Source organism: Rattus rattus, chromosome 14 (assembly GCF_011064425.1).
Source record: "Rattus rattus isolate New Zealand chromosome 14, Rrattus_CSIRO_v1, whole genome shotgun sequence".
Taxonomy (NCBI): domain Eukaryota; kingdom Metazoa; phylum Chordata; class Mammalia; order Rodentia; family Muridae; genus Rattus; species Rattus rattus.
The window spans coordinates 12,681,279-12,825,457 of NC_046167.1; the positions used below are offsets into that span (position 1 = coordinate 12,681,279).

Genomic DNA, 144,179 nt, shown 5'->3' on the forward strand with positions numbered 1-144,179 from the left:
CATAGTTCTTACCCATGCATGCATAGTTCTTACCCATGCATGCATAGTTCCTACCCATGCATGCATAGTTCTTACTCATGCATGCATAGTTCCTACCCATGCATGCATAGTTCCTACCCATGCATGCATAGTTCTTACCCATGCATGCATAGTTCTTACCCATGCATGCATAGTTCTTACCCATGCATGCATAGTTCTTACCCATGCATGCATAGTTCTTAATAAGATGATGAACTTTTTAAATACAAGGGTATTTCCCTGCTTTAAAAGAAATAACAGTAGATTACATTTACCGAACAGTATAGCACAAAGAAGAATGTAAGCATTTCTCTGTGATGCTGCTATTTACAGCAGTGGGTCCCAACCTTTGTAGAGCTGTGACCCTCTACAGTTCCTCATTGTCTTAGTGTGGGTTTTAGTGCTGTGAAGAGACACTGTGACCATGGCAAAGCTTATAAAGGAAAGAATTTAGATGGGGCTGACTTACTATCCATTATCATCACGGTGGGAAGCATGGTGGCGTGCAGTCAGACCTGGTGCTTGAGAGGTAGCTGTGAAGTCTACATCTGAATCTGCAGGCAGCCGGAAGTGACAGCCACTAGGTCTGTCTTCAGCTTCTCCCACTTCCTCCAACAAAATCGTACTTACTCCAAGGCCACATCTCTGAGTCGTGCTTCTACCTGTGAGCCTATGGGGGCCATTTCCCTTCAACCATTACATTCATGGGTGGTGACTCCCAGCCATAAAATTATTTTTGTTGTTACTTCAGAACTCATTTTGCTATGTTATGAATCATAGTGTAAAAATCTGGGTTTTCTGGTGGTCTTGGGTGACTCCCGTGAAAGAGTTCTTTGACCCTCAAAGGGTTAAGACCAACAGATTGACAAACACTCATTTAGAGGAAAAATTACTGGTATCATTTTTGATATTTTTCTTTTTGTGCCCACTCCGTGTGTGTGTGTGTGTATATGAGTGTGTGTGTGTATGTGTGAGTGTGTGGGTGTGTGTGAGTGTGTATGTATGTATGTGTGTGTATGTGTGTGTGTGTATGTATGTATGTGTGTCTATGTGTGTGAGTGAGTGTGTGTGTGTGAGTATATGTGTGTGTCTGTGTGAGTGTGTGTGTATATGTGTATGTGTGAGTGTGTGTGTGAGCGTGTGTATGTGTGTATGTGTATATGTGTGTCTATGTGTATGTGTGTGTATGTGTGAGTATATGTGTGTGTCTGTGTGAGTGTGTGTATGTGTGTGTGAGTATATGTATGTGTCTGTGTGAGTGTGTGTGTATATGTGTGTGTATGTGTGAGTGTGCGTGTGTGAGTGTGTGTATGTGTGTGTGTTGGAATCCTTTATATCGTACCTTTTATGCTTATTTATCCTTGTATAGTTAGCGTTTCCTGTGACATTTTTCTAGACCAGAGATCATTTGAAGGAGAGTGTTTGAGTGGTAGTGTGTTGTGGTGACAATTTTCATTTCAAATCAAAACTAAGCCAGCGGGGTGGGATAATGCAGCTGATATTTATGGAAGAATGATTTCTGTATTCTTTTCATCATGTTTTCTAAACATCATTTTTATTGAGAGGAATATATATATATATATATATATAAAATATATATCTTCATTGCTGTGGAAGGAAGAATATTGGGAGTGAGCAAACTTTTCAGATTGGGCATGCTAATTGGGTAAATTATCTGCTTAATAATTTCTTGGCCTTGGGTTTGATCTCTGAGAGGGAGAAAGGGAAAGTTGGTTACTGTTCACCTTCTTTCCAGAAGAAGTGTGAGGTATTCAGTGCCTAGTACCTGTTCAGTATTGCCCCAGGAAAGAAGGCGTTGGGTAGAGTGGAGTTCGGTTTGTTTGTTTCTATCCAGGCTTTGAAGGGTTTTACTTAAAAGGCCACATTTGCTTTAAGGTGCTTTGACCTTTCTGAATGTGTCAGCCTTCAATTCATGCCCACTTCCTACTGACCTTCTAGCTGGGGACCCGACCTAGGGCCTTGTGCTCAGAAGTCTACCGAGACCTGTCTGCAACCCCAGGACTTTAGTGCACCAATGCAATGCGTGCACTAAAGCTAGCAAGCAAGCAGTCTGGGTGCTTGCCTTGTGCTTTCCTTTCCTTACAACCTTTCCTGCTGTCATAGGTTTGCAGTGCTGTTTTCTCAGAGCTGAGACCAGATGGTGGCGGTGTCATGAGTGGATGTATACGCACATGCTGAGGTTCTCACAGAAGAGCTGAGAGCTTTGCTCTGGATCCTAAAGCTGTAGTTTTACAGAGGAGCCATGGGGGCAGAGGAAGCCAGATTTTATTTACTTATTTAACCTTGTGGATTCATTGTGCACCTCAGTTGAAGAATGGGAAAACAAGTAAGTCGTCAACTGTCTATCTGAAGGCAAAGGAATGGCCTCTGATTCTGCCGCCATGATCCATTATTTATGTTAAAATATCAACGTAGGGCATAGGGAGGAGAGATAAACATGAAAGCTGGTGATGTAGCACGAGGGAATGGATAGCTGGCGTGGCACCACTTTGATGAGTTTAACATTTAGCAGAGTTAACCCGGTGCTCCCCTCCCTTCTCCTCAGTTACTGTAGGCTTCACTGGAGAAGGGCTGTGTGGTAAAGGGAGTGTGAAGCACGGGTATTAAATATTCATTGAGCATTGCTGCAGTTTTGCTGTGGAAGCCATTCCATGGCAAAAGCAAAGGTTTTTTGTTTTGGATTCTCCGGTCCACGTCTCTGTGGTTGAGACCAATGACCTTGTAGACTCCTCAGGGGAATTTTCGTGTGTACGTGAACTTAGACTTGTATTCATGTACTGAGAATCCAGAGGCGTTAGGAGGAGGGGAGGGGAAGGGAAGAGGAAGGAAAGGAGGCTCGGAGAGGAATTATAGGGTATTTTTGAGGCTCTGTATCTTTTATGTAAATCTGGGAAGTTGGAGTTAGCAAGATAGATTTTTATTTTTATCTACATTTTCTGATTCAAATATAAGGTTTTTGAGAAATTGGAAGAAAGTATTAAAGCATTGACGGTACAAGGTATTTTAGTTTTACTTAAAAATTTGCACATAGCATCTGTGATACGGTTTGAGAATTCCTAACAGACTTGGTTTATCTTGTGTGGCTTTTGCAAGAGAGTGTTTTTGCTGTGCTTAGTGGTTTGCACATTACTCAGTTTGTGTGTGAGTGGTGTGTGCTTTGCACAGTAATACAGTTTGGACCTTGAGGATGGCGTTCCCACGTATGCTGAAATGCTCAGGGAGATAGAGCGGGTGGCTCTTGCGTTGTTTTCTGATACGGAGCGTCACCGTAGCTCGGCAGAGCAGTCTTTGCTCTGAAGTTGAACTGTGCTCACGCTCCAGCGTTCAGACAGCAGAAATGCGTTAAGCTCCTGGTGATGAAACCTGTTGGATCTCTAGTGGAAGCAGCTGGAGCCTTCGGCTTGTTACCTAGCAATGATCCAAGTCTTGCAGCTTGTAAAGGAGCTGGTGACACCGTCCAGGCAGAAGGCAGCCACGGCGAAGGAAGGTAGGAGCAGAGTGAACAGCCAGGGCATCTAAGGCACTTAGAGGCTTTGACAAGGATCGATCTGAAGAACAGCTGTAAACATTCTGATTGCACGTGTGCTTATGCCTTCCTGCGTTATTACAGTGTCTGAAAAGGACCGGGTAGTATTGCATGATTGTTAGCACGCTCGGTATCCTGTTCTAAGCACAGAAGGAGAGCATGTTATACCATGAGAAGTTATCTCACTCCGCTGTGACAGTGTTCTCACTGCAGGGATCCTCTTCTTGCATTGGGGATTTTGGTGGTAGACAAATCATTGCTGTAATCCTTAATCTTAAATACAATCACAGCAGAATTAGGAGCGGAAGCTGGAAGTCTGCTTGTAGCAGGGCAGGAGTAGGTGCTTCTTACCTCTGTGATAGCTGATAAAGTAATAGAAATGAATTAAGGGCTTGACCAGTCACAGTGAGTCTGTCTTTCTCAGCGAGCAGTCGTCTTTTCTGTTTAAGATTGTATGCTTCTCTGTAAATGAGTCATGGGCTTAGGACATATGCCCGAGACGTATTGGAATGTAGTAAACTACTTTAGATTGCAAGCCTGACTCCCCTGTGTTAAAATGAACGAATCACCTATGCTTAGAAGAAGGAAGCGCCTGTTTTTGCTTTATGAATGTTTGAAGTCATAAACCCCTAAAGTGATAACAAGGCGGTGGGTTTTGAGTGTCTGCAGGCCATCAGGTGATCTGTGGGTAACATAAGTATGTGCTAGTCGACTCACATGAGTCTGTGTTCTGTCTTAGAGCATTCTATTTTTATAGACTTGGCTAATGAAAGTATACCCAGATGATGCTGAATGCAGACTTTAAAAATATTTTAACATGGCATATTTAGCATTTGAAAATAAAGATTATGAGATTCCAAATACCCCAAGTAAACGGATTTGAAACAGTGCTGTAAAGTGATACTGTAATATGCAGTTCTATCATCTACAAGACAGTAGAACTTAAAAAGCGTAACCCATAGAAATTGCCTTATTATGTTACCACAGAACATGGTATTTACATGACCCAACAGAGTTGTATCTCAGAAAGCAGAGGAGCAGTCCTTGTTTCCTTTGGAATTATTTACTTCCTGTTTCCTGCTTTCCTTCTCTTTTCTTTCTGAAGTAGACCACATTCCTCTCTAAATGGTAGGATTTTAATAATGCAGCACTGAAAGTTTCTTACTACGTTTACTATTTCAGGAGAATACAACTAATGTACTTTCAATCTGTTTGAAAATGTCAGATTCATAATTTGACCTTTACAGTCAGAACTTTTGGGTGGAATGTTTCTCCCAGTTTTTATGTTTTTAATTACGGTTACTTGGGATATACCTAGGGCAAAGGATAATACTGGTTGTCCTAGTCAGTCCTTTCCTTCCTCCTCTTCTTCCTCTTCCTCTTCCTCCTCCTCGTCTCCTTTTTACACTTTAAGAGATTTATTATTATTATTATTATTTTGTGCATATAGGTGTTTTGCTTGCGTGCGTTTTTGTGTACCACAAGTGTACCTGGTGCTGGAGGAGATGGTGAGCCTGCAGGTGGGCGCTGGGAATCAAACCCCACTTTGCAAGAACATGTTTTTGCACGGAGCCAATTCTCTACCCTAACACTATTTTTCTTGACTTTGAAAGTATGTCTGTGTATCTCCTAAGTACCAGGAAATACCATATGAATATAGGAAGAACATTGCCAAAAGATACGCCATATCACGGTGACACTCTGCCTTTTGTTTTCAGATAGGATTGGGTTCAAGTAGAGTTTTCTCTACCTGGGAAAGAAAGTTTATAAAGAAATTTTCTTCTGAGAAGCTTTTTTAGACCTTTTCTAATTATGTTAATTGCATCATTAATATTTATTACTTTTATTCCTTGGCAAAACACTGTATTTTCTCTTTTTAAAGGAATTGGTTGTTTTAAAAGACTTATTTTGATTATTTTTAAAGTCTGTGTAGGCGTGTATCTGTGTGGGTGTGCACATGAGTAAGTAAGTGCAGATGCTCGTGGAGGTAAGAGGAGCATCAGATCACCTACAACTGGAATTCCAGGCAGCTGTGAGTTACCAGACATGGGTGCCGGGATCTGAACTTGGGTCCTCTGTGAGCGTAGAAGGCACCTTAGCAAGAGGCAGCTTTCCTCTTAATGCATTCCTCTTAAGAAAGCCATGTCATGTATGTAGATCAGCGCTTCTCACCCTTCCTAATTCTGTGACCCTTTAATACAGTTAGTTCCTCATGCTGTGGTGACCCCAACGATTGATGTTGCTGCTCAATAACTGTAATTTTGCTACTGTTATGAGTTGTAATGTAATGTAATGTCTGATATGCAGACTCTCTGATACGTAGCCCCTGAGAAAGGGTCATTTCGCCCCCAAAGGAATCTTGACCCAAGGTTGAGGTCCACTGACGTAGATAACTAAAAGACTCTGGTAATAAAGAATTTAAAATACACTATACACACACACGCACACGCACACACACACATACACACACACACACACGCACACCACATACACATACATATACCTACACACATACACATGCACACACACCACACATGCATGCCATATACACATACACACACATACACAAGCATACACACACTCACACACACACTATAAAAATAAATATTTCAAAAAGTTTAAAATGATACTTCTTTTACTGTAATGTGAATGTGGGAGGTATAGAGCAAACGTAGTATTTTTAAATACTGTGCTCACATTAACACTAGTAAATGGGATAGAAAAGGGAGTTTGTTGTCATCCCACTGTTTCTGACTCGCCAGCTCCTGAATTATGACACAGACATACTTATTTATTATAGGTAAGGCCTTAGGTTGTGCTACTTTCCAACTAGCTCCTCATATAACTTAATGTACCTATCTATTTAACCTAAGTGTGCCACACGGCTTGTTAGTTACCTCTCCTTCACAGCGGCTCCCAGCGTTTCCACCTCTGCCCCTAAGTCCCACCTGTCCCCTCCCACCTTGCTATAGGCCATTTAGCTCTTTGTTAAACCAACCAGAAAGCGATGGAGAAGATGTTTACAGAACACTGGGACTGGTGATGCTTCGTAAAAATAGCAGCGCCAGTGTCTGACCTGTTCTCAAATCTCTGCTGGACAGAAATCAGCATTTGAGTAATACAAAGGCGATCTTTACGATCTTTACGCAGTGCACAGGAAATTATCCCAACAGTTTTCGGAGACGTTGTACTAGAATATCAAAGTCGAGGATAAAATACTTATAATAAATGGTTCGTGAAGTTTCCACAGCCAGTTTTCTTTGGTACAGGATTGTAAACAGACCTGTAGGATGCTAGGGAGTGGCTTAGAGTATCTTGGGCAATTCAGTGACTAGGGAGCTGCAGTTCTTAGGACAGTCTTGACTGAGAGGTCTTTCTAGGCCGAGTGATTTAGTGGGCTGTGTGTTCTGATGCACAGCCTTCAGGGACAGGGAGAACAATCTAGCCTTGTGAAACAGGGAGGGGAAGGGGTAAGTAATACTTGAGTATGTTCAACAGCAAATAAACCATTTCTCTGAATGCTTGCCTTAGCCTGCGTCTGCCTAGGCCTGCCCCAGCAAAGCTGAGCGTACCTGCTGTTGAGTTCACAGTCAAACCCGCATGCTGTTCAGTTGTACATTGAGGATGAGTTCTGGGGCCATGGGTGTCCAGCAGTTGCTTCCTCATTAAATCCTCATGTTTATATGGCTTAACATCTTTGAGAATAGTACATCTTTCTCTAGCTTGTCAAACAGAGATAATTCTGACTCTTCATTTCTTTCCAAAGAACATGTTTGCAAAATCTTAACATAAAAAATTTATAAACATTTTTTAAGGAAGCAGGGCAGTGGGTAACGTTCTTTCTTGACCTCTGCTTCTGTTCCTGCCTTGAGTTCCTGCCTTGAGTCCCTGCCTTGTTTCCTGCCTTGAGTTCGGGCCTTGGCTTCTCCTAATGAGCCAATAAACCCTTTCCTTCTCCACTTGCATTTGGCTAGTGTTTGTCATAGCAGCAGAAAGCCAATTTAGGTCACAGGCTAAATATATTTATCTTTGCAAACATCAGTTCTTTTGATGAAAACTTTTGTTGATGCAGAAAACCCACAGCTTTCACCTTAAAGGGAATAAGAGTTTATTCTGAAGCCATTTTGAATAATCATGGGGGAATACAGATTTAACCCACATTCCATGTCCCATGAAGTTTTACAGCTTTACAGAACACAGAAATTGATCAATCAATTGATCAGGCAAGTTTAAGATATTTGGTAGGCATATCAAAGAGGTAGGAGTTTTTCTGTAAGTCTCGGATGCTATCCGATGACATTCTTGGCTCTTTTAAGCCAGTTTCTGCTGGTGTCTGGGAGGGTTTGCCTTGGAGAGTGTGGGTCTGCTTCATCGTAGCCTTCGACCTGCAGTGCAAGCCGCTGTCCCGTTGCAGCAGCCACGATGTGGAGCTGGGGATGGAAGCAGTGCAGGGGGGGACAGAGAGGCCTGGGCCTCTGCGCCCCGAGGCACAAAGGCCCCTGGGTCCGCCCTGCGGTCATCATCAGAGCTCTAAGTGGTGCCCAATGTGGTAAAGATGTAAATACAGAAAGCCTCTTAGTTATACAGCTCTGTTTTAACAAGGAGAAACACAAGTAGGATCGTCGCGCGTGGCGGTGGGAATATTGGTGTTCTGTGATCTCGTTTTGCCATCATGTGACTTCACGCAAGTCTTGACTGTCTGTTTTCCAAGATCTCACACAGCTCTGAGCTCCCATACAGACCTTACCCCCCTACTCCACTTTGTTTCTGAAAACAGGTTTTGTCTCCGCAGTACCCTGTAGGCAGCGCTAGCAGCTCCTGCTGCTCATTTGACTCTGTCATACGCACACTTGTGTATACAGTGAGTACATAGTTCTTTGTAGTCTCAGAAAGTTAGGTACATGGTGTAAATATGAATCAGTTTGGGGAATGTTAACGGTTTACTGCTGAGTAATGCACAGTTAGGTATGCGAGTGATTACAAAGCAGGACGTTTTGTGTTTACGAGCACAAACTCTGAACGGACAGATGGGGTATTGGTCCTGGATTTGTGTGCATCGGGTTCTGAACAGTGGGGGTGACGCTGGGGACTCCAAGAGTGTAGTGAGCACCGAGTGGGAGCAGGGCGATGCCCTGTGAGGATGGCATCTGACCTGAGTGGGGTCAGGGTGACCCCTGTGAGGATGGCATCTGACCTGAGTGGGGTCAGGGTGACCCCTGTGAGGATGGCGTCTGACCTGAGTGGGGTCAGGGCGACCCCTGTGAGGACGGCGTCTGACCTGAGTGGGGTCAGGGTGATGCCCTGTGAGGACGGCGTCTGACCTGCTGTCTGTCAGTGCTCTGTTGAGCTTGGTACTCTTGCTCACTGTTGCATGTGTTGTGCCAATCTCTAGCTGGCTGGTTGACCTCCGGGTCATCGGTTGGATACATTTCTGTGCCAGCCTCCGTGGTGATTTGGATAAGAATGGCCCCCGTGGACTCATATTTGAATGGTTATGGAGTGCCATTAGGAAGTGCAGCCTTGTTGGAGTAGGTCTGAGGAGGAAATGTGTCACTGGGGGTGTACTTTGGGTTTTCAAATGCCCAAGCTGGGCTCAGTGTCTCTCTCTTTCCCACTGCCTGCTGATCAGGGTGTAGAACTCCAGCTACCTCTCCAGGGCTGCCTCCCTGCGTGCCTCCATGCTTCCCGCCACGATGCTAACGGACTGAACTCTGAACCCGCAGGGCAGCCCCAATGAAGTGTTTTCCTTTGTAAGAGTTGCTGTGCTCATGGTGTCTCTTCACAGCAGTGGAGACCCTAACTAAGATAGCGCCCATTTACTTGCAGCTTGAAAACTCAAGGCAAAGCGATTTGTTTTTAAACTTAGAAATAGAACATTTGAAGTCAGAATTGTTGATTGATAAAAAGTTTTATCAAGGCTGTATTCAGGAAATATATTTAGTTCAGATCTTATGATCTTTTCTTTTCCTCAGAAAACTGTTACCTCAGAGTAAATGAGCCGTTTATTAGCTCATTGGTTCCAGTACCATTGCGTAGACCATGGTAGAGAACTTTTAAAGGAGGACAGCATTTGAAATGAGGCAGGAAATATTCAGTCAGTCATAGCTTTTGATAGTTGCCTCTGGATCGATCACGTGCTTGAACTGAGTGAGAGAGAATCTGGGAGAAGTCAGTGTAACTACAATGGAGTCAGCTGACAGGGCACTGATGCTGTTTTCAACTGCTTGTCTGGGTTTGCCTTTCAGGTTTAGTACTTACAGGGTCCTGCGCCCTTGGGTGGGTTACTCAGTTTCCGGGATTCCCTAATGTCTTCATGGTGAAGGGGACGGGTGTTTATGAGGTTGCTAACTGTAGGAAAGCGAGTCAGTGTTTGTGAAGTGCGTAGAGTAGACCTGGCATGCAGCAAAGCAAATATATCGACATTCAGATGAAGGAAAAAGCTGTGTGTTTTTTATTTTCACACTTTGTCATAGTTCAGAATACTATTTCTGTCCATACTTTAAGCATTTCCTGTGTGCATCCCACCTTCTGGGCAGAAAGCATGCCTTTGTTAGCCTGCACCTTGCTGTTGCTGGCTTTCTACCGTCCACATCGAGTTTGCTACCTGGGTTTCAGCTCATCACTGCCTCTGCTTGAAAATATTTAATGTCATTGTTCCCCTCTTTAGACAGTGTGTAAACTCCCTTAGGATGTGCATTTTACTCAGGCACATAGTAAGTGTTGAGGGTGTGCTTTGTGCCTGTTGAATAGAGGAACCATTGGGTTTCGAAAGGTAATCAGTATTTGTATTGATATCAAAAGTACATATGTTCAAGTACCCTCTGAAGTGACAGGAACCCAAACCCATTCCACCATCTGTGGTGACATCTCCAAATGTGCTCCAAGAGTCTCTGCTTCTGCCTGTGTGTCTCAGTGGAGAGGGGCCAGATCATTTCTGGTTACCACCATTCACCTCCCTACAACACCATGACACGCAAAGCACCGCTGTCAGCACCTTCTGGACGACACTTGTTTAGCATAGGATTTCGGTCTTGGTGTCTCCCTTCTTTAAGTTATCTCCTGTGTTTTTACTGATTGCATTCAAACATTTACCTGTGAATGGAACACAGGACAGCCAATATCAGAAATGAATGCCACTTAATGTAGCAAGCAAGTCTGGTTGTGGGTTATGGAACCCATGTGGGAAGAAGCCATGACACAAACTTGTAGGCTGATGCTTGCCTGTGGTGTGTGACACAGCATGTCAGCTTATTAGCACAGCGGTGTGTAGCAGTGTTGATAGTTGCCATGAGATAGCTTACGTGAACAGGCACAGTGCGTGTGCTACCTTACATTCTGTGGGGAAGAGGGGAGAGGACTACAAAACTGCAAACACATGGACCGTGTGGATTTGCACATGAGGACCCTGGAGCCTCAGAGACACCGAGGCTCTGATGGTGTCTCTACTCTCGGGTTTGTAAGGGCTGATGGAGTAGGAGTAGCTCGGTGTGGAGGAGCAGAGATACCCAGCTCCGTTTGGAATGCTTTAGAGTAGCCTTTTGAACATATGTCCACACACTACCTTCTAATATGTATATTTACAGTGTCTTTTAAAAGTACTGCTTTTTATTATGCCATGACCTTGACTTTTGGGGAAAGTCATTCGAAGAGGATGCAGAGATCCATGCCTGGTGCCTGGTGTTTGCTTCTCTGTAGTTCACCGTCAGTGTGAACACACACACATAACAGACATTGCTGATGTAGCCAGTCGCCTGAGTGCCGGGAGTGTTCAGGTCTTAGCGTTATGTTATTACTACTGAAGCAGGCTGCCCGTAGAGCATCGTGAGCATTCTCTAGAGAGTAATCTGGGTTGGAGTGAGTTAGTTTATTTAGCTTGGTGCTATGAATAAATGTTTGTTTGTACCACTATCAAAATATAATTTAAATGCCATTTGAATGTGCTGAAGAATCTTCATTCAAGTAACTTGTTAGCCTCTGAAAACGGGCTGCTGGAGTATTGTTTCTCTCCCACTTGGCAGACACCAGATGCAGTGATTAATAAAGGTCATTATGCTACTTAGTCACGGAGAGCTTTTCATGACGATTACCTGAACATCTGCTGGTTTCATCACGGCAGTTCCCAGAAACATTAACAGATTATAGATGCTGGGTTTTAAAAGTATGGCATGGATTAGTGTAAAGTATTTCTTAAGAATGTTTGGATGTTCCTTGAAATTTTAAATAATTTTGTGAAGGCTGTTACCTTTCTGAAACGTGCATAATCCAAAATGTCAGTGAAGCAGTCTTTTGGAGTAGTGGTTCTGACAGTCCCTGCTTCCTGCTGCTGACTGCTCTCTGTCTGTGGACACATCTCGTGGGCAGCAGTGTTCTCACGTGCATCGATTACCACAAGAAACTGAGATTTGGAAAGGGGAAGTCTGGAGTGTGACTGAAGAAGTAAAAAGGCTGTACACCTGGGGTGGCCAATCCCTGTGCACTGAAGAGCTCTCTGTGGACCGAGAGAACCTAGGGCAGCTTGGGTGGAGACAGCAGAAGGCCTAGAGAAGTGCGCATGGCTTTCACTGCCTGAGAAGATGCTTGGTGCCATGAATGTGAAGACGGTGTGGAGTGTTAGAACTGCATATAGATAGTCAGAGAATAGAGGCTCAGAGAATAGCTCAAACTGTACAGGCTGTTGGACTCAGTAGGACACTTTCAGTGGCCTTAAGTAACCAACTCTTTTCACATTCAGTCTTTGCCAGTGGGTGTGGGCTAGCTGCTGTGTTTGCATCCTTAGGTCTTAAAGTCCTCAGAAGAAAAAGGAGAAACAAACAAAAGCGTCTAGAGTGGGTGATGCTGGTCTAAGGAAAGCAAGTGCTTTCGCTAAACCACCGCTGCCACATGCAGGGGTGCTGTAGGGAAACTGCCTGATGTTATTATCTTAGTTTCTAAATCTTGCAGGATTTTTATTAAAGCGATATGGGTTCTCATTAGCAGAGAAGAAATGTGATAGGGATCTGTAGTGTCTGACAGTTCAGGTACACAGAAATGACATGTCTTTTGCCTGAGACAGCCACAGTTAAAAGTGTGACTGATTGGTGTCGTTGTGTGCCTTAGTCTCTTTATTGTGCGTGTCTGTGTCTGTGTGTGCGTGCGACACACGGTGAGTGTGTGGAGGTGAGAGGATACTTGATTAGGAGTTGACTCCTCCCTTCCACCTTGCTTAGGCAGGACCCTTCCTGTGTTTGCAGTCCCTTGGGGACTCCGGCTGGCTGGTCCTTGAGTTTCTGGCCAATTCTCCATCTCTCTCGTCTCTCGACAGGACTGCCAGGGTAACTGATGCCCGCCGCTGCATCTGGCTCTTTACCTGGGTTTGGTCCCAGGGGTCAACCTCCTGTCATCAGGCTTGTGTGGCACCTTTACCTGTGAGCCGTCTTCCCGGCTCTGGTAAACTCTCTCTAGTATCTGTCTCATGTGCTTTACTACTTCTAGTCTGTGGCTTGGCATTGTAAAGGGGTAGTGTTCTTCTTGTGTGCACACAGCACGCACTGAGCCCTCCCCGTAGTCCTGTGTCAGTCCCTGCACTCTACCAGAGACTGCCACTAGGAGGATGTTTATGCTATGGTCTGTAACGCACCCCACCGTGAGGGGAATGCAGTGCAGACGGACAGACCTGAAGAATAATTGTGGGCCGCTTTGAGAAATAGAGAGGTCGTAAAGCAATATTGACAGTGTGATTCTTCCCATGCCTTCATAGGAGAATGTTTATATGTTATGCAGATGTGAATATGATATAGTGTATATCTGCTTGGAATGTACAGAGAAGTTTTAAAAATACCTTTAATATTGGGGAGTAGGGTTGAGAGAGGAGGACAGGAGAGGAATGAGATGGTATTTTATTTTTAATTTAAAAAACTGAGATTATAACTTGATTAAAACGTTTCTCTTCCCTTCCTTCCTTCCAAGCCTCCCTATAGGGCCTTCCCCTACAGCCCTCCCTACAGCCCTCCCTATAGCCCTCCCTACAGCCCTCCCTTTAGCCCTCCCCTACAGCCCTCCCTATAGCCCTCCCTACAGCCCTCCCTATAGCCCTCCCCTACAGCCCTCCCTATAGCCCTCCCTATAGCCCTCCTCTTTGCTTCCCTTTGAATACATGGCCTCTTTCCTCCTTAGACCTAATTGTTAGTGCTTGTTTATAGCTATAAATATGCATATATTTTCCCAACTACAGACTGTCAGTCCATATAATGCTCCCTGTGTGTATGCCTTTAGGGTGGGACCACCAACTGGCGTGCTCTTCCCTGGGAGGGCCACTCTCTCTTCCCAGCTTCCCTCAGTTGCCTGGGGTTCTCTGTGTACACTTGAGGCCTCATGGCTTTTCTCTGTTCAGTTTGGCATATTCATGGATGTCATTTTTGTTCAGTTCACAGTCGTGTTGGGCAGACCTTATGGGTGTGGCTTTCAGTAGCACTAGGAGACACAGTCGCACAGCCAACGCCCTGACCCTTCAGCTCTGACAGTCTCTTCTCCCCCGGCTGCACCCCAGCCCTGAGCCTTAGATAAGGGAGCGTTTTGTAGCTGTGTGGCTGAACTTCACTCTGCAGCTCTGCATATCAATTGGCTGTGGCTTTCGGAAGTGGATTTCATCTGTTGCAAAGGGAAGTTTCTTTGACGAGAGTGTGGGCATGGGTGTGTGCGTGGACGTGCGTGTGTGTGTGTGTGTGTGTGTGTGTGTGTGTGGCTGTGTACTACACTTACCTGTGGGTATAAGGACAAATGTGTATATTTTGTTGTTAGGATTATGACTTCACTAACAGGGCATAGTCAGCTAGTACCAGTCATGGCCTCTGTCTTGTCTGTTGAGCAGGTCTTTAGTCCAGTCAAAGAGCTGTTGGCTCCCCCAGGCCTGCTGCCATAGCTGTGTCCTCGGGGCTGTCAGAGATGGTACTTTTCTAGACAGATGTCCACATGACTGGACCCTCTTATAAGCACGCATTGCTGTTGGGTTAGAGAGCTGAGCGGTCTGCAGTGTGAGCTTTAGAAACGTTTACTTACTTATTTGGATACACAGTTTGCATAGAGCGGTCAGACAGCGTCGCGCTTGCTCTTTCTACCACGTGGACTCTAGGGATTGAGCTCAGGTCTTCAGGCCGTTTTCCCTGGCTCCAGTGTGATTATTGTCTTTAACACATGGAGTGCTTCATGGATTTACGTGCCATCCTTGGGCAGGGGCCTGCTAATCTTCTCTGTGTCGGTCCAGTTTTAGTCTGTGTGCTGCCAAAGTCCTTGCCAGCGTGACTTTAAAAATGCCGTTTGCACCGTTTGTAGTTGTGTGTAGGCGTCTCCACGTGGTGTGTGCATGCGCATTGTGTGCAGGTGCCTGCCCAAGTCAGAGGCATCGGACACCACAGCTGTGCGATGGCTGGTGGGAGCCGCCTGATGTGCTGGGAGCCAAACGTGGTCCTTTGGATGAGCAGCAAGTGTTCTTTAGTTGCTGAGCGATCTCTCCAGCCTTGTGATTGTTTTTATTATTCATGAAGCACATTCTTCTTAAAAAAGTATTTTTATCTGACGTGTATGAGTGTTTTGTCTGTATGTCTGTCTGTGTACCACATGCATGCTTAGTGCCTGAAGAGGTCAGAAGAGGGCTCTGGCTCTCAAATTGGAGTTAAGATGGTTGTGAGCTCCTGCGTAGGCGCTGGGACTTGAACCTGTGTCCTCTGAAAGAGCAGCTAGTGTTCTTACTCATGGGGCCATCTCTCCAGCCCCTACTTTAAGAATTCTTAATGAAATTACTTGAAATTTTATTTTAGCATCCTGCTACATAGAGTGTAATATTTTCCCTATAACTTAGTGTCTAGAAAATATCCAGGCCCCTGCACTGTGATCAACATAGATTTAGGTTAAGTGGCTTTTGTTTCATTTTATAGTTAAATTTTTCTGACTTAAAAAGATTTCCTTTTTTTTTTTTTTTAAAATTATGTGTACATGTGAATGTCTGTGTGTTTGTATGTATACTTAAGTGCATGTGCCCAAGGGGTAAGAAGTAGAAATTATTTGGGTCAGTAAATATTGCCTTTAACTTAAACACTCTGAAGAATTAATATTTTAGTCTGCAATTTAAAGAAATTCTTCTAACTTAGTTTGTGTGTTATAGTGTGTGTATTGTAAACATAGTATACCTATATAGATATAGGTTTGTGTACACACACACACACACACACACACACACACACACAGTCTGAGGTTTTAGATGGAGTGCCTTCGTTACTTGAACATTTTTGCTTGTTTTTTGAGACAGCGTTTCTCTCTGTGTAGCCCTGGCCGTCCTGGAATTCACACTGTAGACCAGGCTGGCTTCAAGCCCACAGAGCTCTGACTGCCTCTGCCTCTGCCTCCTGAGTGTCAGGATTAAAGGTGTTCGCCACCACTGCCCAGCATCATGAACTTCTGACTGCTTTTCTATCACCCCACTGCAAAGTACATGTTCTTTTTTTCTTTTAAATTAAATTTTGTTAACAGTCAAACTAAATATGTCATCTAAGTAATTCTAAAACATCTCCTAATATTAGGCAAAATAATATAGTTACTGTATTTTGAACATTGATCAAAAAAACAAAAAAACAAAAAAACACAAACACAAACCCTCCAAGAGAGCAGTCCTCACCTCATGCTTGCCCTGCTGTGTAGCAGAGGACAGAGAGTGAGATTTTGAACTCTATTTCCATTTAGGCTAAGATTAAGTGACAGGGTTATTTATAGCATGAATCGGGGCAGTGATCCCTGGAGCATGGGTTGTTGGAGGAAGAGGTGCACTTTAGATCCAGGATGGAGAGAGGTGGCATTCAGTGGTCACAGGGCCAGACTGTCAAGGATGCTTTGACATGTTGAGATTTATATTACGCATGTCCAGATACAGGCATCCAAAAAAACCACAAGGAGTGAGTTCAGTGTTCAGGGCATGCCCCTGGATTTCTTTTATCTGCAAGTTGTTTTTTCTTTTTTTCAATTTTGAAGGATTTTCTCAAAATAAGTAAAATGTTAAATCGCTAGGAATTTTCTTTTAGTTTTTAAGGCTTTGTTTCACTGTCTTTTTTCATAGTTTTGTTTTAGTAATTTTCCCTACCTATCGGAAACATATATGGCCTTTTCTCTGGCTGCTTTTTAAGATTTCTTCCTGTCCCTTTAATTTGTGCTAGTTTTTCTCCCTAAGTGTTTGGAGTTCTTGATATTGGTGTAGTTGGCCCTTTGAGGTTTCTGTTAGTTCTTCAAAAACTGCATCTTTGCTTGACTTCCCTTCCTGGGGTCTGACAATAAGTGTGCTGCATGTATGTATAAGTATGCTGCATGTATGAATAAGTGCACTGCATGTATGAATAAGTGCACTGTATGTATGTATAAGTGTGCTGTATGTATGAATAAGTGCACTGTATGTATGTATAAGTGCGCTGTATGTATGAATAAGTGTGCTATGTATGTATAAGTGCTGCATGTATGAATAAGTGCACTGTATGTATGTATAAGTGCGCTGCATGTATGAATAAGTGCACTGTATGTATGTATAAGTGTGCTGTATGTATGTATATAAGTGTGTTGCATGTATGTATAAGTGTGCTGTATGTATGTATAAGTGTGCTGCATGTATGTATAAGTGCGCTGCATGTATGAATAAGTGCGCTGCATGTATGTATAAGTGCACTGTATGTATGTATAAGTGTGCTATATGTATGAATAAGTGCGCTGTATGTATAAGTGTGCTGTATGTATGTATAAGTATGCTGTATGTATAAGTGTGCTGTGTGTATGAATAAGTGCACTGTATGTATGTATAAGTGTGCTGCATGTATGTATAAGTGCACTGCATGTATGTATAAGTGTGCTGTATGTATAAGTATGCTGTATGTATGTATAAGTGTGCTGTGTGTGTATGAATAAGTGCACTGTATGTATAAGTGTGCTGCATGTATGAATAAGTGCGCTGCATGTATGTATAAGTGCGCTGTATGTATGTATAAATATGCTGTATGTATGTATAAGTGTGCTGTGTGTATGAATAAGTGCACTGTATGTATGTATAAGTGTGCTATATGTATGAATAAGTGCACTGTATGTATAAGTGCGCTGCATGTATGAATAAGTGCACTGTATGTATGTATAAGTGTGCTGTGTGTATGTATAAGTGCACTGTATGTATGTATAAGTGTGCTGCATGTATGAATAAGTACACTGCATGTATGAATAAGTGCACTGTATGTATGTATAAGTGTGCTGTATGTATGTATAAGTGTATAAGTGTGCTATTTCCGTAAGTCCCAAATGCCTCCTGTGCTCTTCTGTCCCACTCCTTTTTCTTCTTATATATACACGTTTTCACATTTGTTGAAAGAGTTAATTGTCTCTCCAGTTACCTCTAATTTGATGTCAAATTGAGTTTTTGATTTCAGTGATTGTACTGAATCTGGTTCTTAAACAAATATCTTATCTGGTGTTAATCTTCCTTCTCCCAACTTCCCCTCCCTCCCCTCTCTTCCTCTCTCCTCCTCTCTTTTTCCTCCTTCTCCTCCTTCTCCTTCTCCCACCCTTCCTCTCCCCTTCTCCTCCTTTTCCTTCTCCCCCCCTTCCCTTCCCTTCCCTTCCTCCTTCCTTGATTGACAGACATCATGGGTTTGTGCTCTTCTGTGAGTAATGAGTGGATGTAGGTGTAGTGTCATAACATAGACTTTTTTTTTTTTTCTTTTTTTCGGAGCTGAGGACCGAACCCAGGGCCTTGCGCTTGCTAGGCAAGTGCTCTACCACTGAGCTAAATCCCCAACCCAACATAGACTTTTTTTGAGTGAATTGTCTATTCTGGTATTCTTGTTCAAATCATATCTCCTTTAGTTTCATAAAGGAAAACATGGAAATTCATGTTAGGGAGAGAAATGATAATGTATTGGTTATTATTGACAAGTTATATGGGACATACTTACCATGTGATCTCCAAAGATTATACTTGTTAATTATTGTATCTTTGTCTTGAAAACAAATTTTTTATTTGAATTCTACAAATGTTTGGATTCTATGGCCAGAAGATGGTCGTAGGTTTATATAATATTGAGACAAGTAAAAATGCCAGGGATGACTGAAAGGCATACAGAGGGATTACATGTACAGCTGTGAGGGAAGTCGTTAAATGGCACTAGCTTTGAGTTTAAAGCTTGCATACTCACACTGTTGGTGGGATAGGTGTCGAGGGTGAGCGCTGGCATTTATGAACTGTATGCAGTGATGTGAATTGTGTTGCCCCAATAGAAACATTCTCAGTCTTCTTCTCATCCAAGAAAACATTAGTTTACTTCAGGGATCCCGTGGTTGCGGCTAATTATATGGGCTATAAAATTCCATGGCCCCTATCCGTAGGCAGGACTGTAAGGATTGGTCTTTAAACCACATCAGTTGTTATTCACATGGCAAAACTATGGCCGCGCTGAGGACAGTAGTTGCGCTCACAACAGCAGCATTTGCTTATTTTGGAGAGGGTGAGGATCACATCACAGGTTATGGTAGTATCTGCTTACAGTTCTATGCCGTACACTTAAGGGTGACTCATTCTGAGTCACTTGTTCACTGTCGTTCAAAATTCTTTTATTCTATTTTCCCTTTTCCAGGTTCTATTTCTCCCCAGTGAATAAATTCATTGTATAAAGTCTGATACTGGTGAACATAGATAGTCTTTGTTTCTTTTAATTGAGACACACACACACACACACACACACACACACACAATGCTTCTAAGTACATTAAAAACCTTTACACACAGTGTCTCGCATTGTGCTTTTTAGCCATGGCAGGGAATGTAGTCTAGTAAGAGCAGTAGTGTAGACTAGAGAGACTACAGACTCCTGTTAATCTCAATGGCAACAACAGACTCCTGTTAATCTCAATGGCAACAACAGACTCCTGTTAATCTCAATGGAGACAAGAGACTCCTGTTAATCGAGTGAGCATTAAGTACGGCATTATTCCTTTAGTGGAGATGTACACTCCTTACGTAAGGACTGAACTAAATTTAATTGTAGCCAGTTAGTGTCTATTCTAGGAAGTACAGCCGGGCTGATTCTCTCTCAGTTTGGTAAAACAATTGCGCTGGCACAGCTATTTCAAAACCATTTGATTGAATAAAGTTCTAGAAAGGAATGTGAGCACTTCTCAGACTGATGAGCTCTGATAAGATCTGGGTGTGTAGACCTAACACTGTGGTGTGGATACTCAGTGACTTGGTTAGGCTGCTTAGGACCTCTAACACCTAGGACTTGGCATCAGAGGGGCCAGAACTTGACCCATAGGAGCCATGTAATGTTGGGCCACCAGCCTCTCAAGTCTGCTTGCTTTGTCCTGCTTGCATTGGTGCCTATGTCACCAGGGTGCGACAAGTCATTCTGTAACTTAGCTCAGCAGCAGTTAGGTGTCAGGGTCCTATCCCAGGCACTGGTCAGCCTAGAAATAAAGTGCCGCCCAGTGAGCCATGAGTCTGGGCGAGGAGTTGAAAACAGTCAGGGACACAAGCAGAGTGATGGCGAGTGCAGAATTACCTGTGAAGAGACATGGGTGTCATACAAGAACCACTGAGGAAGTTGCTGCTAGGTTGAAATTGGAAAAAGGATTGGAGTTAGCCATAAGTGAATTTCCTGAGGAGCCAAAGGAGACTGGATCCCAGGCACGGAGGTGAAATCAGGGTAGACATCACTTTAGTAAAACGTCAAGGACGAAGATGGCCTCCAAAGTAAGTGGCTGAGCAGGGTGGTGAAAACAGGGACAGTTTGGAAGGTGTGAGCTGCATGCAGAGCTGACCCATGATTGCCTTCGTACTGATCATCTTTATTAAACTCTCTGGCCTGTGTAGCAGCCTAGAAGAGGCAGATTGGAAGATAGATTCTTGAAGATGTAAAGTTTGGGTGTATTGCACTGCTCAGTGATTGTCAGGAGCTCTTTCGTAGGTTTATTGCTATAGAATTTATGAAAGGTAAGTTTCACCCACTTGAAGTACAACTTGATGAATTTTGGTAACTTTATATAGTCACGTAATCACTATCACTCCCTGATACAGGAACATTTCATAAGAATCCTAAACTTCTTGTTTTCTTGTGAATGCTCTCTGACAGCCTCAGGCACCCACTGCTGCACTTTCTGACACTGTAATTGTCTTCTCTAGGATGTCATATAGATGGGCTCACACAGTAGGAGGTCCTTGGTTGGAAATTGGTGTCAGTCTACACTGTCAATACTTCTCTTCTTTCATTGAGTGGCATTCCAAAGTTTGAGTTGACCACAGTCTGCCTGTCTGTTCCCAGCGGACACTGAGACAAGTTCTGGGATGTATGAGCAGTCACACAATCTCTGTGTGGCGTATGTGGTTTCATTTCTTTGGGATAAATACTTGGCAGCGAGATGCTGGGGAGTGCGGCAGAGTTCACCGTTGCCGTCTCTGTCTCCTGTCTGTTGCAGCTGCATCATCTGTATTTCAGCTCCACTGTCAGAGCTGCAGGTGCTCCTCACTCCGGGTGTCACCTGGTTCTGTCCCCCCTTTTGACTCCATTTACCCACTGTCTCAGAGACATTTGACTGTTTCCCTCTGATGAGTGAGTGATGCTATCTTTGTATATTTCTTAGCTGTTCGTATAGCTTTTTTTTGGTATGCTGTTCGAATACAGTTTTGCCCATTAAAAATACTAGCCTGCTGTCTTTTTAATATATGGGGAGTAGAAATAAACCTTTTATAAGATGTCATAGGCCTCACATGTATCTTCTGGTCTTTGGTTTGCTTTTTATTTTCTTTATAGTATCTCTAACAGAATAGGAATTTTAATATCTTAGAAAGATTTATTTATATTTTATGTCTATATGCATGCGTTGCTTGCAATGCACACACACACACACACACACACACACACACACACACAGAGGCACCGTGTGCCTGGCCCTGGAAGACCAGAAGAGGACATTGAATCCTCTGGAACTGGGGTTACCGACAGTTGTCAGCCACTGTGTAGTTTCTGGGAACCAAACCCAGGTCCTCTGCCAGAGCAGCAAGCACTCTTAACCACAGGGCTATCTCTCTAGCCTATTTTTAATTTCAAAGTTATCTATTTTTGTCAGATTTTTATTACAGTTTGTGCTTATTTTAGTTAAAAGACAAATTTGCCTAACTCAATCCCTTAAAGATAGAAGTTTGGTAATCTTTTTTTTTTTTTTAAGGGTCACTTCCCTTTCTTTCTTTTTTTTTTTTTTTTTTTAAAGATTTATTCATTTATTATATGTAAGTACACTGTAGCTGTCTTCAGACACACCAGAAGAGGGCATTAGATCTCTTTACAGATGGTTGTGAGCCACCATGTGGTTGCTGGGAATTGAACTCAGGACCTCTGGAAGAGCAGTCGGTGCTCTTAACCGCTGAGCCACCTCTCCAGCCCAAGTTTGGTAATCTTTATCTTATATATAGACCTGTGATTTACTGCAAGCTAATTTTTGCATGCTCTGAAAAGTAATGGCCAAGTTATTTTTCCCTACTAGTGATAGCCTGTTTCTTCCAGAACCATTGTTTAGAGGATCACTGTTTCCCCGTTGAGTCATTCCTGACACCCTTGAGTCGATGATTATCATTTTTAGCGTCTTTTGTTTCTCACTGAGAATTTGAGCCTGAGTGAGGAGCTTAGTTATACATGTGTATGTCATTTTGGGTTGTCACTGAATGCAGGTTAGGAGGCCATGGGGACACTGGGGGAACTGCTTTTCAAGGACAGTTGCAGCTGCCAAGCTATTGATCAGTGGGTAAAAGGTTGGCAGTGTCAATGCCTGACATTTACAAGGGAAGAAAGGCGCCAGTAGTGGTATAAGGTTGTCCTTAGGAAAGTGCGTTAGCGCTATGGTAAGAGTCAATGTGGGCAGAGGCACTCATAGGTAGAAGAATCAGAAGAGAAGCTGCAGCCAGTACGTAGTTTTGTGAGAAGGAACGATAAAGGAATATACACAAAATAAAGTGGCTTCAGGAGCTGAGTTTGCATGTTACCGGATGTTATTGAAGGTGGAAGAGAAAGCCCATGACCATTAAGAAGAAATAAGAAGGGGTTAGGGATTTAGCTCAGTGGTAGAGCACTTGCCTAGCAAGTGCAAGGCCCTGGGTTCGGTCCCCAGCTCCGGGGGGAAAAAAAAAAAGAAAGAAGAAATAAGAAGGTAGGGAGGTAGCTCAGGGCTGGAGCTTAATTTCCAGAACCCACACAAAAGCCTGTGTGATGTTACTTCTGACCCCAGCCCTGGGGAGGTGGACAGAAACTGACTTCTGGGGCTTGGAGGGTTTGAGAGTCCAAGGCCTAGTGAGAGACCTTGAATCAAAACTCAAGCTGGCAGACTGCAGAAGAAACTCAGTGTGGGTGAGGTGTTGCCAAGCCTGACAATCCAGGCTTGAGCCCCAGAACTTGCATGGTAGGAGAGAACCAATTATCTTCTGGTGTCTATATGCAGACTGTGACACAAGTGTACCTGCCCCAGACTCATATACCCACATAATAAATAATAAGTACCTTTTAACAAATTTAAAAACATTTTCAGAAGGCTTTGTTATTCCTTTGTTAAAAGAAAATGTTTATTAGGAGATTTTTCAGGCATTAAATAACCATTTTTTCTACTTTTCATAGGGGTGTGTGTGTGTGTGTGTATGGAGATACATTATGGATATGAAACTTAGATTTACACAGATCTTTGTAGGCAAGAATAGACTCATGGACCATAATGAAAAAGCTTTAATTAAAAATGATACCCTCTCGGTTTCTGCAGTGAGATGAGAAAATGGGTAAGAGAACTGAGGGATTTTAGTTCAGTCAGTGCTAATACATACATAACTACCTTGCCCACCAAGAGCTGGCGAGCAAGGTGATGCTTGGAGATGCAGGGGATCTTAGTACTGATCTCACTTTCGCTTCTTCTTGGGTGTCACACGGATTTGGAGAGTCAAAGAGGACTGTGTTAAATAGATCCTCGTGTGAGACAGTGTGGGGACCTGTCGGTGCTTTGTGTGTAGTATAGGGCTGCGAGAAAGCCTGGTTTTGTTTTGGACAAAAAGGGAGACATTTCTAATAATAGCTGGGACAGTTCAAGCAGGAATGGGCTGACCTGTGAGCTTGAGAGATCTTCCACATCCTTCACGTGAGGTTGAGCTTTACAGACCCGTCCTTTAAACTTAAAAATAACAACAGTGACAGCAAACAACAAACCAAACCAGAACAACAAGAACAACCTTTCCCGTACTTGGACTTTGATAATAGGTACCTTATTTACGGAACACTTAGAGCTTTCAGATGCTCCCACGGCTCTGACTGTGTGTGAGCGCCACAGGACTCTAGGGGCTGGTGGGATTATTACTTTATAGTTAATGGGTAGCTGTAGCTTAATGAGCGTGGATTCTGGATTCCAACCGTGTTCAGATGTGCCGTGTGACACGTGGGCACGTGAGAGTGTGTTCGTTCCCTCATGTGTAACTTACTGACAGTTGTGGCTATACGCTATAGGGCTATTCAGTTACTACATAATAGAACGCTTGAAGATACACTCAGAGTGTTATAGCGTGCTTCAAACAGTACACACGCGACAGCAAAGTTCATTCATCTGACTTCTGTTTTTAAGCTGTGACTTGCTCAGGCTGGCAGTGTGCAGCTGGGAAGTTACAGAGAGTTTTGTTGAACTGGACAAAAGCTAAATAAAACATCAAGTAAAAATCTGGTAGCTAGATTAATTATCTGGACCAGGAATGATTGGTAAATGAAGCAGTCAGACTGTTGTGAAACTCTTGACTTTAGACTTGGAGGAGCTGAAGTTTGCAAATGTTTACTGATATTCATGCATTCCATACATAATTCCACAGGAAAGTCCTTTCTACAGCATGTTGTAATAGAAGATAACCACATTTTCCACAAGATTTACAGTGCTTGATAACGTTTAAAGGAAATAACTTCAGTTTCTGTTGGCATTCCTGTGTACTGGCCATGTGCAAACATTGCGAGCTTCTGATTTCTGGAGAAAATGGACCAGACTTCAGGCGTGGCCTGTGAGGAAAGCCAGTGACTCCTGTTTACAATATTGAAATAGCAAAGAGTGTTCACACTGGGATCTTTTACTAATTTTAAATAAGTTCCTCTTCAGTTAAGTTTTGCCCCCATGATTGCACTGCATGACAGTAGCCTTAAGTCTCAGTAATACGTTCCTTAGGGGAAGGACACGTTTGTCGGTTTCGCAGCATCTTGAGGCCAGGCATCTTGCCTTTCACACAAGGGAGTTTGTGAGATTGTCTGTGGATCATTGCTTTATAAACCGAAGGCCCCACTAGGGTGACTTGTAAAACAGTCACTTAGAGGCTAGGGAGGCGGCTCAATTGGTACGGTACCTGCTGTGCAAGCGCGGGTTGTGCTCTGATCTCCAGCACCCACAGGTCCCAGTGAATCAGGAAGACAGACAGCAAGTCCCTAATTTGACAGCCACTCTAGTCAGTTGGTGAGCTCTGGCTTCAGTGAGAGACCTTGTGGCAAAAAAACACCTGAGGAGGACACCAGATGTTGACTTCTGGCCTCCACAGACACATGCATACATGCTTACACACATGCACACAATCAAACCCTCTTGCACACACACACACATACACACACACGCACACACACACAGTTAAAAATAGTTAAAATAATCTACTTTTAACAAGGATAGTAATATTTGTTTGTTATCAAGTTTATTATTTCCTTGCCAACCTCGAAAAGCAGTGTTTTGTTTTTGTTTTTATTTTTTGTTTTAATTTTTTTTATTTTTGGCAAAACTATGGTTGATTGGCAAGCAGGATCAGTACCATGTACAAAGCGATTAAAGGGAAAATCTTCCCAACGCTCTAAAAACACTCAACAGAAACACAGTACGTGAAATTCCCAAAGACATGTACTTCAGGACAACCCGGATTGGTTTCGGGCAGGTAAATTGACCAGGAGCTTTACAATGTCATCAGTTACTTGGCTTATTTGTACTTAGGTTTGAAATATTGGAACCAGCCCTTGATAGCATAGTTCATGGTCCTGTCGGCATTTCTGTGACCTTTAAGTCTTCCATTTTGTTCACTGAGGTTGTTTCTCTGGGCCTTCTCTTCTCTTCACACACTGAGAAGAGGTGATGCAGACACTGTCCGTTCACTTCCCTGTTCCTTCCTGTGTGGCCTGCTGGGAGAGGAACTATTGCTTGATTTCTTTTGATCTCAGAAGGAAAGTCGGAGCCACAGCCTTGGTCATCTTATCTCTCTCTGTTTACACCATTGCTCTTTTTAGAGCAGCAAAGCCAGCCCTCACTGAGGTGGCTCAGTGAAGCAGCTGCTCCATCTGCAAAGGAGCCTGCATTTGCATGGCCACTTCGTGACTCTGTTCAGTGATGGATCGCGGCTTTACAGCATTTACAGTCTCAGTGCCCTCAGGAGACTGTGATCTTTTGGAGGGCGTGTGTTAGTCCGTATTTGCATTCGTGGTGGTTAACGTCTGATTACTAACCGGTGCTTGGAGAGTTTACCCGCTCACTTCCCGAGGGCAGGCTCATCTCTTCATGAGCTTTTCCTGTGCCTATGTGACGGCCGCTACTGACTGCCGTGGGATTCTTTCAAGTTGTTTTATAGCTTCCTGGAAAAGTCTCATAAGAAAATTGAAAAAGTTTATCTTTTTATTTAGCATAGTTGTTAAAAAGCTTAACATGTGTTTGTAAACATTTTTAAAAATATAAATTACAATGTCAATGTTATATTTTTGTTTTATTTTTAGGTGTTTCATGTACATGTGTGTATATGCTTGTGTGCTTATGTATGTAAATGCGCACGCGCGCGCGCGCGCGCGTGTGTGTGCATGTGCACGTGTGTGTGTGTGTGTCTGTGTGTGTGCATGTGTACGTGTGTGTGTGTGCATGTGCACGTGTGTGTGCGTGTGTGTCTGTGCATGTGCACGTGTGTGTGTGTGTGTGTGTGTGTGTGTGTGTGTGTGTGTGTGTGCCAGACGCTAATGCTCATGTCCGGTATCCTCTGTTACATGCTACTATTTTGTTTGTTTTTCCTTTTGCTTTGAGACAGTGAGCCGTGTCTCTCAGTGCACTTGGGGTCAGCCGATGTGACCAGAATGGCTGACCGCAAGCTCCAGGGGCTCTCCTGCGTCCTCCCTGCCTAGCAAACATCAGTTGTTCCTACCTTTCACATGCACAGGAGCCGGGCTCTTTCCCTCCTGAGCCACGTCTCCAGCTGCGTTTCTAAACTCTCTGTATTTCTGAAGCCACGCGTTGTAACCCACGCCTGTTAGGACTTCAGGAACGCAGCGTGTGGAGCGAGGGTCGCAGAAGTGTTGTTGGCGTGCGTCAGCAGCTCTGTGTACCGTGTCAGAGTGGACTGTTGGTGCTGCCATTTGTTTTCACAGTATGAGTTATTGTAGGTGCTGGAGAAGTTCGATTTCATATAAAAGGTTTGACACACAGTTCTGGGGAGACACATGACTTATGACTTGTAGATGGAATCCATATTGTACTGCCTCAGTAAAGCCCTCAGTCAGACGGCTTCAGTGGGCTGGGGAGACAGCTCAGCGTTTGTTCTCTCTGTGGACTCGGCTTGGTTCACAGCACCACACGGCGGTGTGTAACTCTCTCTTACTTGAGTTCCCCGGGGGATCTCATGATGGTCTCTGACATCTGTGGGCACCAGGCATGTGGAACATGGACATACATGTAGGCAAGACATTCATACAGATGAAATAAATATATCTGATTTTAAAAAAAAATACTGATGCTAATGCATTTTTTGTTTTGTTTATTTTTTGTTGGTATTCCTCTCTGCAGCTTTCTGTGCTGTGATAGTCAGCAAAACAAAGCTACATTGACAGGAGCCAGGCAGCAAGGCTGACCCACTAGGTCAGTGGCTTGGTTGTATATTCACACTGTCTCAGGAAGCCACCATCCATACACACTGCCTTCGGGAGCTGCTGCACAGCTGGCATTGATAAGGGAAAACCTTCAGATACCAAGGATGTGATGAGTGCCAAAGGCCCTCATCTCTGAAGAGTTAGCTGGACCGAAGGAATTGACAGAATTGCAGGGAAACAAAACAGCCAGGGGAGTAAATGAGGGAAAACTGTTCAACAAAGGAGTGAGCTTAAGGCCAGAGAAAATGTCACAAGTAACAGGTTGTCCCCTCAGACCTCCCTACCCCCCACCCCCAGCCGAGCCGGTTCTCTTGCTGCCACGGGAGCAGCGGGAGCAGCACAGCTCCTTCCCCCAAGCACCTTCCTGAGGTGCTAGAGCTTTGCCTTCCCTGCTGCAGTGGGCAGGCTTCCTCTCACTGCAAGGCCCAAGCTCAAAGGTGGCATAAATGCATTGAATAATCGTACACCTAGATAAACTGTAGCTATTTTAAAAGTTATTTTCCAAAATTTGTCTCAGGATTAAAGCACTGGTGACTTTATTTCCTACCCTGCTGGTACCCAACAAAACTTCCAAGAAGAGGGCCTGTGAGACGGCTCAGCTGGGAAGAGTGCTTGCCACCAAGCCTGCTTGTGTGAGTCTGATCCCCAGGACCTGCATGGGAAAAGGGAACTGACCCCCAGGTTACCCTCTGATGTCCGTAGTCGCACTGTGATGAGCGGGCACACGCATATACATAAATGTGAGTTTAAGAAGTTTTACAGTGCTACAGTGAGGACTTGTCCACTGAGGATACGGGAGTGTTGTGTGCACTGTACAGCAGTGCAGGTTCTTACAGGAAGAGGGAAGTAATTCTGTGCAAGAGTTGTCCACGCCAACTCTGGTTTTATTTATGTGTTTGCGCAGGGGGATGCACATGGATGAGAGAGTGCATAGTCACACCTGTGCCTGAGGAGGCTCTAGGTCAGCCTGGAGAGTATTCCAGGGGCTTCACACCTGTGTCTGAGGAGGCTCCAGGTCAGCCTGGAGAGTATTTCAGGGGCTTCACACCTGTGCCTGAGGAGGCTCCAGGTCAGCCTGGAGAGTATTCCAGGGGCTTCACACCTGTGCCTGAGGAGGCTCCAGGTCAGCCTGGAGAGTATTTCAGGGGCTTCACACCTGTGCCTGAGGAGGCTCCAGGTCAGCCTGGAGAGTATTCCAGGGGCTTCACACCTGTGCCTGAGGAGGCTCTAGGTCAGCCTGGAGAGTATTTCAGGGGCTTCACACCTGTGCTGAGGAGGCTCCAGGTCAGCCTGGAGAGTATTCCAGGGGCTTCACACCTGTGCCTGAGGAGGCTCCAGGTCAGCCTGGAGAGTTATTCCAGGGGCCATCTACCTTGGTTTTTGAGACAGCCTCTCTCTGGGACTTGAGACCAGGACCTCCCACCGCTCCTGTGCTGGGAGGACTACCAGCACACACCCAATGCAGCCGGCATTTTTATGTGGGTTTCATGCTTGGGGAGGGCAAGTACTTTACCAACCGCCACCGCCCCACTCCTGCTCTACTTTTAAGTTATCCATGCTGATACTCCAAGCTGAGTTTGTGTAACAGTTTTAGTAAGCGGATGCTGTCTGACGCAGCCCTGCCTTCCCTGAGGCAGGGATACAATGAACTCGTGCCCTGTCCCTCAGGCTTGGTGGATGATACTGAGTTCCCTTCTGGAAACTGTCTTTGTTGGGAAATATTAAAGTCTTTGTACAATATTCACAAACTGTAAGTTGCCAGTGATAGATATGTTAAAAAATGCTGCCTTTAAAGTTTGATCTTTAGAATTAATAAATTTCTGCTCCTAAGAACGTATGTGCTATATACATATATGAAAGAGATCGAGAAGAGTTTGAAGAAGATAACTGTAGAACTGAATTCTATTGCTGGGGCATAAATTAGAGACAGAATATAGGGCACAAAAGCCCTTTGTGGGATCTTCCCTTTTTCTGCCCAGCAACTTGCAGGTGTAAACTGGTAAGAGGTTTTTTAAATAAAGCTTTATTGTACTTAGTAGTATGTGAACTAATACCAGGCTGCTTCAGGTAAACTTTTGGAGAAACTTGCATACTTGTTTATAATAGTAGATTCCACACAAGTCCATTTTGTATCCTTTAGCACTTTAGCACGTTATAGTAGTACCAGAGAAGCAAAACCGCTTCAGAAATGTCGCCTCAGTGCACAGGGCTCAGTACGGCTTTTCCTCTTACTTGAGGAGGGTAGCTGCAAAACAAGCAGAGGCTGTTGTTTTGAGGCCATGGAATCAACCAGCCCACTTCCTGGTTACTGGTGCTATTTCCTTGGTAGCGTATCATTTATTAACTGGGACGTAGACAGACAACGTTCTCGTTTCTTGTTAACTTGTGTGTCGCTGTGCCTTGATGCTTTCTAGATGCAGGTTGAGCCTGAGGCTCCCACGCTAACACAGGGTAAGACAAGTACCTTACCTCCAGGTTTCACTTTCTCATTTGAAATGTACGCATTGAGAGTTTCTGGAGCGTGTAACCGGCCATGGGCTGTTTGAGCACTGAGCAAGGTGGAGCAGCGTCATCTGACGGGCACTGAGGCCCAGCCGATGTGCTGGTCCCAGCAGCTACTCTTCCACCAGCCTCGTCCTCAGTGCAGCTTCATTTTGTTCCCCTCCCCCGTCTCGTGAACTCTCTTGCCTGATGTAATGTTGAGCTAATGCTGACGAGTTTTCTTGACGAACCTTGGTTTGTTTGCTTGTCATTTTGTTTATTCATAGACCGCGTGACAGGTTTAGAAAACCTTGCGGCCTTATTGCTTTGGTCTGACCGTCACTCTGGAACATAAGAGCTGTATGATCTCTGCAGGTTAATTCATCTAATAATGTTCCTGATGTTTAATGACCACTAACGATGCCTACTTCGTGGTTCTGATGTGACGAGATTAGACCACACAGAGTAAATGTTGGCTTTTGGCTGTGAGGCCAGCCTTTCCTTGCCAACTTAATTTATCTGGGCTGCTGGTGAGTGACCAGCATATTTGTGTGTCACCTTTGGTAGTTGTTATGTAAAGTACATCTTACTTAGTGTACAGGCCACCAAACGGAACAACTTTATTAGCGTAATAGTCGTGATGGAATGTGAATAGTTGCATTTCATAATAAACACACGTACGTATTGACATGCTTGTGTTTAAGGTTGCTTAGAATTATTGAGTGAATTGTCTTTAAAACAGCTGTGTTGTGTGAATTTTGAGATACCATGCTTGAATTGAGGACACTTTAAATTTTATTTTATGTGTGTGGATGTTTTGATTGCATATATGCAAGTGCAAACATGTTTACCATGTCCTGAAGGCCAGAAGAAGGCATTGGAGTCCCTGGAAACTGGAGTTACAGTTGTGACCCAGCAGGTGCTGGGAGCAGAACCCTGGTCCTCTGACTGAACACAGTGCCCTTGACTGCTAAGCCATCTCTCCATCCCCTAGGGCACGTAAAAAAAGTAATTGGGTAACTTTCTTGTTTGTTTGTTTGTGGTAAGAATACTTTGATTCATTTTCTGCCATTCATTGTTAGCAGACTGTTGAGTTTTGATGGCATTTTGCTCAAGTATTGGGGATTAGGGGATTGGTTCTAATGCTTTTGATTAAACCGGGAATCTGCATGCCCAAATGCTGAAGGTCCTTGTCCCCGATTGGTTTTTGATTGATCAACAAAGATGCCAGTAGCCAATGTGCAGACTAGGAACTGGGAAGAAGGACGACAGAGAGTCGCTATGACCCAGGGGAGAAGGATGGGATGATGGAGCTACAGGAGAGAAGGCCAACCAGCCGTGTGAGAACTCAGGTGGTGGCTACTTCCCTGATTGGGCGTGGGGTAGCAGGGGAAGGTTTAGGAATGCCCAGCCTTTGAGGTAGCCAAGGCATTTTAAAATTAACTGCTGTGTGTGTGTGTGTGTGTGTGTGTGTGTATGTGTGTGTGTGTGTGTGTGTTCCTTTCGAGAATCCAGATAGCTCCTGGGTGGGGCGTGCGATCCGTTGGGAGCCAGAATGGTGTAGTCCAAACTCACGTCCACACTCCAGTTTGAACCGGGAGACAATCCCTGAACACCTCAAAGCATGACAATGTGGCTCTTCCTTCACAGTTAGCTGCTACTACGCAGTTGGTGTCAGTTCTGGTGTCACTTGGCTTTTACATAAGATTTTTAGAAGAGTAGGAAGTAGAGTATTTGGATGAACATAGGTTTTCTGAACTGTCTGACATCACTTCCTGTTGGAGTAAGCAGGCTGTGGGTCACCTTGCATTCCTTTTATCTGGTGTCTACAGCTTGAGTGGTGTGCGTGCCTTTGATCCCAGCCCTGAGAGGCTAAGGCAGGAGGACCGTGAGTACAAGAGCAGCCCGGGCTACAGTAATGGCTTAGGTCAGCAAGGCTGTGTTGTGAGACTTGGCCCAAACCACAGCAGCAGCACCTGCTCCAGCGGCGTTAGTCTTTGTTGATCCTTACAGGATCAAATTCAATACCAGCTTTTAGGGCACTGACTGTAGCACCCATGTTTATCCTGAATGTCCTAGGAAGAGCGGTGGGGAGGAAGGGAGTAAATTGTGAAAACTGATTGTAAAGGTGGTTGGTCCTCTGTCAGTAAGAGCGAAGCAGTTTTAGGAATGGTTACTTTGTGCATTAGGTGATTGTCAGTTTTGCAACTTCCTGTTGTTGTTTTTTGTGTGTGTTTGTCCTAAAACCCATAACTTAAAAAAATAATAGAAAGGCATAGTTGCTATCCCAAATAATGATATTAAGTCTCCTGTTTGCATAAGTGACTGACACTGGTGAGATTGGAAGGCTATGGAGTCCAGAATGCAAGTGTGGTAGACTAATCGGTGAAAAGGCTGGGCATGATAGACCATTCCTACAACCTAGCATTCGGGGGCTGAGGCAGGAGGATTGAGTTTTCAGACCTGTTTCTAAGGGAAGCATTGTAAGGACCAGTGCGGCTGGAGTGTCTGTAATAAGATGGCCATGGTATACATGAGCAAGCAGGGCGTTGAAGCAGACAGCCTGGATTTCAGTCCTGTGCTGTAGCTTAATTCCAGTATGACCTGAATTGTTTAAGCTTGCCACATCAGCCTCATGTGAAAATGACCTAGTCATAAGCCCACCATTAGCAGGCTGTTGTGGGGGGTGAGTTCATGTGTGTTACACGCCTACCACAGTATCTTTCAGGCCGTACTATCTCAGTAAACAGCTCACAGAACATCCACAAACAAGGAGTAGTTGCAGACTGACTACTCTTGCGCCATCTACTAGACAGTCGTCCTGCTGGAAAAGCAGTTAAGGTATAATCTGACTCGTCAGCACCAGTGGGCGAGGCAGAGACAGTGAAGTGACTCATCTCTTGTCTTGGGTGTAAGTATCATAAACATCTTCTCTTGGCAACGTGTCATTCAGCTCTGCACTCAGTGGTGGGAATTACATTCGTATTCAACAGTTAGCAATTATGTTTCTCATCAGTGGGAATGGTGTTTAACTATCATTACATCACTGTTTCCTTTTTCTCTGTGAGTCATTGTATGAAGTGGAGGAGCTACTGGTCTAATTTTGAGGCTTCTGGAAGTCAGTCGTGATTCAGTTTTGTCTTAGAAGTAAGGCAGATTATCCCCCATTGGCTGACTGAAGAATTGGCACTGGGTTTGCAAAAGGCTCCTTCCTCGGCTTCTCTTAGATGAACTTACCCGTGGGGTGACTAAATAGCCTTCCTATGGGGCAGGCACCTAACTCACAGGGAGGAGCAGAGCATAGGGAGCAGGTGCTCGAGACAGAGACAGAGGAGGAGCCAGCCTTGCCCCGTGCTCTAGATCCTTGACTTTAACATCGCTTTCCCTGGAAGGTGGAGGGGGGCGAGGGGGGGAGGCTCCAGGGTTGCCCTAGCTGAAGACTTTCCACTGGACCTGAAGGATGACGGAAACCCTGGAGAGCGTGGAACCTTGTGGTAGAGAAAGTGAGACTGAGGAGTCCTGTGTGGGGGCGGGAAGGAAGGAGAGGCATGGCGGAAGTAGGTGGAGCATAATAAATGCAGCAGGCAGGGCACAGGTGCCATCGTTCCCAGGGGCTCTCCTTTGTGAAGGGCACATGGATAATCCAAAGTGCTGCTTTAAAGAAACACATGTGACTGTTGTGTCTAAAATTTAGAGCCCATAAAAATGTAAGTGCCAGTTCCATGCAGAATCTTTAAAGTGAGTAAATGTGTAAGAGAAGCAGGAGTACACATGTGGTCGTGGACAGAATATACGCTGATAGGTTCCAGAGAGGCCAACTGCCTTTGTTCACAGAGATAGTAGGAGACTCACGTAAGCCAGTAAAATCCCATCGTCACCAGACACAGAAGTCTGGAGATCAAAAGCACTGGCCAGTTAGTTACCTTTAGGACCACCGGCAAGGGAAAGCACGGCAGCTGACAGTCGTGGTCTTGATTTAGTTTGAGTGGGGGAAGATTTTCTCTTGTACTCCAAGTCCCTGTCAGCAGTCGCGTTTTAGGACTTTCTAAGTGTTGAGTATCTGCCTGATGCTGGACGCTTTGTGCTTAGGGTATGGGGCATTTCACTCTGTCCTCACTAATCCTGAGCATGTGAGCTTGCAGACAGCTTGTCTGTTTGCAAACTGTTAATCTTTTTATTCATACCACACAGAGAGCTGTGGGGACTGGGAGGGCTGTCTGCAGTGGCAGCGGAGGGCTGATTGGAAATTAGTTTTTTGAGCAATAATGTGAGAATATAAAAGCAGTAGAAGCTGCAGCCTGCTTGCTGCCCGCGAGCCTGGCTGTGCTGCCACGCTCGCCGCTGGGGAAGAGGGAAGGCACCGTTCCCCTGGCCTCCACCGCCTGCTTGCCTTTTGCATCCCAGCCTTTAATGGGCATTTGTTTGAAGATGTGCATTCTGTAAATTTAATGAAAAATACTTAAAACCGTTTAAAGCATGACCTGGAGGGAATGTTGATATAACATTGACAGTGATGTAAATATTCTGAATGCAGTGGTAAAGCATTTACTGATAACTAAAAGGAATATTAAAGTATTAGGCTTAATTCTCTGGTACGCTTTATTATATGAGATGCTGCATATTAGCCTAGAGGTATGTGGATTTATGTGGAAACATGTTTGGGGAAGACCCCTAATTGTTTCTGAGGACATTAGGGTTCATGGCATCAGTCCTTTCTATATCCAATCTTCCCTGGCTTTCTTACCTTCCCATGGTTACTTGCACTATTTTTATAATTCCAACTTTGATTAAAATCTCTGGTTGTTGTTCCAAAGCGAGCATAACAGAGGGGAACGCTAAGTGAGTTTTAAAGATTAACATAAGAGCTGAGGAAGAAAGAAGGAGATGAGTTTCTCTGGAGGATGCACATTTCTTGGAGACATTTGTGTATGTGGAGCTGACCGTCCAGAGGTGGGGAGGTGGGACTGCATCGCCAGGAGGGGCCTGGCAGTGACAGGCAGTGCGGGCAGTGCTTGGGCAGAGGACGCTGGCCCAGCGAGTCTTAGAGCACTCTTGCTGGTGCCTTTGCGAGAGATGGACCTGGATGCTGTTTCAGAGTAAGCCAGCCTAGACAGCACTGAGCCACCAGTTGGTCGGTGATCCCTCGGGGACTTCGTCCCGATTTCTTTACAGTTGTGCTTTGACTGTAGTCTGTTTAGTTCTACTTGAGCGTTCCAGTCTTGGATTTCGAGCTGGCAGAGTACTTGTTGACACTTTGAGCACTGGGTGACCACACTAAAGCTTTAGCATTTGAGCACAGCAGTCCCACCTCTCCAGCTCCCATGTTGATAGCTTGACCACCATAACCGTGCAGTGTGCAGCATGGAAATTAGCAGGTAGCATGAACCCAGGCTCACTGCCTCTGCCTTTTCCCCTGCTGGCCACTAAGCCATAGTCCCCTACCTGTGGGCTTATACACAGTAGACATGTACTACGCCACCGTGTACTGGCAGGTAGACAAGAGTCAAGCAACCTTTTTAAAAGGATGCCTCTGGTTTATTTTAACAGAAAAGAAAACATAAAATATACAGGAGTGGTTTGACTGGGCAGTGAAGGTCTCTTGCTGCTCTCCCAGAAGTCCCATGTTGAGTTCCTAGCACCCCTGCTGGGCACCTCATAGGCAATTCCAGCTCTAGGGGGACCTGACACGGTCTTTGGCCTGTCTTGTGGACAGGTATTTGTTTACACAAATACATGCACATAAATTAAAATAATAATAAAAAAATGTATGTGTACAAAACATACACATTTTGAATACTATAGAGAAATTCTAGTATTACTGGTTGCTTGTACGAAGGAAACTTCAGTTTGTAGTGAGTTTTGTATGTGTGCACATCAAGGTTTATTTTGGATACCGACAGTGTATTCTGAATATTAATAGGCAACACAGTTTGGTGTAATAACAGTAATGGCGTCTTCTGTGGTGGAGTATGTAGAGGAAATATTTCATATTTTGTAGGTGTCAAGGTCACATGGGTTAGCCTTCTTGGTGCCATTAAGGTTAATGCCATACCCTTTGTATCTTACTCCGTATATGGACTTGTAGCTTTTTGTACTATTTACCTGTTTGGAAGGTTCTGGTAGTCTGCCACTCTTTCTGGTGCAGCCATGCAAACTCTTGTAATATCACACTGATGGCAGGTACCCTGGAGGTCACTTGAGTGTGATGAACCACGCACGTGTCTTGTAGTCCCCATTCTAATGTAGACGGCTTGCTCTCTGGGCAGCCAATATTTGACACAGGAAATGTCCATTGCCTCTTGCGATTCCTTGGATCCAGTGTTTCCTTCTGTTTTGATTCTGTAGGAAGAAAATTATTCTATACTTGTTTTAAAAGGTAAGGGGTATTTTTGGGGGCCCTACTAAAACCAGTGCCAAGATCACCGCTGTGGTGAGGAGAATCTAGATCAAGCTCAATTCCACGTATAATGAGGATTTATACTGACTAATGAGCCATTGGGTGGAGCTGTGTCCGCGAACGTGACCAGGAGACAAATCTAGCAAGCAGGCAGGATGCTTGCTGAAGGCAGGCCAGGATGACCAGCTAGCTGGTGAGAGATTTGCACCAAACTGAGTTGAATCATTCTTCTACAATTAGGCTAGAGAGCCTGAGACTAGGGCCAAAGTCAGGGCTTCCTGGAAGAGGAAGTTAAGTCCTGACTATAGTTTTACTGAGAGGGTGCCAGTGGCTTTTGTTATTTTGTTTCGTGTTGTTTTTCTGTAGTGTGTTTTCAAATTGCTGGTCAAATAAGCACATAGAGGTAGCAGATTTCGAATTCTTATTTATTTATGTTTCTGAAACAAGACACAAATTGCCATGTGGCTTAAAAAATGTAGATTTATTCCCTTACAGTTCTTGAAGTGAGCAACCTGAAATTCACTAACTGGGTCAGTAGCGTCACTTCCTTCTGGAGTCACCAGAGGAGAATAGGTGTCCTTTCATCTCCATCTTCGGGGGCTGCTGCTCTGCAACCTCTTGCTTCCAACCTCACTGGGCTGTCTGTTCTGGTGTTCAGGACAGTTGTGATGGAACCAGGCCCACCCGTACACTGTCAGTCACAAGTGAGGCCCTTTCCCTATGCGCTGGTTTCCCAGGCTACGGGGATTAGGCTGTGAGCATCACAGTAGGTTGTGGGAAAACACGCTCCAGTGTATCTCAGCTTGTTACTTTGTAATATCTAAAAGCATATTTCTTTTTTCTCATCTGTGGCATAAAATCTCAGGTTTAAGGCAGTCTTTCTTAGGACTTTGAAACTTGTGCCTTGTTATGTTGTAGTTGATGAGAAACCGGGTACCAGTCTGATTCCGTTTCCTTAGTGTATGACTTGACCTTTTCCTTTTTCCTCCTGTGCTTCTCGGATCTTCTGATGTTGGATATTAACCCTGTCCTCAGTGGAGCGTAAATTCATTCATGACTATCTAGTTCAGTGTATTTACTGTTTCTAGACACAAAAAGTAACAGGGCTGCTGATTTATGCAAAATGTTTCCCAAATTATAGGCTCTTGCCCATTTAAATAAATAATAAGGAAAAGCATATAAAAGAATAAAATTTTCATTATAAGTATGTGGGCTAGCAAGCTGACTCGTGGGTAAAGGTTGAAGGTTAAAGGACCTTTATCCAGGTCCAGCTGGATGCTGAGTTCAACCCTTGGAACACACATGATGGGGGAAGAGACCAACCCTTAAAAGTTGCCCTCGTCTTTACACTGGTGCTTCTATGGTGAATGCTTCCCTTCTCCCCCAATCTTACCATGTGTTTATAGTGTGAATCAGAACCTGGCATTTTAATTAATTAAAAATATTAAAAATTAAAATGTATGATAAAATATAAAATAGACTTGGAAAGTATTTCTTATATTTAATCTGCTTGTGCGTGTGTGTGCATGCGTTCCATGACAACTCTTACTGAAAGTCCTAGGAATGCGGCTAATTTACCATGTAAGAGTGGCTTGTGAGTTGCTTGTGTAAGGCCCTGTTTGCCGTGCGATGGAATGTCGGGTGTAGGCTGCTGTGGCTCCTCGTTGGGATTCAGCCTGAAAGGCGTGTTTTTCTCTCAACAAACATCATCTTTGTTTGAGTATCCATAGTCCAAGTACCCACAGTGAGGCCTTCTTCCATTTGGAGAAGGCAAGACCGCATCTCAAGCTCCTGTCGTGTGCTCGTCACAGTTGAGTAGGGCCGCACCACCTTTTGTTTCTGGCAGCGGCAGAGTGTATGAGGCACCACCTACTCTAACGTAGTAATGAGACCGTGGAGTAGATCAGGGTTCTATGAGGACTGAAACGGCCATCATCTTTCAGGACCAGCCTGTTTGTCTAACCCAGGGTAATGTCACTGTTTTCTAGCCTTACTGCTTACCTGTCTAGGTATTCACAATGCTCTCAATGTTCTTTGGGGTTGAATTTGAAATTTAGAAATATTGTAGGGGTTGGGATTTAGCTCAGTGGTAGAGCGCTTGCCTAGGAAGCACAAGGCCCTGGTTCGGTCCCCAGCTCCAAAAAAAAACCAAAAAAAAAAAAAAAAAAAAAAAAAAGAAATGTTGTAATGTATGTTTTTAAAGGATGTGGTTCAAGTAGATCTTATTCTGAAAAGTTTGAGGGGATTTAAATGATTTAGACATCAAATTATGTCAAATTTTAAAATGTTTCTGAAAAATACTGTAGTTGTCATTTTCTTCCATAAATTTGTGCCTAGAGATATTTTCCCATAAACTTGAGTATTAAACTAATATATTAGTAAAGTAAGGGGGCTGTTTAAAATAGTCATTTCTCATATTTCTCCATGGTTTTCTTTTTAAGGGCGGACTTCTTTACATACAGCTTTTTAACAGCCATGTTGAACTGTACTTAAATCATACAATATTTTGGCAATGATTTTTTCCAAAGAAACTTATTTTTATAGATTTCTCATGAACGTGGGGCATTAAGTTATAGTGTAAATAGTGCAATAGCACCATTCGAATATCACGATGGCACTGAGGAGCAAGGTGGCACTGAACAGTAGTTGCCCAAACTTCTGCACACTTGGAGAGATACTAGGTGGCTTTGAGTGGTGTGCGTGTGTGTGCGTGCGTGTGTGTGATGACAGCTTTAGGGTAAGTTATTCTCACAGTGGAGGTTGTAAAAGCAGTGTAGTGTATGCTGAGGGCGGATCAACTGAGACAAGAGAGCAGGAAACACATTTTAAGCAGATGTCCCATGCTGTGGGTGGCTACCAGGCAGTGTGAGTTACTAATGTCTTCAAATTCAGCAGTAGGAAAACTAGTATTTCCTTTCTGTCTCTTAAAAGAAGCATATTTGGCTGTAATTTATAAGGTTAGTTGGGCCTTTAATCTACTTTCTTTCTAGAATACATTTGTTAATGTAAATAAAAGTGTCTCTCCAGAGAGACACACAAGACTAGCATTTATAAGGGAATTCTTAAAACTCACTTGCTGGAGTAAACTGTTTTGATCATGTTCATAAAGAGCATGATGATTCTGTCAGGAGACCAAGGTTCAGTTCCTTTCCTCAGAGCGACTGCTCCGAGGCACGTGGGTTTCCCTGCAGAGGTCTCTCTTTAGCCTGGCAGTGGTCTGAGAGCAACGGCTCACAGCGGCTTGCCCGCCTGTTCTTGGATTATTGACATTGCAGTTCCCTCCCACGTTGTCTCCTGTTCTTTTACTCTTTAAAACTTTCTTCTACCTCTGCTGGGTAGTGGCTAGAAGGGAGGTTAAAGCATTTAAGAATGGTTATTAAAATTAGGGTTGAGAAAAATTTAAGCTACAAGGTATTTTTTGCTGTTTTTAAACTAATATAAATGACTCCTACTTGTTTACTGACCTGAATGCCTACAGGTAGAATGTGGGTAAAGGGTATGTCCTTGTAAGATTCTGATGCATACTAGCCAATGACTTCACAGTACCGTTCGTCCTTTCCTATGTCCTGAGCGCAGTGACCCGTCTCCTGGTGCAGTCAGCATGCTGCTTGTGCAGTCTACGTGGATGCAGAGTGATTTTTACTTTACCACTTTTTATAAACAACTTTAAATTTTTGTAATTTTGTAATTACTGAGGCTGATTTTCCCTCTCTATTTTAGTTTGTTTGTAAGTTTAGATTTAGATTTTTATTTTATTTTATTTTATGTGCCTGATACCCAAGGATGTCACAAGAGGGGGTTGGATATCCTGAAACTGGAGTGACAGATTGTTTTGAGCAAGGATGTTCATGCTGGGAACTGAGCCCAGGTTCTCTGCAAGGCCAACAAGTGCTCCTGACCACCATCTCTTCAACCTAATGAATTTAGATTTTGGTGGGGGTGGGTTGAGGTGGTGGGGGTGCAGGTAGAGCTGTGCAGCAGTGTAGGCCACGTGCCTTGGAAACAGTTGACTGTCACCTGGACTCACTGCGCTCTGTGTCCTTCCATGTGCCAAGGCGCAATGCTGTTTCCCAGTCTTCAGTTTTAACGGATCGCCTTTCTGCTGGGGTCACCTCTGCACGCACAGCCCTTCAGCATTCCCTATATTTAACTCCTCTGCTCGCTCCCTAATGAGTCCCTGTCTTCAGGGCGCATCAGTCAGTTCTCCTGTCACTGTGAGGAAATGCTCCTGGTGGACAACTTCAATCTGCTTGGTAGGTCGCCTCTGCTTGGCTGGCCCCACTCTTGTGGACCTGTGGCAAGGTAGAACATCGTGCTGAGGTTGAAGCAGAGAGAGAAGATGTGAGGAGAGGGGTCCTGGGACAAGACAGCCCTTCGAAAGCACGCCTGGTGATGTGCGGGCTTAAACTCATCAGTGGGTTAACCTGGGATGGGGTTAACGTCCATCACCTCTCACTGAGCGCTCAGCTAGGAACCAAGCTCTGAGCACATCTCTGACGGACACTTCATATCCAGACTGTGATGCTAGGCCTTTAAGGGAGGGGCTTCAAGAGTCCCTCAGTTGCCATAGGGATGGGACTTGAGGGGAAGTAGATTTGTGAGCTCCGTCTGTCGTCATTTTTATGAAGCAGTGGTTAAAGATGGGGCTGTCCAGTCAGGACTGTCTGTTTCCATTTTGAGCTTTACTTTTTACTAGCTTTGTCATTGAGTTATCTGTTTGACATTGCTAAACCTCATGTCTGATTGGCTGTGACTTAGCCTACGGTGCTGTGAGGATCTGTGGCAGGCCTGTTGAAGAGCTCCGTGCGTGTCCTGCTGTGGCAGTGGCTGTCGGCACTGTTAGTCTTGCTCTCGTGCATTTCCTGTTCCTAGTCTTTGTCCACGCCCAGGGTTTTCAAGTGGACAGGGCTGCCTTTTCCTCCTTGATTGGTAATGCCTTTCACATCTCTGATTTGTCCTTTATTTCATTATGGTCCTTGGAATCTATTTATCTCTCCATCCTTCCATCCACCCACCCACCCATCCATCCGTCCATCCGTCCGTCCATCGTTCCCGTGGTAGTACACAGATCAAAGCCAGGGTGTGGAGGAGTGTTTGGCTTATACTAACATGTCACAGTCAGTCAGTGAGGGAGGCGAGGGCAGGAGCTGAAGCAGAGACCATGAAGGAGTGCTTTGCTGGCTTTCTCTCTGAGGCTCATTCAGCTTGCTTTCTTATAGAACCCAGGGCCACCCACCTGTCTAGGGGTAGCACTGCCCACGGTGGACTGGTCCCTCCAGTGTCAATCATTAGTTAAAGTGTTGCACGGATGTGTCAGCTGATCAGACGGGGATGCTCAATTGAGATTTCTTCCTTAGGTCCTCTGTGGTGTGTGTCAAGTGGACAAGACAACCACCACCGCCACCACCACCACCTCCACCACCACCACCCACCTCCATCTCCTCCTCCTCCTCCTCCACCTCCACCACCACCTCCACCTCCCACCTCCACCACCACCTCCACCTCCACCTCCCCCCCACCACCTCCTGTGGCACCACCTCCACCACCTCCCCTCCACCACCACCACCACCACCTCCCACCTCCACCTCCCTCCACCACCACCACCACCTCCCACCACCACCACCACCTCCACCTCCTCCCCCCCACCACCACCACCACCTCCACCTCCCTCCACCACCACCACCACCCCACCACCACCACCACCACCACCACCACCTTTGTCCACCACCACCACCTCCCCCCCCCTCCACCACCCTCCACCTCCACCTCCACCTCCACCCACCACCTCCACCTCCACCTCCCCACCCTTCCCTCCACCACCACCACACCTCCCCACCACCACCCCCCTCCTCCCACCTCCACCTCCCACCCACCACCTCCCCACCTCCCCACCTCCACCACCTCCACCTCCACCTCCACCTCCCACCACCACCACCACCACCTTTGTCCCCACCACCTCCCCTCCACCACCACCTCCCTCCACCTCCCCTCCCCCCACCACCTCCACCTCCTCCCTCCCCCCCACCACCACCTCCCACCTCCACTCCCACCTCCACCTCCCACCTCCTCCCACCTCCCCACCACCTCCACCTCCCTCCCCCCCCTCCACCCCACCTCCCCACCACCTCCCCCCCCACCTCCACCTCCCTCCACCTCCCACCTCCCCACCTCCCACCACCTCCACCACCTCCCTGGCTTACCTCCCCCACCTCCACCTCCACCACCACCCCCCCACCTCCACCACCTCCACCACCTCCACCTCCACCTCCTCCTCCTCCACCACCTCCTCCTCCACCACCACCACCACCACCTCCACCACCACCACCACCACCACCACCACCTCCACCACCTCCCACCTCCACCCCACCACCACCTCCACCTCCCCACCTCCTCCCACCACCACCACCTCCTCCCACCTACCACCCCACCACCACCTCCACCTCCTCCCCACCTCCACCACCTCCCACCTCCTCCACCACCACCTCCACCTCCACCTCCCTCCTCCACCTCCCTCCACCACCACCTCCACCCACCTCCACCTCCCCACCACCACCACCTCCACCTCCACCTCCCCTCCACCACCTCCACCCACCTCCTCCCTCCCACCTCCCACCACCCCTCCTCCCTCCACCACCTCCTCCTCCCTCCCCCCCTCCCCCACCCACCTCCCACCTCCACCCCACCACCCACCACCACCTCCCTCCTCCACCTCCCACCTCCCACCTCCCACACCACCACCCCCACCCTCCACCTCCACCACCTCCCCACCTCCACCTCCCACCACCACCTCCCCTCCACCCACCCACCTCCCACCACCACCTCCACCACCACCACCTCCACCATCACCTCCACCTCCACCACCACCACCCCCACCACCACCACCTCCACCACCAACTCCACCCCCACCCCCCCCACTACCACCCCCACCCCCCCCCCCCCCCCCCCCCCCACCTCCACCTCCACCTCCCACCTCCTCCACCTCCCACCTCCCCCCACCTCCCACCTCCCCCCCCCCCCCTCCCCCACCACCACCCCCCCCACCACCACCCCCACCACCCCCACCACCACCACCACCACCAACACCAGCCCAGACCCGCCACCACCGCCACCGCCGCCACCACCGCCCACACCTCCACCCCCCCCACCTCCACCACCACCACCTCCCCTCCACCTCCACCTCCCACCCACCTCCACCTCCCACCTCCTCCCACCCTCCCTCCCACCTCCCCCCCCCACCTCCCCACCTCCCACCACCACCTCCACCCACCACCACCACCTCCCACCACCTCCCTCCTCCTCCACCCACCACCTCCCACCTCCTCCCACCTCCCACCTCCTCCCACCTCCACCACCTCCACCTCCTCCTCTTCCCACCTCCACCACCTCCCACCTCCCCACCTCCCTCCCCTCCTCCACCTCCACCTCCACCTCCACCCTCCTCCACCTCCACCCCCCACCTCCACCTCCTCCCTCCACCTCCTCCCCTCCACTTCCCACCACCTCCCCCCACCTCCCCACCTCCTCCACCTCCACCTCCTCCCCCTCCCACTTCCCACCACCACCTCCACCTCCACCTCCTCCACCTCCCCCACTCCACCTCCCACCTCCCCTCTACCTCCTCCCCCTCCCCTCCTCCCCCTCCACCTCCCCCTCCACCTCCTCCCCACCTCCTCCCCCTCCCCCTCCCACCTCCCCACCCCCACCACCTCCACCTCCTCCACCTCCTCCTCCTCCTCCTCCTCCTCCTCCACCTCCTCCACCTCCTCCATGTCAGCAGGCACACGCCCCACTTGTGTTGGAGCGGAGTGCTCTATCACAGCTACAGAGAACAAACCAGGACGACTCGTGCATGTCTTATTCCTAAGCAAACCTAAGATAGCGTCCCTGTGGCACTTTCAGCATCCTTAGCGTTCTTTATCCTTTCCTCCTCTCTCCCCTGCACTGCCTGCTTCCCACTTCCCAGCTAAATCCTCCATTTCCGGTTTTCATTGGACGCCTAAGAGCCTGCCACCTCCGTTTCTCCTTCCTGATCTATGAAGTGTAACCACAAGGCCTTTCCGTGCCTGGCCCAGCTCCTAAATCAAAGACACGGGGACCTCTTATCAATTATGAAAGCTTAGGCTAACTCTTAATTTAAATTAATCTGTTTATACTAACCTACGCTCTGCCATGTGGTTCCTTACCTCACCTTAGTCCCAGCACTGGTTTCTTCCCCCAAGCCTCACTAGCAAGTCTTCTTGCCCCTGACTCTTTCCCAGAGTTACCATCTCTGCCGGATGCCCCGCCTGTCCCCTCCTGCCAAACTGTTGGCTGTTAACCCTTTTTTTTTTATTTTAAAAAATACATATTTACTTATTCATTTATTTATTTATTTATTTATTTATTTATTTATTTATTTCATGTATGTTGGCACACTGTAGCTGATTCCAGACACACCAGAAGAGGTCATCCAATCTCATTACAGATGGTTGTGAGCCACCATGTGGTTGCTGGAATTTTAACTCAGGACTTTTGTTAGAGCAGTCAGTGCTCTTAACCACCGAGCCATCTCTCCAGCCCCGTTCATCTCTTTATTAAACCAACCAGAAGGTGTCTTAGGCAGGTGAGCAAGGACAGCAAAACATCTTCACACAGTGTACAAAAAGTTTATCCCAACACAAGTTGATCCTTGAGTGCTACATCTGTTACTTTCCTTGTCACTGTGGCCAAATATTATCCTCTGTAAGAGACACAGCCAAGGAAAGACTTGCTTATTTTGGCTCGTGGTTTCAGGGGAATGGCTAGGAAGGCAGGGTGGTAGGAACATGTTCAGAGCCCTCCCGAATGGTGCTTAACCAGCAAGAAGTGCCAGACCGACCCGGCTCTATGATCAAGGCCTCTGTCTCCCTGACCCCCATCCCACATGGAGATTCTGTGTCCTAAAGGTTCTACAGTCTCCCAAACAAGACCAGACGTGACCTTGGGAGGGGTGTGTGTGTGTGTGTGTGCGTGGGTATGTGCGTGTGCATGTATGTGTATGTGTGTGCACATGTGTTGTGTGCGTGTGTGTGTATATGCGCGTGTGCGGGTGTGTGCATGTGTATGTGTGTGTGCGCGCATGTGTGTGGTCACATCTCACTGAAGTTAAGACCACAATGTGCTAGATGGATAAATGTATAGTCTGACTTTATACATGTATGGCATGGACCAGTTAGTACGCCAAAACTGAACCTAAACCATCATTCTGACTTTATTACTCTTTTATTGTAGGCTGTGTTGCCTTTATGTTCTCTTAGTTTTATGACTAACTTTATTATTCTCAGGATAACAGCCCATCTAAATTTGATCTCTCCACAGATTCGGACCAGGATGTAGCGCTCAAACTCGCTCAGGAACGAGCTGAAATAGTTGCTAAATATGACAGAGTAAGTATCTGTATTTACCCTTCAAGTGTGTTTATTAGAAACTCATATAAATAGAAAGGGGCTTGCTTTTTGGAGAGCTGAAATCACAGGAAGTTTTGTCAGAACATAGAGTTCAATTCTTTTTTTTCCCCTCTGAATATTTTCTCCCTCCCTCCTTCTTCCCTCCCTCCTTCCCTCACTCCCTCCCATCCTCCCACTACCTCCACCCCCACCCCAGCCCGGCCGCTGTCCACGATGTGACTCCCGCTGCCTTCTGTGTCTGTGCATTGCTGTTTCCTTCCTGGAGTCCTTGTGTCCTGGATGTTCAGAGACCCCATTGCCCACCTCTTGGACGTGGTCCCTTAGACTGTCCGCTCTGAATGTGATGTGCAGCGGCTGTTTACCGTGTTACCCGGCGGGACTCTTTCTCATCCTCCGAATACCACTTACCTCAGTGTTTTGACATATTTTGCTTGTTATTTGTTCTTTCTTCTAGGACAAAAACTCTTTGGGGTATGAAATTTGTTTTATTTGATTTATTCCTCTAAACTAATTACATGGAACAATTTCTGACTCATAGCTACTTAATAAATACTTGAGTATGTAAATATATAGAATTAAATAGTTTTATATGAATACTTTATATGTGGTCTGTGAATTTACCATCAATCTCAGATTCTTGTATTTATGTTTCGTGTAAATTCAATTTTAACAAGCATTTTACCCTATGTCGTAATGAGAATTATTTTCCGACTTTCTAATGTTTTATTCTTTGAGAACCTCATACGTGCATACAGTGTATTTTGATCATATTCACCCCTGTTCCTCCTCGCTCCTCCCAGATCCACTCTGCACCTCTTGGTGCTGCTCTCAACTGCCTTGCTCCCTTCCTCCCTTTCCCTCCTTTCCCACCAAGCCCAGTTTCTGCTGCTCATACGTGCACATGGGTGTGTGCAGCCTTGGTGGGATGTGCTCATCTTACCAGGGACCACGCCCCTGAAGGAGACTGGCTCCTCCTCTCCTGCTAGCATCCATCCTCTGTCAGTATCTGTCAGTAGTTCCTCAGCTCAGGGACGGGGCTTAGGCCCCCCTCTTCCTGCATGCTGAAATCATGACTGACTGACTGGATATTATGCCAGCAGCCACCACTGCTGTGAGCGCCTGACTACACTGGTTTGCTTATGCCCAGAAGACACTCTTCTGTCCTGTTCCTCCTTGACCTCTGACTCTAACAGCCTCTGGCCCCTTTTTCCACAGTGTTCATGAGGAAGGAGGGGAAGAGGTGTAGTATAGAGAGCCCATTCATGATAGAGCACCCCTCAGACACTGACCCCTGCGTTTGACCCACAGTGAGTTCCCATCCTCATAGCTGTCTGCTATACAAAGAAGCTTCTCTCAGCTTCTGAGCTTCTGCGCTCAGCTCATCTGGGGTAGAGAGAGATGCGTGTTAGAGGGCAGCGCGATGCTGGGTCACCTCTGGGGCATATGAGCTCCCCAGCTGTGGAAATGCCCTTGTCTTGGTCAGCTTTAGTGGTCAGCTTGACCCAGTCCAGAGTTATCCGAGAAGAGAAGCCTTCACTGGGAAATGTATAGGTTAGTCTGTGAGCATGTCTGAGGGACTGTTTGGTTGTCAGTGATGTGAAGGGGGCATCCTGCTGTGGGTGGTACCACTCCTCAGGTGTCATCCTAGCTATATAAAACAGACTGTTAAGGCAGAAAGCCAGCCAGCAAGCAGCGCTCTTTCACGATTCCCGCCCTGAGCTCCTGCCCTCCTCAGCCTCAGTGATGGGTTGTGTCCTGCAGATGTAGGCTAGGGCTTCCTCACGGCACTCACTGCTGGGCACATCTCACCAGGCTGGTCATCACTGAAGCTCATCGTGCTCACAGCTGACTCAGACTGCTGCTGACTTCCCCCTCAGTAGCCTGCATAGCCCCTCCTGACCCTAAGAGCCAGCAAGGAGTTGTTTATAAAGCAGCACCTCTGTCTGTGTCTGTCTGTCTGTCTGTCTGTCTGTCTCTCTCCCCCTCTCTCTCCCCCCTGGCCTTCCCCAGCATCTGCTTCTCTGAGTTTTATCCCCTCCCCATTCTCACCTACACCTCCCTCTCCGTTTTCCCCTTTCTTCCTTTGTATTACCTAAGCATGGACTTTTTCTTGGTTTTGATGTAAAAGATTAGCAATAATTTGTTATCAACATTTGTTAGGTTATAACATTTATTTGCAGGTCCCTGTCACTTGAACGTATAATAGGAACCTGAAATTACAAATAGCCATGTGGCCTGTGCCCTTCCCCAGGGAAGCACAAAGGCAGCATGCGGACGCCATGTTCCCAGAGCGCCCAGGGTTGTGTTAGTGGTTAGCACCGTCCACGAAAGGCCTAGGTCAGCCAGCTGGCTGCATAGCCAATGGGAAGGGAGCCAGTAGCACGGTACAGACCTGCAGTCCCCAGCCACTCACCTGTATACAGTTAGCCTAAGGTAGGAGTAGGGAAACTTTAAAAAGTAATACAGGAATGGTTTCTGACAGGCCTGTCTGTAGGATATTCATAGTCTTCACGAAGGAAAACATAGGAGCAGACATCATAACATGCACCCAGATGGAAGTGTCCCCAAGTCTGGAATGTGAAGGGTTGGTGCATTGCATTTAGGTGTCCTACACTCACTAGTGTTACCTGTGGGTGAGTGGTACCCAAAGTGCTTAGAATGCTGGGCTGAAGGAGGAGTTCCGGGTAGCCCAGCAGATGAGGGTTACCTAGGAAAACGCAGTCCTACAGAGAGTCTGCGGGCGTGAAGAAATGCCAGGGGTCAGCAGAGGATGCTGCTCAGTGGGGAGACCAGAGAGCATGAGAGCCATTGGTAAGCAGTGCTGGCAGTGGAGTTCAGTACGACAGACTGAAGAGGCACTCAGGTCTGACACGGGGTAGGGGTAGGAGAGGCTTGCTGTGTAGCTCTAGTAAGCCTGGAACTCAGACATCCGCTTGCCTCTGCGCCTGAAGTGCTAGAATTAAATACATGGCTACCATGCCTATTTGGAGGTCTGTGTTTTGCTTTAGCAACAAGAATAGATTGAGGGCTGATATAGTTGGGAAACTAAGCAATGGAGGGACAAAACTGCCTTCTTTGAGAAGTCTGTGTGGGGTTGGGGATTTAGCTCAGTGGTAGAGCGCTTGCCTAGCAAGCGCAAGGCCCTGGGTTCGGTCCTCAGCTCCGAAAAAAAGAAAAAGAAAAGAAAAGAAAAGAAAAAAAAAAGAAAAGAGAAGTCTATGTGAAAGGCCTGTTCTAGAGAGTTCACTTTAAACCTTAAGGTTTATCAGTTTCCTCAGAAGTAGCTTTCTTGTCTGCAGTGACTTCCCTCAGGACGTCTTTGATGGAGAAGTACTGTGTCAGTTCTTGGTAAGGAGCAATGATTAAACTGCCTGTAACAGCTGAGGTAAAAATGACAGTGTGTTTGCTCCTTCTCACTAGAAGATACTCCATATCGTAAATTCCCTCTTGTCATCTCTGTTTCAGGGACGGGAAGGTGCAGAGATCGAGCCCTGGGAAGATGCTGATTATCTTGTTTACAAAGTCACCGATAGATTTGGCTTTTTACAGTAAGTCACAGATTAAAAGCTGTCATTTCTCAGTTATAATCTTAGGTTGGTCATGTGTTATTAATTTTTTTCTAAGATGCCAGGAATGATCTACTATCTTTCTGGTTCCCAGCATTTTTAACCACTGTGGCTTAAATTAGGCTATAGTTAAGAATATTCATACTGTTGGAGAAAAGTTTTTGATGTGAGCATCTAGATTCCACTAGATGTGGTATCTGTCATGCCTTGACCAAAAGAGCACCTCTCCTGTCTTAGCTGTGTGTAAGGGGTTTGATTGCTGCTGCAATTGAAATTAGATTTTAAATTCATTGTCAGTGCGATGTGATGCGATGTGATACGGTACGGTACAGTGCAATAAAAAGACAACCTCCCAGCCTTCTGGGTGTGCTGAGTATACCCTGGATGTACAAGAAGCACCCAGTGATGTAAACTAAGATTGCTATGCTATAGAAGGAGTGACAAAAGTTCACACGGTATAGGATTGACTTCGTTTGCTAACAGAGTTCACAGTAAGTATAAAAGCTGTTACCAAAGCAGCCTGCGCACTGGAAAAGTGGAGCTCGCTTTAGGAGGTTGGAGAACTTTAAATGTTTAGCAGAAACTGGCTACCACAGTCTTCTGAACAAAAGAATGTCCGGTATTTGGATAACGATAGATAATGTTTTTAGGTCACAAGTTTTTAATAGAAGAGAGAATTAAGAGGAAACTGTACCAAAAATAGAGGAGGTCAGATAAAACTAAGGATTAGATGTTCAACTACTTATCCAGATTGATGTATTTGTGAAATGTAGCGGGGTCAGCCTGCTGGTTCCCGTGCCCGTAAGAGATGGCGAGTGGGGCGCTCTTGCTTTCAGGGTTATCCATTTTGGTTAGAAAGGTGGGAGAACTCTTACCGATCTTAGATGGAGATTTTAACTAGGTGGAAGCTAAACTTAAATTTGCATCAAAACTGAAAATGAACCATATCAATACATCCAACTTAACTGATTTTTTAACTATTTCAACAAAGTGGTTTCCAAGTGAATGTTTATTTGACATTTTAAAAAGAGTTCACATGAATTGTTGGGAGACAGCAGCAATACATGTAACGCCTAATCCAGGAGAAACGCGTGCCAGCCAAAGCCTTTGTCTTTCTTCCGATTACTGCTGGTTTACTCAGGGTTAATAAGAAGGAGCTGCTCCTCTGTTGTAGAAAGTTTTTAATCTCTGGGGGAGGAGGGGTTCTACCCTACCTTTTATCACTCAGTTCCCAGATCAAAGATACACAACCTTTATATTCATAATAAGCCTGAATCAGCACTACAGCTGGGCAGAGATCTACCCTCTGAGCTATTAGAATCTATTTCCCATCAATAACTATGGCCATGTTGTTATAACTTCCCTAACACACGACATCTTCTCCAGGCAGCACCCCACCCCCTTCGTCTGCCCAGCTCTAGGCTGTAGGCAGTTTTATTCACCAATCGGGGTAACCTGGGCATTTTCTCGTCCCTGGGGGCAACCAGGACAGGTATTTAGCATTACAATCCACAGCAGAAGACCAGACCTCAGCACTTGTCAGCTGAGTGTTGTGTCTGAGCAGTCCACATGTACCTACCAAGTCCTGTCCTCTAAGGCAAGGGAGACATGGCAGTCCTTTGTTAGCAGCAGCCAGCACTGAATGTCCTTGTCAAATGACTAGCTGTGCTGCTGTAGGGGAGACAAGCCTAGAACCCAGACAGGATCTAAATGAGTAAGGATGACCGTGTTCCACTAAACTTGCTGTACAAAAACAGAGAGCAAACAGGACTTGACCCACGGACTATGGTTTGCTGACCTGGAGGAGAGTTCATCTGTGTATTCTGACTGCTCTTTCCTCGATTCTGCTTGAAGCAGATTTAGGTAGCAAGATACAGACTATTAGAGCCAGTGTGGTGGTACACATTTAATCCCAGCACCAGGAAGGCAGAGGCGGGGCCAGGGGCCAGGGGCAGGGGGCAGGGGGCAGGCGGACCTGGAGGAGAAAGAGAAGAAAAAGATGGAGGTCATTGGCATAAGCAGACGGGCCTTTTAGTGTGTACCTCTGATCCCACGGCTGTGAGCCTCAGCTCTGCCTGCACAGAGGACGAGGGCTGTAAAGATGAGGGTACACACGACAGAGAAACCCGTGCCAGCCATGGAGTTTTAGGTAGAAACCTTGAGAGGACCCAGTCCTGTCCTGTCACCCATCTCTGAAGTCTGAAGACTACTCCATCCTTAGAATTTCTGTTTTTCTTGACCACAGCGTAGCTAATGATGATATAATGCGTTGGATTATGTTGTACAGAACTTTCCTGTGTTAGACTGAGTGACTAAATGGAAACGTTTATTTTCTTATCTATGGAAGGAGGGATTTGGGTTTTCTCTCAGTTCCCGTCTGGCTTTATACCACGTTGGTCAGTCCCTTTGCTGTGGCTAAATGGTTCGATCGTGCAAGGACTCTTCAGAGACACAAAGAAGGACACGGAGGATACTAGGCTCATTACTAATAATTCGTCATGTTCTTAGCGGTGCCATTGACATCAAGACAAGCAAGAAAATGCACATGTTGCTGCCAGACCATTCATACTGTTGAGAAAGCTGCAAAGTCGGCTTTGTTTATCTGCTGTCTTCATTTATCTATCACTGACTGTTAGTCAAGAGTCTCAGGATACTTTAACGTCAGAGGCGATAGCATACACGAACCAGAGAAATGGTTTTGTTCTTTTCTATACTAAAAAATGACAGCAAAGTTTTCTTTATTTTATAGATTAAAAGGGGGAGGTTTTTTTAAATTCTCCAGCCCATTGAAAGACAACTTTTCTTTCCTTTTCTTTCTCTTCTTTTTTGATATTGGGAATTAAACCTAGGGCTGCATTCATCCCAGGCACATACCATACCCTACCACCAAATTACAGCTTTAATGTCTGTGTGTTTGTCTGTGTGAATGACGCACACACTCAGTCAAATGTATGACTTCATGTGTATACATGTTCACATGTGTGTATGCATGCATGTAGAAGCCAGAGGTCAACATTGAATGTTTCTCAGAAGCCATCAAGCCAGATTTTTTTTTCCCCTTCAGTCTAGGTTTCTCATTGGACCTTGCAACCCAGCCAGTTAGACTAGGCCGGCTGGCCAGCGCGCCCCAGAGACCTGTCTCTGCCTTCCTGGCGAATGCCACCATGCCTTTGTATGTGCTGTAATTACTAAGGATTGAACTTCTCGTGTAACCAGCACTTGACAAGCTGAGCCGTCTCTCCTGCACTCCCAACTCTGATTTTACATTTTTATTTCAAGACAGGGCCTCACTAAGGGGCCCTGAGCTCACTGACACCCAGGCAGTTGTTGACTTTTATATTTTCCTCTACTCGGCCTCTTGATTAGCTGGGGTTTTAGTCCTTGTCCCCCAGGCCTGGCTCCAGTTTTTTTTTTTCCTTTATGCTGATTTTAAGCAGTAATTTCATTGAGCCAGTAGTTGGGCCCGTGGGTGAAGGTGATGGTCTAAGGCACTGGATAGTAGAGTGACCTAAGCGTCCAGCTTGCCACTGGCTTTGCAGAAGGTCACGTGTGAGGCCTGTCACACCAGCACAGTAGAGTTCAAGTAGTTGTGAGAAAGAGTACGGGTTCATGAAGCCTGAAACATTGGCTGTTACTGTGCCTGAACCCTGGTCTAGGGCAGTGTTCTCCAACAGAATTCTACCGTGATAGGAATGTTCAGTCCGGCTGCCTCTAGCTGCACGACTTTTATGTCCTCGGAGTGTTGCAGTGAGACAGACTTTGAATCGTTCCCTGTAGGATGGCGACCACTGTGTTTGAGGTTGAGGCACGTTGTGACCATAGACCAGGTATATTTTCTGTTGAATTCGGTAGAATCATGAAACGTCTCTCTTAGAGTCAGGTATTACACAGGGTACAGCCAGTGAGAGTCTGCTCTGATCTCAACCACTCCATGTTTGTTGTTCTCTGCAGTGAGGAGGAGCTCCCGTATCCTAACGCAGCCGCGGACCGGGTAAGTGTGGCCTTTGTTCATTTGTAGTTATGGGTGAGTTGCCTTGAGGAATAGTCTGCTTCCCATTGTGGAGCACTGTGCTGTGTGCAGCTGGCACTGTTAGAATTCGACCATGGTTGGATCACTCTTAAGACAGTAACTAAGATAAGCCTGAAATGGGTTTAGGGGGTTTATGGAATTCTCACCTCTCTTTAAAAGTAAGGAGAAGGATGGCACTGTAACATGTTCAACCCCAGCTTCAGGTTCTGCCTGAATGAAACAGCCTCTCTGTGGCAGGAACTTTCACCTATCCATCCATTCGCCCATCCATCTACCCACCCACCCACTCGCCCGTACATCCATCCATCCGTCCGTCCATCCATGCGTGCCATCAGTGTGTTTTGTTTGGTTATTTTCTCTCAGTGTTTGCTAATTCTTTGAGAAGTCCACACGGTGTGTTGTGGTTACTCCTCCCTTCTTCCCTGCCTGAGAGCTTGGCATTCTTTTTGTTTTTAAACCCATCATATTTTGGCTGCCTACACACTCTTGGATGTGAGGCCTTTACTGGGGGGTGGTCAGCTCTTAAAAAAACCAGTTTCTCCCTGTCCCAACAGCTGTCAGCTGCTAACAGCTTCGTAGGCAGCAACCGGGTGTGGCTTCTTGCCCACCTTCCTCTCCGTGCTGGGATTTTGTCTGGCTTGACCTGTGCAGATCTCATGCATGCTGTCACAACTGCTGAGAGCGCATATGTACAGCTCCTCGCTGTGCTAGAAAATCGTTTCCTTATGCTATCCACCGTCTCTGGCTCTTAGACTCTTCTATCATCATCTCTGAGCCTCAGAGGAGAGGATGCGGGATAGATGTCCCATTTAGGGCGTAATTCCTAATCTCTACACCTCGAACAGCTGCAAGTCTCTGTTAATCACCTCCCACTGTAAAAAGAAGCTTTTCTGATGAGGCTTGACAGCTACAGCAATCTACAGGTACAGCACTGAGTCACTAGGAGTAAAGCATCCCCGGTGGTCCTTATGCGCCCTCTGGGTAATAGACCAGGAGCTCTGAGAGTAACCGTCCTTGAGATTTTATTCAGCTTCTCCCAAGCAGTGACTGAAACATGTCCTGTGGTCAGTTAACTATGTTAAGGCCTTAGACAAGGGACACCCGATTCAGCGAGGAGCTGCTTCTCCACTTGAGCGGGCATGAGAAGTAGGGGCTCCCTACTCCTCCCCGTGCTCTTCCCAAATGAATTGGAGGATTAAAGTAAAGGTAGTTTGTTTGCGTGTATTCTACGCAAGGGAAGGGAGCTGAACTTCAGACAATGCAGGTAAAAGTAAAAATGTAATTAAAAATATTCTAGGGAAATTTTTAAGATCAAAATTTTCTGAAAATCAAAACTGTAGCCAAACCTTAAGATGTAAACAGAATTGTTATTTCCCATATATGAAGAATACCTATATGAACACCTCCTGTTGGTGAGTGATAGGCTGCCAAGTTCTCTGGTAGTATCCAGTCAGGAGGCTTTGACAGGGCTTTAACAGCTGTTAACATAGCTGAGTAACAAGCTCCTCCTGTCACTTCCTTTGTCCTGACTTTACTAATTTTCTGACCCACTGATACTACCACAGGACCCCTCCCCACCCTGTCCTTCCTTTCAGCTCAGATCTTATCGTAGCCATTACAGATGCTCCCTCCGTCCCTCCCTTCCTGTCACAAAAAACATACTTTAGATCTTGAATGTTGATCTTTCCCTTGGCTAATACTGGTCCTCAGACTGATCGATTGGCCTCTAGACAGATGTCCCTGTCACAGTGAGCAGGAGCTCCTGGCCCCAGACTCCAGGCCAGTCTCCCCTCAGCAGAGCTGAGCTGTGAGCTCTGCCTCCAGGTGTGCCCAGAATTCGGCTTCATCTCCACTTCTGCTGCCCTGTCCCCTGTGCTCTCTCTGGAGCTTCCTGTCTTCCTGCCTCAGTCTTTACCTTTCTCTTGGTCTTACCTGTTGAGTAACAATTAAAATGATCCTGCTAAAAGGAGTTAAGGACATGACGCTTTCTGATCAGAACTTTTTCATCTACAGCAAACACAAGGACCAAGTAACAGTGGTCCTCAGTGTTGAGGCATCTTGCTCCTTGTGTGACTTCCGTTCTTTCTGCCCTGGTTCCTGAGTGTCTCCTGAGTGTGAGCGTGGACCAGAATCCCTCTGCAAGGCCTACCCACTGGCTTCTTCTCTCGTGGGGTGTTTTGCTGACCTCATAGTCGCTGCAAGGCTCAGCCCTTTCACATTCTCCAACAAGTTATCCAACTGTCACTTGTGGAATGTGGCTGTCCTTGGTCTTCTAACCTAAAATTGGGAATTTCTCCTGGCTGATGTTAGTTATCTTCCTCCCTCTCTCCTCCCCCTCATCTTGTTTGTTTTATTTTCTTTTTCTCTATCGTACATGGCACCGTCCGCGTGTTACGTATGTTGAAGATTTCCTACCTTGTTTCTCACACTGGTTGTTACCTTTAGAGTCACAGTCCACCTTCATTATGACATTAAACATTGACTTAGAGCTGCTGCAGACTCTGTTGACTTGCAGTGTCCTACATTTGCAAGGTTAGAGAGAAGAGAGTTGACATTGTTTTTAAACAAAGCTAAGCTGATTTGGCAAAATAAAAATGTATTAATCTTGTATTGACTTCTTTCTCCTCCTTCACTATTTGTCATTTTTTGCTTGAGAAATCCTTAGAGTCTTCAAGCCAGTAAATAAATAAGTCAAGAAATATGCCAATAAAAAAGAAATATAAGACATTAGCAAAGGGTACATACTTGAAAATTAAGTTTGCTTAATTTTTTATAGATTCAACTATATAATAAAATTCTTAACCAATGCAAGTATGCATTTAATTAATTAATTTCTTGTTTAAAGTCTTAATATAATTGGGAATCACTCTAATTTGTATATCCCTTAATAATTTGTTTAAAATGCTAAGTGTACATACCCTTAATCTCAGCACTTGAGCATTCTACTGCAACCCCCTATTTCTCTGGGGGTGCCCGGAGCACAGCCTGCAGAAAAGGCAGGGCAAAACCCAAAGCAGGGAGTCCACAGTGCTTTCTGGTCTCGCTGGGTACCCAAGCACCGTCAGCATAGCCAAGGGAAGGAACCGGGGTCCACCTTTCCCTCTGGGCATCTCTGTGCCAGGCAGAGAGGGGAAAGTGGTGCCTGGGACGGGCGGAAACTGGTTGATTTTGGGGTGAGTGTGAAGAGTATGGAGGGGCTAGAGGAGAGAAGGGCTTCCTTGGGAGCTCTAGGTACGACTCTTAAAGGTGGAGGCCTTCCGTGCGTGCGGCAATCCACTTGTTCATACTGGTTTATTTGGTGGTGGCTGTGAATGTATACACTTTATCTGGTGGGAACCAGGGATTAAATACCTTTTGCAAGAAGGAATACCCAGGAAGAGAAGCTTGTTGAAGTCCGGATGGGGAGAGGGGATATCTAGACACCTTTTAGCGTGGAGAGCTGCAGGTGTTACGCTAGTGACCCAGTGCCCATGGCCCTCAGCGGGATGTCATGGCTACATGGTCCAGAGCAGGTAGAGGCAGGCAGGGAATGGCCATTCTCATTTCTGAGACTCCCAGGGTTTGAACTCATGGAACCTTAGCATTCTTATGCCTGTCTGTGTCAACATCCCACGTGTCCTACCCTTGAGAGGCAGGAATAGGTAGAGCTTGAGATCAGCTTGGTCTTCATGGAGAGTTGCAGGCCACCAGGGCCATGCTGTAAAATCTCCTCATCTTAAAAACAAACAAACCTGTTAAAGTGAGGACGTATGTGTACACTGACTGGTCAGCCTTTTTCTCTGGGTTGTCAGGCTTGGTGACCGGTGGCTCACACGTAGACTTGGACTCATGCCAAGTAGTCTAGGGTTAGAGGCTAGCATTCTCTATTGTATGCCTGCACATAGTGGCTGGACTCCACCATTGCTAGGCAGGGAGTGAAGGGTTATCTGTCCATCTTCGCTGAGGTAGATGGAGACAGACTGTCGTCTTGCAGAGGTTTGCACTCTGCTGAACATGCAGCCAAAGCAGTGCTTCTTAGTGTTTAGGAATTCTAGTGTGCGGATGTCTGCCTTGTCAGGTAGTCTAGGAGGCCGTTCCCCATTTAAAACAGGGACAGCAAACCTCCCTCCGAAAAGGATTGATGTGATGTTTGCAGAATGATTTGGGTTCCCCCAAATAGGCACTTAAACAAAGAAGCAAGCACACTCATTATATTTATCCTGTAGAGAACAATATTAATAATGGATTATATCATTTCCCTGGGCTTATTGATGTTTTTAATAAGGAGGAAAGGTTATATAAGACTATGAATTTTCATAGATAAAGCTATGAAATGCAGTGCAATATTTTACATAATATATAAACTATGAAAACCTTCCGTTTTAGATGTTTTATTTTATTTATGTGTGTGTACATACACATGCATAGATGCACATGTGTCATTGTGGGCGGGCGTGTGCAGGTCAGAGGACAACTCAATAGCCGCTGGTTCTCCTCTCCCACCATGAGTCCCGAAGGTCGGACTCCAGTTGTCAGGCTGGGTGGTTGGCCAGTGTTTTACCCTCAGCCATCTGACCAGTCCTCTGTTCTAAAAGGACGCCTTCATTTTACACAGCATCAAGACTTCTCGATAAGTGACCACACATTGCCAAGGCAAGGGTTCTGTACTTGTTGTCCTCTCCTGACCTCTGCTGGTGAGATGCAGGCATGGGTGACTCCCAGCAACGTTACTCACTTGTCCTTCTGTAGGACATGGGGGGTGGGGGAGTAGCAGGTGGAGAGCCCAGCTGATTTTCTTAACTAATTATTTATTTACATCCCTAATGCTGCCCCCATTCAGCCCCCCATAGGCCCGCCCCTCACCCTCTTCACTTCTGAGAGGGTGGCCCCACCCCTGGGTATCCTCCCACCCTGACGATCAAGTGTCTGTATTAGGCTCATCCTCTCCCTCTGCTGCTGTGTGTGTGTGCTGGGGGTCCATGCCTGCTTTTGGGTAGTGGCTCAGTGTCTCGGAGCTCCCATGGGTCCACGTTAGTTGACTCTGTTGGGCTTCCTGCAGGGTTCCTATTCCTTTCAGGGCCGGCACTCCTCCCCCTGACTTTTCCATACGTTTGGCTGTGGGTCTCTGCATCTCTTTCAGTCAGTGGCTGGGTACAGCCTCTCAGAACAGTTATGCTAGGCTCCAGTCTGCAAGCATAACAGAGTGTCCTGGACAGTGTCAGGCATTGGTGCTTGCCCATGGGGTGGTTCTCAGGTTGGGGCAGTCACTGGTCGGCCATTCCTTCAGGCTCTGCCCCATCTTCGTCCCTGCATTTCTTGTAGACAGGACAGGTTTGGGGTTGAACGTTTTATGGGTGGTTGGTGTCCTTATCCCCCCACTGGGGGTCCTGCCTGGCTGTAGGTGGTGACTTCTTCAGGTTCACGTCCCCACTGTTAGGCATCTTGAGCCTATGACTGTAACCTATAGTGTACAGTCAGAGGCCTCCGTGACTGCTGGGGGGTGCTGGAGCAGCTCACAGAGCGTGGTCCTCTCGGGAGCAGCCGAGTGGAGCATGAGGTAGAGAGGGAGAGATTCCGTGCCCTCCTCGAGTATGAGAATCTCCTGAGAACTCCAGGCGATCACTGGCCGGAAAGTTTCTAAACTCCGTAGCTGAGGGGCATTAATTAATGGAGGGTTTATGACCGGGCAGTGGTCAGTGTGAGACCTGAGTTCAGTCTTCAGCCTCATCGTAGATACACACACATATGCATGCGTGCAAGTGTATGCATGCACACACGTACACACACAACATACATACACATACTAAACTATCATTTAGGAGACAAATGGAAAATTTAGCGCATAGACTAGAGATGATAATGTTGAATTTGAAATTTCTTGGATATAAGAATGGTATAATGATTACCATGTTTTTGCTCTTAAAGGGATACATCCTTGGAAATATTTAGATATGACGTGTTCAAGTCTGATTTTTCTAGTAGATTGCCCCTCCCCCAAAGAAAAAAAGAGATAAATGAAACACATAGACACATATTTTCATTTATGTTTAAAATATTTTAAAGCGAAAATTGAGAAAAGTTAGGTATTTATAGTGAAGGAAGCTGGCAGTCCGTGCTGTACAGGCACCAGCAGGCCTGCCTGTTGTCGCATGGAAGCCATCTGCCAGTGGGCTAGAATGGCACTCTTTCTCCCACTACGCTGTGGGGGACGAGGCGGGGTATTGTCTAATGTCTCTGGGTTGTTTCTGGGGTTGTTTAGAAGCTCCTCCCTAGAGCAGAGGTCCATTTCCATCCTCTTTCCCAGGCTACCTGGAAACCACAGGGTGCTAGTAACTTTCACATCGCTGCCTAGTTCCTGCCATGTGTGAACTGTTTACTATATTGTGTTAAACTCTATACAACTGTTGTTTTAGGCGAAGAAATTAAAGGGTAAACATGTGCTGTGGTTAATAATAATAATAATAATAATAATAATAATAATAATAATAATAATAATATAATGTGATCCGAGCACTTAGGCAGCTAGAATAGGTGCTGAGTGCATCAGTGACTGTAGTAGTTCTAATTCTGTAAAGTAGAGAACTGGGGTAAAGAAGAATCAAATGATTTTCCCCAAGGAAAGTGAATAAGAGGCCTCTCTGACTAGGCTGGGCCCTGAGTCCATGCTACTGACGCTGACGGGGTAGATGAATTAGCTTGACATGGAGGCATGTGGGAGAGGCTCGAGAGCTTGAGAAGTTACATAAGATACCACTGGCTGGACGACACATTAGTTACTCCTCTCATTGCTTTGACAATGGCTTATTTTAGCAGCTCATCAAGGCAGGGAAGCCATGGCGGTGGGCAGGGCTGGGAGACAGCTGGTCACACGGCATCCACAGGAAGCAGAAATGAATCCTGGGGCTCCAGTCACCTTCTCCTCTTGTATTCAGATTCAGACCCCAACCAGCCTCCTTACCCTAACCCAGAACCCCCTCAAAGCGAGGCTCGGAGCGTTGTCTCCCCTGTGGTTGAGTATCTGCCACAGCATAGGAGTAAACCCTGCTACACGGCTGTGGTCTGCCTTCCGTTTGTCGTAAACGAGTCCACGACTTACTGATGCTCTGAAGCCAGTTCTCTGGGGCACTTAAGTTTACAGTTGTCACCTGTGGTTTCAGTCATTTCTTCAAAACACTTGCTGGAACAGGCAGTTTCAGCTACTCGGTAAGAAAGTGGGTTTAACTGAGTAACCGACTGGTGTGGAGAGGCTTACTTTGATGGGCGTTCAGGTCTGGTGTAGTTGAGATGATATGCAGAGTCAGCACTCAACTAACACAAGTTTCAATTCCTAACTAGGAGAGTATCCGAGATATGATTTCTGTTTTTCTTTTTTAAAAAGAATTATTTATTAATTTTAGGTATATGAGCACACTGTAGCTGTCAGACACACCAGAAGAGGGCATCAGATCCCATCACAGATGGTTGTGAGCCACCATGTGGTTGCTGGGATTTGAACTCAGGACCTGGAAGAGCAGTCAGTGCTCTAACCACTGAGCCATCTCTCCAGCCCTGGTATAATTTCTTACATGTATAGAAGAGAGAAAAGCATGCTTAATGGTTCTGAAAATGGTGTGTATATGTCTTATTCTTTCAGGATACATACCATTTAAACTAGTCTAATCTATGACAAACATTAGTATACAAAATGTATCTTGAGTAAAGAATGACTACTTCCTGAATTGATTTATTGGTAATTCATAGTAAGAAAAGTGAATGTTAGCCCCTGCATCCCTCCCGGCCCCGCCCGGCTGCCCTGGCTGAGTGTGTGACCCTCTTTTGCTGGCCTGTGTTCTGGGTGTTTTCCTGTTGGTAGAGAAGGGGATTGTGCTTCAGGGAGTCAGAGGAAGGGTGTGGAGTAACAACAACACAGCGAATGGCGACACAGTCTCTGGCTCTTCACAGCTTGCCCATCTCTAAAGTCACATTTAGTAGAACATTAATTAGATTTCAGTGCCCCACTGAGTTTTAAAATTAAATGTATTTCTGGACCCATCTGCATCATTTTCATCACTAATAATATAATAAGGACTGTTTAGCCTTTTGAAAAATGGGAATTAACATTCTTTTGCTCACAAGTGGTTTTTTTTATTATGAAAACTCATAAAAACTTTAAAGAGTTAGAAAGTAATTACAGAGTTTTATGAATATACCTATAGGAAAGTTCTAGGAACCATTCTCATTGGTGAGAGCCTTTTCCTAAATTCAGGGTATTCCTTCGGGATGCATGCTTTCAGATCTAAAATTACTGGCGGTAGGAGTGCCACCTGCCAGCATACGGCCCGCCTGTCTGAGGCTGCAGGGAGGCCATCAGTGTGGAGCCGCAGTTTTCTTCTAGGAGACACCACTGCCTATGTTAGGAAGGAGACAGGATGGCGGCTGGAGACAGAAGAGGGTGACCCAGCACAGGAGTGCCCGCCTGCCCTGAGTGCCTCTGCCCTTGTTAGGCTTGCCCCGCAGGCTTGCCGTCTGCCCCCTCACTTGCAGGCCTGCCCAGAGCCTGAAGGGAGCATCCAGCCCGGAGTGTAAGCCCAGTCTGTAGAGCTGCTGCCCTTCCTGGGCAGGTCACTTTTCCTCTTGCTTTTGTCATACAGTCACTACACTCCCAGGCCCCAGTACTTAGAGAACAAGTAACCCCCGCCCCGCAACCCAGAAAGAGAGGAGCAAAGCATTTTCTGTGGTAACTGGCCTCAGTGCTAGCCCTGCTGCACATCTCAGACTCGACATGCAAGACCTGTAATTCCCCATGGTGATCTTGTTCTTCTTAAAACTCTCGGGAACTTCTGTCAGCTCCCCAGATAGAGTGCTGCACGGTATTGAGATACAAGGATCCCACACCACCAGATAAATCCCATCATAATCTTTGAGCTCCTCATGTAGGGTCCTTGGGGACTTTTTCATGTGACCTTGCCACCAGCCTTATGTCAGTCCCTGCCAGGGCCTGTGTCTCCCTGTTAGCACAAGAGGAGTCTCAGGTAACAACTGTGACTTAGTTTTGTAATTGTTTCTCTACCATGGAGCTAGTTACATATTAATTATACAGTTTCTAAATTGAATTCTTTAAAAAGAACAACTTAGTTATTAAAAACATTTGCTAGAATTTACTAAAATTAAATAAAAGAGAATTGAAATTTGTAGGCTTTTTGGTTGCTTTTCAAAATACTTCAAAGTTTTCTTTTAAATTTTTTTTTTTGTAGTTATAGGATTTTTCTGATTGTCTTTTAAGATATTAGAAACAAGCAAGCCCTGTCTTCTCACTCACAGGAGTGTATGATTCCTAACTTCAGCTTTGGACTGCAGTTGATGCTAGTCCGTCTCATATTATCCAACTTACAAACAAGTTGGGCAAGGCATTTGCTCTCTAGTACAGTGTAACTTCAAAACATTTTCTTTGGTTCTGTTACAGTGTGATTTATAAGTAAAGAAACTGCAAAAATAACGTTAGATTTGAATTTCATTTTAGCAAAAGCAACTGGAAATCGAAAGGACTTCCAAGTGGCTGAAAATGCTGAAAAGATGGGAGAGATACAAGAACACCGAGAAGGTAACGCACAGTGGTGTCTTTTCCATGGACGCATAGCGGGGTCCTCTCTGTGGGTGCATGGCCATGGCGGGCTCCTCTCCAAGGGACGGGCTTCATCCTTCAGTATTCCCAGGTTCACCGCTGTACTCGCTGGTGAGGTTCTGGTTTAATGAAGCATAACATTTGATCTGAGATCTTCATGTTGGAAATAGTAGAGTGCCTCCTGCAGGCTGTGTGGTGCAGAGGTAGAGAGAGCGCCTCTGGCCTCAGCTGCTCCTGGGTCCCGGCTTCCTCTGCCTCCGCTCTGGCTCTCCTCTGCAGTCAATCATTGCCGTAGTTCTAGGCGTCACGTCCACATCCTGTTGCTCAGAAGGAGAAGGAGCTGGCCTCTGAACACTTTCCTGGAAGCAGGAAACACTCCTTCTGCTCTGCACTGAGTCCATGCTAAGTTTTAAACCAAGCAAAGGGAAGAAAGGGGGGAACCACACAAAAATTAAAACTCCGGTCCCGTAAGAGCAGTTGCTCTCTGGCCTTGGCCGCAGCATGGCTCAGCAAGCAATGCCTGATGACCCGCAGCATGGCTCAGCAAGCAATGCCTGATGACCCGCAGCATGGCTCAGCAAGCAATGCCTGATGACCCGCAGCATGGCTCAGCAAGTAATGTCTGATGACCCGCAGCATGGCTCAGCAAGCAATGCCTGATGACCCGCAGCATGGCTCAGCAAGTAATGTCTGATGACCCGCAGCATGGCTCAGCAAGTAATGCCTGATGACCCGCAGCATGGCTCAGCAAGTAATGTCTGATGACCCGCAGCATGGCTCAGCAAGCAATGCCTGATGACCCGCCTTGTATCCTCAGAACCCACATAAATAAAGCTGTCCTCACAGGGCCGTGGGACTGCCGCACATGCCTCTCAAGTTTCCTGTTTGGTTGAAATGCCAGATGTTGTCAGTAGCAACAACCACAGTGTATTTATTGTAAGGAAATGTCTGCCAATACGGCTCCAAACCTGAACGGCCACAGAACCACAGTCAGGTAGTTCTTTCAAGTACAATGGCGTTCTGTGCGATCAAGGAGTTGGTGCAAATTATCATTCAGAGACCTAGGGAAGTACCTTTTTCTGAGGTAACCATTGCATTTGAGTGGTACAAGAGTGTCACTGCAACCTGTGCCCAAGAGCTTAGAGTTTATTCAGTTAATGTTTTCTCTGCTGCATCAGGAACATTTGCTAAAACACTGTAAAGTACAGGAACGGTAGTAACCCAGGGAGCCCTGTTGCCTTGGTCCGTGCCCAGTGGTCGGAGCTTCACTGCCATCTCTCTCTGCCATCAGTGCAAAGTCACAGTGAAGATGAAACGTGACATTGTGTTCATCCTTGGAAATGGTTTTGGCCCTGAGCTTGCAAACCACTGACATCTCACCTTCATGAGAGTGAACTTTCCAGACGTAGTAAAGGTGTCTGCACATACCTGTCTTAGTCAGGGTTTCTATTCCTGCAAAAACATCAGGACCAAGAAGCAAGTTGGGGAGGAAAGGGTTTATTCAGCTCACACTTCCACGTCAGGACTGGAAGTCAAGCAGGTCAGGAAGCAGGAGCTGATGCAGAGGCCATGGAGGGATGTTTCTTACTGGCTTGCTTCCCCTGGCTTGCTCAGCTTGCTCTCTTATAGAACCCAGGACCACCAGCCCAGGGACAGCACCACCCACAATGGGCTGGGTCCTCCCCACTTGATCACTAATTGAGAAGATGCCTTACAGCTGGGTCTCATGGAGGCATTACCTCAAGGGGGGGCTCCTTTCTCTGTGATAACTGCAGCTTGTGTCACGTTGACACACAGAACCAGCCAGTACATAGCATAGCTCCTCCGTGTGCACACAGGTGATTTTAATGGGGGGGCTGTGGAGGGTCTGTGTGCTAACTAGGGAGACTGGCACTAGCTTGGCCTATAGACGGCACCTAATAAATGCTAGCTAGACATGCAACGTCTTTAAAAAGGAAAAAAAAAATCCCATCACAAAACATAGCCAACTTTAGAGGGCTTTTTCCTATTTCTTTACTCTTTGAATTTTAAAGATTACATTTATTTAGTGTGCGTATGTATATGCCATATATGTATTACAATGTGCATTTGGAGGTCAGAGGACCACTTTTAAGAGTCGGTTCTCTTCTACCATATATGGGCGCTGGGTTTTGAAGTTAGGTTGTCAGGCTTGGCCACACCACCTTTACCTGCTGAGCATTGCACTGTCCTGTATTTCTTTATACTGTTCCATGAAATTACTCCCTCCTATGTACACACTTGTATAAATACTAATTATTGTATGTCCACATAACAAGAATTCTGCAGAACATCAGTTCCTTGGGTTTTAATTGTTCTGACATAGAGGCAGCCCAGAGGGTGAGGTAAAGCTAATGGAATGTTCTGGTTTTTAAACCCCAGACTATCCCTTAATAACTGTAACATAGGACAATAGTTGTGGCCATCTTTAGGGTTCCTGGAGGATTAAATGAGCTCAATAATGAGGATTAAGGAAGTAGAGTGCCCAGGAGAGGCTGTTCCTGGTGTTGGGAGATCAGAGCCATGCGAAGTCTAGTCAGGGTTCCATATTATAGAACTCTTCAGCTTTCAGTGAGGACAGCGTCCTGCCTTAGAGGACACTTACTGTGGAGAGCTCGTGGTTATGGGGTGTCTCACAGAGATATGTCACTGTGCCTTCTTTGCGAGCATCCCAAATGTTCTTATTTTAAAGTCAAACTCTTACATTTTATTTTACAGCAGAGTAAGTTCATTTTGTGTTGTGGAGTCTGTTTTAGCATTGGTTTTAGACCTTGAGATATCTTTAAAAGAAGTCACTTCTAGGTGGGGAGTTAGGTGCGGCACCTGTGCTCTTGTTCAGTAGCACCCGCCCTCAGACCCGCTCGCAGTGACAGTCCTCCTTTGTGGGCAGATCGCTCAAGCACTGATGGCAGGATACGTCTCTGGACATCGCACCTACACTTTAGTCTCGCATCTGTCTAACAAGGTAGCTGTAGAATTAGATGGCTTTATGCTATTCCCCAGTACACACGCATCTGCCGAAGTCAGTCAGTCCCTGTGAAGATGAGCACTTCCTTCTGCTAGGCTATTACTCTGACAGCAACCCTAGCTAATGCAGTTCCCATTAAGAAGGATTTTAGCAGAACTATTTCTTTGATGTATAATTTTAAAGCACTCTCCCATAACTATGGTGGTGGAATCATTTGATAATATGTATGGTCCAATTTGGTGTGGAAAAGAATGCACCTTCTAAAAGAATTATCACCTTCACTTCATACATTAAGTTGCACTGATGTAAAAAGGTAGTAACATTTTATTTTTGTTTCTTCCAAAGAGAAGGAGGAATGTTTTCTTTTTGAAGTTCCTGCTTTCATGGTAATAACGTAGAAAGATCCAAAAAATGTCTTATATAAACATGGCTCTAGTGGAGCGCATTTGGAGTTTCAGAGCTGAAGTGTCCGTGACAGTTTCCATGAGGGTTGTGTTGCCTGTGTTCTCACAGTGGGCCTGCCGCCATGGCGGGGAGCTTTGTGTGTTTCCTTCCTCGTAGGTGGGAGATGTTTGTGAGATGTATGTTTAGATCACAGACACCATGGTGTAGTCATAGAAAATGGCTAATAATGCAGCACGAATTGAAAGAGCCACGGGTGGAAACCTCATTACGGTTTGGTCAGTAAGCTGTGCTTTGACGTAATGCCTAATGTTTTATAACATTTCAAGAGCTTCCAGGATGACTGACAAGACGTGTGTAGCCATCGCAAGTGCCTACGAGTGGCCAAGCATGGCCACCCCATAGCATCTGAGGGGGCGGGTTCCTCAGTCCACAGTCGCACTGTGCTGCACATTAGGTGCTATAGTGTCTGTAAGTACCAGTGCCCAGCATCTGTCACCTCCAGGACAAGTGTCCTGTAGACAGTGTTGATAAGAAGGAAGCTTGAGGCATTTGTATAAAGCAGTTTTTCCTGGATAATTTTGACCTGTGGCTAAGTCTAGAGATAAAGAACCATGAGTTTGTAGAGTTTAGTGTGTATTTGAAAACTAAAGAGCGTAATTAAAATACTCATTGTAGAGCATCGTTATTTTTCTGTTCACCTTCGGTTCGATGTCGAGATGCATCCTTTTATACTCTTCCTAAGTTCAGTTATATTGTTGGTTTAGTGCTATCTACTCTTGAATTTTAAAACCCGTTTCTGTCATTTTTCCATTTATTTTAATAGTTATGACAAAACCAGTACGCTGTGGTCCTGAAAGGATGACCTTTGTTCTTTAGAAATATAAAATCACCTGGGCGGGGAGGGGGAGGGGGTGGTGTGGTGGCACACACCCTTAATCCCAGCACTCAGCATTTGGGAGGCAGAGGCCGGTGGATTTCTGGATTCAAGGCCAGCCTGATCTACAGAGACAGTTCCAGAACAGACAGGGCTACAGAGAAACCCTCTCTTGAAACTCTCAACTCTCTAACTCACACTTCACACTCACACTCACCTCTCCTCCTCCTCCTCCTCCTCCTCCTCCTCCTCCTCCTTCTCCTCCTCCTCCTCTCCTCTCTCTCTCTCTCTCTCTCTCTCTCTCTCTCTCTCTCTGTGTGTGTATGTGTGTGTGTGTGTGTGTCCTGTGGGAGAGGGCAGAGGTTGACAGCAGGATTGCCTGTCCTTAGTCTCCTGTACCTCAGAGCCTGTGTGTCATGGGGTGCTGTGTGTGAGTGTACATGCGCATGCTGGGAAATGAGATGAGGACCCTGCTGCTTGGCTCTGCCACTCTCACGGAGTCTGGGACTGCCACCTCAGCTAGGCTGGCTGAGTGTGAGCCTCCAGTCAGCCTGTTCCGTGGGTGCTAGAGATTTGAACTTTGGCCCTGTGTTTGCACATTCAGTGCTCTCACCCACAGAGCCACCTTCCCATTGTCAGGGCAGCCAGCCTCAGTCAAGAGTTTTCATTTTTTATTGTGTCCTTTGTCTTGATCATTGTAGAAATCTAACCCAGAGCCTTACGCATGCCAGGCAGGCATTCCGTCACTGAGCCCCAGCCAGCCCCCCCACCCACACCCCACCGTCACAGGCTCTCTCCACGGCCTGCAGCTCATCTACTCAGCTAGAGCGGTTAGCCAGCGACCCCAGGGACTCTCCTGCCTGCCTTCCTGGCACTGTGATTGTAGACATACATTACTGCACTGGGCCTTTACGTACAATCTTCCTCCTTTAAATGGTTGGTAAGATTTTAGGCTTATCACTGGCAAGTTATTTATCTTCGTTATGACTTATTTCCATGTGTGTGCAGTTGAGTTGTTGGGATAGTTAGATGGCATACACATACAGCAGCTAGTTTAAACTGGTTTCCTGCCAATGCTTATGTGTAGAAATGGAGAGCCAGGGTGAGTTTGTACCGTGGGTAGGACACTGGGAACATGTCAGTGCTTCTTTTGAACATCAGCTCTGGATAGCCTGATGACCATTGGGTTTTTATTTCTTTCTGGAGTTTTCTTGCTTTTTTCTCTTAATTTAACAGTGACAACTTGACCCCCCTCTAAGTATATGTTATAGTATACATTGTGCATTCTTCATGTGAAATATTAAAATTGGAAATGCTATAGCATCCAAAACTTTACTCACAGGATACTACAAGTAGATAGTTCCACACTCGGTCTTCTTGTGACAGATCAGTCAAACCACTGATGATATTGCCACAAGGGGCTGGGTGTGGTGGGACAAGCTTACCATCAGTTCTGGGGAGGTACAAATAGTTGGATCCCTGCGGCATACTGGTCAGTCAGCCTAGCCCAGTAGAGGCCTTGCTTCCAAAGATGAACGTAAACAGTACCTGAAAAATTATGAATAACACCTATGGTATCATTTGGTCTTGGCTTACGTGTGTGTAAGATGGGTACCCACCCCCTCCCAAGCACATGCACACTCACACACACACAGAGGCACACACACATGCACTCACACGCACTCGCACACTCACACATGCACACATACACACACACTTTCACACACACACATGCACACACTCACACATGCACACATACACATGTACACTCTCACACACACACACACACACACACACTCACACACACAACCTTCCAGCTTATTTGTATAAGTTGTGTATGAAATAAAAGAATGGAATGCTTAGGCTTGGGTTTCGTCTCCTAGATACGTCACTAGGTATGTCTAAGTGTTGTGTAGTCTAAAGAGATATGTAAAATCCAAACTCTCTTTATGGCTCCTGCCGTAATTTATCAATCGTTTCTTAGTTTGTATGTGCATTGTTAAGTTTCACAGTGTTGTTATGCATCACATTGTAATGACTATAATGACCCTAATACTTATTTTGAATGTACTTTAAATACATAATTATATGAGAGGGAAGTCTGTTGGGTAATTGCATGCATATTTCAAGGACCTCAGATGATCATGATTACTTAGGTGCCTATTTCTTTGAAAAGCACCATTTTGTCTGGGAATGGAGCTCAGCGTAGAGAGCACCTGTCTACCATGTGCATGAACGTGGACCTGATTCCCCACACAGTTGTGGAGGGAGCAGGAGGAGTCCTTGTCTCTTTTCTTGATGGAGGTTTGCCCACTGTTTTGTCTGGCCAGATGGGGTTAGTGCCAATTACACAAAGGGACGAAGGGTTAGACCTAGCTGAGGTCCGAGATGGAGCTCCAGGGAGGTGGTGTTAGGAAAGAGGTTAGAAGTTCTTTCTGCACCCCACAAAGATAATCTCAGCAGCAGGCCACTCTGCTGTTTGGCTCACCCTCTGCCTGTATGGGGGAAGGTAGTGTGTAACAAATAAATGTATAAATAAGATGTTTACAGTTTACCAAATAGTATTGGCTCTGCTCTAAGGGATTCTGTTGTAATAGTCAAGCATACTAATTTACCAAGGGTCCCTGACATTTCTTTTTTCTTTTTTCTTTTTTTTTCTGTTTTCTTTTGGTAGTTCTTTATTTTTTCCTTCTGTGATTATGTTTCTCCTTTAGGATCTAAGAACACAGAAGTGACAGAATATAATTGAATTAACTAATTAAATTTTATTTAAAAAGTGATCATGAATACCCGAAAAAAGCCCTGACAGATACTGAGTGGATCCGTGGAGGGACTGTCTAAGCTTTTGTCTCTTTGTAACCTTGTCCAGTTTCCTTTGCTTTAACAGTTCCATCGACGAATTTACAAAGGAATTCCACTCCAGCTCCGAGGTGAAGTCTGGGCCCTTCTTCTTGAGATCCCTAAAATGAAAGAAGAAACAAGAGACCTCTATAGTGTGAGTAGCTAAACCGACTATGCCTTTGAACTAAAATGTAAAATAATTCCAGTTTTTAAGGTGACATGATATTCTCCTATCACTTGAACTTGTATTGAGATCACGTTCCACTGAGATTTCGATGCTTCCTGGTTTATTTTGTTACTGCCAGTGTACTCAGATTTGAAATAAAGTATTGCCTGTATCAGCTGGTATTGTTAGACACAGATAGCGATCCCTTAGTGCTGAGGCCCATATGCTGGAACAGACTTCTTCCCTCCACTGGAATTATGAGGAGTTTATGGGGTCACAGAAGCAGAGCCCCATTCCCTGCACCTGCCTGTTCCCAGGACAGTCTAGTATTTCCGTTTTATTACTATGAATTAAAAGTTAGACCTTTTGCCGAGTGATAGTTTCATTAAATTGCATAATGATTAAATATACCTCCTTATCACTTTAGCCATAAACTTTCTAAACCTGTTTATATTAACCTTCAAAAAGAATAAGAACTTTACATTTAAAATTCTTAGAGCCATAGGTTTAAAGTATTTTTCTTAGAAATTTGATAGAAATGGTAGAAATGAATAGAAAATAAATGGGATGAATTACAACAGAACAAATGGAGGAGAAGAAAAACCAGTTTAAACCCAGCCCATGTAAGAGCACTTTAGTGAGTTCACCATGGGTGAGCTCAGATGAAAGCTTGCCAAATGAAAGACAACAGGCAGTAGTTAGACATTTATGAGAATACGGGACTTCACACAGAGAATGAGTTTGTGTTTCAGAGCATTAGCGTTTGGAATTATCTTAGACTACTAGTGAGATATTTCTTATGAGTGTGGAGGTTGTAGAACCCATGTTCAAAGGGAAGTATGGCTGAGAGAACACATGTACTGCAGTCTTACTCCGGAACAGAGTACCCGGTATGCAGTAGGCACTCAGGAAGTATCTAGTTAATGAAGGAGCGTAGCGAATACCGCAGGTACAGAGTGCTTGTACACCGTATTCACCCTCAGGGCTGCTGGAGCCAGGGGGTAAATGTGGGTGACGAAAGGCCTCGGAAGCCTGTTCTGTGTTGCTGCAGGACATGGCTGCCCCTCAAGGCTGCAGAGAAGGAAGACTCGTCCTGGCCTTCTGCCAGCTTCTGGTGGCTACCCACAGTCGCTAGTGATCCTCGTCTTGTAGCTCTGTGGCTTCTCTCCCTCCTTTGTCACATGTCACGTGTGTCTGTGTTTATCTTGCCTTATGAAGATGCTAGTCTTTGGACGTGAGTCTTACTGCAGTGAGCCACCTGCCCTTAATGGTGTCTTCAGGGTGTGTTTCCAGAAAGGCCACACGCACTGGCTCTGAGTAGACATGAACTTTGGGGACACTCTTCAACCTAAGACACTTTATTTTGGGTGCTTTCCCTATATAAAGTCATCCATCCTGTGAGCAGTTAGTGTAAGATAGTAATTTAGTAAACCCAATAACAACAAACCAAAGGAGCGTAAGAGGTCCCAGGCTTGTTCTCCGTTCACTGCCTTCAGCCTCCCAGGTACTGTTTAGTTCCTGTCACGACATCATTTGGTCACCTCTTCTTCTCCTAACCACCCTTTCCTTGTCCGTTTGCAACAGTGGTTCATGTTTCTGCCTACACATCTCTGTGACCTGGTTCTCCGTTGTTAGTCTACCAAGTTAGTGTTGTCAGATGGAGCCTGGCATGTTGTGTGTAAATTGTCCTTTAATGTCACCTGAGGCTTGCCTGTCCCTTCTTCGAGCAGACCTCTGTTTGGTGTTAAGCAGCACATAGAGATGCAATGTCCAGAAAGATTGCTGTCTGTGAGGAGATGAGGCTGTGTGGAGGTGTTTACTGCTAGGTAGGGCCTGACATTTAGACCACAAAACAAAGGCCTTGACTGAGTGGAAAGGAGGAATAACAAGAAGAAATAGCTTTGGATGTTCGGGAGAGTACACTAGGTAGTGTGGGGACCGGAGAGGAGGACTGGGCTTCAAGGCCCTTTGGAACACCCGCTGTGATTCCCCCCTTCCACTGGGGTTGGATCGCCATAGTACTGTGTTTTAAAAACCTCTTCCCAACACTTTCATGGCCGCTGTCCGAATGCTCTGCCGGAGTTATCTTACTTAAGTCTTGCCGTTAAGGTACCACCCAGCTTTACCCCTGCTTTCCGTACAATCCTCCTTCCATGTAACAGACAAGGAGCCTGAGCTAGTAAGGTCACGGTATGTGTTCACCCAGGGTGAGCCTAGAACAGGATTTAAAATCTAGTTAGCTGTGGCTCTGAGGCAGAGGTGCCCTTTTTTCATTTAATCATACCCCGTTTGTATCTGTCTGTCTTGTATTTAGCAGCATGCCTTAAAATGCAGAAGGTCTGTCCACCATGATCCTAAGGCCTCTGTGAGCCTGGCTCGGGGTTCTGGGAGGAGCCCCATGGAGAGATCTGTGCCCTCTGCTCTGCGGCCGCCTTGGCTCATAGCTCTTCAGGTCTCTTTCTCTTAGTGAGAGCATTCATCAGTGAATCACTGTGAATAGAGATGTGTAATATAGATCCTACCGGCTCTGGTGCTGAGTGTGCTCACTTCCTTTCATGCGTGTGCACGTGCGTGTGCGCGTGTGCGGCGAGGTTAGGTCTGTGTTTGTTTCTGTGCATCTTGTGCATTAGCTTGTAAACATTTGAAAACATGGATGATATTTCTGCCCTCTACTTACCTGGGCTTTGCTTCTATTGTAAGGTCTGTGTTATGATTTTCATGTCTGAGAAGAGCCAGTTTTGTAGATATGTTAGGTCTTCTTTTCTCCAGCTAAATATTATTTTAAGACATTTTTTTGTCAGTTTTTACCAGGGGGCCTTTAAAATAAGCAAGGCCTCTGTACTTGACCATTTCCTTAACAATAAAAAATATTAAAAAAAAAAAAACAAATATATACAGATTGCTGGTTGTATAGTTTCAAACCCTTAAACACACTGTGGTGACTCATGGTATCTTTGGGGTATTTTATAGTGCTGAGGATAAAACTTGAGTCCTCTCATTCACACACACACACACACACACACACACACACACACACGTAGAAATATTATCCCACTGGGCCATACCCCCCAAACCATTCTCGTATTTCAAAAAGGTAGCACCTCAAAAAACACAACACTTAACATGTATGCACATATGTAACAGTCCCATGTTACTCTAGACATTGTCCACATGGCCTTTTTCTTCCTAACTTAGAGGTCAAAGTTATGTTTTTTTTAATAAATTAATTAATTAATCGGAATTGTCTTTAGTCACGATTTGTATTACCAGTATATGGTAAATAAATCTATATGGGCGTGTTTCTGGATGGCTATTTAAACATAGCTAAGTACAAGTCGTAAATGTTAATTATTTTTTTGGTTAAAGATAGGCAATGAAAACAGTCATACTTTAGTCTCCAAACTGACAGGAGAGGTTTTGAAAGGAAAGCATATAATGAACAAGAAAACGGAAGACATAGCCGCTGCTTCTGTCTGGAGTGCAGAGCGCAGACAGGCATGTAGTAAACGTGCAGACCTGAGGGCGCCGAGCCCTGTGCTGGCGGCCGGAGACTGGAGAAGCACCGGCCGTATTTAAGTCTCCTCGGGGCTTGGTAGCTGCCACCCTCAGGTACCTCAGCAAGGAAAGGTAAAGCTGGACCCTGGCGTGGTTAGGAGTCTGTGGGAGAAGCAGGCAGAGCCCCCAAGTCTCCTCCCGCCCAGGCCCAGGGCTGCTGGTCTCTGTCTGGGAGAAGGGGAGCAGCAGCCATCTTAGTGTGCAGGGCAGCATGAGACCCCAAGTTTCTGACAGTTTTCACCCAAGAATGCTGTCCGTCAAAAACAGCAAGAGCTGGGAGGACATCCTCTGGGAAAGGACAGGACAGGACAGGAAGACAGACACTAGAGTTGCAGTGGCCACGCTTCAGCTGCCCTGCCACATCCCCACCCTACAGCGACGTCACTGCTGGGAAGTCCCATCTGGGCACACAGTTTTGTTTAATGTCTTACTATCAAGTAAAAGCTGATCACACAGCATTAATAGTCATTTGAGGGAAGGAACTTAAACTGGAGACGAATAAAAACAAGTAGAAAAATACACTTTTAAGAAACAGATTATAGAGTAAGAAGGAAACCTAAAAGATTGTTAATATCTTCAGAGAATGAAATCTGTATTGCATCCATAACACAAGCATAGAAGCTCCAAAAAGGAACGTTCTATAACAGCAAAGAATTTAAGAATATAAACAGTATAATAGGAATAAAAAACTTAATTGAAATAACAATTGAAGAGATATTTCAGAAGATAAAAGTTAAAGGCATAGATATGAGCACTAACAGAGAACAATCAGGAAAGTGAGCTGAGTGCTTTGAGTTCCCTCCCTGTAACAACCAAGCTCCCGAAAGGAAGTGGAATCAGGGCAGGGGTGGGGACGGACTTGATAAAGGAATTAGCAATTACTAAAGATGGTTTTTCAGAGACGGGAAATGAGTTATAAAGTTGAAAGTGCCCGAGTCTAGATGAAAATAAATGCAAACCAAGTAAAGAGACGGGCAACTGCCAGACATGGAGTGAGCTCCCACCAACTGTCAGACATGGAGCCTGCTCCCACCAACTGCCAGACATGGAGCCTGCTCCCACCAACTGCCAGACATGGAGCCTGCTCCCACCAACTGCCAGACATGGAGCCTGCTCCCACCAACTGCCAGACATGGAGCCTGCTCCCACCAACTGCCAGACATGGAGCGTGCTCCCACCAACTGCCAGACATGGAGCCTGCTCCCACCAACTGTCAGACATGGAGCCTGCTCCCACCAACTGCCAGACATGGAGCCTGCTCCCACCAACTGTCAGACATGGAGCCTGCTCCCACCAACTGTCAGACATGGAGCCTGCTCCCACCAACTGCCAGACATGGATCGAGCTCCCACCAACTGCCAGACATGGAGCCTGCTCCCACCAACTGTCAGACATGGAGCCTGCTCCCACCAGCTGCCAGACATGCCTGCTCCCACCAGCTGCCAGACATGATCGAGCCCCCACCAACTGCCAGACATGGATCTCCCACCAACTGCCAGACATGGAGCCTGCTCCCACCAGCTGCCAGACATGGAGCCTGCTCCCACCAGCTGCCAGACATGGAGCGTGCTCCCACCAACTGCCAGACATGGAGCCTGCTCCCACCAGCTGCCAGACATGGAGCCTGCTCCCACCAACTGCCAGACATGGAGCGAGCTCCCACCAACTGCCAGACATGGAGCCTGCTCCCACCAACTGTCAGACATGGAGCCTGCTCCCACCAACTGTCAGACATGGAGCGTGCTCCCACCAGCTGCCAGACATGGAGCCTGCTCCCACCAGCTGCCAGACATGGAGCGAGCTCCCACCACCAACTGCCAGACATGGAGCCTGCTCCCACCAACTGCCAGACATGGAGCCTGCTCCCACCAACTGCCAGACATGGAGCCTGCTCCCACCAACTGTCAGACATGGAGCCTGAGCTCCCACCAACTGCCAGACATGGAGCCTGCACCCACCAACCGCCAGACATCGAGCCTGCTCCCACCAACTGCCAGACATGGAGCCTGCTGCTCCCACCACCAACTGTCAGACATGGAGTGAGCTCCCACCAACTGCCAGACATGGAGCCTGCTCCACCAACTGCCAGACATGGGTGAGCTCCACCAACTGCCAGACATGGAGCCTGCTCCCACCAACTGTCAGACATGGATCGAGCTCCCACCAACTGCCAGACATGGAGCCTGCTCCCACCAACTGCCAGACATGGAGCCTGCTCCCACCAACTGCCAGACATGGAGCGAGCTCCCACCAACTGCCAGACATGGAGCCTGCTCCCACCAACTGCCAGACATGGAGCCTGCTCCCACCAGCTGCCAGACATGGAGCCTGCTCCCACCAACTGTCAGACATGGAGTGAGCTCCCACCAACTGCCAGACATGGAGTGAGCTCCCACCAACTGTCAGACATGGAGCGAGCTCCCACCAACTGTCAGACATGGAGCGAGCTCCCACCAACTGCCAGACATGGAGCCTGCTCCCACCAACTGCCAGACATGGAGCCTGCTCCCACCAACTGCCAGACATGGAGCAGCTCCCACCAACTGTCAGACATGGAGCCTGCTCCCACCAACTGCCAGACATGGAGCCTGCTCCCACCAACTGCCAGACATGGAGCCAGCTCCCACCAACTGCCAGACATGGAGCCTGCTCCCACCAGCTGCCAGACATGGATCGAGCTCCCACCAACTGCCAGACATGGAGCCTGCTCCCACCAGCTGCCAGACATGGAGCCTGCTCCCACCAACTGTCAGACATGGAGCGAGCTCCCACCAACCTGCAGAGAGGAAGGGACCTCACGTAGAGTGAGAATTCCAGAGGTAGCACAGGAGACCAGAGAACAGTGAGTCAGTGCTTTGTGAACAAAAACGCTCGGTCTAGAATTCTCAAGCAGCTTCCCAGTCATGTGAAGTGTAAGTCACCAGGTATTCAAGGAGTCCAAACCTTTACCTTCTGTAATGTGTGCCCATTTACTGTAACCGTTGGAGAATGCAGTCCTCCAGGACAAGGTCAGATACCAAGAAAAGGGAGATGTCAGACCCAGGCTTTGGGGACCCAGGCTCAGGGCAGAGCAAAGGGAACCTTAGCACATGGAGAAGACCAGAGGGAGTCGCCCCAGGACCAGCCACCCTGGCTGAAGCACCACGCCAGGCTGCTTTAGGAGAAAGTTTAAGAAGCTGGCCGCTAGGCCGGGCTTGGTGGTGCATGTCTTTTATCCTAAACTTTGGGAGACAGAGGCAGGCAGATCTCTGTGAGTTCAAGCCCAGCCTTGTCTTATGTAATGAATTCCAGGACTGCCAAGGCTACATAGTGAGACCCTGTCTCCATAAAAACCAAGACGTGAAGAAAAGAAATTGGTCAGTGTTCGCTAGGCCGTCCTGAGAATTCCACAGTGTACTTCAGACTTGCTGTTGAGTTCCCTATAAGGATGTAGAAAGTGAAGCAAATCACACAGTCCTAATTCCAAGGAAAGAAAATGCTCAGCCAGAGAGAAAAGGAATTCCTCTTAGAGTGAGTGGCTCAGCTATCATGTCCTGCAAACTCTGGAAGTTCTTACCCCAATTCTCACTGCTGATCCCATGAAGAGAAAGGGAGGGAAGGAGGGCTTTGAGAGGAAGGAAAGAGGTTTTCGTGTGTCTGTTTATATTTCTTAGATCTTTCTTAGCCCTACCCTCTGCCAAAATGTAAATGAAAAAAGGTTTTAATGAGGATTATTTTATTATTCATTATAGACTTCTAGCAATTAGTTTTCATAAAAATATGTTTTCTTCCTCTCTTTTTCTTCAGAAATTAAAGCACAGAGCACGGGGTTGTTCGCCTGATATCAGACAAATAGACCTTGACGTGAACCGCACATTCAGGGACCATATCATGTTTAGAGACAGATACGGTGTCAAGTAAGTGAAGTTTAGTGTTACAGAGTGTGACTGGCATGTGTAAATAGTCTTTATTAGAGTCTTTAAGGTAAACCGTGCTTATAGAATGTCTTGTTTGCATTATGATCTTTATTTAGGTCCTAAAGGTTTTTACAGATCATTTTTGAGTTCATGTTGACTGAAACTGGAGTCTAATTTAGCATTTTAAAACACTGATGCAGTAAATGGCTGTAAAACTGTAGGGGGGCATTTTATGATCTTAAAATTCTTAAAAATATTTAGTGGACACTAGGAAGGCTGAGGCAGGAGAATTGAAAGTTTGAGGACATTTATAAAGTAAGAACTTATATGTAAAACTGTTAGTAACAAGGTTATATCCCTAACTGTGACCTCATGAATAAGTGGAAATTGAAAATAAGAAAGTGACTTAAATGAGAAGTTAGTGTATGGAGTCCAGCAGAGTGCTTATACTTCTACAGGAGGGCGAGCCATCACCCCATCTGTGTGTGAAGGAAAGGGGACTGTTTGGCTGATCTCTGTATCTCTGAGTCCAACCAGCAAAACAGAACCCATAGGAGATATGTCTTAAGATTGGCGTGACCAAGAAGCAGCAGGCTTCGAAGCTCACACTTCAGTCAGTTTTGGATAATTTCCCCAACTCAAATTCAGCGGACAGTGGATTTAATCACGTGTGTAAGACCTATCACAGCAGGACCCAGGTCATGCTTGAACAATGAGGGAATTCCAGCCTCGCTGCTGACTGTTGTGGCTGACCGTTGCAGCTTGCCCTTGTCCACTTGGCACTCACACACGTCTCCTCAAACCATCCCGGGTTCCATGTCAGTGGAACAACAGTGTACATCTGTCCGGCGTGATGCGAACACATTAACCCTTTGACCACAAGTAGATTCCAAGCACTTTGCTGGTAGTTACATTTAAATACTTAAATACAGTTACCTATTAGTACTTCTAATACAGGGTGGTAAGAGAGAGAAGACACTAATATATAGACATTCATACCAAAATATATGGGGAAAGTGTTAGTAATTACCAGAGTTACCTCTGGGTCAGAGTGTGTGTAAACACTCTTTGCCCTTCCCCCGGCAAGTACCTCAGCTATGTGGCAGGACTCAGGCCTTCAGGCCTGAGAAATCTGGACCATTAGCACCATTAGCAGTCTCCAGACTGTGTTACTCTTTATATGTACTTACTATATCCTGAGGAATTCCCAAAATATTCCCCATATTCCGTGTGTGTGTGTGTGTGTGTGTGCATGTGTGTTCTTTAGGTAGTAGCATCTACCTCCCTCCTAGTAATCAGGATCAAATGATAACATAGTCATGTCTTTTGCCTGCTGATCCCAAAAACGCCCTAAGGACCCTGCAGGTTGGTGGTCTCCCTTCCAGTTTGGGAGGGAGACATTGCCATGTCTCCCTACGGCTCATTCCTCCTTTCCGTTTTGTTCCTGCTTTGGTTACTTTAGTTAGGGTCTTACTATATAGCCCAGGGGTGGCTTAGAACTTGTGGTCCTCCTGAGTGCTGGGAGCACAGATGTGCACCACCAGGCCATTGTGTTAGAAGTGAGTGTCTGAGTCAGCAAAGAGTGAAGTGGCAGACCCAGAGGGCAGAGCGTATAGTGAGGCGTGGCTTCCCCGCTTCACCCTGCCGGGTCATCGCTGCTGCCATTAGAGTCTTCCTGAGGCCATCCGTCCACATTGTGTGGTCCACAGTGGCTCCTGGTAAGATAGCGGAATGAAAGTAGGCAGGGAGCTTAAGAGACTCAGCCAAGCCTGGTGCCTTCCACACGGAGGCTTCTGCCTGAGCGTGCGATAGATAGCACAGCCTCAGATTAAACCCAAGAATTCTAATTGCCTTTGACCTTAGCATACCTTTTAAAAACACAATAGTAATTTTATCTGGATTGTTTGTTTTTGGCTGATGGGGGAGGGTGTTTGTTTTGAGTTTGTTTGTTTGTTTGTTTTCCCAGACAAGGTCTTTGTCTGTGTAGCGTTGGCTGTTCTGGAACTCCTTTTGTAGACCGGACTGGTCTCAGACTCAGAGAGATCCACCCGCCTGTGCCTCCTGAGTGCTGGAATCAAATGCATGTATCACCACTGCCTTGCTAGTCGCCCTGTTTCTTTCTTTCTTTTTTTTTTTTTTAAGTTTGTAATTTTAAAAATTAACTGAATTCAAAAGGACTAAGTTATATTTACTGTAAGTTTTTGTTTGTCTAGGCAGCAATCCTTGTTCCACGTTCTTGCTGCCTACTCCATCTACAATACGGTAAGTGGGTGCCTGCCTGCCTCTCACTTTCACTGAGGGAACTAGAGCGTCTTCCTGGCCCCCTCTACCTGACAAGGCCCTTGCAGGCCCCTTTCCTCATGCCCTGTGGCCTCCACAGCCCCTGTTAGCACTCCTGTTTTTATAGCTCCCATGCTGACCCCAGAGCCTTAGAGCTGATTTGGAAGTGGAAAAACCTAGGTGTGGCCCCGGATGCCAGTAAGCTTCCCTTTCTCTCCCTGCAGACTGCTCTTTGGTTTTCTCTTTAAGCATGTAGGAGCAGTGGCCGGCTGGCTGCTGGCTCTGTTGCTCCTGACACAGCTAATGTCCCAGTATTCTAGCTTATCCCTGTTGGAGGGCTACAAGAGTGGACTGAAACTAAACCTTACAGCTTCAGAAACACAAAGGTGACAAGGCATGGACGTGGGAACTGGGGATGACTTGCCAGCATCTGAGAACTCAGTGATAGTGGTGTTCTTTACTTTATATTGCAGTATCAATCACAGAGCAGGTTTTAAATGTAGCTCGGGAGCTCTCCCCACCCCCGTTGACTCTTGAGCACAATTGTATTTGTGTATAGTGTATGCCCTGCTGCTGTAGCCATTGCAACAGTTATGCCTAGAATTGTCTGGTAACAGCTAAGCAGTTCCTGGTGTTTTATAGATTAGCCTTTCCCATGTCTGTGTTCATGGAGTTCAGCTTTAAGCCCCCAGTTGTTCTCATTGTGTGTTAGGAGGTCGGGTACTGTCAAGGGATGAGTCAGATCACAGCTCTGCTCCTGATGTACATGAATGAGGAGGACGCCTTCTGGGCCCTGGTCAAGCTCTTCTCAGGCCCCAAGCACGCCATGCATGGTAAGAAAGAAAGCCTTACACGTATCTGTAAATAAGTGGGGAGCGCAGACTGTCAGCGAATTAAGTACAGCGCATGGAGATCCCTGATCTGATTCTGTTAGTCAGGAATCACTCATGTTGGGGGTTTTGAGAATTGCTAATTTCTTCTTTCATTTTTCATCACTAGGCTTCTCTACTCACATTGAATTTCTTTGTCTCTTCCCCAAACTGTATTTCTGGCATTTTAATATTCTTTTTTCACTTGCCCTCTGTCAAAAGAAATTAATTTAGGTTTGGAAGAACTTAGGAACATCCGTATTAGGAAGAATAAAAGAAAACCTTTTGGCCAGAACACTTGCTGTTCTGATAAACTGCTGTATGCTTTGGTGTAACTCGGTTAAAGAGTATTAATCAAGGAACAAAACCTAGGATTTAAAGAAAGGAGCATAATAATTAAGTCGTTTTTTATGTCATGTGTGGTTTTCAGTTCTATGAGCCGCATGTTTCATTCCATTTAAGGAAAAGCTAATAGCATGTTTTGAGCTCTTGATACTTAGTATTTCACGAAACACATAATTTTTGTCTGTTTTCCAATTGGCAGGCTGAGTTTAATGGCCCTTTCCTTACATTTGCCACGAAAATGCACTGAACCTTATTTCAGAGTTTACACTCTCCAGCTCGTCTGAGGAGTGAACATGGCATTTGCTCACACACAGTGCAGGGTGACATGCTGTCTTCTTTCATGTGCTGTCTGTGTGGGAACAGCAGACCTAAGACAGCTTCATAGCTGAGGGTGTCACTCAGTAACCTGACCGCATGTTCAGGGCCCTCAAGTCAGTGCCGGTACAAGTGAAACAAAGACAGTATTAGTCTCTAATAATGAGCCACTTACGCCCACCGTGTGAGCATGTGTGCTCAGTGCAGTGGGGGACCTGTCGCAGGGAATGCTCGTTTAAGTTTGTCAGGATCAGGTCCTCCACAGTTGGATTTCACAGCAATGTGTCAGGCTCACTAGTGGGAAGGGCATGTGTTGTCATCTCCTGAGCTGCATTGTTTAAAAAGACACTTGACATGAAATGCGTCTTTACCGTGAGCCTTCACCTGGCCTTCTGTGTTTCCTGCCTCAGCCATGGGTTAATTGATAATTTTACCCGACTTCGGAAAATGGGATTTTCTTTTAAAACTCTTTGCTGACTTGGCTTCACAGTCACTGTTACCAGCCAACCTAGATAGTGTTGGTTGTCCAATCCGACTGAAGTCCTGTGCAGTCTGTGACTGAAGTTGGCCTCTGCTCTTTGTGTTTTCTGGGTGAAAGTGCAGCCCTTGGAAGTTTATGGAATCAACCTAGAGCTGGGTAGAGAGTAGTCTAAAATACTGAGCCCAGGATGTCCCTGAAAAGTGAAGAAATGTTAGGGAATTGTAGCATGTTTAAGCTGGTTCTCACTGAAGTGCATCGACTTTTTAAAAAGTCAGATTTCTCTTGAAGTTTTTCTGTCTCCCATTGCTGTCAAATTGACCGCGAAAGTGGCTCCAATGGAGAGATAAAGATTTTTAAATAAAATCATTTTACTGTAAAAACTTATAACTAAGTGAAGGGCCGAATCTTTGGAAATTTTTATACACATCTTCAAACTGAAAACAAGTTGTCAATGCGGTATTCAGTTGATGTGTTCTCTGGTCTCCTGACACGCACTGGAAGCCATTGTTCTTGTTTTGGCCTTACTTCCTTTAACATGACAAGTGTAAATTTTGTGTACTTTTATTAGTCAGTATCAAGTTACATTTTACAAAACTCTATATGCATTTTGCTAAGGGTTTTTGTTAGAAAATTTACTAATGAAGTCTATTGGAATCTTTCATGACATTTTCTGGTTTACTTAGAAAGCCATTGTTTTTTAAGTCACATGTGGTGTGAAGAACTCATTGACTCTCAGATTAAACAAATATGTGAGACTAATTTAAAGCAAAATAGTCTTCATTAAATCTAAAAGACAGCTTAATTTTTGTAAGCTCCTGTCAATACCGAATATCCAAGGAGAATGTGTACGTCACACTTGTTGCTGCTTTCTTAGAAACCAAAGATGTCTGTTAAAATCTTCTAGGTGTGCTCAGAAAATGGTTTGAAAATACTAATTGCAGAAACAAAGTCCATTGAGTATATGTTCTTGAAATGGATTATATAAGTATTTGAAAAGGAACTTATGAATAAAAACAGTTACAAATTCAGTGGGCTAAATATGCAAGTTAGTACCTATTTACCATGTACAGTTACTTCCTAGAAACCTAAAGATCACAGTGTATTATATATTAGTTTTGGTAAAACTTAAAGTGCCTGCACGTTTTAGCTGTTGGCCACAGAGCAGCCTAGTGCAAGGTGGGACAGCTCAGGAGGAGACAGATGGACAACACTGGAAACCAGCTGTTCGAGAAATAGATTCTGTTTCTGGTGTCTTTTGCTGATACGACTGTTTTTCTCCTAATTTAAAAATACCTTTTCCTCTCACAGTTTTACTAAATGAAGGTGGTAGTTAGCAACCAAATACTAGCTAAAGTTTCCCAACCCATAGTTCCTATGGAGTCATATCCATGGTGGGGAAGAAGATGGAGGTCGCTGGGGACTCTGTTTTCATAGCCACAGGTGCAGTATGTTATGGTTTTAAGTGAGGGTTTGTTGGTACTGTCTCTGAAGGGCTGTTCTTTTGTTTGTTTGTGTTCTAGGTTTTTTTGTCCACGGTTTCCCTAAACTCTTGAGATTTCAAGAACATCATGAGAAAATTCTGAGCAAATTTTTGTCCAAACTAAAGCAGCACTTGGTAGGTAGATGTCACTGACGGACAGCTGCTCACACAGAAAGGGAAGATGCAAGAGTTAAGCCTGGGTTTCCTGTTTCGGTTAGCTCACTGTGGACCCACAATCCTCATTGTTTGAAGAACATTCGATTTATAAAATGTAGTATCACTATAATACTCAGGCTTAATTCATAGATTCAGAATACTTCTATGAAGCTGATAGGTACGAGTAATAAAATTTTTACAGGTGTGATTCTCCATTATTTTGGAGGTTTTAAATTTGTACAAAGGCATTATAAGAGTTGTAAAAAACTGATTCCTTGTGAAACATCTGTGTGCTTTAATAAAATACAGTGCAGTCAAACAGTTCACTGTAAAGAAAAGTGTCACGGTCCTATTATGGTGACACACTTTGTGGTGATTCCTTTAAGTTAGATTTGGGGACTACAAATGGGAGTAGAAAAGCAGAGACAGTTTGAAACTGTCTGCGGTGAGAGCGCTGTGCGGTGAGAGCGCTGTGACCGCTGACAGCAGCCGCCACGGCCTTCCCCTTACTGTTGTTATTTTGTTTGCTACAACTCAGAAATTATGAGGTCTTTGTTTTTTAGGATTCTCAAGAAATCTACACAAGTTTTTACACAATGAAGTGGTTTTTCCAGTGTTTCCTTGACCGAGTAAGTACTGTTGTAAGCCTCAGTTATGAGAGCGCCAGCCCACGTGAGAGAAAGCACCGATTCACACCGCCCTGCTTTGTCTGTCCTGCAGACTCCCTTCAGGCTGAACCTCAGGATCTGGGACATCTACATCTTTGAGGGAGAGCGAATTCTCACTGCTATGTCTTATACAATCTTGAAGCTACACAAAAGTAAGGAAACATTTGACCCTCAAAGCCTTCATTAAATCAAGGCTTGTTTTAATTCTGATTAGCCTGGGCTCCCTCTACCCCTTGCTGTGGTTTTAGAGTTTTTGAAAACTATGTCGTTAAGTTTTTCTTGCGAGTCAGCAGGGAACGAGACGCCGCATCCGAGAAGACCTTGGGCTCCTCCCTCCTGGCACCAGTCTCTCTTTCACGCTCAAACACTAGGATGCTGGGTTTGGTGTCACTGAGAATATTCCTCTCAAGGGTGGGTTCCACTGGGACCCTCACTCCTTTAACTGATCTGAGTCTCCTAGGCGAGTGGGCGGGAAAATACCTGTGACCTTTTCTTTCTCTAACAAAGAACGTCTGGGTCCAATCTCCTCATAGGACTTGCGTGCCAAGGCCTCTGAGCAGCAGGGGCAGATGCACTAAGTCTCTCCCTGCAGAAATGCAGAAGGTTTTCAAAACAGAAGTCGTCAGTTGCAGCATTTCAGGGGCTCTGCGGGTGTGGTGTGTTGGGCCTCAAAAGCCAGGAAATGAGTTTTCCTGTCATTTTCACTTCAAACTTAAGCCTTGTGAGTCCTCGTAGCTCTATAGAGGTGTGGCCATAGGTAGCCTAGAACTTAATGTGTGTGTGTGTGTCCTCCACACTTGCCATGCACCCTACCCTCACACGTCATTCTCAAACCATTTGTTCAGCGCTCTGATCGAGGGCATGGTCAAGTTTATGCTGTGTTCCTGCTGCTCCCGGCCACACTCAATGTCCTCGTTCACACTGCCAGGTCACTGACTTGAGCACAGGGGGCATGGTAGAACCTCATTAGCACACTCCCCCTGCCGTGAGACCTCAGTGTCTTCGACTTTCCAGGCAAACTGTCAGAAATGTTGTGCTTGTGGCCAGCACAGGCTAACGCATCAAACAGCATTGACGACAGTTCCTTCCCAGAGTCCAGTTGTGTCAGCGCTGGGTGAAACCCCCTTCCTCCTTCTCCTCTCCTTTCCCTTCCTTCTTTACATCACTACTCTGGTAGGCTATAAATACATCAAAATATACTAAAAAAGTGCATTTCAATTAAATAATAATTTAATGTCCCTAAATAGCAAAAAAAGAAGTGTGGTGTCATGTGTCTTTATGACTCTCACTCCTTAAATTATTTTACTTAATATTACTCTTTACCCCTGGAACTCTGAGCAGAGCAGTCACTTTACTTGCCAATAAATCACTAAACTGTATAGGTTGTGAAAAAAAAATTCCTGCCTGCTGTTCTGTCCGATTCTTGTTTAAGAAGCCAAGGTCTTAGATGTTCAGTGGTTTTCTGACTGCCGCATGAGGAAATGTGTTGAGCAGGGCACAGACGCTGCTCTCAGGCTACAGGGCTTCACTCTGACAGAAAACACTTGGAGGTGTACTGGGTGGGTTAGCGAGCACAGTTAGTTATACATAACATAACAAAGGTTTTAGATGATTTCCTCACAGAAATAAGTGTGCGTGGTGGTAGATCTAAGTCACGCTGAAGTAGTCATTCCTCAGTGGGGAACCTGTATTAAGACACTGTGTGGCTTGCCATAAGGTTTCACACTACATCATTTGCTAGTTAGAAAAAATAGATAGCAAATCAGAAAAAAAAAAAACCCACTCTCTCTGGGTACTGAGCAGCTAGGCCGAGCCAAGGACTTCGTTCTCTCTATTTCTTCCCGGTTGCTTTAACGCTGGTACACTGGAGATTCTTCACACAGTGGTTCTAAAGGGGAAATCTAAATGCACGTGATTGGACTAAACAAACAAGAGTGCGTGCGGCTCGCTTCGCACATTAGTTATAGTTGAGAGAGAGCGTGGACTTGCGTTTCAGTAGGGGAGAGACGGGACCCAGACACTGTGCCTTGTATTGTGAGCTGACACCCATGGGCAGCCATGAGCGTGGCACTTCTGGTAAGGCGTGAGGACTGCTATCTCAGTGGGCGTCTACGTCCTCCTTTCTGTCTGTGGTTTGATTTTTTCCTAACAAAACTAATTTCCTCAGTAATAATCATACAAATAAGGTTAATAGTCTGGTTTTGAGGGAAGATTTCTAACAGTCAGTGTGGAGTTAAAGAAGACTTGTCCGTCTGCGTTAGAGCTGCAGCTGATAAATGAGGTAATAAACCTTTATTGGCTCCTAGAGCTCCGGCTGCTGGTTAGTGTTGATGTCGAGACACTATCGAGCCAACGAGAAAATAGTCAGTCAGGTACACCTTTCTCCTCCTAACAGTATCAGCCTGGCTCTTCTAATGTCTACCAAGTTTTAATGATGTTCACATATGAAATCTAAGTTGTGTGTGTCTCCTTTTTTAATACCCTCTTTAAAAACACTATATTCAAATAAAGTATATATTTTCTTCAGCCTAAGCAGACCTGTTGACGGGTGTTTGCCTTTCTCTCATCCCTTCGTAGAGCATCTAATGAAGTTGTCTATGGAAGAACTTGTAGAATTTCTTCAGGAGACTCTTGCCAAGGACTTTTTCTTCGAGGATGATTTCGTAATAGAGCAACTGCAGGTCTCTATGACAGAGTTAAAGCGGGCCAAGTTAGATCTCCCAGAACCTGGTAAGAAGTGCCATGGCACCTCGTCCAACTCTTGCAGAGGGCATGACCCGGTTAACACTGACTCTGTTGTTATTAAGACGTAAGCATTATACTTGGTGGTGACACAGTATCAATTAATGTCTTACCAGCTACTAGAGGGTTTGTTTTCTTTTTTAAGCAATTGAAAATGCCATGTGACAATGAAGTATTTGATCACATCCATCCACCATTGCCCCCTCCCTCCTTCCCTCAGGTGCCCACTCTCGATTCTTCCTGTCTTGCAGTCTTTCCAAAAGTTGCCGTTACTTACCTCCTGGTGCAGTTAGTGCTGCTTACGCTTACAGATGCCTTAGTTTATAAACTAAGGCATGAAATTCGACTGTGCAACAGGAATCACACAAAGTGGTCGGCTACTCCTGTATCCGCCATGAGACACAGTTGTAACAGTAGTACATTTTGCCAGGTAGGCCAGTGTCGGGGCCCTCAGTGCTGGGGGAGACTGGGTTTGCCTTCTCTCCCAGTAGCTGCACAGTGCCTTCTGGCACTATAAGCTATCTATAAGAAAGATACTTTCCCGGTTAATCAAAGTTGCTCTTTGTGTCCCGGCGCTGAGCTGTTTTCAACAGTGGAGTCTCACCATCTAGTTCCTCAGCCAAGAGGAATGCTGACAGCCCGTGCTGCTCTGGGTGGTTCCAGGACTGTGCTAGCCAGTAACTCAGAGGGAGCCGTTCCGTGCCTGTCACTGACATTCTCATTGATAACCCATGTCCTTCATCCTTTCACGTCGGCATGTAGACCAGTGTGGCTCTGGCAAAACTCAAATTTAGAAATTTGAGTAACAAAAATTCTAATTTGAAGAGGCAAACATACTTTACACTAATCATCATATTTTGGGAACCTGGGTACGCTGTAGAGAAGTAAAGCCCCTGTGTATGAAAAGGAGGCTTACATATGACACGTGTGCAACTCTGCCTGTTAGGTTTCCTGCTGGGAAGTTTGCTGCAGATTTGAAAGCAGAGAAGAAAAGTGTTTTTCATACTTTGGGAGACCAGATAGGAAAGACAGGATGTACATAAATTGTAGTGAATGTAAAAGGGACGCTTAGAGAGGTAGGTCTGGGATCCATGGGGACGTCACAGGGCCAGTGAGAGGCGCGAGGGGAAATAGGAAACCTGGGAGGTTGGAGTAGCCACAGTACTCACCGCACACTACTTGACCAGGACATCATGTTCTAGAAGTTCATTGGCTTTCACCATTTTCTCTTTCACTGTTGCTCTAGTAGGTGGTGTGGTAAGGGGTCAGGAAGGGGAAGAGGTGGATGGAAGCAGAGTCAGTTATTCATGCTGGCTGAGCTGGTGTCTCTGATCAAGTGCCTCATTGGATGTTCTTGTAAGACAGGAAGCAGTTCCATTCATGAAGAGTTGTCTCCCTCAGGAGGACCAGGCTGCAGCGCTTGGGCTTCACCGAGGGCTGCGGTCAGCACCGAGTCCGGGGTCATTGGAATTGAGGAGAACTCGCCTTCTCACAGTGGTGATTGAGTTGAGCATGGGCCCTGGGAAACCGTGGCCTTTGCTGAGCGAGGTCAGCCCTCCCATCAGTGTAATGAGTGCCCAGTGCTTCTCCCCTGTAGCAGGAAAGGCATTTACAGCAGCAATTACTATATTCCCCTATCGTGGCATTTGTTTTTAAATATCCCGCCTCTATTGAAGAAGAGTTTAAGGTACTTTTAAATAAAAGATACATGTAAAGAAGAAAAAACATGTAACTCATAGATGCGTGGTAACGTAAAGTTTGAAACCTGTGTAATAGATCACGATGATAAATACTTACTTCCCACCTAATTATCAACTAATGTTCAGAACACCGCTGTGTCACGTATGTGGCATATGTGGCACCTTCCCAATTACTTTCTACACAACTAACTAGAGGTGCTCCTAATTCTGTACGAGTGGCTGTGATAGTTTGTAGTGAGGAGAATGTGTTAGAAGGTAAGAGCAGAGGGTGACAGACTAGAACGGGATCCTGCTCCTGTCACATCGGCAGTTACGGTGGAATGCGGCATGGTCACCCTGCGTCTTTAGAACAGTGATGTCTCTGCCTTAGTATTTCTACATGGCAGTGTTTATTTTCAGAATGTTCCTGCCCCACGAACTCCCATTGTCTTCCTTTCTGAGTTGTCATGATGACATATGAAGTAAATGAAGTAACATTCCGTCAAAACGCTCCCGTGTCATACCCACCTTTAAGCTTATGTGTGTGGGTGTCGTGCTGCATGTATAGCCAACCCCACTTGTGTGCCCGCTGCTTAGAGAGGCCAGAGAGGGCGCTGGGTCCTCTGGAGCTGAGTTACAGACAGTTGGGAGCTGCCTTGTGCTGCCGGAAATCAAATCCTGGCCCCCTGCAAGAGCACGCGGCGCTCGCCTGCTGACTGCGTTTTCAGCCTCATAGCCGTCCTTCAGGCACCCAGGACTGATGCTCCCCCTGGCTCCTTACCACACCGAGCTGTGAGCTTGCCCGAAGCACATGGCGGAATCCTCACAGTGTGTGCCGCTGTGAAGCCTTCAGTAGCTGTGGTGTTTGGTACAGAAGCGTATTGTTTTGCACATACTCCGTGAGTTCTACGTCTAGCATCCTCCCATAGTACTTTACCGTCTGTGAGCTTGTCTGTCTTCCTCTGTGCACTGTCTGTAGGTGTTCAGTCGCCTGGCCGTAAGGGAGTCACTGGCATGCTGTGTGTTCTAAATTCCTTCCAGTTTTTTCCTTGTGGCTGCTTTGTGCTGTTTAAAATCCTAGCCTGTGCCACGGCCTCGCCTCCTTCCACCACTTCCCATCACCTGCCTGTCCCTCACGCTGCACTCTGTATCTGAGTCACTCATCCCCAGTTAACCCCTGAAGCTCTTCCAGGTTCTGTGTATTTCTGGCTATGGTAAAATCATCAACAGTCATGGGTACTCAGGTTTTTAAAATCTCCTGTTCTGGGCAGCTCTTGGAACCGAGTCAGCTACAGTAAAGCTTATGGAGCTCTGCGCTCTGGAGACTTGGTAGTGTCCTGTGGACATTTCTCTCAGTAGCAGTTAAACGGGGCCACTGTCGCCTGTGCTGTCTCCTCCTTACCACGCTCTAGGGAAGGCCAGGTCTTCAAGAGAAAACCAAAGCCTTTAGCTGACGTAGAACAATATTCCCTGGCTCCTAGCACTCTAGGGTGGCCTCCCAGTGACGTGGGGTCTCCTGGGAGCGTTCTTGCCCAGTGTCCATTGGTATTATCAGCTCATCCTTTTGGAATATATTTATTGATAACCTTTGTTTTTGTGTTTTGTTAAGGTCTTAAAGGACAATTTTTCTGACATGTTTTATTTAGACTTTTAAAATTAGTATTTCATTTATCGAAGTCCTGATTATAATACCTAGAGGTGTTTTGATTGTTTTTGTTTCATTTTAAAAAGTTAGCATAATATTTTAGATCTAGTAATTTTAACATTTTTCTAAAGAAGTTAGTTCGTGTTTGGTTCTATTTATAAATGACCACAACTATTTTATTTTGGATTTTAGTTTGAATTGTGTTTGTATTGTGTCTGGGTTACTTCCGGCAGAGCAGCGTACAGCAGCTCGGCCTTGCTCAGGCCCCGCACTGTGAAACAGGGCAAACCAACAAAGACGTTTGGAGCCCTGTTCATCCCTAAACTGTGCTGACTGTACCAGTGCCATCTGTCTGTGCATTTAAAAATCAAAAGTTCAAATCAGTCACCCATTTACTATGTTAAATTGGTACAAAAAGGCCAACTATACAACTATTTGTATATAAAATATAAATAATAGAAAAATAAATTATTTAATTAAGATGCCACATTGATCAGGTATTTGTTTCCTTTAAACTTCTCTGGGCTTAAGTCTGGATCTTTGGGGGTTGAACTGTGCTGATAAATGTGGGGTGTGGGGGAATAGTAGACGTGCATGGTAGGATTCCTAAGTTCTTAGCAGTGGCCCTAACGGAGCCTGCTCCCGCTTTGTTTGATTGTTTGTTTGTCTTTTATTTGCTCGCTCGCTCGCTCGCTCTCTGGGTTGGTGCCCTGTCGCTGGCTGTACAGAAAGCCTAGACACTAGCCCCTCTTCTTTGTTGTTTACGTCTGGCCTTTCTTTCTGAGGCAACCAGATAGAAACTTTTGTTATTTTATTTATTATTTGGTAGAACTGTAAACTATTTTCATTGTCATTACACATCATTATTACTAATCCATAGATTATAGATAGGAAACCTTGGGTTCAAAGGTCATCCAGCTGCTAAATGATCGGCACTTTGGCCGATTCCAGAGCAGAGCTGTTTATTACTCAGCAGTGGCGTCTGCTGCTCTGACCAGAGATGGCCTGAGTATGGAGGGGGAGCCCTCCTTGGTGCTAATCTTCCTTGTGTATACACCTCTCCAACACGGAGTTCTTGGGCTTCGTCTCTAAGTTGTCACTGAACACCTCTGAGCTAAGCTGTTGGCTTACACACTGTGACTCAGGCGTTATTACCCACTGAGCCTTCTCAGCCTGCCCACAGGATCCCCATGCTTCTGTGTGCACCTGGCTAATCGCTTGACATCTCACTAGTGTGTGTCCCTCAGCGCAGAGGCCGCACCTCAGCATTGGCAGTGCTGGTGGAGTGCCTGGCACAGGCCGGCTTTTGAAGTTCTAGTGCTTTTTGAGGGAGTAGAATCTATACGAAAGGTTAGCACAAAACACTCGGGGGTATTGAGCCATTCTCTATCCCATTTGTACATGTCATTCAGTGCCAGTGTATGTTGACAACTGTGTTCTTGCGGTCTGGAAGTAGGAGGCTCACCAGAAGAGTTCAGCAGCCCTCTGTAATTCTTACAGGTTCAGAGCTGAGAATGCCTCTGAGGTGGTTCACCTCCACCCTGTAGTAGAGTGTGGTGTCCACTGGGTGGTGACAGAGACCTGAGTAAGACCAGAGACGGACAGGCCTAAGGAGACAGAAAAGGGGCCCTTTTACCTTCTTGGGAAGTTAAAGTACTGTTGGCATTTTGGAGCTTTTAAAGACAAAAGTGATAACAAACAAAAACAGAAAAGCAACCTTGGGTTTCGGTTTTGTCTAAGTCGTGTTAACTTACCTTTCTCGAGGGTGGGGAAAGAAGGCTGTTAGGGCTTACATGAATGACCGTGGGTGGAGAGCCCCGATGTGATGTCCTCACACAGAGCTCTGGCCCGAGCTCACCTGTGCTCTCTCAGGAAGGACGAGGGGAAAGGTCATCTCTGACGCGAAGCTGAGCAGAAACTTCATAAGGTGCAAAACCACATTGCTCTGTTCACTGAGAAGAAGGTGGGGCAGTGAATGCAGGCTGTAAAATGCCCCGCGGAATGACGGAATGACGGATGCGTCTGTCTTCGCATCAGCTCTGCTTGAGGCTGAGCATAGTTGCTTGGGAGGAATGAGGATGTAGGGCATCCGTTAACCCAAAGACTGTGTGTGTGTGTGTGTGTGTGTGTGTGTGTGTGTGTGTGTGTGTGTGTGTGCTTGTATGTGTGTGCGCGTGGGTGTGTGTGAGTGTGTGTGTGTGTGTGTGTGTGGTGTATCTGCCTGTCTGTCTGCCTGTCAGTGTTCACAGATTTACTTAAATCTACTTTTGTGATAGAAGATACTTATTAGAACATAAAAACATAACTGGTAGTGACATTTGTTGCTCCTATGGGATACACACGTATTTCCTTGGCCCAGTAAAAGTTGCATACCTAATCATCGCTTTAAAAAATCACCTCTGTATAGAAATCATGTAGGTTTTCCCTCTTAATTTCACCGTAACAGAGGTCAGATTGCTTGAGAAAGAGACTGTGGGCTTGGTCTGGCCACCATAATTGAGAGACCTTTGAGATATATATCATTTAGAGCCTGCTTCTGTGAGGGGAGCCCTCTCATAGGTTCGTAACTTCCCTGAGACCACCTCCATCTCTTGCCTCCATGTGGCTCTGGCTTCCTTCCTTTCCGGTCCTCTCTACTCTGCCTACCACACTTTATTCCTCTCCTTCCATGGGCACTTTTGCTGAGACCATCACTACGTATGAAAAACACATGCACTTGATCGTGGTGGCCCTGCTGAGATTCATGGGAGAAATACAATTGTAATGTAACCCAGCAGTTGGTCAGCAAGTGTTTCTGGAAGATGTATGCTGATTCCACTGTCATAGGCTGTGGTAGTCTGAATGAGACCCTATAGGCTCATATATTTGGATGCTTGGTCCCCAGTTAATGAAACTGTTTGAGAAGGATTAAGAGCTGCGGCCTTGGTGGAAGAAGCCTGTCCGTAGAGTAGGCTTTGAGACTGCAAAAGCTCATGCCAGGCCTAGCCGCTGTTCAAGCCTGCTCTCTCACCATGCTATTCTGGTTCCCACCATGATGATAACGGACTAACACCTGAAACAGTTGGCAAATCCCCGGTCAAATGCTTTCTCTTGTTGGGGTGGCTTTGGTGGCAGTGTCTCTGCACAGCGTAGAAGAGTAGCTAAGACACGAGCCCTGCGTTGAGTACCCCTTAGCCTGTTCCCAGGCACACAGCAAGAGGAAGGGAGTGGGCAGTTTGGAAGCATTGCCTCCTGGCCCTGGCACTGAGAGGCCCCTCCCTCGCTGGGAGGCACTCTGGGCTAGCTTGCTTCACTGCTGTTAGCATTTAGAGAAATTGATTTTTAAGCACTTAGAATCTTAGGAGGCACTTTTCTTATATTCCTGTCTACTGCGTCCTTATTGAAAAGTTTTACTTCTCAAAGAGGCCATGTCCTTTGTGCATTTAATATATTGGCCATGTGCCTTTTACACACAGGCACCTAATGAGGGCTTGACATTGAGGAGATAATTAGATGTTATATAATCTTGTGTGGCTCTCCTCCCCAGACGCTGCTTTCTTAACTGTGAACTGGGAGTGTTTTTACTCAGTGTTCTGCCACTGTCGGTGTGGGCATGTGCCGCTGCTCTGAAGGACTGCAGAGGAGAGGCCACTGCGGCGGGGAATGTGCCATGGGTTAGTGGGAAGGGCTTTCCTGGGATATTTAGAACAGGCACAGACATTGTGCCCTGCTAGACATACATGCTGGTCTCTTATTAATCCAGTAAATGAAGTCTGCTGAATTTTTTCTTTAATTCTTTAAAAAAAAGTTGTAAATTTTATTAAATTTTATGGGTGTGATTGTCTTTCTTGTGTGTATGTCTGTGTGTGACAAACTTGTGATGCCCACAGAGAGCAGAAGAGGCACGGACTGCCTGGAATCACAGTTGCAAAGGTTGCAAACCATCATGTAGGTTCCGGGAGTCGAATGTCGGCCCTCTGGAGGGCCAGCCAGTGCTCTTAACTGTGGAGCATCTCTCCAGGTTATCTCCGTCAGCCTTACTCCATGCACAGGCATCTATCGGACTGGAGAGACGGCTAAGCTGTTAAGGGCTAGACTCACACCAAATGTCAGATGGCTAGGGTATCAGTTGGTTTTCCTTAGATATAAACTTCCCTACTTACTTAAATGTAAAGTGAGAGGCAAAAACTTTTCCTGTTCTTTATACTGGAATAAACTTTCCTGCACCTGTTTAGAGTTTCAGCCTAAATCTTTCTCTTGCTTATGGATAGACTTCACGCCAACGAGTGTCCAAAGCAAGTGTCCCACTGCCTCCAGCAGGAGAGTGCCGGGAAAGGCGCAGGTGCTAGCCTCAGCCATGTGCTAGCCTCAGCCATGTGCTAGCCTCAGCCATGTGCTAGCCTCAGCCATGTGCTAGCCTCAGCCATGTGCTAGCCTCAGCCATGTGCTAGCCTCAGCCATGTGCTAGCCTCCGCTATGTGCTAGCCTCAGCCATGTGCTAGCCTCAGCCATGTGCTAGCCTCAGCCATGTGCTAGCCTCAGCCATGTGCTAGCTGTCACCCCCCGAGCAGCTTCCATCTCTGCCTCAGTTTCTTCCCTGGGAGATCACGAAGCCATGCGCCTGCCGTAAGTGTTGGGTTACAGTGTTCTCAGTGATGACTGACAGACACACTGCCGGCAAGTGCGACTGTGGTCATCGTTGCTTATTGTTACCACAGTTTAAGTCTACACCTCAGAGTATAGCTCATCTATTGAAAAGTCCCTAGAGTTTTCCAGTTAACCCAGGACAAACTACCAGGTCCTCTCCATGTGCGCCGCGTTGACTGGGTCAGTGTTCTGGTCTCCTTCCGCAGCCCGCCGGCCTTGTTCAGAGAGAGCGCCTCGTTCCTTCCAGCCCTCCTTCCTGCTCGAGCCTCCCTCCTGGTTTTTTCGGTTTTTTTACCACTTTAATCTTCCTGCTCGCTTTGTTCTGTCTGGGCTGGATGGGCTGGATGGGCTGGATTGGCTGGTGATGGGAGCCAGGGCCTTGCACAGGCTGAGCGGGGTTCTGCCACATCTGTTAATTGTCTGTGTCACATGGGTTCCGAGATCAGACTTGGGCCCTTAGCTTCTGGGCCCAGCACAACAAAACACTGAATCGTTCTTAAACATCCCGAAGAAATGGGTCTGTAGCTATTATTACCAACTAAAACTTCCTATAAAGAAGCAAGCAGTATGAGAATTCCTAGTAGTGAACATAGTACCCCACCCCTGAAAAAGAAAAGAAATAGGGAGACAGTGGTGACTGGGGCCTTGTGGAGTCCCATCTCCTGCTCTCAGCATCCCCGTACAGTCATCGTCAGTAAACATCGGTTAACTGTGCATGGACTGCATACTGGAAGAAAACAAAGCCTTATTTTCAAGGGTCAAAATGTTTTATAACAGTTAAGACATTTTTCAGTTTTTGCAAATGAAATGTTTATTTCCCTGATAATCTGGTAATGTCATGATAGAGCATTTAAAATACTTTCTGCTAGCTGACCATTTTATTACACCGTCCTTCAGCTCCTCACAGTTCTGGGTTAGTTATTTAAAATATAGAAGTAAATGGGCTGGAGAGATGGCTCTGGTTAGGTACGCTGGCCGCTTAAGAAGACCCAGCTCCTACTCCCCCGTGCTTAGCTCCAGCTTGCAGCCATGGGTAACTCCGTTTCTAGGGGACCTAGTGTTCTCTTCAGAATTCCAGGCTCCAGACATGCACATGGTGCACACACATACCTGCCAGCCAGATACACTCACAACATTTTTAATTAAATAAATTACCTAATGTGGTTTTCATTCTTAAATTTCTTTTTATGGCTTTACATTTTTAAGTAGGGTATTGTTGGGATGTTTGTTTTCGGCTGGAGAGTGTTTTCCTTTTAACAGTAAGTTATGCTGTGGAAGTGCCCAGGTTAATAACAACCTGGGGACAACTTGTGGAAGAGAGTAAGTTATCCAGTGACTTTCAAGTTTGACAGATCTGCTTGAAGCTAAAAGCAGAGATTTCACTGATATCAAAACCATTTTAGTTGAGATGTGTTAAGTCTCCACCACTGACCAGTTCCTTTAATGAGAGCGTGACCTCTGCATAGAAAACGTGTCACAGTGTGTAAGAAAATTTGAGAATTAGGCGTTAGGCAGCTGGTGGCCCTTGCCTGCGAGGCTGTCTCACCTACACAGTGCCGACTTAGGCTGAGGTTAGCTCTGTCTTCCTGTCAGTCGCCCACACTCTGCAGTAAGAACGTCTGTGTCTCCTCGCACGGCAGATAATCTACAGTCGCTCATAATTATCTCCCAGACTAGGTACCCATCATCCATGCGCTTGCTTACTTCTGGGTTTATTGTCATTTCAGGTAAGGAGGATGAATACCCAAGGAAACCCCTGGGGCAGCTCCCACCTGAGTATACCAATCACTTGAGCAATGGACAAAGAAGTGTTGGCAGGCCCAGCCCCAAAATAAGCAGCAGGAGAGAAGATGGGTCGCCTCACAAGGCACATGAGCACTCTCCTGCCCATCACAGCAGAAATGGCACCCCAGAAAGAGTCGGGCAGTCAAGACGCAAGTCTGTGGATGAGGGTAGTAAAAATCTGAAGCAGGAGGCAGATTTTCAGAGAAAACCTTCATCGGGCATACAGGACAACTCCAAGCACTATAACCATGCAACTGCTAACCAAAATAGCAATGCACTTTCCAACATCAGGAAGGAGTTCGTGCCCAAATGGAGGAAGCCATCGGAGGCCTCAGCTATCGAAAGAACTGCTAAATACGCCATTGAAGGCAGAAGTCACTCAGTGTTTCCCGCTCTCTCTGTCGCAGTCCCAAGTTCTGCTGAGACCCGATTGTCAAACTCAAGGCAAAAGATGAAGGCTTTTGATGGTGGTGAGGGGAACCGGGGTTCCAATGCTTCCCAGTATGACAACGTGCCTGGGAGTGAGAGCGAGCCTGGAGCGTCTGCAGAGGAGGGACCAGAGCGGACTCACCCTCACAGTCCAAGGAAGCACTCTGAGCCAAGTCCCAGTCCATCAAAAGTACCCAACAAGTTTACCTTTAAAGTGCAGCCTCCCAGCCATGTACGATACCCATCCCAGCCAGCAGGGGAGGATCACAGAGCTGCATATCCACCCTCCTACAGCAACCCGCCTGTCTACCATGGAAATTCTCCAAAACACATCCCTACTGCCCACAGTGGCTTTGCGTCCACACAGATCAGCCCGGGGCCTCAAATGAACCCTTCCAGGAGACCTTACGGTTCCTCTCTTTCAGGTGACACTTCTCCAGAGAAGTCCTACGGCCGCCCAACTCCTGTTCTTCCCTCTAGTCGAATTGAAGTCCTTCCCATAGACATTGGTGCCCGGGGATACGGCAGTTCAGGGTCACCAAAGAGCGGAAAGTTCATCCTTCCCCCAGTGGACTATTTGCCTGAGAACAGAAAATGGTCAGAATTTAGTTACACATACAGACCTGAGGTGCATGGTCAGTCATGGACTCAGGATGCTACCCGTAGCCACTTAAGCAATTTACCAAAATACGCAGCCTTTCCGCACATACCTCTTCAGGACCACGGCCTTCCAGAAGTGTCTGTAGACAGTCCAGTGAGGTATAAGACTTCACCAGCTGTGGAAGAGGCCAGTCCTCCTGGGTATCCATACGCAGGGCCCACACCTTCATCACATCACTACAGAAATCGAGAGGGCCTGTCTGTTCAGGAATCAGTGTTGCTGTGAGAATTTTCTGTATTCACTGACAACAGGGGAATAGAAACCATATGATGCCCGTGTTTATAATTGCCAAAGCAGTATTGTTTATATTGTAAACAACTTGTGCAGCTCAGTGTGTGTCAGTAAGGAGAGTGTGGGGTGCGTCCCCCCGTGTAGAGGCCACTGAAGAAGAGCGATTCGTTTGCGTCCTGGCTGAACGTCTGAGAGTGACCTGGAAACACAGCCAGGTTCTCTCTGCTCTTCCCTTTGTGTTCCCCCTCACACCCGGTCTGTTCTGACTACTGTCAGAGAGCACTGAGACACTGTAGAACACATCCTCCGAGGGCTGTCCCTCGACTCTGACTAGATGAGGCAAACAACTGTGCACATAGATTTTGTTTTTTAAAAAACCACCTTTAAATCTAGATCCATGGAATAACAGTGGTTTTTTTTTTTTTTTTTACCCCTTATCTTTTGGCCCACCCCACCTGGACATATTTTAACCTATGTTCTAAACTAAAACTAACTAAAGTTTGTCCGACTTTATGAATCCAGCGCCTTTCAGAATGTCATTCTCCTTCAGGTGCTGCCATTTTCTCAGCTCCTGAAAGTTAAAGGCTGTGGAGAAAGGCTCACCACTCGATGGTGCCTAAAGTGGTTCAGTTAGCCAGAGTGAGCGGCTGCACAGCGTTCACTGTGTCCCCTAAACTCCAAGTGTCTCGGTGCTGCCGGGCCCTGGCCTCTGGACTGGCTGCAGAGGGACCTGGAAGTCAGACCTTGCAGTGCCGTAGGCGGTGGGTGGTTCCTTCTCACAGTAAAGCAAGGCTGCATCTCCCTCACAGGGCACGGTCCGCACCGGCTGGCTTTGTCACCCAGGCTCCACAGAGTGTAGTAGGTGGATGGATGCTGCAGCACTCACTGGGCCATTACATCACCCTGGTCAAAACTGTGAAATGCCCTAATGACGGATAAGAATCTAGAGTTTTGATCTTTGTAAAAAAGAAAAAAAAGTAGTTTGTTTCATAGTTTTGGAAATTTCTTTCAATGAAAAATAATCGAAGTTCATGTTTTTAAAAAGGCAATGATTCCTTTATGCTGTCACACACTACTGTCACCAAGACACTGACAAAGAGCGGGTTCTCCAAGAACCATGGCTGTGTCTCCGTAGATGCTCGCCCACCATTACCCTCTTGTACTGAATATCAGAAACTAGGAAGTCCAACAGTGACGCTCCCCCGCCCCACAGCAGGACTTAGGCCTTTGAGGTACAAGAATATGTCTTCATGAAAGTAACATTGTTTATCTATCAAACGTGACAATATTTTGATGTATATAGTGATTCTAATGTAATTTAATTAACGGAATGATGTTTTTAAGTGTGGAAGCAAATGCAGTATATTAAAAGTGGACACCACACCGACACCCCCAACTCCTGACCAAATAACCAGGCTCTTGATTTAGATCATGTGGAAGGTGAGAAATAAATGTATGTAGACGTGTAGTTGAGGATCTTACGGTTCTTAGAGTACGACTCTGCAACTCGTAAGGAGCAAGCTGTACAATGTAGTTCATGAGGGCAGCATCTGTGCCTCTTCAGAAAGTACATATCTAGTGGTAAATAATGTAGATTATATATATATATATATATGCAGTATATAAGGACACACTATTTTCTTATGTCATCTATGGCCTTTTTTTATCTGTGTACTTTTTGATGTGATTGTTTTTAACACGCTAAGAGTAATCCGTGTACTTTGTTCTGCGTCTTCTGTGCAGCTTCCCCGTGGCAGGTGCTGCACCCCGGGGCTGGCCGGGCCCGCAGATGCGCCACCAGCAGATCTTACACACGCTCAGCTCTCTGCTCGCATTCCAGTGAGACCGTGTTTAGAACCACAGCGCCTTTCCTTGGCTTAAGCGTTTCTAATGGCAGCAAAGTCTTCCCCTCCATAAGATGTACCTCTGTTGGCTTTCAGTAGGAGATTTTAATTTAAAATTATTTTGCCACTATACAATTTTATTTTAAATTTATTTTTAAATAAAAGAAATGATAAGAGAAATAACACTGACAAAGTGATTCAAAATATATTTATAGAAAACGTTTGCTGAGGGTGTTCCAGGCAGAGCAGCCAGTCAGGTTCCATAACTGCACGCCCACAGTGCGCTTGCCCTGGCTGCGTCTCCCCTCATGGTATCTTGGCCCACTTTTGTCAAAAGTAAACATTTGGGTGTGGTATCGTAAGTTTCTTCAGAAGGAGTCCTGCTGGTCTTTACGTAACTAGTGAACTTAAGGTTGTTTGGGGTTTTTGTTTTTGTTTTGGTTTGTGGTTGGTTGGTTGGTTTGCTTGTTTGTTTGTTTGCTTTGCTTTGCTTTTAATTCTCAAGTCTCGCCCTTATACCACTTAAATCTTATCTTGGGTAAAACACAGGGAGGCATATTCCCCTTGTGTCTTAATGCTGTCATCTTGAGACTCTAACAGAGATGCCCACCAAGTTGTCTTATGTTCCTGTTGTGGGATGTTTAATAGTGGTTTGTTGTTGTTATTTTGGTTTCTGAAGGCAGAGTCTTGCATATGTCCTGATCTTACCGTGTACACCAGTCTGACCCGGAAATTGAGGTGCTCCTCCCTTAGCCTCCAGACGCACCTCCCATCTTGCTCAGCACAGGGTTTTTGTGGTGTGGGTTTTGATTGTCTTGTTTTCAGGGGTGGACATTGAACACGTCGTCTCAAACGCAGACACTGCCTGGGAACAAGTGTTTCAAATTCTTTGTAGGTCAGAAGTTTTGGAGCTCAAAAAAGTGGTGTCAGGAAAGTTAGGGAAAAGTCCTCTGGCAACAATGTTATCAGCTGTCCTCATTTCAAGATTTCTGCTAGTCACAGCTAAGTAGCTTCGAGGAAGGAGGTGTGACCCTCTCACCCCCAGACGCTTACACACTCCTGCAAAGTAGACAGAACCTGCCGATTGCCGATACCTGTCAGTGGTCTGCTCCTCAGCCCAGCTGCTATCCAAGCCCTTTACAGTGAGGAGTCCCCGCCCTGCCTTCATTTGACCATCAGTACTGAGCAGCTAGAACCCACAGGGACCGTGTCTCACACTTGAGAACATGGGGGGATTGATTTGAGTCCACGGGTAATCCTGAACAGTCGCCATCCTGACGTCTTCCTGAATCTTCTCATGTGTGAGCATGGGCTATCTGTCTGTTCGGGGCTGTAATTTCAGTGTTTTGTGGGTGGTCTGTTTCCTTACTAGGACTTCTTCTCTGTTGCTGTTTTCTTCTGTCGTCAGGACTGTTTTCTACACTCCTGGAGCCTTGAAACCTGCTCTCCCATTGAAGGAGAGGAAGATTGGGGCTGGCTTACATTTCTAGGGTGTTGGGAGAGTTGGAGAATTGGGGTCAACATCCCATCCAAAGACTTCAATGAGTTAGTTTCAGTTTAGTGTCAAGGCAACTTCTTTTGGGACGTGTGGGGCTTGAGGATGGGGGGTTGACAGGGATCTTCATCCGATAGACACTTGGTTATCCAGAGAGCATTGGTAATTTGCCATAAGGGACCCAAAACCACCAGAGAGTGCATGTCCCAGAGAAGAAGGCCAAGCAGAGCAGGAGGCACCCCCATGGCAGACTTACCCATGAGAGAGGGCAGCGGTGTTCTGTGCGTGTTAGATGTGTGGGTTGGAGGCTGTCAGATCTGTTTGGTAGGCTGAGTTTGCTGTCCAGTAGTTGTGTGACTTTGGGCAAGTCCCAGACTTCTCGGCCTCGCTGACCTTAGCTAGAATGTGGGCATTTGAGAGGTACGGCAGAAGAGAAGGCAGTCGTGATCTGATTGTGTGAGTGATGGAGTTAACGGTGGTAGTGGTTTGAGTTTTGTGTCTGTGTCAGCTGCTGTTCTAAGTCCTGGTAGAAACTGATGATGACAAACGCTGGTTTTCATGGATCCTCCACCCTGACCCACTTCCTCACCTCTAAAATGAAGGTGGGGTTTTTGGTTTTGTTTCTGCTGTTTGCTTTCTGACTGTTGGTCTTTCTATTTCCCGGGATCGAGTGGACTGGTCTGAAGCGTTTGGTTCAGTGTCATGCACTAATACGTGCTATTCTCTGTAACTACGTGTCACGGCACCAGGCTTTGGTGGGCCAGGAGGGGTTGACCTTGTTCTCACGAGACTGAGAGTCTGAAGAGCAGCCCAGGGGTAAAGGCGGTCAACTTGCATGTGATACAAGACAGGGAAAGCAGAGCCGGTGTGACGGTGTGACTCGAGATGGCACCAGCCCCTCACGTACTGTGGTTGGGTGGGTGGTGTAAAATGCCGCAGACCTGCGCCCGGATGTGGGGGTGGCGGAGTCTGTCTGTGTTTGGCCAAGGGGAGATGCTTGCTGGCCTCCTGTCACCCAGAGCCACATTCAGGTCCCATTGTGAGCACAAACAGGAGGTGGCAAGCCCCTTGAAGGTTTGGGTGGGGTGGGAGTCGCTGTAAGGAAGGACAGGGTGAGGCGGGGACATGGAGGAGGAGTCTGTGGGGAGGACAGTGCTGACGGGAGGCTGCTTTGCCCGCCATGCTCTCCAGGCTCTCTCCAGGCTGCCCTGGCTTCGGGTCTGCTGCCCTCTTGTACTCAGAAGTATTAAACACTGATCATGAAACCCTCTGCAGTGCAGCCTTGACTTATTTGGGGAAAATCACAGTCGGAATACAAAGCAGGCAGCACGGAGCCGATTGCATTGGAGCATCCACTCAGCAGAGCCACTGTTCAAACGCTGCCACCATGAGTGGGGGTGGGGAGGGCGCTGCCACGTGCTAATGTACCTCTGCGGCTGCAGGCTCGGCAGGTGGCGGGGTCCTTCTGGGCTTCCGTTTTCAGATGTGTGCCCCGTGGAGTCTGAACATAGTCCTCTGTGCTCCGTTTCTGAGGGGAGGGTCCCACTCTAGGCTACTCCCCTCCTCGGCAGGGACCTCGGGTGTCAAGTGGTGGGAAAGCGCTGGTGAATGGCAAGACCCTGTTTAGGGGCCCAGCAGTCATGTGTTTACCCACTTCTGTGGCAAGGACCAAGAAGGAGTGGTACCCAGAGCCACGAGTGCCATAAAGCAGTCACCTTCCCCAAAGACGACTCTCAAGAGGAGAGACGGGACTTGGAGTGGCTGTGTGTTGGGGTGGCCATGAGAGCAGGTGGAGGGGATGGGGTGTACAACCACGAGCGGTCGGGCAGCTGTCGAGTGCTGGCATGGGTACAAACAGCCGATGCTGAAGCTGTAAGGACAGGCTTACCGGAGCAGCGTGAAGAGTGGCGCCCGTGAGTAAGTCCCCTTAGCATAGTCTTCTTCGAGAAGGCGTCTCCGTGGTCCTCTGCCTTCGTCCGTTTGGCACAGAGGCCCAGAGGCCATTAAGTCTGCACAGTAGCTTGAATTTGGCATTCAGCAAGACTCTGGTAACACTCTTACCAAACCTTCTCCAAATCCCTGCGACCGGCAACAGTGACGTTCTAAAATGTGGGCATCTCTAGTATCAGAATGTAATGTACATATTACATTATTAGGTCAAGCCATACATGACAAAGGATCTTTTGCACCGTTCTTCAAAACAAAGCAAGAGACGGGGAACCTGAGTGACTGTGGACATTTGGCAGGGTACATTATGTTACACTCATAAAGGGATGCTCCTGTTTTAAAATGTATAGCACTGATAGAGGTTTCTGCAGTTTTGCTGGCTGATGTCACAAAAAGGATTCCTTGAGCCTAGTTGGCCTGCTACGAGAGTTCTGCCTCACCAACACGCCGTAAGAAGATTTGGGATGAGGATGGCCTGGAGACTGTGAACCATCAGGAAGGTTAGGAGAAGTTCTTCCTGCAAACACTTTGGGAGCAAACAGTCAAAGACCGTTTGAGCAGATGAACAGGACATGAGCCACACCCAGCACAGAGGTAGCAAGGGGTGGGGCGGAAGCTGCAGGTCGGAGCTGTGTCTGCTGAGATGGCTCCATGGCTAAGAGCGCAGGCTGCTCTTTGTGAGGACTTGAGTTCAGTTCCCAGCACCCACATGGTGGCTCACAGCCACCTGTAATTCCAGTCCCACACTCTAGCCTCCGAAGGTGCACATACATGACACACATGCACAAGCATTGCCTACATTAATACGTCTAGGGGGAAACACTTTAACGTCGCGTTTAGCATGTTAGAAAGTGATGCCCAATGAGTAGGACTTTGAAAAACATTATAATGATTTAAATGCAGATATCTCAGAAATATGAAGACCTTAAGATACGGAGACTCTCAGATCATTTGCTCCATGCTAAATAAATCAATGTTGGGCCTGACGGTTGCTTTTTAAAAGCATGTCTGGGAAACTGGTCTTCAGCACTGGCCAGCCTTGATCAGAAACAACAGAAAGCCCAGAGAGGAGGTGAAGGGGCCCTTAAAATATGACTTGTCCCATATTTTAAATATCACCAGATTCATGGTTAATTTTGTGCTTGCATTTTATCAAATATGTAACAAGAAAAGCACCAACTTGAGCAAACTGTGCATAAATTGAACAAGTAGAGAGAGGGCTTGCCCAGCATGCATGAAGCCCTAGGGTTGGTCTTCAGCCTCTCACACACTCTGTGGTGACACCTGTAACCAGTTCCAGCACCTTAAAAGTGCAGGCTAGAAGATCAGAAGCCCAAGGTTAGCCTAGGCTACCCAAGTGAGTTCAAGGTCAGCCTGGAATACATAAGTTCCTGTCTGCAATCAGCAACAGCAGTGACAACAAAAAAATCAAGAATAACAAAAACCCTCTATATCGATTCTTTCTTCCACTTTACAAATCAGAAAAGGAGCTGTGTGGGTAAGCCTCGCATCCACACAGCCTGGGAGCTCCTGAGTGTGTGTACTAGACAATATGATGAGAGCATGTGGTTTTAGGAAATTAAATTCCCTACACAAACCAGATGCGAAAGCCTCTGCCCAGAATCAATATGCTGTCTGAAGTCCTAGAGACATACACATACCGTAGCTACTAATTTATGGATAGGTTTTTGGAAGTAACTTCAGAAAAGGGATCCAGGCTTGAAACAGCCTTTGAAATGCCAGCAGGAGTGTGTGAGTTTAATCAGAGGCCTGACAAGGAAGTGCAAAGCTCCACCACGGTCTGAGTTCTGTCTGAAGTAAGCCAAGGGAAGTTCAGGCAGCGAGAACATGAAGAGGCTATGGAAGAGACTTTGACCACTGCAAAGAAATCTAGAAGTTCTTTTAGGATAAAGTTTGATGATGGGTGGCAGGGCAGCATGCTTGCCTGGAATTTAGTCACCCGGATATTTCATGTGAGGACAAAGAAGCCATTAAAACAACAACAACAACAACAACAAACTTAGTGTAACCTAGGAAATGTTTCACAGCTCGAAAACTGCCAGAGATCTCTCAAGACACCTCAGATCACACCCAGGGCCATGAAGCTCAGTTCTGTCCCAGTAGCCAAAACCTAAATGGTCTTTAAAACGTGATCAACATTGGCTCTGTGTGTGTGTGTGTGTGTGTGTGTGTGTGTGTGTGTGTGTGTGTGTGTGTGCAGTATGTGTGCGCGTGCATGCACACGTGGTGCACACATGTCAGTTCGCACATCTGTGGGTGCGAGAGCTCAGGCATGCTTGTGAGGTCAGAGGGCGGCTCTCCCTTTATTGTGTCAGGCAGGCTAGTTGGAGATTCCCCTGTCTCAGGCACCCATCTGTCATGGTCTGCTGGGAGGACAGATGCTTGACCCATTGCATTCAGCTTCCGTGTGGGTTCTGGGGACAGGGACACAGGTCATTAGACTTGTACAGCAAGTGCATTACCCATCAGGCTGTTTCTCCGCCCAGCTCCAGAATTGTTGAGGGACCACTGAAATGCCTGAGCTAGAGAGGAGCCACGTCTCACCATCCTCGGCTGTATCTGTCACCTTTCTTGTCACTAAGCAGACAAAAGGAACGTAGGAAGGGAAGATTTACTGGGGCTCATCGTTTGAGAGGGTGTAGCCGCCACGGTGGGGATGGATGGAATGGAAGTCTCGTGGCAATAGAAACATGCAGCTGGGTTTCTTGACACCTTGGTGGACCCGGAAACAGATCTCTGGCTCCGTGTCCCTGCCTTCCTGTGGCCCATGTCCTCTGGGCCTCCTAAGTATCCCGCAATCTCGGCTCTGCCAGCTGAGAACCAACTGTTCACACACACGAGCTTGTGGGGACAAGTCACACTCAGACCACAGCACCAAGTCCTGCTCCATCTCTGCAGGTCTCTATCAGTGACTCAATGCTCTCCCTCCCCCAGCCTAAGAAAGAGAGAAGCCAACCGACACACCAGTCAGGAGCATCCTAGAAGTAGTGTTTTGATCTAATTAAGACTAAAAAAAAAAATGCTCAACAATCCCTGGGGCTTGGTGGCATGACTGTTGAGGTGCGCTTGGGAGCAAGCCATTTCCCAGGCTCGGGTCTCCTGAGGACAAGTCTTCTCTTCAGAAGGCAATTCAGGAAGTTCTTGAGGGACCAGGGTAAATGGCTGCCTTTGGAGGATTCTTGGTGGTGTCCATGAGGAAGTACAGGTAACGTGGGTTACAGAGGTAGCTTGTGTCAACGTTTCCTCCTAACACACCATTTTTCCTTCCTAGATCGAATGAAGATGGGACAGATCATTGAAGCAACAGTTCTTAGGTGGACAACGCCCACTCTGTGTTTACTTCTCTGTGTATTTCCACAGGAAAGGGAGACAATGAAATTTAGCTTAACCAAGCTGTGGGTTGGAAGTTATTATCTACCTAATTCCTTAATTAAGCTATCAATTAAGCCCGTGTCTGTGCCACCTGCTATGCCTGGGCCTTGTGCCATGTAGAAGTGCCAGCACTGACAAGCTTGTCCCCACAGAACCCAGGGCTCCAGTCAGTCTTCAGTCTTTCCTCCTCATGGCTTCCTCTTACGGGATATTATTGAAAGTTCACTGTCAGACAGGTCACCCAATTCGTTCATAATTCATGCGAGGTTACAGAATGTCCAACACGACCAGCAGACTTGAGGACTCCCAGTTTCCCCAAAGGAGCATTTTGTGTTAAGTATACAGGAGCCAGCCACCTCTTTTGCCCTGAATGTCCCAAGTTTCAGTTCCACGGGGCAGCATTAGGCTGGGGGCTTAAGGAGAAAGAAAGATGGGGGAGGGGCATGGCAGTTGCCTTTGTGGCCCCGATGGGTGTGCAGTAGCGTTAGTTGAATGAACGGTGAATGAAAACAAAAAAGCTACTGTGTATTAACCATGGGTGTCACTAAACACTTCAGTGTTGTAGGACTCCTTTCAACATACAGGAAGCCTGCCAGTGTGACCATGCTCCCTCCTAAGAGGGAGAAGGGAAGCTCCTTTTGTGGGATCAGAACTAGCCTCAGATTGTAGGGCTCAGAGCTACCGTTGACTCCAGAGCCTGGAGTGAAGCCCCTAGTCTGCGACCTCCAGCTCGCAGCATCTAACTCTTGGCAGATTCAGGACATACACTTCCCTCCTCTGCTCCCCCTGAGTGATGGTCATGAGTTCAGTAGGAACCTCGGCTGACCCAGTCTCCTAAACGTTCCAGAAAGACAACTTGGTCCCCAACTTTACCGCACGCTTCGCCTTGGGCAGGTGAAAGGAAGAGCAGACTACAGGCTGATGGTTGCTCTGGGAAATGCTATGGCATTGGAGGTGAAGCCACCACACCTCCTTCCGTGCTAAGGCCAGACCAGTGTGACTCCATTTCAGTTACAATATGAAGGATTCATACATAATCAGCCTGGAGGTTTCCCTGGGCCATTTGAAGCAAAGAACCAGTGTCAGTGAGTCCCTCCTCCTCAGTGCAGTGAACATGTGTTCAATCTTCGCTTTGCGTTGGTGGTCTCCCTAAAAATCCATTGGTGTAGAAGCAGGTAAGACCCCACACACACTCTCTCAAGACACTTCTTTCCCAGGAAGAAGCAGGCAAGCCTAATGTGTCAGACGTGCCGACAGGAAGAACAGAGAGCCCGAGTGGAGACGGAGAGAGGGATTGCTGTGGTTAAGGTGCCGATGAAGGCCTCTCTCAAAAGTTGGCTTTGGGAAGATGGGGAGTGGTTGAGGAGCAGACAGTTAGATGTTTGCAGAAGCACCTCTCAGACAGAATCAGTGGCAGGCGCTGTGTTCTGAGGCAGGAGCCTCCCTGACATATGGGCAGGGGAACAGGAAGCCAACAGGTCTGGGATAGACTTCTGCCATTTCAGTTCAGTTTCAAGGTTTCGGCCATTGGGTTCTGTTGTTCCTGGATTTGTGGTGAGGTGAATATCACAGCAGGGAGCCTGTGGCAGAAAGGGATCCGATGGGGAAGGAAGTAGGGGACAAGATACATCCCAAGGCATGCTTCCAGTGACGGGCCTACCCTCCAACTTTCCCATCACCTCCCAGTCACCATCAGATTAGGAATACAGCAGTGGGTTAATCCGATCCTGAAGGATAAGCCCTTATGTTTCAGTCATTTCCACAGAGTTCCTCTGCTGTCAACTAAGCCCCTAACACGTGAGCCTGAGAGAGACATTTCACATTCAAATCACCACAGCAAGATCTAACGGACAGTGAGAAGGTGTCAGAGACTGGAGGTAAGGTGTGCTGGCTAATCTTGGTTGTCCCCTCGGCACACCCGGAAAGAGGGAACCTTAGCTGAGGGATTGCCTCCATCCGATTGGCGTGTGGGCACGTCTGTGGGGCGTTTTCCTGATGGCTAATTTATATAGGAGGGCCCCACCCATTGGGAGTGGTGCCATCCTTAGGCTGGTGGGCTCTGACTATTTAAGAAAGGTAGCCAAGCAACCCAGCCAGCTGATTTCCTCCATGGTCTCCACTTCCTGCCTTGAGTCAGGTTGTAACCTCTAAGATAAATAACCAAGTCCTTCTCCAAGTGTGTTTTGGTCATCACAACAGAAAGCACACTAGGACAAGAGATTTGATGTGGGACCAGACTAAGCCATGAGGTCAGTGGAAGGACTTGGCCGAGATGGGAGGACTATAATTAAAAAAAAAACGAAACCACGGTTTGTTTTCTATCACAAGTCTCCTGAGAGGTAAGGAGATGCCACTGTAGCAGAGACAGGATAGACGTGGGGACAAATCTCCACTGTTGTAGGAGTTGGTGGTAGCTTGGGGAGGGTCAGAACAGGGACCGAGAGGAGGTCAAATCAGTGTGTGCACACAGTTTTGAGCTAAAGAGCTTTGCCATGGGCTGACTGTAGAATGTCAGTGTAGGTGTCTGGGGCAGAGGGAGGAGGGCTGTTTGGTTGTCTTAGCCAATAAACCTTTACCTGGAACAAATGGAGCAGACAGGAAGTACAGAGGGCACGACAGTGCTGGGCACGTTTTACCAGAAAGCAAGAAGGAAAAAGTAGGGAAGCTTCCTGTGCTGGTACCATGGGACTTAAGGAACCTGGCAGGGAGCGCTGGTACCTTCTCCATTTCAGAGATAAGCACACTGCTCCCCCCGAGCTCATTGTAACCTTAGCAGACCGTGCGACCACAAACATAGATCCTGCCTGTTTGATTTTTCCGTCCTAACCATGCTGTTTCCAGGTTGGTATTAGGTCCCCACACTGTCGACAGCCACGAGTTTTCTCCTTTCTCCTTGGGCGAGAGACTATTGCTCTCAGAGCCTGCTGCTGCAGGAGCACGTGGAGGGCAGGAGAATGGGTGTAGGAGTCTGTGGCCACTCCCACGACCTGGGCTCACAGGGCTGCTTCCCTGTGAGGGTAGGTGCCAAGGAGCTAGTGCCTGGGGCCGAGGGGTGTCCAGTGGGTGCATGGATTCCAGTCTACGTGTCCCACTGGTCTCTGGGACTAGAAGTTTCTGAACTAGGAAGACTGAAGTTGGTACCTAGGGTGTGAGCAGAGTCAGCGATGGGGCGTTCCAAGCTAGATCCTAAGACCAGGTTGACTCTTGTTACATCCTGTCTAAACCTTGATGGCTGGGAAAGTATTAAGGACCACAATGCACTGGGAAAAAGAAGTAGAGAGAGCTCACGGGCCACTTTATTTAACAAAGGTATTAGTTACCTGCTGCTGAGTGACAAATCCCTTCAAAGAGTAGTGTCATAAATCGGGACCTTCTCGCCTGCCACACTACCTCAGTGCTTTAGTTCCGGAGCAACTGAGCTGTATGACTTTGTGGGTAGAGCCATCTCCAGGCTTTCCTTACTCACAATCTGCATCTGACCTGGAACCTGTGGCCTCTCCTCGTGCTTTTGCAGATGTGTCCTGCTGTGTTCTTGCTACTGTGTGTGGTGGCCCGCCTTCAGGGGCTAAGGGAGTCAGACTCCACCTTTCTCCTGGGAGTGTATTAAAGATTTGGCTGACATTTTCTATCCCACAGAAGCCTAAGGCATAGTCCGAGATCATCCTCTTGATGCCCAGTGTTTGTGGCAAATCTCTTGAGGTCCGCTGGGACCGGCGACCCATTGTTGAGCTGTGGAAAGATCATGTATCATCACGGAAACAAATGGCTGTTTTCCGAGACTAAAGGGTCCATTTGTTTAGTCGCCTGGGCAACTCCAGGATTTTTTTAGTGACAGGTCAGAGCAGATTGTAAAGAAATAAACCCCTAGATACGAAACCTCAGAAGGGCTGAGCAGTAGACAGGAAAGTGGCTTTGGCTTTGGATTGGAATAATAGAGAAAGTGTAAGTCTGTAAAAGGTTATGGCGGTCTAGCCTGACTTGTCACCAGTGGCCTCCGTGAGGCTAAGATGGTGAGCAGAGCTCACGGCTGGTTGCTGGTTCTAGCTTCACTGTGAATGTGTTGAGAGCTGCTTGTCAGCTAATGGACTGTGTGGTAACAGTGCTATCAGAAGGGACTTGGGAAGCCAGCTCAGTGAAGTCAGCTACACTTCCAAGCGGAATTCGAAGGCCCCCCAATAAGGAAACCACCTGTGTAGTAGCATGCGTGACGCTGGTTTCTTGGGTAAGCCCACTCTGGGGACTGGCTTGAAGGAGCCAGGGAAGGAAAGTGGTGTCCCTTGAGCCAGCAGTTCAGCAGTTTCTCTCCCAACCTGGTCTCACAGCAATGAGTTTATCCCAAGCAGCCTTTCCCAGTTGCCCAGGCTACTCCAATGCTAGGCAAATTCCAAAGTGCCAAGTATGAACCGTGGAAGGCCTGGGCAGCAGTGAAAATGAGTCTTGCATTTCCTGTGTGGTTCCCACACTGATCCTGGCACTAGGGACTCTGTACTGACCCAGGCAGGGCCATTTCTCACTTCCAAACCCCAGAGTTGTGGACACGATCCCATGAGAGGCTGGACTCTGAGCGGGCTTTTCTTGTTCTGGTAGGTAGCGCGTGCTCTGGCACACGAAGCACAAGTTTAAGGACCAGTGAGGGCTCAGGATGCAGCTCAGTTGTAGACCACTTGCCTCGCGTGTGTGGGACTCAGGGTTTGATCTCCAGCGCCACAAAAAAACAAGAAAAATTAAAGAGAGAGGAAACAGAAGTAATAATAATAATTGGAATACTGATCTCAATAAAGGGTAAATAGGTCATCTCTCTTCTTGTTCTTGTTCTTGTTCTTGTTCTTCTTGTTCTTCTTGTTCTTCTTGTTCTTCTTGTTCTTGTTCTCCTTCTTCTCCTTCTTCTTCTTCTTCTTCTTCTTCTTCTTCTTCTTCTTCTTCTTCTTCTTCTTCTTCTTCTTCTTCTTCTTCTCCTTCTTCTTCTTTTCTTCTTTATCACCTCTTCTTGTTCTTGTTCTTCTTGTTCTTATTCTTGTTGTTGTTGTTATTGTTGTTGTTGTTGTTCTTCTTCTTCTTCTCCTTCTCCTTCTTCTTTCTTCTTTCTTCACCTCTTCTTGTTGTTCTTGTTTTCTTGTTCTTCTTGTCCTTGTTCCTCTTCCTCCTCCTCCTCCTCCTCTTCCTCCTCCTCCTTCTTCTTTCTTCACCAGGATTTCTCAGCACTTACATTATATCATCATATAATGCTCATTCCCTAACCCCAATATGTAGTGCTTTCCACATCATATTTAACTCTTAGACCATTTCTGGTACTCCCCAGCCTGAGTCAGCACTGAAATAGTGATGCAGGACGAGCTATCCTACAGCTTTCTGTCTGTTTATCTATCATCTATCTATCTATCATCAATCTGTGTCTATCTGTATATCTATCATCTATCTACCCATCATCTATCTATCATATATCTATCATCTATCATATGTCTGTCTGTCTATATCTCTCTACCCATCATCTATCATATATCTATTATCTATCATATGTCTGTCTGTATTTCATCTATCTACCCATCATCTATCATCTATCTATCTATCTATCTATCTATCTATCTATCTATCTATCTATCTATCTATCTATCATCTATCATGTCTGTCTGTCTGTATATCATCTACCCATCATCTATCATCTATTTATCTATCGTCTATCATGTGTCTGTCTGTATATCTATCATCTATCTATCATCTATCTATCATCTATTTATCTATCAATAGATCAATCGATCGATCTATTGACTTATTGATCTGTAAATGGTGATGCAGGATCAGTGAGAGGGCCACACAGAAGTCAGGAAATGCAGGGACTCACATCTTAGCAGGTAAGTATTAGCATGGCCACTGTGGGGCATGCTGTCCTAGACCAGAGCTCAAAATGTGGCCTTGGGAATAGACAGTTCAGAGATGAACCATTGATTATAGGGTGAGAACAGAGATTAGCAATAAACTTCTAGAAACCTTTGTAGCAACAGAAACTGCTTGGTTTTCATATCTTTTGAGCCTAATAATAAGTAATCAATAGGGGTTGTGTTTGTTTCACTTATTTCATTATCCTGGAAATTGATTTTAAGAGCATTTTTGTTTTGTTTTGTTTTTAAATCTGTCTATAGGATCCTGAAATTTTTAAAAATTGGTTCTTTCCTTTACAAGTTAGGAGTCGTATATGGGGCTGGAGCGCTGGCTCAGCAGTTAAGAGTGCTTGCTGTTCTTGTAGAACCGGATTCTGCTGCCCTTTTCTGGCTTCTGTTGGCACCAGTCACATAAGTGATGTGCATGCCCCAACCCCTAGTCTTTGTGGTGCTAGAGATTAAACCCAAGGCCCTGGGCATGCCAGGTAAAGGCTTTCCTTTGAGCTATTCCCCAGAGCCTGTGAGTAGATCCTTAGACCCATGTCCCTTGTGGAGGAGCCCCTATTTCTCTCTCTCCTTGATCCATGCTGAGCTTCCAAACATCAAGAGCTTGTATCTGAAGAGAGGCTCTCATGAAGTGGGAGGGTGACAGCCACATGTGTGTGTCTGCATTCATGAGTCCCTCAAACCTTGGGCTCATGGCCAACAGATCTTTGAAATTTCTGGAAAATATGGCATCCCTTCAGGGATGGTGCTGGCCCAAAGCCTGAATTATTTGAGGGACTCCACAGCACTTGGCTTTTGCTCCTCCTAATTGTGTTGGTCATGTGGCTTCCTCTCCCCTGCTTTCTAAGTGTTCTCCAGTAGAGAACTTCGGTGTCAAAAACAGTAATTTCTGTGACAGTGGCAATTACTTTAATTGGCGTTCTTTAAAGGTAGATCCTTCCACCCACCTCCTCTTGAGACTCGAATCAAGCCCTGATGTATCGCTTTCCTCTAAGTCAGTGAGGTATCATTTTCTTCTCACAGCTGTTAATGGGCAATGTGGGAGTAAGAAAATGCTTCCTAACTTGGCTGTTTTTCCCATCTCAAATGATTGCAAGTAAGTTTTCTTTGTTTCTAGGTCATAGTAACGAATCAGCACTAGGTATAGAGAGAAATGCAGGTGGCAAATAGGTTGTCTCACTAAAGTCTTGCATATAGGACTAGAACTCACAATGTCGCTCTTGCTCTCTCTTGCTCCTACTTCCTCTTGTTCTCTCTTGCCCCTTCATCCCTTCTCTCCCTATTCCCCTCCTACCTTCTCTCCACATGTTCATGGCTGGCCTCTACTCTCTTCCTCTCCTCTTCCTCTTCTTCTCTCTCTCTCTCTCTCTCTTTCTCTCTTTCTCTCTCTCTCTCTCTCTCTCTCTCTCTCTCTCTCTCTCTCTCTCTCCTAAACAAACAAACAAACGAAGAACTCACAAAGTCCCACAGAACCCTATTTCTCACCTGCCCCCTGGAAGATCTGTTGCTCCTCTGTTTTCTAGGGAACTCGTGCTGTTATTAAGGGACAGTAGTTAGCCCTAGGTAAGCTCTTTTATTCCCCCAAATAACCACATCATTTAGAATATCATTTGAGCTCCTTGTTGAAGTAAGACCACTGATTACATGAGAACCTCTTACTGGGTCTGTCCTCGGTGATACCATGAAGGACTCTAGCTGGCTCCAGAGGCCACCTCCTCCCTCTGCAGATGTCACTGACTTGGGTCCAGCAAGCTGCTCTTTGGCCCATGATGGCCTGAGGTATCATCTCTACTTCCTGTTTCTTTTCCCAGACACTACGCAGAACTGTCTTGGAGGCCCTGATATAACACACATAGGTGAGGTGGGGGGACACAGGCACATTTGAATAAGCAGTGACTCATACTGCCATTCCAAGACTTCTGTTGTCACCTGTCAAGAGGTGTAGGTATACCGAGGGAAAGTATCAAAGTCACATAGCTCTCTCGAGGTTTCAAGTCCATGGGCAGAGCCAAGATCTGCAGTAACCACCACATTCCTGCCTCTCTGTCAGGATGAAGGTGGAGCCCTGACCGATGATGGGTGAGCCAGTCTTCTGCATTAGTGCTTCCGCATTGCCAGGAGCGCTTGTGGAACACAGAGAGTCTGTCAGACGGGAGCGAAAGCACTAGCTGACCTTTACTACTGAGCCATCTCTCCCGCCCTGTACGACTTCAGTTTAAAGAGTTATGTTTCGTGTGTTGACATATGTCCCTAGAAGAGAGAGAGAAAGAGGCTTTAGTGGAGAGTGCTGAGGATGACTGGGTGGAATGCCTGGCGTGGCTGGTGCTCCTTCTCTTCCTTTCTTTGCCCCTGAGTCATGCATCTTCCTCACCCATCATAGTCAGGAAACCTAGCATGACTTCCGCTTTGCGGTGCTGGGATCAAACTAAGACCTGGCACACATCGGGCAAGGGCTTGCCCACTGAGCTATACCCCCAGGTCTTCCTAGGCTCATTCCCTACCCTGTTTTACCTTTGTTTTTTTCTTTTTTACCTCGCCCCGCCCCCACCCCTGCTGCTGCAGTGGAAGCAGAATTCCCATGGCCCCTGTCTCTCTTCATCCTCCACCCCCTGACTCTGATGTGCCCGATGGACATGCTTTTTGGGTCGAGCTGCTGAGAGAATGCAAGGTCTTACACAAGTCAGGCAAATGTTCGGCCACCAAGCTAGATCCTCGTCAGAACCCTGCTAGATTGTGTTGGGCACTTGGTTACGGAGCGGTGTACTTCCGGATGGGAGGAGATTTAAGAAGAGTAAAACGCCTTCCGAGATGAAGCAGTTGGTTCAAGGGCAGAAGCTAACCTTCTGTATTGCTTCTTAGGATCCGTCCCCGCCCCCCTCCTCCTCCTCTTTTTTTTTTTTTTTTTTTTTTTTTTTTTTTTTTGGAGACAAGGTTTCATGCTGGGACCTGGAAGGTCACCAATTCAGCTGCTATGACTGGCTAACTGCCCAGGGATCTTCCTGTCTCTACATCCCCAGTGCTGGAATCACAAGAGCGTGCAGTCACGCCTGGCTTTTTCTGTGGGTGCTAGGGATTGAACTCAGGTCCTCGCAGTTGTGCGATGAGTACATCCCAGATGTGTCATGTCCCCAGCCCATCAGTTCTAATTCTTTGGCAAATTATCCCGGAAGCTTCCCAGGGTTTGCAGCCTGAACTTACAGCCCTAGGAAACTTGAGGTGGTGATGGGCTCCGTTCCCCTTAGCACACAGGGCTGCAGCGAGGGAGGGAGGGAGGCATAAGTATGGCGTCTCCCATCTGGGTCTCACTGCAGGTCTTTACAGAATCTCTCCCCATGCTTCCACAGGGAAGAGAATGGGTTGCTGTGGTGGTGGTGGTGGCTTTTAAAGCCGACGACAAAACTTCAACCAGAGCAGCCTGCAAGTCTTCCGAGCTATTTGGTGGCAGCTCTCAACAAAGAAAGCGCTGCTCACAAACATTACAGGACGCAGAGCCCCCGGGAGCACTGCTTTCCGCCTGAACCAGTTTGTTCAGCCACTGATCGTGGAGTGTGGGTAGTCCCAGAAGCAGATGCACACCTTCCCCATCCTTAGAGGAGGCCCTGCACACCCGGGTGTCTTCAGCAAGGCTGCCCCTTTACCGGGAAACAGCCTTGCGGTGGACTCTGCAGCTCGCCCATCTATCGCCACCAGCAGGCCAGGGGCTGATGACTCAGCTTAGGGCTTCTAGAAACTGATGGGGGGGGGGGGAGCGTGAGGGGCGGGGCGTGGGGGTAGGGCGTGATGGGTGGAGTGTGGGGTGGGGCGTGAGGGCGGGGGCGTGGGGTGGGGCGTGAGGGGCGGGGCGTGGGGTGGGGCGTGAGGGGTGGAGCGTGGGGTGGGGCGTGAGGGTGGGGCGTGGGGGGTCGTGAGGGGTGTTCTGTGGAATTCTATTGAGCCCAGAGGGCTGTTTTTCCCCTCTAAGAACCTGGTGCTCTGTGTCCTTCGGGGCACAGTGATGTGGCAGCAGCTTTTGGCTTTTATTTATTCATGTGTGTTCTCCAAGCTTCCGCGTTGTTGCCGAAGGGGTTTACGGCCTCTTAAAGTTTCAGAGCCTCTGATTTTATGGCCACTGTTTGTGGAAGAGAAGTGCCGTTTGGGGAAATGGCTGCTTTCATTGTGACTGGATGGTGAATGACTGGTTAGATTTTTTTTTTTTTTCCGTTCTCATTTAGAGCCTCACACAACCTAGGCTTACACATCCCAGAGCTACCAGCACTCTTGATGTGTTAATTACATGGCTCTGCTGTCCACGGAGCCTTGTTCCGTTCTCCTAGTGCTGGGTTTATACAAGGGTTCCCGAAGTTTATCAGGCCCAGTCCAGTGGTTCGCAAACTCCTCTGAGGACAGTGTTGCAACGATGCCATCTGGATGCAGACAAACGTGGCGTAAAGTGACAACACAAGCCCTTTCTGACACAGGTCAGGCAACCAACCTGACACCTCAGGTTAGGACTTCAATGTCTTAGCGTGAGCTGCTGTGACAAAGAATCCTAACTGGTGGCCCACACACGCCATTTATTTCCCAGGGTTCTTGAGTCTGGAGGTCTGAGGTCAGAGAAGCCAGCGTGGTAGGGTTCTGGGACAACCTTTCTTACAAATGACAACTTCCAAATGGTGTTCATTTAGAAAAAAAGTGTGTGTGTGCGCGTGTGTGTGTGTGTGTGTGTGTGTGTGTGTGTGTGTGTGTGTGTATGGGGGTGGGGATTGTCGTGTCTTTGGCCCCAATCATGGATGTTCCATTTGTGGTCAACTTGTTTTCCAAAGGCCCCCACCTCCCACTACCCCACTGCCCTGAGGGTTGGGTTTCAACATGAGAACCTGGGGTCAGCAACATCCAGTCCACGGTCAACGGAAATGCCGTCAGGTGAAGGGAGCTCAGAAATGTATGCCCTGACTCAAGACAGTGTCTTGTCTTCGGAGTATCATGAGGATCATAGTCACAACAAGCAAAAGTCAGTCAGGCCAGAGTGTGACACCTCTATGCAGGTCCGTGTCCTGAGGCACGGTGAGCCTGTCTCCCTGCTGTGGCCATGAATCTGAAAGCCGGGATCTTACCATTTGTTTTAGTCAGTGTCCACTGCTGTGGAGAGACACCATGACCATGGCAACTCTTATCAAGGAAAGAGTTTAGTTGGGGGCTGGCCTATAGTTTCAGAGGTTTAGTCCATTATCATCATGGCAGGAAGCATGGTGGCATTCAGGCAGCCATGGTGCTCGAGAAGTTGAGTGTTCTACATTCAGATCCATAGGAAGAGAAGACACTGAGCCTAGCTTGAGTCATTGAAACCCCCAGACCCTCCCTTGGTGACATACTTCTCCATCAAGGCCATGCCTACTTCAATAAGAATCTCCTAATCTGTCAAGTAGTGTCGCTCCCTGATGAGCCAGCATTCAAATATATAAACCTTTGGGGACCATCCTTATTCAAATCGCTGTACCATCTGCGATGGTTAATATTGGTTTTCTGTTTGCTGGGTCCAGAATCAACAGAGACACAACTGCGTTACACACATCTGTAATGGCATTTCCTGGAAAGATGGCTGGGGGGAGACCTTCCCCCAAAGTTGTTGGCGCCCTCCCACAGATCTAAGCAGGTCCAAGGGACAATCATTTCCTTTTGTCTCCCTGCCTTCACTCCATGCTGGGAAGTGTATCTACTCCATTATGTGGCTGACAATTGTTCATTTGTATCAGAACCCACCTTCTTCAGTCCACCGTGGACTATGGCTCTCTAGAAGTCCTTCAGGCCTTCATCGTCACATGGGGACTGTTGCTACATCTGGCCCCAAGTACAAGAAACTAATGGCCTCCCCAGGGTGTTGAGGTCATCGTTGAACTAACCACACTCACCCGTGTAAGCCAATTGAATGGATCCCTCTTTGTAATTTATGTTCATTCTGTTGGTTCTGTTCTAGAAAGCTCTAACACACCTCCTTTTTAGCTGCTTCCTTCATTGATAAAGCCATCATGGGATGTCATCTAAGAACAGGGATCTATTGTCAGGCAGTGACTGAGCCATTGACCCGTCACTTACAAACTGTGATGACTTGGGTCATTCATCATTGCCTTGTGTTCTGGTCATTGTAGATAGTAGGATAATAACATGCATTCATGGAACAAAATGAGGGTCCTCGTACAATGTGGCAGGTAGACATCCTACCTTTCCCTAAGACAACTATCCCTGGAACCTGGGAAGGTGTTGTCCTTCATGCCAAGAAGAACCATGCAAATATGATCCACACTATAGGCCTTAGAAATGGATCGTTCTAAGTCCATTATTATCATATGAGCATGGTCCCAATTCATGTGTTGGAGTCCTAACCTCCAGTACTTCAGGGTGGAACATATTTTGAGGTAAGATCTCTATGATGTTAACGTTCAAGGACCTCCTTAGGGGATTAGTAGAGCATACCTTTGAGTGTTTGTGGGGAATACCTCCAAAATGACCGGCTCATAAGGACTGTGATGCCATGAGTGGACTGGTTCCTAGACAGAGTCATAACATGATGGCAGGCATTACTGGAAGGTGAGAAGGTAAGAGGCAGGACCTAGCTGGAAGAGGTAGGTTATTGGGGTGTACTTTATCTTGCCCTGGCCTCTTCCTGTTTCCCTTCTCTGCTTCTTGACCGCCATGGTTTGAGCTGCTCTGTCTGTCACACCCTCTCTACCAGATGGATCGACACCTCTGAAATGTGAGCAAAGTAAGACCTTCCCTTAAGTTGTTCTGTCAGGGATTTCTGTCACAGGGATAAGAAGTAACTAACATGTCTTTAAAGAGGAATTTTCTTTTAAGCTGAGGACTTTCGATGAGCTGTATAGTCTGATATGACAGCTGACCTTCTAAGAAGAGACAGTTAGAACACAGACACCCACAGGGTGCAGAACATGCTGGGCTGAAGGATGAAGGCAGCCGTCTGCACTGCGCACCCACGATCTCATACCCTTCTCCACACTGAAATCTTTTCACATAGTGATGGGGGCTGAGAAGTGTCTTAACCTCTCCACATGCCAGAGAAATACCAGCTACTGTTGCTGTTCAGCCAGAGTCTGGAAACCCGAGAATTCAAGAACAATGATATAAGTTCTGAGAGCAAGAGAAACCGGATGAGATGTCTCCGCTTATGCAGAAAAACAAGGACATATTTTTACTTTGTCACCGCTTGTTCTGTTCAGGCTCCAGTGGGCGGGATGATGGTCACTCAACTGGGGAGAGCCATCTGCCTTACTCAGTTCCCCAGTTCAAAAGCCAATCATCCTCATAAACACACTGGAAGAATGCTGACTGGACACTAGGAGGCCTGTCAAGTGGAATGACCACCATGCCTGCCCCACTGTCCACAACACCTCGTCTTATTATATCAGCCAGTTGGAGACACGGAAGCGACTGGAGTTCTTAAGGTGGTAGTAAGGAGAGAAGAGAGGGGAAGGCCGTCTGGCTCCCAGACGTGCTGGGTTCATCTGGCTTCTGCAGCATTGTAGTGGAGAAAAGAATGTCACACCATCTAAAGTATCCAAGCAGCTCACTGGCCCCTGACACCAAACTGCTTTGGACAGGCAGGGAGGCAGGACCTGCTCTAGCATGGAAGGGTGCTGTCTTAGTTAGCGTGGCCATTGCTACAAAGAGACACCATGACCAAAGCAACTCTTATGAAGGATAGCATTTAATTGGGGCTGGCTTATAGTTTCAGAGGTTCAGTCCATTATCATCATGGCAGGAAGTGTGGCAACATCCAGGCAGACACGGTGCTGGAGAAAGAGCTGAGAGTTCTGCATCCTGATCCACTTGCAGCCAGGAGAGACTGGCACCCTCAGTCAACTAGGAGGATGCTCTCCTCTGCAGTGGGTGGAGCCTGACCAATGCCACAGAGACAGACTTCCTCTAACAACACCACACCTCCTAACAGTACCACTCCCTGTGGGCCAAGCCTATTCAAACCACCACAGAAGCCTTACAGATTGTCCTGAGGTAAAAGAGACCTGTCAGTGGGTACCCACTGGGGCAATAGACACCATTAGCCTCGATGCAAGCTAAGTCATCTTGGTAGGATTCACAATACCAAGCTATCCCCACCTGATGTTATTATTGAATCCTATGATATCTATATATGATCGTACCATGTAAATTCTAGGTCATATTTTCCAATTTTGAAGTTAGTACTGACTAAACCACCATCAATAGAACATATTGAGGGTGACTACGTACACATAGTATGTTTGTGTCTCCCCCAGATTCATATGCCAAGACACCCTAAGTTTGATAGCCATAGGAACTGGAATGTTTGAAAGGATGCTGGGTTATGGGTGCAGCCGTCACGAATGAGATTAGTGGCCTTAAGGAAATGGCTACAGAGAGTTCCCTCTCCCTTCCCACAGCTAGAATGTAGCTGTCTACAACACAGGAAGTGGCCCCTAGCCAGACGCCCGCTGAACCTGCTGACACCCTGATCTCCAAAGTCCCCATCCCCAGAACCACAGGAGATCAATTCCTGTCATTTGTAACCCATCAGCGTGTGGCATCTGCTTAGCGTACGAGTGAACTAAGGCTTGCTTTATCTCATGTTTCCAACATAGCGGCCACAGCTCCATATTTTATGTCTGTAGTCAAAGCAGAAAGAAAAGAACTGGGGAGTAGAAGTAACCGCGTCTGTTTTCACTTTAGTAAGAAAAGCAAAACTTTCCCCAGATGCCTTCTTTAGGTCCCATTGGCTAGAAATGAATCGCACAGCCACTGCTATTGTAAGAGTTCTTGGGAAAGTGAGGAGGGGCTTGTCACGATTCATTATGTGGTGCTGGGCATGAGGCCAGAGTATGAAAAACCTGGAGTGTCAAACCTGAGAAGGAATGGAATGTAGGCAACAGGCAAATAACTGGTCTGGGTTTATTTTTGAGAATTGTCTCTCCGTGTGAAGGCCCTGTGATTGAGACTTGTGTATGATATCATCTTTGGAACTCACAGGAGTTTTTTTTGGTGGCTGTCATAGGTAAATGGTTTCTACACATGACATCATTAGCATCCCGGCTGAGCAGCCCTGTGGTCTGACCTTGGCTCAGCACCTTGGAGGAGACCGCTGAGTGTTGCATGCTCTACCAGCTGTTCCGTTCAAAATGTATCTGGAAGGAAAATGAAGCAGGTGGGTGAACAAGCTTCCGATGAAGTTGAAGGAACGCAGAGGGATGTTCTCCTTCCACAGAAAAAATTCTCCAGAAGCAGTGGTGCAACTGTGTTCCATAGAAGGCAAGGTGAACTTCATCCCTGAAGGGGCAAAGGGAACTGGTTAGCCCATAGGTAACAAGGCTTTACAACTTCATTTAGTTTCCTTTTTTTTTTTTTTAGCTTTTTTTTTTTTTGGGAAGGAACCCAGGGCCTTACAATCTTAGGCAAGTGGTACCCTGGCCAAATCCCCAACCCTGTTTGGCTTTACATAAAAGAATCTAAATTTAAGAGCCGTTTCTCCTTTTTTTTTTTTTTTTTGGTTCTTTTTTTTCAGATTGTTCTGGGGACCTGATACCAAACAGGACAATTGTTTTTTTTTTTTTTTTTTTTTTCTTTTTTTCCGCTGGGGACCTTGCACTTGCCCAGGCAAGTGCTCTACCACTGAGCTAAATCCCCAACCCCAGGACAATTGTTTCTTACCTGAAGGTAAAGTGAAGTGATTTGCAAGGAACACAGCGTGTAGTGAGTGTTTAGTGGCACCAGACACGTTTTTCCGACCAGGAAGATGCGTGATAACTTGAAAGCAGTGAACACATTTGTATTGGGTGTCTACTCTGGCTGTGACAGAATTCCTGAAGAAGCAAGTTAGCCGAGAAGAGGTTTGTTTCCGCTCACAGTTCGGTGATGGGGAGGACGCAGAGGCCAAGGCAGCCAGGCACATGATCGAGGCAGACAAAGAGCATTCTACCTACCAGAAGTCAGGCCAGCCTCTTACCCTTGAACCCCACATAGCCCCAAATCGGCCAGCCAGACCCCTAGTTTCAACAGCCTCCCGGAACAGCACCACCTGCTGGACCAAAGGTTCCATTGCATGAGCCCAGAGGGGACGTTTCACAGCCAGACCGTAAGAAAACCATCTTTAGATTAAGGCAGGAAAGAGGAATCATCCCTTGGCTTGGGTTTTCTCTCCATCTCTCAGCCTCTCTGGCTGGACAAGTGTCACCAAGTGGCCACTGCTCATAATAGTGTCCCAGGGCCTGTCCTCCGCCCTCTCCCACCCGTCTGGAACGTGGGTGGCAAACGCGTTTCCTTTTCAGAGTCAGAAAGGACGTTCGCCCCTTCCTGGCCCTCTCAATTGCAGCGCACGTCTTTCTGGCCCCACCCCCTCTCTGCACGCAGCCTTTGATTTTTCCACCTCGTTCTGTGGGAAGAGCCTCCGCCTCCCTCGCCGGCAGTTGAGTGCATGCTACATCGGTGGAGAGCTGGCAGCCTGTAGCACCCTCGAGCACCACTCCTCCTCCGACAAGAGCCGGTGGGAAATGGAGCTGGAGAAGGTAACGCAACCTCGAGTGAGGAGTGAGGGGCTCCAGCAGTGCTGCCAGTCAGGTGTGAAGAGGCCACTTGGAGCAAATGGCCCAGGGTGACTGAGTCAGGGCTCCCCGATCACAGGACACGCCTCCCTTTCCAGAGAAGGGCCAGGGCCTAAGCACCTTAGGTGCTGTAAAGGACAGAAACGCGTCCTTTCAAGGGAATCGCATCGAGATTCTAGAACATGGATTTCACAACTCAATTTAGGTCTGCTTTCCTTACGTGCGCTTTGGTTTATTACGGTCCATCTAGGAGACTCTGAAAACATAGCCTGAGTTAATGTGGCTCGAGTCCTGCTAGTTTCTTTTGACAGAATCACCTCAAATCAACAGGAAATTGCTTTCCTGTGTTTGCTTTCTACACGTTGGATCCATTGTGGTTGCCAGCTCCTCTACACCCGTCTTTCTTCATGGGTTATGCCACAATGTGTCCTGTCCATCCCCCCACCCGATCACCTTCTGTGACACATCAAGTGTACGGATGACTTTTGACGTGTGTGTGTGTGTGTGTGTGTGTGTGTGTGTATTTGCTCACATTTATAACGTGCGGTGTTAACTCCCAAACTGCAGGGGTGCAGGGCCCAGGATGGCAGAGGCTCTGTCTCCCTGCCCGAGCCACTCATAAGAACAGACTGTTCGCACCTACTGTTAATACCACCTTTCCCTGTGGGATGGGGACTCCTCCTGGCCATGGTTGTAGAGCGAACCCATTCTTCTTACATAGTGCGACTATGGGCTTCCCTGTCAGATGCTTCCAGGCCCAAATCTTTTCTTGGGGGCGAAGGGAGCCAGCCATGGGTGTGTTCAGCTCGGACCTACATAGGTAAGGGCAAGGCTCCTTGTGCTGAGAAAAAATGTGACCCTAGAAAGACAGAGACACACTTGTCCCCGGATGTCACAGTCCCCTGCGGAACTCCAAGAAACCAAGAATTCAACATTGGTATAAGTTCGTGACAGTGTCAAAGTGGAAGTGTGTAACTAGAAGTACAGCCACATTCTGATCAAGGACCCACAGCCTTGGTTTCTAACCTTTACTGTTAATTGTGCATACATTCTCATGAGTGAGGTACAGGTCTGTAGCCAGGGGTGGGGAGGCTGCCCATGTATGCATGGAAAGGCCAGAGGTCAACCCTGGGGTATCATTATTTAGAAGCGGTCCTCATGGTTCTCTTAGACCGGGTCTTACTATGTAACCCTGTTTGGCCTGGAACTCACAGAGACCTGCCCGCCTCTGCCTCTCAAGCAGGATTAAAGGTGTGGGCCACACAATCCCTGGCTTCACTTTGTTTTCTGACACAGGGCCTCTCACTGGGACCTGGGGTTCACAGATTAAGCTGGGCCCACTGACCGTCTTCTAGTTTCTGGCTCTCCAGCATTGGGGTTACAAACATGTGACACTAGGCCTGGATTTTTAGTCAGTGCTGGGTTCAAACTCAGGCCCCATTGCTTGCATGACAAGCACTTTACTATGAGCTACCCATCCACCCGGTTAATAACTTTTAATTAGACACAGAATATAGGCCTCTGTCACCTTGTCATGAATTAAACTGTTTTGAGGTCTGATAATAGCACAGTTCCATTTTTTTTCCCAAAAAGGAGTCTATCATTTAGAGCTACAGATTAAAACAGATGAAATGGAATAAGAACCAGAATAATTATGGGTGCAAAGTGAAACAGATGGCACAAGCGAACAAGACTGGCTGTGTGTTAAAAATGATTTAAGCCAGGTACAGGGGTATTTATAAGGTGTTTAAATGGGTTTCAACCCTTCCGCTTTTCAAAAGGGGTATTGTTATGGGACTGGGGACATGGCTCAGTTGGTGAAGAGCTGAATTCAGATCCCATCACCATGTCAAAGTCAGGTCTGGCAGTGGATGCTCGTAAGCATTGATGTGAGGTGGGGTGGGGTGAGGGTGGAAATTAGGGATGGGGGCAGGGTGGGGGTCTAGTTTATAGAGCTTACTGGCCAGCTAGACACCTGCATTGCTGAGCCCCAGGTTTGGAGAGAGCCTGTCCCTCAGAACATACAATCGAAAGCCATGGAGGGAGACAGGTGGGTGATATCACCTCCACCCTCACCACGTACCGCACGTGCACACGCATCTGCACGCACACCATGCACACGCCCACATGAGCACACAGACACACCACACCACACTTTTTAATAACTTGAGAAAATATTTTTGTTGGCACGTGTGTGTGAGAGTGTTAGGTCCATGTGTGAGTATATGCTCTATGTGGATGAGTACAGGTATGGGCGCCATGACACGCATGTGGAGATGAGAGAGCAACCTTCCAGAGAGCATTCTCACTTTCCACCACGAGATCTGGGAATCAACTTCGGTCGGGTTTGTGGAGCGAGCCCATATGTAAAACATTCAAAAGGTTTATTAAAAAAAAAATCATTGTAGTTTTGTCTGTGTGACCTTAGAAAAGTGACTATGTTGGTTCCTCTCAGTATGCTGGGGATTGAAAATCTGACACGCATGACTTACGGAAGAAAGACCTATTTGGGTTTCAGAGGGTCCCTTTGTGACAGGGAACACATTGCAGAGTAATGTGTTGGGAGCCTGTGTGGCCGAGATTCCTCACCTCATGATGAACAGGAAGCAGAGGGAGAAAGGGTGGGGACAAGCTATTCCCTAGGATTTGCCCGCCCCCGCCACCCAGTCCCCAGTAACTTACTTCCCCCAGCTAGGTCCACCTGATGACAGTTCCAGACCTTCCAAAACAATGTTTACAGAATTGCGTAGATCACCGCGTCGGCCCAAGAGCCCTTTGTGGGCTAATTCTTACGCACATCAGAGGGACCCTTTAAAAAAAAGTTGAAAGTTTCTTAAGAGCGTTGGAAATAAATAGCATCAGAAAAGGTTATGCGAACCTGAGAGGAGAGCACAGAGAATCCATTCCCACGCACCTCTGCCCTCCACATGCCTGGCTTACCCGCTGTACACATTCACCAAAGAGGTGTTCCCATCCATGATCACTCAAGAGTCCAGAGTTATAGTCCAGTCACTTTGGGTGCTGTATACCCCATGGGCTTAGACAAGTCTGTGATGAGGTATAACCATCTTTATAGCATCCCGGATTTCCCTCCGAGGAATGACTTCACTATTCCATACACATTTTGATATGCTTCCTTTTTTATGTAGATCAAAGTCTATTTTAATTTTCTTGGGTTTTTTTTCCCCCTCCTCTTGGCCCACGGAGTATGAAGCATGAAGTATATCTTGTGTAATCTCTAAGTATTTTAGAATTTTTCAGCTGTCTTTCTGATCTTGCCTTGTAATATATTTCTGTTGTGATCTGTTGTGATCTGATGAGAGCAAATATTGCAAGATTTCTACTCTGGGGTGTGTGTGTGTGTGTGTGTGTGTGTGTGTGTGTGTGTGTGTGTGTGTGTGTTATATTCATGTGTGTGCATCTGCACACATGCATATGCCCTGCATATACATGTGGAGGACATCAGATGTCTTGTTTTAGCCTTCTCTACCTTATTCCTGTGATATGGGGGTCTCTCCTTAAGTCAGGGGCTCACCATTTTTCTGCTAAGCTGGCTGGCCAGCAAGCCCCAAGGATTCTCCTATCTCCCTTACTTCTCCCACCCCATTGCTGGGGCTGCAGGTTTACTTGGCTGGGCCTGGTATTTTAGGTGGGTGCTGGAGAACTAAAGCCCCTTATGCTTCCGCAGCCAGCGCTCTTACTCACCGAGTCACCTCCCCACCCCTGGTTGAGGTGGGACCTTAATGGTTCTTTGGAAAGTCTTGTGTTGGATGGTGTTTTGCTAAAGCAGACTCGTGAAGGAACGTTTCACTGAAGCAGACACAGGTGAAGCGATGTCCTACTAAAATAAGCATGTGAAAGGACATGTGAGGAAGGATTCTTCACCAAAGGATGCATGTATTGGTTCGCCTTACATCGTGTAGTTGAGTTGCGTTTGTTGGGACTCCATAGAGAGAAACACACCAAAAAAATAATAATAATAAAAATCTGGTGGTGTGCTGTAGCTTCTTGCTGTTTCTTTGGGCTCTGGCTGACTGGCAAGTGATGTCAGCTGAGACAGACACACCTGCCGAGGCTGGTATTTTAGGTGGGTGCTCGGTGAGACAAGACCCGTGAAGGACATGTGATGTTTGGAGGTTATAAAAAGGACTCAACAGACAGTGACAGAGGCTTGGCTGGGCTTGCTGCTAGACCTAGCTGTGCAATGCTTGTTGGTCTCCCATCTTCACTGATCTTCTCTCTGTTGGGAGAGGCTTAGCCGAGAACTTTTCCAGGTGTCCCGGTTGGCCGTGGCTTTCCCGCTGACTTGTGCTGATTGGATTGATGCCTGGCTAGGTCCTGCTAGGTCAGTCGTGCCACTGCTGCTGCTGACCCGATTCTACTGAACCGGACCGCTGGTGTATCCGTAAAATGTTTTCGAGTGGATCAAGCTGCTACTGCTGACCTGTAAACTGAACTGCTGGTTTCCTGACAACACAGATGGGAGCTGCTCCAAAGAACCTTTCTAAATGGGTCCACTTCCCGCATACCCTTTCTTTCCCATTACCTCTGGTGGGTGGTGGGCTAGAAGGGAGGTCAAAGCGTTTAAGAACCATCACTAAAAGTAGGCTTTGAAAACGTTAGTTACACCTGGTTTCTACTTTTTATTTATTTATAGGTGTGCTGTTGTATGACCTAGACTATGATCGGTTCCGTGTCAGTGTGGGAAGAAGTTGCCTCCTGCTGGTGTTGGATGAAGTGGTACAGATGTCACTCATGCCCAGTTTATGGTGGTATAGTTGTCTCAGCTATGTCTTTGCAATTTTTAAAAAGAACTGTGCCCCTAGTTCGACTGCACCCTTACTGGTCTTATGCTAACTTCTGAGTCCATTTCTTTTTTTAAAGTGATCTTTCATTGTTGTTGTTGTTGTTGTTGCTGGGTTTTTTAAATTTATTTTTATATTGTTTACTGTATGTGCACTGGTGTTCTGTCTGCATGTATGTCTGGGTGAGGGTGTCAGATCTTGGAGTTACAGACAGTCGTGAGCTGCCATGTGGTTGCTGGGCTAAAGACAGCTCTCCAGCCACAGTGAGCCCATCTCTTGAGACAGTTTTTTGAGAGGGGTGTGGCAAGTCTTAGACAATAGTGATGGACTCGTGTATCTTTCCTTGCACTCTCTCTCTCATATACATCGTGGCTCCGTATTGGGTGCTAGTGCCTTAGGGCTGTTGTATCTTCTTGGAGAAGTGACCCCTTTGGTACTATGCAATACCTACCCCTCCTTATTCGTGAACACTTCCCTTCCTTCCTCTAAAGTCAGATATATCCGGGAGCTATTCTAGCTTTTTAAAATTAGCATCTACACGACAAATCCCACCCATTTATTTTTAACAATGTGCATTTTATATTTAGCTTGGGTTTCTTTTAAATAACCTACAGCTGGTCTCCTTTTTGATCCATTCTGACGATCTTTGTTTAGATGTTTACTGTGTGGCCCTTTCGGTCTTTGTGCCTGATTCTCCCCTACCTTTGCTGTTTCTTATGATTTTAGCTACTCCTCCCTGCCCCTCTCCTCTCTCCCTTCTTCTCCCCTCCCCCCCCCTCTCCCCTCCCTCCCTCCCTCCCCTCCCCTCCCCCCTCCCCTCCCTTCCTGCCAGAGATCAAACCAGGGTCTCCTGCATACTTTCAAAAGAGCTCTACCCTGCGCCCAGCCTGGACTGAGCATCCTCTGACTCCATTTTCCCTGCTCCTTTAGTCTATCTCTCCTTCCTACCGGTCTTTCCTTGTTTTGAAGCGCTTGCCCCAGACTTTCCATCACTCCACAGACACTCTCAAATAACACTTCGATGCCTTGCTGGTTACCGTGAGTACAGCACAAGAACAGCATTAATTAATTAATTAATTTTAACATTAGATCAGTTAATAAAAAATATGAAGTTATTATCCTCATCCGCTCCTTCTCTTGCATTCTCCCTCCCTCCGTGGAGATCTCGCTTTCTGGCATAGGAAGTTTCCTTTCCCTCCAGGCAGTTTCTTCTTTTGGAGTTTCTTGCAAGGGCCCGTCAACAAATTCCTCTCCACCTTTGTATATCTGGTGCAGTGTTTCTCCTCAGTTTTGAAGATGAGTTTCACAGAGTCATTTCCACATGGTTCTCTTCGGATCCCCCCTCACGTGATCTTTTGGCGCTTAGAACCCCCACACACACACACACACATACACTCCTGTGACCCTTTGTTGCTTGCCCAAGCAGCCTACTTTACTTCTTAGAGCACTTCACATCATAATGAGAGTTACTTTCACATTTAAGGTCTGATAATTTCACCATTCATGTTATACTCAAGTTCTTTTTTAAGAACTTGCGTGCATGCGTGCGTGTGTGCGTGCATGCGTGCGTGCGTGCGTGCGTGCGTGCGTGCGTGTGTGTGTGTGTGTGTGTGTGTTCTTGTTTTCCTTGTAGACGTATAATTGGCTTATATTGTTTTCTTGACCATCAGACAATGTCCTGGGGAAAATGCCCGAGCTCTGGCTGAGCAAGACTGTGGTCACGTGACACTAAGGGGCGGGGACTCTTTGCAGGGATGGGGTGGGGTGGGGGTGGGGTGCTGCAAACATCAGGAGGGCTCCTCACGTGCAGGTGTGCGCTGGTGCAGGTGGTTGGCTGGGCTTTTCCCACCCCTCTGAAGACCTGGAATTGAGCTCTGGTGAGCAGACCTCATTGTGAAGGAAGTCTCACAGCACTTGGGAGTCGTTCCTTCCGACCTGGTGGGGATTTCTCTCTATGACTCTCCAAGCAAACCTACCTGAACTCCGAAGGTAAGAAGAAGTGTGGGCTTGCCCAAGACTGGATTCCTTTAAGGCCTTTCTTACCCAGACTGGCCTAAGCCAACCCTTTAGGTGCCCAATGGTGGAAGCCTGCATTTGAGTTTTGGTAAAGCACTGTGTCCACTGAGCAGTTTGCTGTCCTGTGAATGTGACCTCTGTGTTTACCACTCCTCAGGTGCTGGGGTGTTGTGTAAGGGGCCTTATTTCACAGTGGAGAAAATGAAGGCTCACTGAAGATCCAGAGTCTTCCTGGGACCCAGCAGGGCATGTGAGGGAGGCTGAACCCAAGGCAGCAACAGTGGCTCTCATGTGACAGCCTCTCTGCCTAGTGCCACTTCCTGGTGACCTCATGGCTTCCTGGGCAGCAATGGCTTCCTGTGGAGTAATCAGCAACCTTTACTCATGGACTCCACTGTTCTCTGGTCTATGGTGCTTGGAATCCAACAAAGGAATTGGACGTAACCTCCTCAACAGCCCACCCACCGAATGCTTTCCCCCCAAAATGGGTCTGACTGAGAGACACCAGGAGACAAGCCGGTTGGTTCACATCACCAAGGAGATTTTCCTTATTGTCTTGCTTTGGGATTGTTGTTGTTTTCCCATTGGCTCAAAATTTGGAACATGCCACTCTAGGGCAAAGAATTCTCAAAACACTCTCCCCAGTGATTGCGAAGCTAATTTGCTGCCATAGCAACTGTAGAGTTTGCTCCGCCTCCTCTCTTTTCCTGGAGACAGGCTGGTCTCAAACTCAGTACCCTCGTGCCTCAGCCTCTTGAGTGCCCGGTTTACAAGGCCACACGTACCACCATCCCTTGCTTAAACCTTGCCCTGTAAGCAGCTCTGAATTTCACAGCAAGCCTCACTTTACCCGAAGCTCACAAACACCTGTGAGGACAGCGGCCACCGTCGTCATCTTAAAGTAGAAAACAGCTGAGTGAGGGAGTCAAGGGCTCAGCCAGGTTTTACAGTTTTATGGCGGAGGTAGATGAGAGGAGGTCACTCGCTTCTGGCCAATGCTGGTCTGCACTGCGCCCCCTAGTGGCAGGATTCACATAAGGCTCAAGTGCGCCTCATTAGAATGACTTCAACTCCAATAATATTGCTTGTCTCCATGGGGTCCCTGGGGACCCAGCTGTCCTTAGTAAAGGCTTCCGTTGATTAAAGGAAGAGGAGAAGCCATGGTGAGGTACATTTCACTGTCTGTGCCTGGGATGTACTTCCCTGTAGTATTTACTGTCCAGAAACGAGGCATTTTCTGTATCTCGGAAGCCTACCACTCGGCCCAGAGGGCATAAGGACATTCACTGGCGTGCTATCCCCTCTCTAGGTTGGCCTTTCTAAATGAGCGTCCCACAGTCCAGATCACTGGTAGCTATAATAACAGACAGCCCTGTCATTTATCTGACTTCCATTTTGTGCTAATCACTCTTTAAAGCGGTCTCCATTGGCCCAGTCTTCACAAAGCCCATGGGGGCGAGTTTTAAAACAACTCTTTCTTATGTTAGGAGAGGCTTCTAAAGGCCAAACTTTAGGGACCTTTCTCACTACCTTTCTAATTCCCCAGGCTTGCTCCGACCCAGTCCCTTAAAAACAAGGTGAGAAGGTGGCCTTTTGTGAAGCACAAGGACACCCAGGAGCATGCTAAGCAGCTTAATTAACTCAGAGTTTGTTGTAGGATCAGTATGTCTTGGAGATTAGAAATCTCCAAAGCAGAGAGCTCATGCCTCTGGGGGAACGGGATAGCTCCCGGAATGGGAAGCCCGCATTTGCCCTTTGCCACGTTTTATTTCCGTCTCCTACACTGAACGTTACTATTGGGCATGTGCGTTATCAAGTGAGCTCTGTCATCGGCACGGCTGTAAACACGTTTAATTTAAAGAGCAGACACACGTGAAGTACTTATTAGACATCCTTGCTTAATGGAACACATGGCCCCCAAGGCTGGGAAGCAGACTCCTGCCTGCTTCCGCCCTGCCACCATCCGCATGCCCACAGGGGAGAGGGAGGTGTGACCATTCTGTGGCAATAGCATTTTGCACCAGGCCAGGGTGTGTAATTCTGCAGCAGCTGGGAAGGTGCACTGGCTTGACCCGTCACGGGCAGCAGGGACATTCTGGCAGCCAATTACAAACCCATGACAGAGCTGGGAGAAGGTGCAAAGGCTTCTCCGGGCTCCCCTGGGGTCTCTTGTGCAGTGTGCAAAGTGGACCTCCCCAGGGCACTTTCTCTCTCCTCCCCGGTGCCCCCCCTCTGCTGTCTCCCTAATTTACGCCTGGTGATTCTCTTCCGGTGAGAGTGGCGGCAGCATAGCCAGCAGCCTCCTTTCTTGGGAATTTGGGTCTCTTCTGTCTAAGCCTGCTCGGGCTGCTGTAGCCAAGTCTGAGGGGCTCGAGCATCGAGCACTTGTTTCTCTTAGTGGTAGGAGGCTGGAAATCTAAGACTGAGAGACTGGCTGATTCAGTTTTGGGGATCTTGCAAGGCCACCAAGGGGTGTGTGTGTGTGTGTGTGTCTGTGTGTCCCATAGCACCTGTCACAACTCTTAGTGATGACACTGTTACCTCCCTATTTAATGACTTGCTTGTATTACCTCAAACTTGTATGCTGGTGTCTGAAACACAGAAGCTTGTTGTATGGTGTTTAGAGAGAGGTTCTTTCCAGACGTCGCAAGTTAACATGAAGCCTTAATAGTGGAGGGGGGCTGTTATATGTCCTTTTGAAAAGAGGACACAAACAGAGACACACGTGCGTGCACACGCGCACAGGTGGAGAGCCCATGTGAACACGGAGGAAGAGCGGCAAAGCAATTCCAGAGACAAAGGGAACGGCACAAAACAGGACCTGGCTCTTGTCGTCAGAAGACCCAGACTGTACCTCTATGTCTTATTTCCAGCCTCAGAATCCTGCTCCTACCCCGTTCTGTGCTGGTTAGGGAATAAGACCTTCTGTTATGTCTATGAGCAGAGAACGTTAGAGGTCTCTAACTTTCACACGGGGGAACCTGCAGTGTCGGGGACAGTGGAATGGCCTCGGATAATGAATTGGGGAGGCCGTGTCCTCTGCTCTCTGGCCCTCCACCATTCATTCTCCTATTAATTGTAAGTGTTTGGTTCTTTCTCCAGCCTCACGCGCTAAACACGATGCCTCTGGCAGGAGGCCCCAGTAGGTGGAGACTCCCATGTCCAATGTGACTTCATTGTTTCTGATTTACTAAGACACGGAGTCACTCAGAAGCCTGAGAGCTTCCCGCTGGGTTACTCGTTTTGCAATCTATGTTGAAAAGAGTCGCTAATATCACTATCCCTTGATAACAGGACAGAGGATGTCTGTCCTTCACAGACACGGGCTGACTTGTCTGTTTGTCTCTTTCCATTGTTTTTGAAGGGCCCCTTTCTCTTAACAGAATCAATGAGCCCTCCAGATCCAATATTCTGACCTCATTAACTGTCCGTCGCGAGCGCTCTGAGTTCTGGCACCTTCATCTTCCCTTCTCTGAATCTGTGGGCTTCTCTTTGTTTCAACGTGAGACTTCAACCATCTCCTGTGATGACGTCTCAGCCCCCATGCTTAGAGGGAACAGTGACATTTCCGGCTGACCCTAACGAGGTGGCAGGAGGCATGCACAGTGCTGGTCTGACTTGCATCAGGAATTCTTGTCTATTGTCACCTTGAGCCCTCAACTGTCCTCTCTCAATCCAGCCTGCCAGGCGGGGACCACAGTGGTACCTGCTACAGGACTGCGTGTCCCCTGAGTTATCTCTCATCGCTGTCAGCAAAGATCCTCAGTGACCAGAGCCCCTAGGTTGAGGTTCCCAGCTCTAACAGCCATTTGAATAAGCACACACTTTATTCTGGGTTTATTTTTAAATGTCCGACATCAAATTCACTTTAAGAACAATGCCTGAAACAGAATCCTTGCTGGAATGTCTGTGTGGGCTCAGTCAGGAGGCAGAAAACGACTTGAGCAAGGGGCAGACATGTATAAAGAATCATCGAGCAGCAAGAGGAGGTAGTACGGTACCCTGGTGGGCTCCCTAGGGCTGAGAGAATATGCAGGGTGAGTTTAGAGGGGATCAGTGATGGCAGACCAGCAAACAAGGGGAGAAAGATTTATTTCACCCAAGGCTTCAGAAGTGTCAGTCTACCGCAGTGGGGAGGGTTTGGTGAAGCAGGATACAGCACACCATGGAGGCCAGGAGGCAGAGGGAATGCAAGTGGGACCATGACGTCGCAAGCATCCCCCAGGGTACTTACTTGCTCCAACTAGACCCCACCCCTACAAGGAGGACAGCAAACATTCAACATGAGCCCATGGACTGTATTCAATCTCCAAATCATAGCGAAGGGGTCACCTCTCATCCGAGAAGGCAAGGTTGTAGGACACTGGACAGTACAAACCGTGCAGGGTGGCCTTGGCCAGAACTGGCCCACGTCACTGGGCAGCAGCAGCAGCTGCCTTCCAGTACAGGGTTGAACAAGGTGCACGGAGAGGTCAAGGCATTGCTACCGGCTTGAGGCTTGGAGCACACTGGTGTCTGTGTAGGGGAACCTTCATCCAAGTACTCATTAGGGAAGCTACTACCTGTGTGAGGGCAGAGGGCCACAAGATGCTCACTGCACCTCAGCCATGCGTAAGTACCACCAACCGTAGGGCAACAGGAGCAGTGTACAAGTAGCCCACACAGTAAAATAGACAGTGTCTCTCTCCTGCCCTCTATTGGCGGACCTGAGCATTACACTTATGGCAACGGGGTCTGGTTCAGGAGAGACCTCCCAGGTCCTGATATATATTCGTATGTTAGATGATGAATTGATAACTGAAAACCCAGGCTAAAAACTGTGGTATTTCCTCACAAGGTCAAGAGACGTGAGGTTATTAAGGAGTATGCTTTAGAAAAACCACCTGATTAGCATTTCCTCAGGGGTTAGCGGTGTGTATGTTGTTTGCACGCCACCTTGTCACTGGCATGTGTGTCGTCCACATGCTGCCCACGGAGAGGTTCAAGTCCTTCGTGACACATCTGAGCAGGATTACTTGGTGCTTGCTTATGCAATGTTTGTTGCCACTGTTTGCAGTTGTGTTGAAGGGGTGTCTGTCTAATTCGGATTGTCACTCCTGATAGTCTAGGTGGGCTGCAAATGTCTTCTCACACTCCACAGGCCGCTCTCACTGTCGGTTGTTCTCCCTGAGGTGGGCACCATTTGGTCCAGCTTCTCTTTGCTCACTGCAAATCATTGCAAAGTTGACGCGTTTCTTCCCTGTCATTTCTTTCAGGAGTTTTCATTTTATAGTTTATATCTTTTATTAAAATTTTATTTAATGTACATGAGTACACTGCAGCTCTCCTCAGACACACCAGAAGAGGGCACCGGATCCCATTATAGATGGTTGTGAGCCACCATGTGGTTGCTGGGAATTGAACTCAGGACCTCTGGAAGAACAGTCAGTGCTCTTAAACGCTGAGCCATCGCTCCAGCCCTAGAGTTTAGATCTTTTATCTGTTGTTGATTTAATTTTGGGAGGAATGGCATAAAATTGGGATTCAATTTCACCTTCTTCACTTGACTGTCCAGTTTTCTTAAGACCAATTGTTCAAGAGACCGTTGTCTCAGTGACTTTCCTGGCGACTCGTCAGAGACCAGTTGACCAGTTCTGTGAATCTATTTCGTGGATCAGTCTTCCATTCCATTATCTTTTGCAAATAGTTTTTCAAGTTTGCATTTGTCTGTCTTTGTGTCTGTCTATCATCTATCTATCTACCATCTATCATCTATCTATCTATCTCTATCATCTATCTATATCTTTCTGTCTGTCTGTCTGTCTGTCTATCTATCTATCTATCTATAGATCGATCGTGTATGTACTTCTGTGAGCATGTGGACATCTGTAGGCAACTGGCAGGAATCGCTTCTCCTTTACCGTGTGTATTAAGGGACTCATTGGCTGGCCTTACCCACTGGGTCATCTCAACAGCTTCTGGATATGTTTTTATTCCAGGCCTATACTGGCTGGTGCTGGTTTGAAACAGAGCGTCACTATGTAGCCCAGGGTGGCCTTCAAGTCATCCTCCTGCCTCAGCTTTTCTAAATACCGGGATGAGTGGCAGGCACCGCCATACTGGTAATCAAAGCTGCTTTGCTTACGGTAGATCTTAGCATATCTTGAAGTCAGGAAGAGTGATGGCTTCTAGCTTTGGTGTTCTTTCTCTAGATTTCCCCAACTCCTTTGGGCCCCGTGTGAAATACGGACTTATTTATTCTGCTTCTGTTAACATTGTTTGTCTTTTTTTTTTTTTTAAATGAAGATTGCGATGATCCTGTAGATAGGATTTGCAGATAAGAATTTGAAAATATCACCTTTCGTCTTGTATTCTTTTTGATGCTGCCGTATGCTGGGTTATCTTCATTTCCCTTCGGGACAGTTTGTGGCTGATGTGTGAGACCCCATTTATTTTTTTGTATGTTGTATGTTGTTATGTTGTCTGTTGTATGTTGTATGTTGACAGTGCATCCTAATGTTCTTCTGAATTTGTTTGCATCATTATTATTATTATTAGTTGTAGTGATGGTTTGATGGGGCCTTTAGGATTTTCTAGATGTTGGCCACACTGCCTATGCACGGATAGAGATTTAATTCTTCCAGTGTGGATGTCTTTGTTTTCTCTGGCTTATACAACCGCACTGCCTAGGACTTTTAGTACCGGGTTAGGGTGGCCATTGTGAAAATGCTAACTGTAGCAAGTGTGGCTGCAGATGGACAGGAGCACTTGTCAGTGGGAATGTAAGGTGGCTACTGTGGAAAACAGCATAGAGACTGAAAAGCAAAATAAAAACACCCCACAAAGCCACTGTATGATCCCACAACCTCAGTCCGTGTGTGTGTGTGTGTGTGTGTGTGTGTGTGTGTGTGTATGCGCACGCTTCTAGAGAGAATAAGATAAAATAAATTGGGGTTTTTGTTTGTTTGTTTTTGTTTTTTGGGAACAGGGTTTCTCTGTGTAGCCCTGGCTGTCCTGAAACTCATTCTGTAGACCAACCTGATCTAAGACTCAGAGATCCATCTGTCTCTGCCTTCCAGATTCTGGGATTAAGGGTGTGGACCACCATGTGGTTTAAACTTACCTTCCTGAAGGGATATTTGTTCTCCCATGACTGCACTAGGTAAAGGCAGGGCAGAACACACAGACAGCGGAGCCAGTTAGCCCTTGAAGAGACAGGAAGCCTGCGCATTTTTGTCAACTCAGAAGAACCTGGAAGTCAAGAGGCCAAGTGAGATACGCCAGCCACAGAGGGATAGATCCTGCCTTGCTGCCCAAAGTATTTAAAAAAAACCAAAGACGTGCAGAATAGAATGGTGGTTGTCTGGGGCTGAGGGCGAGACGCAGGGCTTACCCCTCAGTTAGCCTGAATTTCAGCTGCGTAGCTGAAGAACGTCTAGAGTTTCCTGTGCGACAAAGTACGGCTAGTAGTGTGGTAACTAAGAGGAAGCCAGACGTACTGTCACATGACTGGAATCCCAAGACTTGGGGAGGTCAAGGCAAGACGTTTTGGCCTTCCGGGTCAGCCTGGGCTATGTAATGAGATCCCTTCTCAAGAGAAACAGAAATGCAGAGGGTAGATCTTACCTCAAGAGTTGCCTGGCTGGAGAGATGGCTCAGTGGTTAGGAGCACTGACTGCTCTTCCAGAGGTCCTGAGTTCAATTCCCAGCAACCACATGGTGGCTCACAACCATCTGTAATGGGATGGCCTGCAGGCATACATGCAGCCAGAACGCTGTATACATAATAAATCTTAAAAAAAAAAAATAATAAGAGTTGCTGTCACCAAAGAAGAAAAAAAACCAAAAAAACAAACAATAACAACAACAAAATTGCAAACACACAAATGAAGCAATAAACCCACAAAGGGTACCCGGGAGTTTTGAGGTGTTGGAGATGGTGTCTGTTACCCTGGATTTGGCGAGATCGTCACTAATAAAGCAAACGTGTCTGTAGTCATCCACACGTTAAGCGCTTGCTTTTGGAGACTTAGCTGGTGGTAGCTTTGTGTGGCTCTAAACCCAGCCCTCGGGACCAGAGACAGCGAAACCTCCAGAGTGCTAGCCTAGCCGAGTCCAGAGCCTCATATCTAGTGAGAGCTCCGATATTGAATCAATAAGGATGAGAGAAATAGAAAAGACATGTGATGTCCTGCTCTGGTCAGCACGCATGCATTTATGGGTGCACACGTGCACACGCACAGTCACGTGTGTGGATCGCACACATACCACATACAGAAATAAAAGACATTAGTTATACCTCAATAAAGCTGTGTGCTTCTTCAATAAGGAAGTCCGTTCAATGCCTCGGAAAACATCTTCGTGCTCTGTTTTCTTCGTGTGCCTAGCGTGTGAGGAGTTTCCTTCTGACACCAGGGATATGGAACTGGGCTTTGCATGTGCAAGGCAAGCAAATGATCCACCCAGCCCCCTCCCAAACCCTTCTTCATGATGCAGTGAGTGAAGGAAAGTGAGTTCCAAGGGGAGTCGGCACAGTGTCCTAACCAATCTTATGAGATGAGCGCATTCCTGTTGTGGTAAAAGTAAAAATCGGTTGGAACCGGTTCCCATGCGGACCTTGGCAGTCGCTAGTTCTGGCTCCTGCAGGCCACTGGAACTGGAGCTAATCATCTCAGATTAGTATCTCTCCTGGCCGCTCTCCGCCAGCCGAGAACTCTCTGGGTCCAGCTACTGTAAAATCAGGGCTCTAGGAGTCCAGCGTGGGCTGGCCTAGCACGGCTCCCTGCCACAGACTCTGCCCACGCTCCCGGCAACAGCCCCCTGGTAGTTAAAGTATAAACTCCCAACTACACAGTAAAATCAAGACTCAACAAACTGTAACCCAATGATCAGATTTATATGTTAAATTCTCAGTCCACAATACAACCACACAATAAACACAACCAATTGATAAGGATATAAACCGCCCACCTGGATAAGATAAATTTGCCTACAGAAATCCTTCCCAGCTACGTTGGAAATTCAAGACCACCTGGATCTGGGTCGTCCTTCTCCGTCTCCATCTTGATTCTCTTCCCTTCTCCTTCTCTCCTGCCCTACAGTAGCTTTGTCCCCGCCTTATTTTTTTACTGTCCAATCATGGCCTTGACCTAACCTGTCTGCCTTCACCTGCCTAACGACATCACCCTACACATTCCTGTGTTTGTAAAGATGATGTCTGGCTGTGTTTGAAAAGACGGTGCCTGGATGAATGGATGTTCTGCTTCCTCCCTCCCACCACCCTATTCTTTCCTTGCGAATGAGAGAGTATAATGAAGAATGGAAGGTTCCGGTTGTCTCCTCTCGTCTGCCTCAGCCATGCCCAGGAGGAGCCGGAGAGAAAGTGTTGAAGTGTCTAGAATCACAACTGACAAGCGCTAACCCGCCCCTTCTCCTCTTTCCCTCCCTGTCACAATCTCCACAGTGACCTGGGGTTGGCCTCTCTTGGCCCAGAGAGCTGGAAAGAGCTAAGGAAAGGCCACGAGGAGACCTGACTCCTTGAACCATATGAGTCAGTGCCCACCAGTGTCCTGCAAGGACACCGTTCCTATCCCTGGCCCCTGGCCCTGTGCGGGTAAACAGTGCGTTCTAGCCTCTGTTGCTGGCTTTTATATTGTGGTTCCCCACAGGGTCTGCAGATTTCCCAGTGTTTATAACACATTCTGCGATCTGTTTTGTGGAGCACTGGAAAATCCTACTGAAGATGTGGAAGCTACCAGACCATCTTTTAAACATGTGTCATCTCACAGCATCTTGGCTTATCCTGACGGCCGACTTCCATTTTCAGTCAAAGTGTTTGCTCATCAAGACGTCTCTGCGGACACGCACACTTGCCTGGATGGATGTGTTGTGCACCCACGCATATGCACTCACATGGACCTGAGGGTTTTAAACCCTCAACAGAACAGGGCGCGTGGAGGAAGCCCTGTGTGATTCATTTCATGTGTGAGCTTGGCTGATGTTTCTGGTTTCCACGTTATTTGCTCCTCTTGTAACGGTGCCTTGCCGTTTATTGCTCACTGCAATCGTGGTGGTATTTAGGCTCATCTGCAAAACACCATTCGGCAGGAGGGTGGGCATATCACCGGCCTCTTCCTGACAGGGTGAAGCAGAGGGTGTCACCTGTGTCAGATGTCTCGATGAGGCAAAAAGAATGCAAATGCTAGCAGGGCAAGTTCCCTGACCTGCTAATGGACAGGCCCCAATTTCCTCTGACGGGGCCTCTGGTGTTTTCCCAGTGGTGAAGCCCAGACTCTCTTCTGTCCGTTATTACTTTGTGTCAAAGGCTGCTGTGCTGAGCTGTCCAAATAGGACAGCAGAAGATGGAGCACCCCCCCCCCATCAAATGTTCAGACTTCGAGGCTCCACTCAGAGGTTAAATGTTCTTGTCTTTTGTGTGGAAAGGTTCCTTCCTTCCCGTGTTCCTCACAGCCCTCCCAGGGTTCACTATAGCTGCGAATGGCTCCGTGCTGCAGCATACAGTACATCTGGTACCTCGGCCATCTTGGGGCCTGGCTTTTCACCATGAACATGTGACAAGAAAGGTGGGGTGCTGGGGGCTGGTGCACTGGCTCGGTTGGAAAACTACTATTGTATAAGGACCCATGTCTGATGCACTTTTGTAATCCCAGGACCAGGGAAGCAGGCAGGACCAGCAGCCAAACCAGGTAACAAGCCCCAAGCCAGTTAAAGACTCTGCTTCAAAAGACAGGGTGGATGGTTCGTGAGAAGTAACCCCTGGAACTTTTCTTCTGACTTTCACATGGACACACACAGGGAGGGAGGGAGGGAGGGAGGGAGGGAGGGAGAGAAGAGTGAGGAGAGTGAGGGAGCTGGCTGCCCATGTTTAGGACACCAGATCTTAATCTCCTGTAACCTGTCCAAAGAGACATTGCAAGTGGCTTCTTGTTCCTGCAATGATAAATGGCCCACGTAAAGCCCCGGGCTTTCTGCAGGTATAGAGTGGGAGGTGGGAGGGTCATGGGTCAGCGGCCCCTCCATTTTCTTCTCAGCCGTGTATGTCATCCTGATGGATGCCTCTGCTACCTTCTGTCTTCTGAGCAGTGACTCTGTTATGAGGAGAGCAGGGCATTCCCAAGTAAGTTAGGCCAAGGATGCCAAGGCCAGCCAACAGGCCAGGAGTTCTCACTACTGCGTGTCTCTAGAAAGTCACAGGGGAGATCCACCTGGTTCCTGGAAGTGAGTCCTCCGACAGCCTCTGGTCAGCTAGGGGCACGCATCTCACAGCTCAGAAGCACGGGTGACGCTGAATCCTGACTAGAGGTATCTACTCAGCGCTGTCTGTGCACACGAGAAAAATGCGGCCTCAGCATTCTCAGGCCCCATGGTCTCACGGGCACGAGTGGATTTCGAATGTGAGTGCCTGGTCCTGGTGACAGCCAGTGTTTCTAAGGGAAGAGTGCTCCAGGTAGATTATGTCATTGAAATCATCCCTTTAGCACGAGGGGTGTCCTATGTGCCACTGTGGTTCTGGACACTTGCATGCAGCAGTGGACAAGAGGCAGCCACCCATGAAACACAGAGTGACCTAGCCACACAACAGGCTACCATTTAGCCTAGGAAAAGAAGATTCTAATACTTGGCTGTCGTGTGGATGACCCCTGAAGATAGGATGCCAAGGGAAATCAATGAATCACGGAAAGACAAACACTGTGGGATTTCACTATACCTCACTTACAGGAGGTCCCTTAAGTCTGGAGTGGCAGCCAGGGTCCGGGGAAGGAGGCTATAGGAGGTCATTGATTAATGGAGGCAGAGGCTTCGTTTTACAGGGGCCCAGGGAAGGAGGCTGATGTTGGCTTCGTGGATGCATGGAAGAGCTCGCTGCCCTGCACCACACTTTAAGGTGGTCAGGATGGAACAATGTGTGTTACTTGTATTCTAGCACAATTTAAAAGATAGGGCCTGTTGGTGTCCTGTCATGAAGGCGAGGAGAGGGCTCGTGAGACCCCGCCCCTTTCTGAGAATTTAGTCACCGTTAAGGGTTGATGGGAAAGGAGACATGAGCTCCAATTCAGCCCTTACTTTAAGCTTTTATTATGTTTTTGCAGGGCTAAGGATCTAAGATCTCAAGCCTAAGTTTCTTTTTAAAGTTTTTTTTGGAAGACTTTATATTTATTTTATATGTGTTTGCCTGAATCTGTGTCTCTGTGTCATGTGTTCACAGAGGCTCAAAGAAGGTGTCTGATGTCCTAGGGCTAGAGTTACAGACGGTTGGGAGCCATCGTGTAGGTGCTGGGAGTTGAACCTGGGTCCTCTGGAAGAATGGCCAGAGCTATTTCTCCAGCCCTAAACTTATTGCTTTTACGTGTCTATGAATTTCCTCAGGTAACTGGACAGCTGCAAGTGAGGACCATAGAGTCTCAGCTCTGATCGCACCCTTGAACCAACTAGGCAGCGGGAGACTGCTAACGTCTAGCTCGTGTCTCTTGGGGTTCTGTGCCCAAAGCTGGAGTGCGACCTGAAGCAGGGTTTCTAAAAGCTCACAGTGCAGCCAGGGCTGAGATCATGACCGTGACTCTGAGACAGACAGCTCACTGAGGCCAGTCACTGGCTTCCAGGGTCACACTCCTAAGTGGAGCAGTGTCACATGACCCTGTAAACAGACTCTTGGAAGTGTGTCAGTGTTCACTTCTTTTCAAGTCAAAAATGAAAACTAAAACCCCTTAACCTTTTAGTTTGAAGAGGATGCTGTGTGTGATCTGTATTTATTGTTATATACATAAGTCATGCAATGTAATTTTATGTACTTTGGGAGCAAGAAGGTGCCTGGAGGTGACTGGGTAGCCACTAGCTGATTACCTGACAGCTCTACCTGGCTCCCTGCCCAGGCCTCTGCAGCTGCAATGAAGGCAAGAATGAGAGAGAAACTCACAGAATTAAGTAGGTCAAGGAATGATAAGAAGCCCCGGCACAGAGTGGGGGTGCTCTCGAGAGGCCCCATGGAGCCAACACTGTGAAGGAAGCTGGGGAGACTTGGAGAGCCAGGCTCAGGAGGAAGAAGGGGAATGAATGAGGGAACCACCTAGAAATACTCTCCAGGGCACCAGCCAGCCTGTGAGCAGCTTCCTGCTTCCTGCTTCCTGCTGCTGATCTCTTGAGAATATTTCCGTTTGCCATTAGGTGCCAGTGTTCTGCTTCCCAACCCTCATCCTGCACTGTGTGTGTGTGTGTGTGTGTGTGTGTGTGTGTGTGTGTGTGTGTGTGAGAGAGAGAGAGAGAGAGAGTGTGTGTGTGTGTGTGTGTGTGTGTGTGTAGTGTATACGTATGTATGTGTGTGCATGTGTGTATGTGTGTGTGTGTGTGTTTATGTGTGTGAGGTGTGTGTGTGTGTGTGTGTGTGTGTGTGTGTGTGTGGGGGTGTGGGTGTGTGTGTGTGTGTGTGTGTGTGTGTGTATGTGTGTGTGTGTGTGTGTGTGTGTGTGTGTGTGTGTGTGTGTGTGTGTGAGTATGTGTATGAATGTGTGAGTATGTGTGAGTATGTGAGTGTGTGTGTGAGAGTGTGTGAGTGTATGTGTGTGAGAGTGTGTGAGTGTATGTGTGTGTGAGTGTGTGTGTGTGAGTATGTGTGTGTATGAGTGTATGTGAGTGTGTGAGTGTAGGTAAGTGTGTGTATAAGTGTGTAAGTGTATGTGAGTATATGTGTGAGTGTGTATATGAGTATGTGTGTATGCGAGTGTGAGTGTGTGAGTGTATGTGTGTATGAGAGTATGAGTGTGTGTATAAGTGTGTATGTGTGTGTATGTGTGTGTATGTTTGTGTGAATGTATGTATGTGAGTATATGTGAGTGTGTATGTGAGTGTGTGTGTGAGTGTATGAGTATGTGTGAGTGTATGTGTGTGAGAGTGTGTGTGAGTGTATGTGAGTGAGTTGTGTGTGTGTGTGTGTGTGTGTGTGTGCGTGTGCTGTGCGCATTTAGGTGCCCGTGGAGGTCAGATCAAGATGGAGCTGCAGTTACAGGTGGTTAGTAACTGTCGTGTGTGTGGTGGGGAATGATCCCAGATCCTCTGGAAGAACAACAAATACTCTTGACTGCCCAGCCATCCTTCAAGCCCTCCACAGAGCTGTCAGCATTATCAGCTTTCAGACTTCAGTGTGGCTAAGGAGGAAACT

At 46.7% G+C, this 144,179-nt stretch overlaps 1 protein-coding gene and 1 non-coding gene across 2 annotated transcripts; one reads left to right on the plus strand and one right to left on the minus strand.

Annotated features, from left to right (window-relative positions):
* The first annotated feature begins 2,939 nt into the window (after window positions 1-2,939).
* Usp6nl (USP6 N-terminal like) lies at window positions 2,940-100,107 on the plus strand. The gene is made up of 14 exons (XM_032919624.1): window positions 2,940-3,526; window positions 45,704-45,771; window positions 49,258-49,340; window positions 53,310-53,349; window positions 62,867-62,947; window positions 70,121-70,228; window positions 77,582-77,691; window positions 79,905-79,953; window positions 80,684-80,804; window positions 83,502-83,596; window positions 84,181-84,246; window positions 84,338-84,437; window positions 86,863-87,015; window positions 96,705-100,107. Exons 1-14 carry the CDS (start codon window positions 3,454-3,456, stop codon window positions 98,075-98,077), a joined length of 2,520 nt encoding a protein of 839 aa, XP_032775515.1. The 5' UTR covers window positions 2,940-3,453; the 3' UTR covers window positions 98,078-100,107.
* LOC116884120 lies at window positions 14,729-14,830 on the minus strand. Its single transcript, XR_004385850.1, has one exon. It is a non-coding gene; the product is annotated as a U6 spliceosomal RNA (small nuclear RNA).
* Window positions 100,108-144,179: the final 44,072 nt, after the last annotated feature.

Coding starts and splice junctions, on each gene's coding strand:
- Usp6nl (XM_032919624.1), top strand. CDS start 3,454: ATGATCCAAGTCTTGCAGCTTGTAAAGGAGCTGGTGACACCGTCCAGG. Junction 79,954..80,683: donor CCTACTCCATCTACAATACG/GTAAGTGGGTGC, acceptor ATTGTGTGTTAG/GAGGTCGGGTACTGTCAAGG. Junction 83,597..84,180: donor CCAAACTAAAGCAGCACTTG/GTAGGTAGATGT, acceptor TTTGTTTTTTAG/GATTCTCAAGAAATCTACAC.